The sequence below is a fragment of the Eublepharis macularius genome, chromosome 4 (assembly GCF_028583425.1).
Source record: "Eublepharis macularius isolate TG4126 chromosome 4, MPM_Emac_v1.0, whole genome shotgun sequence".
Lineage (NCBI taxonomy): Eukaryota > Metazoa > Chordata > Lepidosauria > Squamata > Eublepharidae > Eublepharis > Eublepharis macularius.
This window is the reverse complement of record NC_072793.1, coordinates 111266473-111410651: the sequence shown is the minus strand read 5'-3', so window position 1 is coordinate 111410651 and position 144179 is coordinate 111266473. Positions and strand designations below refer to the sequence as shown.

The 144179-nt window shown below is 40.7% G+C and overlaps 1 protein-coding gene across 1 annotated transcript; it reads right to left on the bottom strand.

Moving 5' to 3' along the window:
- Positions 1–92220: 92220 nt before the first annotated feature.
- Positions 92221–143309, bottom strand: HDAC11 (histone deacetylase 11). The gene is made up of 10 exons (XM_054975178.1): positions 143267–143309; positions 135238–135386; positions 127937–128037; positions 120810–120926; positions 120370–120412; positions 113607–113683; positions 112876–112938; positions 109931–110027; positions 106882–107060; positions 92221–92748 (listed from the first exon to the last, which is right to left on the bottom strand). Coding segments are annotated over exons 1-10 (993 nt in total). The 5' UTR covers positions 143269–143309; the 3' UTR covers positions 92221–92583.
- Positions 143310–144179: the final 870 nt, after the last annotated feature.

The following is a 144179-nucleotide window of genomic DNA, read 5'->3' as shown; positions in this document are numbered from 1 at the left end:
AAAGTAATTAGGAATGTATATATACATTATCTAGTTTTGTCATTTTATGAGAAAAGGAAATATGGCTAGGGGTGTGCAACTCAGTATATCTGGTCCAAATATTAATATCATATTGGTATTTTTCAGAATACCTTATTGGTATTTGGGAGGTATATTTGGGTATCCAAAATAAATATGGGATTCTTGTAGATACTGATGTTTTTATTTCTAATTATTCTAGATTTATTTGGAAATCATGGTGCCAGAATTTTAAAGGTTTCTGTAGTTTCCCTCTCTTTGCAGGTTTCCCAGGCAACAGAAGGGAGGAGGGAAGGAGGCAGCTCTGCTGGATCTGACTGGCTGCCTTGGTATTGGCTTGCCAGGTTGGGTGCTGAGATTCACTGGTTTGATGTTGGTTCTGTTGAGCTCATCACATAAGCTTTGGTTTCTGCCAGGTTTCTGTGAGTGACATTGGTATTTCTGTTGGGCTTGCAATAGTGTCCCTGACTTTAGTTGATTCTGCTAGGATTCTTTGTTTTGGCATAGGTTCTGCTGAGATTCTCTGATCAGATGTTGGATTTGTTGGGATTTGTTGGTCCTTTTTGCATTAGGATGCTTTTGGGCATAGTGATTGCTCTTCTGTGTTTGGTTAACGGTGTTACAGTGAAATCCTAAACAGAGGTACTCCAGTCTAAGCCCATTGTGATAGGGTTTCACTGTTAGGCTTCTATCTTTACCCTGGAGAAAACACTGGATTTTGTCCCTATAGGAAACAATGGAGAGTGGCTGGGGCACCTAGTTCAGGGGCCTGTAGAATTGGACTCCTTGACCCAATCAACTTGAAACTTGGGGATTCTTTAGTGGACAGACATCAGTAGCTCTGCCGCAATTTTACTGTAACTTGCTTGAAAAAAAAATGGCTCCGCGAGCCCCCTGCAAAGATTCCTCTGTAGGGAATAATGGAGCCCAATAATTTTGGAGTCTTTCCTCCAGTCCCAAATCTTAATATAAACTAATATTTTTGGACCCAAATATAGGGAATACCAATATTTATGGCCTTTCTAGTGCCTGAATTAAAAATCCCATTTTTAGTGCACATCCCTAAATACAGCATGCATAGGGTACAGACATACTGATTCTATTTCTGTCACTACCACTCAATACCTAAAGAGGTATCCCATCTCATGCTTGCTTACGGAAGCCTTCAGCCTCCTCAGCTTATCCTCAACCACAGCGGATCAGATTGCTTTCACTGAAGATTCTACTCAACTTATCTCTTCCATTAATACACAACTGGGGATGATCTAGCTAGAAACCTACCACTGATTGACTTCAGGCTCTGCTGGATGTTACAATATATATGCTCACCTCATAAAAGGCCTATAAAGTCATTATATTAAAGTGGTGCATTTCTGTTGCCATAAAACTATGTCACTGCTTCACTAGTAAAAAGCCTATCTCAGCAGGTTATAACTCAGTTGTAAAACTTCTCTTTGAGCAACTTGGCAAGGCATAGAACATGATTTCAAGAATAGAACTGGGCAAAAATATTCAAATCTGGTACTGGGATTTCACTTCTGTGTTGTTTTTCTTCTACTGTTATTATTAAAGTAGATCCAACCTAGCAAAGATTTGGGCCAAGGATTTGTGTAGTACAAAGTGCAAGTTTTTACTCCAATCTCAGATCCTTTCTCTGTTTTCATATCTTCTTCTCCTGGCTCTGAAGAAAAGAGTAATGTTGTTGCCCCAACTTGTGCTGAGCATTCTATCAAATCTAAAAGCATATGATAAGCAGGAATGTACATGTCTTGAGTACATTCTCTAAAATATAATTCAGAATGGTTGTTCATTGTCAGTTTCCTCTGTGGAAGATCTGTGATCTTCTTTGTTCCTAAAATCCTGCAGTGCCCTTCAATGTTGTGGGTGCATAATGCTCTTGCAGCAAGACAATGTGGCCAGCATCTGGGAGTGTCTAGTGAGTATAATAGAAATTCTGACTCTGCTGGTCTCACTCAAGTTCTTGTTTTCATTTATGTAATGGAATGCAGAATATATATTAATTTTGACTGCAATACATATTGATCATATGATTCCTAAAAGGCTAATTGGGCTTGCATACTTGACTTTTTAGAATTACATTACGATGTCTCCTTATAAACACAGCCTGCAGAATAATTAACAAATATTCCTATGCCTGCAAGCAGTAACATAATATGTCATGGTCTTGCTAAATGCTGCTCCTCCCCCAAATCTCACATTGCCATAACTATAGTCTTCAGCAGGTTGAAATTTCAAATCTAGCCCATGGGAAGTGAGTCATTTCCCCATACACGTCCATTCTGCTGCAGCTGCAGCCATCGCAGCCTTCAGTTGCACTTAGTGAGAAACAGCTATTCATATAAACAACTTTAATCACACTCTCTCTGGTAACTAAAGCATGCTATAAAGGGGAGGCAAAATTTTCTTATCCAGTCGTGTATGGCACTTAAATAATGGCATTGGCAATTTACATATTAATAGCTGGGACAGGGCTTAAGTGATCCCTGCTGCATTTTGGTATAGAAATTGATCACTCTTACATTTTTATTTTTATTTATGGTATTTATAGTCCACCTTTCTCACTGAGACTTAAGGCAGATCACACAGTGTAGTCAATACAGAAAACAACCAGGGCATTCAATAAATACAATAGGATATAGATTGCAGAAATTTGAAAACAAGCAGAAATCTGATACAGAGTGGAAACAATGTTGAAACAAAACATAAGCAATTTGACATGATATAAATGACAGTAACAAACAGTGCACAGTAGTAGACTTGTGAGTCACAAAGAGGGTCATAAAAGCTTCTGGAAGTGGGTTGCAGGCCAGCCGTTCCTAATGGTGGCTCCTGCCCTTTACACCCTTCTCTATCTCTCCTCTTCTTCCTTTCCAGCTTCTCACTTTCTCTCCTTACCTTCCCCTTTGCTACACTAATGAAGGAGGAAAAGTTGTCTGGCAACAAGTAACTTTACAGTAGTAGCTGGTAGAAGAAGGGAAAGGCTGGAGAGTAGGTAGGAGCTCTTTAGCACATGGAAAAGTGAGAGGAAGACAGAAAGACGTGTGCGAGCATAGGCTGTGTCTTGGCACTGCTTCTTCAGCAACCCAGCCTCTTGCCAAGCCCTCTGCAGTGCTTCATTACTGACCTCTACTTGCTGTGTTGAATGTTCTGCACTGTGCCACTTGCCACTAGCTCTTTGCTGACATCTGACATTTTCCTGCATCTCCTCAACTTGGTGCCCTCCCCACCCCAGTTCCTTCTCAAGCTCTTGGGACATACCTGGATGGGTTACCATATGAAGTAAATTTGGACTTGTGGATGTTGCCATACCAAAAAGGTGGGGAACCACGGGTCTACAGTCCCTATCCCTTTAGCAAAGCATCTCTTAATGCCGCAGCAATCATTAGGATCACACACATGAATCTCATGTAACAGATCTATAAGCATTTACAATCTGGATCAGTTCTAATTTAAATACAATATAAAATTTCAGCGAAAATGCCTGGCAAATTGGGATGTAAACGTGACATGAGGAAATCAGTCTTCCTTCTGCTGTTATTTTTACCAGACAGATTTAGAGAACTCTGGTGATATGGTTTACTTTAAAAGGACATGCCCATGCATTTCTACAATTGATACAAAGGAAAGCATTGCTGTGAAGTTTGTTTTTGTACTGAAAGAACATGAAATCAGTAGCTCAGAAATGTCATTTCTTCATTTTTATAAAAAAGCCAACATTTTCTTATCATTCACAAGCCAATAACAATTACACCCTGCCATAGAGCAATATAATCTAATATCCACTACAATCACATAGAGAAAACCAAGATGACCTTTGTTAAAGGAGAATTCCAATACGGCTAAATGAATTGGCAACTTCCAATCTATAAATTAATTTCCCAATCTCTGTGAATTTCAGTAACCCTAGCCTTGAATGGATTGTTTTAATATTTCGTACAGAAGAATAGTGCCTTACATAGCAGATCAAAGTAAATTATTCATTCAATTAACCATCTGAAGACTTTACATGAGAGCCGCCTCAATAGTAAGCATGTTTACTCAGAAGTAATAAATGATACTTAGGTAAGTGTGTTAGAATCACAGTGATGACTCTCAGTCCTATGCTTACTTACTCAAAAGTAAGCCAATTTGTAAAGCAGCAGTACAATTACTTATGTCTCTTGACAACACAATAAAGTGAATATTGACTCAAGAAATAAGTAATGTATATGCAATCTATGCTTGTAAGTGGATACACTGTCCTGAATGCACATTGGCACACTGGCACTTTGTCCAGCTGAAATAATATACAGGCCTGTGGTAACCGAATATTCACAGTAGGAATCTTTTTCTTCTTTCTATTTGCAAACAAGAACCAAACGCAAACATAAGGCTTAACTCTTTCACTACTGTTGAAAGGCAGTGTGAAAACATCAGCAAAGCATTGACCAAGATCATGGGTGAAGGTTAAACTGAAGTTAATTTGGAGTGCAGAAAAATACCTTTACAAATAGAAAAATATTTATTTTATTTATTTATGTTGTTTGTATTTAAGGAAGGCAGAATGGTATATCCAGCTCTTGTCAGATCTCAGAAGCTAAGCAGGATCAGTACTTGGATGGGCGACCACCAAAGAAGACTCTGCAGAGGAAGGCACTGGCAAACCACCTCTGCTCCTTACTTGCCTTGAAAGCCCCTTGCTGAACTTGGGAGAAACTCATTGGATTGATGGGTTTGTGGACCAGGAACAGCAAATTTACAGCTTTTGTTTTATTAAGCATTGATAAACCCTTGTTTCCCCACCCCCTCTGTAAAGAGCACTGTGAGTGTGCATGCTCCAATGCTCACTTTGATGTCTTTCTGTGACCATTTTCATTGGTGGCTTTCTATGGGACTTTATATTTTTCACTTGTATATGACATTATTGAGTTTGTTATATTTAAAGAATATGCTCTTCCAGGAGATGGAAGTTTAAGGTGTTATATTAATATTAATGAGTTCACTGTGAAGAACTTGGCTTCTAGCATGCAAATGAGCCTATAATATATACATTTCTTGTATGTGAGCATTGTTTCTTAGGACATAATGTCAATCAGAGCTTCCAGTGCTATAATACTCTGTCTAAAGATTTATGTTCTTTGCTCAGTTCTATTATAAACCTCTGAACCAATGACATGCAAGTAGCCTTGACATTTTCCAAAATGTTCCATTCCCCTCTCATGAGAGAGATCTATAAGGAGTAAAAGAATGAAAAATTGCTTCTCCAGCATCCTTACTGGAGAGGGATAAAAAAAATCACAAGGCAGCTAGACTACTAGGAACAGAGTGTAGTATATCTTCTCTCCCTTAACAAAATAAAGAAAACTTGTGCTGTTAGGGTGTGCAGAGGAAAGAAATAAAATTTGTAGAGCAAAACCCAAAGAAACCTTCTGCTGATGGGGTGGAAGGGTTTATGACCTTATATTTTTCAACTGCCAAGCACCATTAAAAGAAAGCAAATTGTATTAAGAGTGTTTTCTCTCCATTAAAAAGACATCAGGGTTACAATCTGTTGCTTACACATAAAGATGTCTTTCCGTGGGTTCTGAGGCCGCTCCCCCCAGACTTACCTGGGTTGGCAGGAGGGCACAGGGTGGCTTCAGGCACTGGCAGTGGAGAATGCAGCCAGCAAATGGGGCCAAGAGCTGGGAGGGCTCGCCACTGAGGCCATTGCATCACCGAGGAAGCTAGTGGGACTGCCTGGCAGGCAAGGTCCTGGGTCGTTGCTGCTGGTGAGCATGTTGTGAAGGAGTTGGTGAAGCTCAACTAGTGCAGCTGAGGCCCATGGCACCAATGGGATTAATTTGAAAGGCTCCAAGTCGTAGTATTATGTTGCTGCTTGGCAACCTACACTTGTGCACAGTTGAATGAGATCTTTGGAGAGACTCAGGTACATTCGGAGAGTCCTGAAGTGCCTTGGTTGCCATTGGCTCTCCCTGGGTCCTTGTGCCCTCCAACGGAGCTCCTGAAGTATGTGCATGGGAGCAACACCGGGGCTGTTGACCAGCTTTATGTAACATCAGAAGCCTCTGGCTGGGATTCACATCTTGCACCGGTGCCTGAACTGAGAATCTGTCTGGGACTATTTCTGGTCCCTGGTTGCTAAAACTGGTTCCATTTCTGTTCTTACTGAAATTTCACTCTGGCCAATTTGTTGTTCTGTCTTCCCTCTGACGGTTTGTTTGTGCTAGGGGTGGGTTGGTTGGAGAGTGGTATTGTCCACTGGTTTTGTATTGCCTGGTGCAGGCTGTATTAGGATAGCTCTTTGCTGTCTATTAAATAGACCTTGCTCTGGGTGGAGACTTATTTAGGGAAGTTGAGCTTTGTTTATTAGATTAGAAGGTAGGAGTTTGAGTGATTAAATCACAAAGTTAGGGTTGTTGTTTTATGTACCCAGGTCACAGCATGACCAATACTAGAGATGGGCACGAACAGCAATATGAACTAAAAAAAAGCCATGAACAGCCCAATCAGCTGTTTGTGAACAAGCTGTTTGTGAGGCCCCATTCTAAATGAACAGGTGGTCATTGCAAGTCTCATTCATTGCTGTTTGTTGCTGTTCATCAAGCCAGACAATCTGGCACCTGCAACTTGGCAACCGGAGGCAGGGACTACCTGAACTCTGTCTGAACTCCCGCTATTGCCCTGGAAACCCCAATCTAAGCCCAATTTAGCTTGATAGGCAGGTCTTCCTTTCAAGTGTGGAGCTCCAAATTTGTTACAAGGAAGCAAAGAGCAGGGGGGAGGGGGGCTCCCAGCTCTGGTTTTGCAGACAGTGAGGGAGAGACAGTTGCTGTTGGCATTTTGAGAGAGAAACAGGGAGAGTGCATTGGAGCTTGAATTTTCTTTGTGTGTAGTGGGATAGGGATCTACCTCTTCAAGTTCCAGGGCTGCTGCCAGGCTCTGGGCCAAGCTATTATTTACTTCTGGTACCTTTCCTGCTGCCTGCTCAGGTAAGGTGTCACGCACAGGGCTGGGCACAGCAGGCAGGAGGCTCACTGGTACTGCAGGGCTGAACACAGCAGGCAGGAGTTCAGTATTACAAGACAGCAAACCAGGGTCCAGTAGTCAGGCCAGGTGTCAGGGTCAGGCTATCAGTCAGAGAGAGAGAGGGGCAGGCAGAAGAGTAGTCAATAGGCAGGCCAAGGTCAAAGTCCAAGCAAGCAGTAGAGCAGGGTACACGAACGTCCAGGTAGCAGGGAGTGGCAAGCTGAGTTGCTTCCACGCTTGGTCTTCTCAGCGTCTTCCTTTATTGCTGTCCTAATGAGGGGCAGCTGTTGCCTCTCCCTCGAACAGCTCAGCTCGGTGTTGTGCTTGTAACCGGCCACTCCTCCGCCTTTCCAGAAATGCTGCCTTATCTCTAAGTTTCCTCCTTTCAGCTGGCTCCAGAGGCTCAGATTTCGCTCTTGCCCTGGGGGAGTCTTTGTCTCTTACAGCCTCTGTGGAGGTTTCTGGCTGTTCCTCGTCCCTGACAGTCTCTGCAGAAGCTCCAGGCTGTTCCTGCTGAATTCCCTCTGGAGCAGCAGCAGTAGTTTCTGACTGCTCCTCCTCTCCCATAGCTTCTGCAGGGGCTTCCGACTCCAGAGGAGATCCTGCTGGCCCTTCCTGCTCATCTTCTGAGGAGGACTCTGAGGAGGACTCTGAGGCAGTAGGTAAGGTGGCCAGTCGGGGCTGGGGCTGACTCATGACACCAGGTTTCTGGGAGTGGTGTGGTAGGGATCTTGATGGCTGGAGGAGAGCCTGCTGGCCCCCATGAACAACAAACAATGAACATGTTCATGAACAGGTCACGTTCGTCATTGTTCATTGTTCGTTGTTCACGGATGGCAATGAACGACGAACACCATGTTTGTTTGTTTTCTGTTCATGCCCATGTCTAACCAATACTGTGGGAGGGTTGTGCTGGGGGCATAGTAAAACCCAGTGTGGGCGGTCAGTATGACTTTGGGGGTCCCAGTTCTAATCAGGCGAGGGAAGTATGGCAGTGGAGCCAGGTTTTGCAAGAGAAGGAGTCAGAGATATGGTCATGCTCGGACCCCTTCCAACTTTTGCCTCATCCCAAAAGATGCTGGTAGCGGGGCTAGAATTAAGAGCCCTCTCCTGACACTGTTGTTGTGCAATTCAAGGTCCATAAATAATAAGACAACAACCCTACAGCAGTTTTTTGCAATGGGAAAGGTAGACCTGGTATGTGTGATGGAGACGTGGGTACGGGAAGGCAAAACTTTTGCCCTGAAAGAGCTGCCTGCCCACCCAGGGTTCTCAGTCCCTCATCAGTCCAGTGACTGGGTGGCGTGGCAGCACTCATTTGAGAGTCTTTCTCCTTCAGGCCACTCCCCACACCAAAGTTTTCTGGCACTGATTGTGTGGCCCTGGCGTAGGATGTTGAGGAGGGAATAAATATCTACCTGGTGTACTGATCACCCAGCACACTGGCAGCTGCCTTGCCTGGCCTGCTGGAGTTGGTGACCAGCTGGGCCTTGGAACACTCTCAACTTTTGGTCCTGGATGAGTTCAATGTCCATGCCAATGATGTTGTCTCTTCACAGGCTATGGATCTAGTGTCATCCATTGAGGCACTGGGTCTTTTCCAGTTTTTATCGGCTCCCACGCATCGAGCAGGTCACATGCTGGGGATACAGGTGGAGCTGAATGTGCCTGTGGCAGTGCCATGATCAGACCACTTCATCCTGAGGGCTCATCTGAGCACCTCAACACCCCCCACCCAGCTTGGGCAACAAATGGATTTATGCTCACCCATGGAGTCTAATGGATCTGGATGGATTCCAGAATGCCCTGTGGGATCTGGTGCCCCCTGGCAGCTCGCTGGATGAGCAGATAGAAGACTGGAATACCCCTCTCTGAAGCCATTGAGTTCACTCCCCGTCGCCCTCTCTGTGCCCAGACGAAAGTGGACCCCTGGTATATTGAGGAGCTACGGCAATTTAAATGGGAGCTGAGAAATTTAGAGCGAGTGTGGCGATGGATCCATGACAAAGTGACAAGGACATCTTATAGGACGCTTATGAAAGCCTATGAGATGGCAGTGAAAGCTGCAAAAAGGGATTACTATATGGTTTCCTGGATCATTGGCTGCTGATACTTTTGGACCTTATGGCAGCATTCGACACAGTTGATTACCATCTTCTAACTCACTGCCTCACCACTGTGGGGATTCATGAGACAGCCTTGCAGTGGCTGAGCTCTTTTCTCCATGGCTGGGGACAGAGGGTGGCACTGGGGGAACAGATGTCCACTCACCATTCTTTGGAGTGCGACGTCCCTCGGGGGGTAACTCTTTCCCCAATGTTACTACATGCACTTCCTTGCGCAGATGGTTCATAGCTTTGGGCTGGGCTGTCACCAGTATGCTGATGACGCCCAACTCTGTCTGTTAGATGCTGCCCCAGACTCCATGGCCGGGTATCTGAATGCTGTGGGGGAATGGTTGTGTTAGAGTTACCTAAAGTGGAATCCCTTGCAGACAGAGATTCTGTACCTGGGTTGTGGGATGTCAGATTTGGGAAACTGGCTCCCAATCTCTAACAGAGTGGAGTTACAGCCTTCATCAATGGTGAAAAGCTTGAGTGTGCTCCTGAATGCCACACTTTCTATGGAGGCCCAGGTTGCAGCCATTGCCAAATCTGCATTTTTCATTTTCTGCAGGTCAGGCAATTGGCACCCTATCCCTTGTCCCAGGACCTGGCCTTGCTAACCTATGCAACAGTCACCTCCAAACTGGACTACAGTAACTCGCTCTATGCTGGGCTGCCTTTGGGCTTGACTCAGAAGTTACAATGGGTCCAGAACGTGGCAGCACATGTCCTTACTGGGATTCCATTTAGGGTGCACATCCACTCTGTTCTGTGCCAGCTGCGCTGGTTTCCAATTGAGTTCTGGATCGGTTCAAGATATTGGTTCTAGCATTTAAAGCCCGTCATAGACTGGGGCCTGCATACTTACAGGACTGCCTCTCCCATTATGTCCCCCACAGGGCCTTATGCTCTGCAGATAAGCAGCTTATGGTGATCCCTGGCCTGAAGGACGTTCTGTTGGCTTCAACTAGGGCCAGGACATTTCTGCCTGGTGGAAAGCTCTCCCAATAGAGATCTGGGCCCTGCAGGACCTTTTACAGTTCCATAGGGCCTGCAAGATGGAAATGTTCCACTGGGCCTTTGACTAGCAGCCAGCTTTTTGTCCCCTTTTCTGACCACCATGCCCCCTCTGCAACCACTCTGGGCCTTTATCATGGCAGTCTCGTGGTTTTATAGTAGTTTTGCAGTAGCCTGGTATTGTTTAGAAGCACCTGCATTTTAGCAGTTAAACTGATTTTTACGCTTGCAAAAAGGGCAGTGCAGCAAAGTGGCTTCTTCAGTGGCAGCCGGCCCCAGTGGCCCCTGCAGCAGCAGATGCTTCCCAGCCTGTGGGTAGTCCCAGATGGGCCGACAACGACAGGCCCATGGGAAGGGATGCCAGCATAGTGGCAAGGCTGGCATGGTGTCTGGCAAGGCCCGGACAGTTCCAACCTGCAGGGCAGCCAGGATTGGATGGAGGAAGAACTAGCAAGGGAAGCCAAGTCACTGGGAGGCTCCTGGTTGGGCCCATGGTCCTTCAGTTGGGAAGGGCAGGAAGCCACAGGTTGGAGCCTAGGGAAGGGGCAGGAAGCCTCCATAGGCAGCCTCTATAAAGGTGGGCTCCAATAGGCAGGCCCGGGGGGAGGACACCCATGTGGCCAGAGAGAGGCAGAGAAAAAGAGTGAGAGCAATGGAGTGGCAATGCAGCAGGGGAGAGAGTGTGCAAGGGTGCTGTAAACCCCCCCCCCACACACACACACACACACACCTCCCCATTTATGAGGTCTGCCCAGCAGCCTGCCTGAGCCAATGGTCAATCTGGAGGACAAGCCACCCCCAGGCTCTGACACCTCTGAGCTGGAGTCACTACAAAGGAGGCTGAGTAAAATCATTATGATAACTATTCTCTAAATCTATGTAACCCTAGAATATACAGGGAGCAGCATTTAGCCAGTGAGCAAGAACAACGCAGTCAGAATTCAAACTTGTATAAACAATGATACACTGCAGATTTATATGGAACATTGCATATCATTAGTCAGATCTGTAATATATGTATAGTGGTGGTGACATCAAACTCTAAATAAACATCAACCACTTATAAGTGTCTACAATATCTATATTTGTAACCAGTTTTGTTACAAGTACACACACTTAATGTTACCTATTTCTAGCTTAGTATCATGAGTAGATCAAGATGGCTGCTCCCATGTCAAGAAAAACTAGAAACACCTGCATCTTTAGAGTACCCTTCCTTCTTTCCTTTTTAATCTGACTCAGTATTATTTGCTTTGTCTAGCAGCAGGCCTCCAGTGTCTGAAAGATCCTGTCTGACAGCTGTTTCCTGACATACTTGAATCTGGGGGCCTTCTGTACGCAAAATATATGCCCAGTCACTGAATCACAAGCCATCCCCCCAAACCACCTAATTCTTCAGGTAACATAATCCAATTCTCCAGACTGGAGGCATGTTGGAGAACAACTGCACTGTCGCCACCTCACCTGCACCTCACCTTATCTACATAGTGCCTTTATTTACAAGTATTAACATTTACTTTATCTTATTTTATCAACTGCTTTTGTGAAAGTGTGGGCAGATATTTGAGGACAGGGTGTCCTCATCTGGCATTTGGTAAGATGTATTTTGTGAAGTTTCTTCCAAATCAACCACATTGTGTCTTGTGGAATATCGTTAGTGTGTTGGATTGGGATTTTGAATCTCCTCTCTGCCATAGAAGCTTGCTGGGTAACCATGTGCCAGTCATACTCTCTAAACTTAACCTTCACATGGCTATTGTAAGAGTAAAATGGAGTAGAGGAAAATGATGTAAGTTGCTTTGGGTCTCTGCTGCAGAGAAACACGGGGTATAAATGAAGTATATAAAATAATTTTGTGTAACACAAATTCCTTAAGTGGAGTTTCTCTCATCATAAATGGACAAAACACTTAAAAAAACAGTTATAATAGTGGTTTTAATACCAACTCCAACAGAAGATTTATACCACTTCACTTTCTTTTAAACATTTGATTCTTTTTAAAAACTGAAATGCAAATCCATAGACGATGAGTTTTGCAAGATCTGGGTTTTTTTCAGTCTATTAGCCTTGTACACCTTCTATTTGGGAAAAATGAAGTTAAGAATACATCACATCATTATAAAACCTGTTAGTATATTTCTAAGGTAGATGAAAACATCTGAGGGGAATGGTGTCTCTTTAAAGATTTTACTAAACATCTGAACAAAATCTGGAAATTGATCTATTACACTTATCATGAATTTTTAGAATGCATAACTTTGAAATGCAGCATGAAGAATGTGTCTGAAAAAAATGGTTGTTTGGTCTAATGAAGAACAGATGGTCAAATGAATTTCAGGAGACTGTGAAAAATATAATCATATAAAGAGTACTTAAATACCAAACTGCATTACTCCATCTGAGCTGCCATGGTGTCAGTTAGAAACATCTAATAATATTACATGTTTCGGTACTGTTGTTTAATTTAGGCTTCAGATCCCAAAGAGTTGATGCATGGAATGTATAGCCATAAATATGCTTCTTCCATAACACACACCTGTCAGTAATAGTTAAGCTCTTCCAAGTACCAGGAAATTCCTGCCAGTACAATTAGCCATATAAATAAGCATGGTCTTTCAGAGGAGAAAATAACAAATCCATTGTGATGTGAATCTTTTCTTCATTAAGATAACAAAAATATGCAAAGAACAATGTGTGTGTTCTTCTGGTTAAACCAGAAAATAAAAGGGCATAAATGTTGTTCTTAAGACTAATGAAGTATATCACAACGTTTGCCATGGAGGGATTACTACAGGTTAGTACACTGAATCAAAACAATTTACTGTGTGTGTGTTTGTTTGCAGAACAATTTCTGCAAATCTCTTCCTTTTCATTATTCTTTAGTAATGGCTATGAAAATACAGGGGTTTCCAACATGGCACCCATAGATGTCATGTTGCCATGGCCTCAGCCAACACCTTTCTAGTTGTCAAATATTTTTAGAAATTGAGTAGGGGAAGGTGGGACTTTTGCTCAGCAGAGCTTCTGACCAGTCATTGGAAATCTGCCAGATACTGCCAAATGAGCATTCCTTAGCTAGCTCAATGTATAGACTTACTTTGAGTGTATGCAAGAAAATATTTTAAATCAATATGATCGTTTTAAAAGCATCTTGTTAAACAGAGCTGACATGTGGAAGAGCTACAATGAGAGTTATGCATAACCTTACACCCTGACATTTGAGGTTGGTTATGCTTCCTGAGGCAGCCATATTGTAGTTGGCTCTGCCCTGTAGCAACCATTTTGTGGTTGTGCCCAACACTCTGTGTCAGAATTCCAACAGTGCTTGCATGCTCAAAAAAGTTGGGGATACCTGCCCAAGTCTCTTGCTCAATTGGTTTATTACCCTTAGATGTTATCAGTGAGCCAAACAGATCTAGTAATATTGCATTTTGACATCATCAGTATGTGATCTCTGATTGGCTTGAATAATGTATGTGATTAATTCAGACAAAAGGGGGAAAGTATTCAAGATAAAAGGTTCCAATGCAGCTGCAGACAGAAGAAACAATGCACCCGACATTTTGTCCAGATTGTTTCCAGCCTCCTAAAATTGCTTTGTGCTATTTTTAATACTTTTATTTGTTTGTTTTGTATATGATGCTTTCATATATATTATGCATATAAGCACAGTATTATCAAAATAAAATCAGAAGAAACCATAACACATTTTATCCTTTTCACCCCCAAAAACCCTACATTCACCTTCAGCCACAGATAGAATCTTGTGAATCCATAACTGCTTTTTTTAACCATTTTCTTGGCTTGAAATAATAGCACATGCCATGCTGAGTTTTCCAATTCAGTGAAGGTTTAAATAAATGAGCATATTCCTATGTCAGGGATTTTTAAAGCAAAGAAGTGGTGGGAAAGCAGTAAAAAGAAAAGTAGTAAAGGGGCAGCACTCATAATGAGCAAGACTAAATTTTCAAATAAAAATGGGACACGGGAACTTGCGCCATTCTTCTCCCTCCAGCCAGCCACCAAGCGTGCCCACCGGCAGCGACCCAGCCATGGTAGCATGCCTTGGATGGCTGTGGCTGAAGGAGGGGTTATGTCCATGTAAGTGCCATTTACACCTGAGCAAGCCTTAGTTCTCTCCCTGGGTGCTTTTCACACACACATACACATCCCTGAATGCACACAGATTTTTGAGCTATTATCCTACAGTAAATGTGATGCTTTGGCAAACTAATTTTTGTCTCATAGAAATAACCTAATGTTTGAAATAATGTTTTTTTTAGAGTAATCTGAGAGTATTTACATCAGAAAATATAATCCATGCAAAAAGTTATAAATATGGGATAGTCATTTGGTTCTTATTCTGAACTTTGTAGATAAAAAGTCCATTTTAATTAAAGATTGTTACAGGAAGATTGTGCATCAGATACCTGCATTTATATACTTCGTAAAGAGCATACAAAGTTTCTTAGCCATAGTCCTTATGGATTTGCCACAAAATTTAAAGATTTAATTTTAACATCAGATTTTGAAAAGTATATGTTTTTCTTTAACATTAAATTAGTTCCAGATATATAAATTCCCAATGTCCAAATCTGGGTCATTCTCTAGCAATTTCTGAAAATGGTAATTTCATGTATAAAGTTTAAAATGGATTTTGAGACTGCTGGTGCTTCATGGGTTAAATAAAAACCTCAAATTATTATCTCTCATATCACACCTCTTTTTGAAATTCTGTCGCTGTGGGCATTGCTTTGGCTACAGTTTGGTTAGATATATTTTCCTATCTTGTGAATGTTTTGGAATGTTCTATACAAATTTTAGTCTGTGATCTATACTTCTATCTATGTATGCATCTGTACAATATCTGAAACATTCTTATGGATTCGTGGTTCTGGATACATTTATATGCTTTTCACATGCTCAGTGTTTACTGTCTTCTTACCAAAATAGAAAAGAGTCCAGTAGCACCTTTAAGACTAACCAACTTTACTGCAGCATAAGCTTTTGAGAATCACAGTTCTCTCCGTCAGATGCAACTGACGAAGAGAACTGTGATTCTCAAAAGCTTATGCTACAGTAAAGTTGGTTAGTCTTAAAGGTGCTACTGGACTCTTTTTTATTCTGCTACTACAGACTAACACGTCTAACTCCTCTAGATCTATGTCTTTTTTTTAATTATTATTAAATTTTTATTGGAATTAGAAATATTTTGTCATTTATAACAATCAAATTACTTTAATATTCCAGTTCTAACCCCCTCCCTTTCCCCCCCCGTTTGTTGACTTCCAACAGTTTTCCAACCCTTTGTCTATTCTTCCCCTACTCATTTCAACTTATTTTGTCAATTAAACATATACTTTCACACTCTTCTAAGCTAGTCTATTATAACACAGTACTAAGTCAATTTCCCTTCACTTATCAACTAACTAATACATTCCTGGCATGTTATTCAATAGTAATAATACTGGTAATATTCTCAATATCCTGTACTCTAACTTATTCGTTCTAATGTCATCAATATGGGACAAACAATTTATCCCTCCCTATACATAACTTGAGTACTCATAAGTGATGAATACATTTATAAGTCAACCAATTTAACTTATACTCTATATGTTACTCTTTACTTCCTCTTATATCTCTTATATCTCTTATCTTTATAACATAAAGTCAATCAATTTGACTCATATTCTACACATTTCTAAATATACCTATAAACACAATATACGTTCGACATAAGTCAATCAATTTGACCCATGTTCTGCACATTTCTAAATATCGCTATAACCAAAAATACCTTCAGCATAAGTCAATCAATTTAACCTATATTCTATATGCTACTTCTCATTCCCCCCCTTCTTGTATTCATGAATTTTAATTCTGTTAATTCTCAATTACACCCCTATCTGCCAGCAACATAATTAATTAATTAATTTCTATTCTTATATATCACATAATAACTATTACTTAATACTGTATAGAATAATCAAATAGAATAATTGCTTAGTAATTCTTCTTTAACTCTCCTCCCCCCGGTATAGTCACTTCTCTCTTCTTTTGTTTTTCTTCAATAATTTTCAAACTGCCACAGTTCTCCTCCCACCTCCCATTTTTTCACCAAATATTGTTTCAGCTTCTCCCAATCTGTATTAAACTGTCCTGGATCAAGGTCTCTTAGTTTTCTTGTCAGTTTATCCATCTCAGCCATGTACAGCAATTTGTGAATCCAGTCCTCGATAGTTGGCACTTCTTGTACTTTCCATTTTTGCGCATACAAAAGTCTAGCCGCTGCTGTCATGTAAAAAAGCAATGTCCTATGTTGTGCTGGAATATCTTCCATTCCCAAGTTCAGTAGCAGGAGTTCTGGGTTCTTATTAACTTGAAACTGTAAAATCTCACTTATTACTCTTATTATTTCCCCCCAGTACTGCCTGGCTACCTCACAAGTCCACCACATATGGTACAAAGATCCTTCATGCTTTTTACATTTCCAGCATTTATTAGACGTGTTCACATTCCCTAGCGCAATTTTCTTTGGTGTCAGGTACCAACGATAGATCATTTTATAGACATTCTCTTTAATGTTAGTGCATGTCGTAATCTTCAAAGTATTTTTCCACAAATATTCCCACGCCTCCATTGTTATTTCTTTATTAAAATTTATAGCCCACTTCACCATTTGCACCTTAACTACCTCTTCTTCAGTATACCATTTTAACAACACTTTATAGACCTTTGAAATTTCCTTTTTGTCTTCTTGTAAAATTACTTCCTCCAAGTCCGAGTTCTCCATTCTTATCCCTCCCTTGGCACAATCCGATTTATAAAGGTCTCTGAGCTGTCTATATTGAAACCAGTCATAGTTTGGAGACAACTCTTCTTGCGTCTTTATTCTTAATTTAGAAAATTCTATTTGTGTTATCTCCTTATACGTTAAACACTGTTGTTCATTATCAACAGTTCTCGGATCTATCGCTTCATAAGGAACCACCCAGGAGGGAATTCCTTCTTGTAGGTAATCTCTGTACTTTTTCCATATTGTGAAGAGGCTTCTCCGAATGTAATGGTGTAAAAACATAGAGTCCGCTTTTACTTTATCATACCATAAGTATGCATGCCATCCAAATATTTTTTTGTATCCCTCTAAGGCCAGCAATTTGCGATTTTTAAGCATCATCCAGTCCTTCAGCGAAACCAAGCAGATTGCCTCATAATAAAGTCTTAGGTTGGGCAGTTGCATTCCGCCTCTCTCTTTCGCGTCCTGTAACACTTTCATTTTCACTCGAGGCTTTTTGCCTGCCCAAACAAAGTCCGATATCTTTCTCTGCTATTTCTCAAACTGCTTGGAATCCCGAATAACTGGTATTGTCTGTAACAAAAACATCACTCTTGGCAGCACATTCATCTTGACTGCTGCAATTCTTCCCAACCATGACAAATTCAATCTATTCCATTTAATCAAGTCTCGCTCTATTTGAGTCCACAATTTCTCATAATTGTTCTTGAATAGATCTATATTCTTTGCAGTCAGTTCAATTCCCAAATATTTCACCTTATTTGTTACTTCACAGTCTGTTATTTCCATAAGTTGCTGTTGTTTTTGTTTAGTCATATTTTTACACAGTATCTTTGACTTCTTTTTGTTTACAAAAAAACCTGCCAAATCTCCAAATTCTGTGATTTTTTCTATTACCCTTGGCATGTTTTCAATTGGATCTTCCACAATTAACATTATATCGTCTGCAAATGCTCTGACCTTATCGGAAAAGTCTTTTATCTTTATTCCACGGATTGCATTATCTTCTCGGATCTGTATCATCAAAATTTCCAAAACCATTATAAACAACAGTGGAGACAACGGGCAACCTTGTCTTGTACCTTTGCCTATAGTCAATTTCTTAGTCACCTCATCATTCACCACAATTGCTGCACTCCGGTCTCTGTAGATTTCTTTTACTGCTCTGATAAATCTTTCTCCCAACTGTAGCTGTTCCATAGTGGCGAACATAAAATCCCAGTTCAAATTGTCAAATGCTTTTTCAGCGTCCACAAAGAAGAACCCAACCTCCTTATCACAACGCCTATCATAATATTCAATAGCATTTATAACTGTCCTTAAATTGTCTCTGATTTGTCTATTCGGTAAAAAACCAGCTTGTTCTTCCCCAATAACTTCGGATAGCCATCCCTTTACTCTTTCCGCTAAGATCTTCGCAAAGATCTTATAGTCATTGTTAAGTAAGGAAATAGGTCTGTAATTTTTGACGTTAGTCAAGTCCTGTCCTTCTTTAGGGATCAATGATATGTTAGCTTCACTCCAAGTATCTGGAATTCTTTGGTCTCTCATAACACCATTGATCACTTCTTTTAGGAATGACACCAGTTCATTGACCATTACCTTATAAAATTTAGCTGTGAGTCCATCAGGCCCTGGCGCCTTACCCAGATTTGTTGACTGTATTGCCTTCCTTATCTCTTCCTCTGTCACTTCACTATTCAATTTATTTCTCCAATCTTCCGAGATCACTGGGAGCCTCATTTTCCCCAGATATGTCGCTATTGAATCTTTATTCACCTCTTTTTTATTATACAATTTAGCGTAAAATTTGTAGAAGGCTCTACTAATGGCAGTCTGTTCCAGATATACTTTATTATCCTCACATATTTTATTTATTGTCTTCTTCTCCTTTCTCTTCTTCAATTGCCATGCCAAATATTTCCCAGGTTTATTTGCTCCTTCAAACGACTTTTGATTCATTCTCTTCAGATTCCATTCCAGTTCTTTATTATTCATTGCTGTCAACTGTTCTTGTAAAATTTTAATGTCTTGGTAAACTTTCTTCTTCCCTGGTCTTTTCTTTAGTAGTATTTCTTTGGCTTTTATTTTCTCTGTAATCTCCTGTCTCTTCTCCTCTTGTTTTTTCCTGGCTCTTCCATTTAAGTCCATTAGTATGCCTCTAATTACTGCCTTATAGGTATCCCATACCTTGTTGGTTGGTACTTCTCGATTCATGTTGTATTGTATGAAGAACTTAGTTTCCCTTCTCAACATCTCCAAGTTTTCTCCCTCTTGCAACAAGTCCTCATTTATTCTCCATCCTTTCCTCTTAGTTCTTTTCCCAAACTTCCACATAATTGGATTGTGATCTGAGCCTACCATAGGCATTATTTCCACCTCTTTAGTCCATAACACTAAGTCCTTTGAGGCCCAGATCATGTCGATTCGTGATAAAGTAGAGTGTCTTGCGGAGAAAAATGTGAATTGTCTGCCCTTGGGATTCTGTGTTCTCCATACATCTTCCAAAGTTTCCTGCTGCATTAATGCAAAAAAAGTTTTTGGTAGTAGTCCTCTTTTCTTTTGTGCAGTTGCTGATTTCTTGTCCTGCTCCAAATTTGTAACTCCATTGAAGTCTCCTGCAAGAATTATCTGGTCGTAAGAAAGTTCATCTAATTGCTTCCTCAAATCCTCAAAGAAGCTTTCTTTTGCTCCATTAGGTGCATAGATTCCAATCACCAGCACTTTCTTTAAATTCCGTGTACATTCCACCGCTAAAAATCTGGCTTCTGGGTCCTTAAACACTAACTTTGGCTGCAGCTCCTCTCTAATATACAAGACCACTCCCTTTTTTTCTTTTTTGTGGCCGCTGCAAAATGAGTGCCCAATTTACTCAGTTTTAGATATTTTACATCCTGTTTTCTAATATGAGTCTCTTGTAAACAAACAATGTCACATTTCTGTTTTAATAGCCAGTGAAAAGTACTTTTTCTCTCTTATTCGGTGAGTTAAGTCCATTTACATTCCAAGATAACACTTTACACTCCATATTCATAACCTTGTTGTTGGTAAGTCCTTTTCATTGTCCCTCATAAACTTTTCCATTTCTAGTTCAGATCTGATGCGCTTTTTCACTCCTCCAAATTCAAAGGACACTCCTTCTGGTAATTCCCATCTGTACCTTATTTTCATGTCCTTCAGAGTCTGGACTAAGGCTTTGTATTTTTTCCGATCAAGCAACACCGATCTAGGTAATTCCTTCATAATAATCACCGTCTTGCCATCAACCTCCAATGGGTCTTGGAATTGCTTGCTCACAATCATTTCTTTCATATTTCTGGTTATAAATTGCACAATCACGTCTCTTGGTAACTTCCTCTGGGTCGCAAGTCTTGAGTTTATACGATACACCACATCTAGGATAGCCACGATTTCTTCTTCTTCCTTCCCCAGGTATCCAGCTAACACTTCAGCAACTTGCTCTTGAGCTGTCTTTCCCTCCATCTCCGGCAAACCGCGAAACCTTAGCTGCTTTTCCATATACTTGCTCTCCGCAATAGCCATTCTGCCCCTCATCGTCCTCATATCTGTCTGTTGCGTGTCTGAGAGATTCTCCATCGCCTTCTCCACCACGTTAACTTTTTGCTGTGTTGCTTCCATTCCCTTTTTCATTTCTGCCAATTCACTTTTAACTGTCTCTTTAACTTCTTTGATCTCTTTCACCAGCTCCTGCTGGACCTTTAACATTTCCGAAAATCTTTTGTCTAAATTTTCCATAGCCGTCTGCCACTCTTTTTTCGACATCGTGGGGCTTGACTTGCCTCGCTCCCACGAATCTGCTCATTTCCTTAACTCCGTGGCGCTTGGCTAAGTGTCCCTTTAATTTAATTTAATTCAAATGTCCCGATTTCAAAAGGAAAAAAAAAAGCACTTACAAAATCCAAAATGCCGGGCGTCTTTTCTCTATGGTTTTTCTATATTTTTGTAATCCAATATGGCATACTTCCTCTTCTGCTGAAGCCCGTGCCCTTCCCTCTTCAAAGATGGCGATTGCCCTCTTCCTGTCTGCCTTAGGGCCGTCTCTCTCCAGCAGCTCTATCACAATTACGTACTTCCTGTTTCCCGTCTCCTCACAGCAGCTCTCGCGATGGTAGAAGCTTTCTCACAGTCTATTATCTCCTCACAACCACAGGTATGAACAACAATCCTCCAATTCCTCTAATTACTTCTTTTAGCTTAGTCCTTTTACTAATCTGTTTCTTGCCGAGTCTTCCTCTACTTTTAATCAAACTGTTGCAGTTTAAAAGTCCCCTTTAATGCTTCTTTACTTTAAGTAATTCATCCCATTTCAAGAGATAGTGATCTTTACCTTTTCTAGATCTATGTCTTTTTAACAAGTCTTTTAATTCTGCTTTTCAATAGTTATTTATATTTTCTCTTGTTTTTATTTACATTCACTATCCAAAAAGAGACAATTCAGTCCAAACAGACCATGAAGACTTGTAGTAATTGTTTATATAGTTGAAAACTATTCGCATGCTGTGTCCTTAACAGAATATTGCAAAAGTAATATGATTCCCCGGGGTCTTCGGCTGAATAAGCCACCCGGCATGTTTAAGGATAATAACGAGTTTAAAAAAGCGATGGGCTGTGATTCTGAATCGTTGCTCTTTTGATTTAATGTTGTTATTGATAGAAACATCCTTTGCAGAAGTGGATAAATTGACTGTGGACATAGATGAGTTAAAAGAAAAGATTAAGGGTTCTGTCACAGAGGAGGCATTTAAGATTAGAACCAAGTAGATTGATCGCCTGATTAAGGAGTGTGAAAGTAAATTGAATGATATCAAAAATAAGAAACTAATTAGGGATAGGAAGGACTATACCAGCAGCAATATTTATTCATGGGAGGATAGGTTTGACCCCCCCCCCAGGAAGAAAAAATGGGTTACGTGGTCAAGGGAAACGGGTTCAGACTTTGAAACCACGGACCCGTCTGATAATGAAGTGTCGGGAGATGAACTTCAGAATGTTAGGACTCTCAGGAATAGGACTGTGCCTTATGGGGGGCAACGCAGCAGTAATTTTTTGGGCAGAGGTTATAGGTCCAGACGGGGGAAGTTTTGAACTTAGTATTCAATCTTTCGGACAGAAACCTCACGGCAACTGAGATTAAAGTCTTAGACAAGGGGTTGAACTTTGTCCCCACGCCCAGATATGATGTCTTTAAAACATGGGTAGACCTCTTTAAATTGATTCATTTAATTAAGCTGAGGAGGCTTTGGTGATTTAAGTGTCCCTCAGAGAATGGGAGGCATTCGATATCGATCTACTTTCATCCCCAAAATAAACGATGAACTGATAGAGACGGTTGTTGGGGGTTTTCCGGGCTGTATTGCCGTGGTCTTGGCATTGTAGTTCCTGACGTTTCACCAGCAGCTGTGGCTGGCATCTTCAGAGGTGTAGCACCAAAAGACAGAGATCTCTCAGTGTCACAGTGTGGAAAAGATGTAGGTCATTTGTATCTACTCAGGAGGGGTGGGGTTGAGCTGAGTCATTCTGTAAGAGTTTCCCAGGGTGTGGAATGCTAATGGCGGGAGGCTTCACTGAGTCATTCTGTAAGAGTTTCCCAGGGTGTGGAATGCTAATGGCGGGAGGCTTCACTGTATCCTGAGGAGGTTCTTTTGCATATGGATTGGTGCTTGATGTGCTAATCTTCTCTGCAGGGCTATTGTCGGGTGTGGAGTGTTTTGTTGGCCTGGTGTTTTTCAGAACTGGAGCCCATGCTCTGTTCATTCTTAAGGTTTCTTCTTTCCTGTTGAAGTTTTGCTTATGCTTGTGAATTTCAATGGCTTCCCTGTGCAGTCTGACAAAGTAGTTGGAAGTGTTGTCCAGTATTTTGGTGTCCTGGAATAAGATACTGTGCCCTGTTTGAGTTAGGCTATGTTCAGCCACTGCTGATTTTTCAGGCTGTCCAAGTCTGCAGTGTCTTTCATGTTCTTTTATTCTTGTCTGGATGCTACGCTTTGTGGTCCCGATGTAAACTTGTCCACAGCTGCAGGGTATACGGTATACTCCTGCAGAGGTGAGGGGGTCTCTGCTGTCTTTTGCTGATCGTAGCATCTGTTGTATTTCTCACAACCAAAAGAATCTTCAAAACCACACAGGCGAACCGCATTTATGACCGTCTAGAACAGGCCCTCTTACGTGAGAGAATCCACACTACCCGCAGAGAACTTGCTGCCACAGACAAGGAGCTATTTTGCTTGCATATCAACACCAGCCATAAAATGAGAAGTCAGGATTGGGACAAGGTCGATAATCTCACCTACAGGAAGATGGAACAAGTGTTTATCAACCACACATCCAGACAGAAGCAGAAGTTTAACAAACTACAGAAAAAAGACAGACAAGCCCAATGCTCGACAATGCACGCATTGTCATCAATCTGACAGACCGTCAACTCTCACCAGAAGAAACCTCCATCTTGGCAAAGGGAGGAAACTTTGCAGTCACCCCCACCAGAATTCCTGTGGAAGACATCATTGCAAATGTAGAAGCTGCCATTCGTCATCTACCTGAAGAGGAAGCTGAGGAAATAAGAGGAGAGACAGCCAGGATTCTACGAAAGGCAAAGCTTCCCACCAGCAATATAACACGCAAGGAGAGAAATGCCATCAAGACCCTCAATGCAGATCCAGACATCATCATTCTACCAGCTGATAAAGGCAATGCTACAGTGATCATGAAAACGGAGGAATACAAAAAGAAGATTAAGGAACTCCTGGACCCCTCCACCTACAAAAAACTAAAACGAGATCCCACTTGCAAAATCACCAGGCTAACAAATGCGCTGATCAAGAATTCCTCACTACATCCCGACACGCACAGCAAACTATGCAAGACTGAAGCACAGCCACCTAGACTATATGGACTCCCCAAAATACATAAAGATTCAGTCCCACTCCGACCCATTGTGAGTGCCATTGGTTCACCGACATATGAATTAGCTAGACATCTGGCAGATCTCCTGCAGGACCACATCGGGAAAACCTCGTCTTACATCAAAGATTCAGCAGATTTCATCAACAAAATCAGTTCTCTGAAACTCAATCCACAAGACATACTTGTCAGTTTTGATGTTGTATCCCTGTTTACCAAGGTTCCAGTAAAAGACACTATTGCACTGATTAATCAGATTTTCCCAGAGGATGTAACAGCCTTATTCCATCATTGTCTGACAACCAGTTACTTCCAATGGGACAACGAATTCTATGAACAGATGGATGGGGTGGCCATGGGGAGCCCACTCAGCCCAGTTATAGCAAACTTCTACATGGAACATTTTGAAAAAACAGCTCTAGAATCAGCACCCCACAAACCCAGTGTATGGTTCCGGTTTGTGGATGATACATTCATCATTTGGAGCCATGGGGAGGAAGAATTGATGGAGTTTTTGAATCATCTCAACAACATCCACCTGAACATACAATTCACAATGGAGAAAGAAAGTGAGGGAAAACTCCCATTCCTGGATACCTTGGTCATCCGCAAAGCAAACTCTCAGTTAGGTCACAAGGTCTACAGGAAACCAACTCACACTGATCGGTACTTACACAAAAACTCCAATCACCACCCCCGACAGAAAAGAGGCATAATGAAAACATTAGTGGATCGTGCAAGACGGATATGTGAGCCGCGCTTTCTCAATGAGGAAATTAATCATCTAAACCACGCACTTCAGGCAAATGGCTACTCCAGAAATGAAATCCGAAGAGCAATCAAACCCAGGATGAATCAAACAACCAAGGAAAAACAGTCACCTACAGGAAAAGTGTTTTTGCCATATATCAAAGGAATTACTGATCAGATGGGAAAGCTTATGAAAAAGCATAACCTTCAAGCAGTATTCAGACCCACCCGAAAAATACAACAGATGCTACGATCAGCAAAAGACAGCAGAGACCCCCTCACCTCTGCAGGAGTATACCGTATACCCTGCAGCTGTGGACAAGTTTACATCGGGACCACAAAGCGTAGCATCCAGACAAGAATAAAAGAACATGAAAGACACTGCAGACTTGGACAGCCTGAAAAATCAGCAGTGGCTGAACATAGCCTAACTCAAACAGGGCACAGTATCTTATTCCAGGACACCAAAATACTGGACAACACTTCCAACTACTTTGTCAGACTGCACAGGGAAGCCATTGAAATTCACAAGCATAAGCAAAACTTCAACAGGAAAGAAGAAACCTTAAGAATGAACAGAGCATGGGCTCCAGTTCTGAAAAACACCAGGCCAACAAAACACTCCACACCCGACAATAGCCCTGCAGAGAAGATTAGCACATCAAGCACCAATCCATATGCAAAAGAACCTCCTCAGGATACAGTGAAGCCTCCCGCCATTAGCATTCCACACCCTGGGAAACTCTTACAGAATGACTCAGTGAAGCCTCCCGCCATTAGCATTCCACACCCTGGGAAACTCTTACAGAATGACTCAGCTCAACCCCACCCCTCCTGAGTAGATACAAATGACCTACATCTTTTCCACACTGTGACACTGAGAGATCTCTGTCTTTTGGTGCTACACCTCTGAAGATGCCAGCCACAGCTGCTGGCGAAACGTCAGGAACTACAATGCCAAGACCACGGCAATACAGCCCGGAAAACCCCCAACAACCATCGTTCTCCGGCCGTGAAAGCCTTCGACAATACAACTGATAGAGACCTTTGAGTGATTGGTCATTTCTGACATTGAAAAGTCTGAGCAATGATTGAAGAAGCCTTGGCATAATTTAACAGCCGTAGAACGAGGAGCATTAATTGCCTTAGATAGGGACCCTTCAATAGTACTAAAACCAGCTGACAAGGGGGGTGGAGTGGTGGTTCTTAATACTAAGGATTACCTCCGGGAGATCGAATTCCAACTTGGCAAGAAGGAAAATTATGTCCCGATCCTTAGGGACCCCCTTATGGATATATGGAGGCTTATTAAAATTGTGTTGAAGGAAGCATTATTGGCAGGGGACGTGGATGACAACTCCTTTAAGGCTCTAACAAACGAGTCTCCACATACCCCGGTGTTTTATGTACTCCCGAAAATCCATAAGAACAAGGTTCCACCTCCAGAATGTCCCATTGTATCAGGGACAAAGGCAGGGACAAATCAGGGACCCTTATCATTCTTCATTGACCACGCTTTACACCCCATCGTACAGAATACCCACACTTATATTAAAGACACTACTGCTCTAATTAGATCGATTGAACAGTTAAGGATCCATTCCCAGGCTTGCCTTATGTCTATGGATGTGGAAGCGCTTTACTCTTCTATTCCACATGAGGGGGCGAGGATAGTAATTGCCAATGCCTTATCCTCCCGTACCTCTAATAACCCTTCCTCTGAGCTGCTTTTGCAATTACTGGATATTGTTTTGGAAAGAAATTATTTCCAATTTAGGGACACATTCTATTATAAGTGCAAGGGGGTTGCCATGGGATGCCCGGTGGCACCAAGTATTGCTAATCTATACATGGCAGATTTGGAAATGAAACACTATTGGAATCCCACAGTAAATCCATATTTTTGACTTCCGGTTTGGGATCCATGAAGGTCTAACGCAGCTCTAAGTGCTGAGCTGACCGGACTGTCATTTCAACGGCCGGCGGGGCAAAAAGACCCCCGCGACCAACTGTTCTCAGGCGAAGAACAGGCATAGAATGCTCAAGTACCTCAGGGCGCGTTGATCTCGGGTGAGGGGGGGTCCTACACAACGGACTCTCTCCCGACCCTTGAGGTTCCACCCGAAGACAGGGCGGCTAAAATCTCTGCAGCAGTTCTGGAGCCAATGCGGTTGGCGTAGGACCTACATGCCCAAGCTTCAACAGGGACAAGAAGAATTGATGGGAATCTGAGATTGAAACAGCGATTACAACCCACGAAAAGCGCTGGAGAAGGTAAAGATCACTATCTCTTGAAACGGGACAGATTACTTAAAGCAATGAAACATTAAAGCAGACTTTTAAACTGCAACAGATTGATTAGAAGGAGGGGAGGATCCGGCAAGAACTATATTAGAAAAAGAACTAAGTTAAACGGAGTTATTAAAGAAATTGGACTATTGTTTTACATACCTGTGGTCACAAGGAGATATCAGGCTGTGAGAAAGCTTTACCATCGCGAGAACTGCTGTGGGAAGTCAGGAAACAGGAAGTACGTAATAGTGATAGAGTTGCTGGAGAGGAGCGGCCCTTGCCGGATGACAGAAAGAAGGGAATCGCCATTTTTGAAAGGGGAAGAGCTGCGGCTTCAGCGGAAGAGGAAGTAAGCCATATTGGATTACAAAAATCATAGAGGAACCATAGAGAAAAGACGCCCGACATTTTGGACTCTTTAAATGACTTTTTTGCAAAAAGACCGGGACATTTAAATTAAAAGGACACTAAGCCAAGCGCCACGGAATTAAGGAAGCGAGCGGACTCGTGGGAGCGAGGTAAAGCAAGCCCCACGATGTCGAAAAAAGAGTGGCAAACGGCTATAGAGAACTTGGATAAAAAACTTTCAGAAGCGATTAAAGAACTCAAGGATATGAAACCTGAGCTGGTGAAAGAGGTTAAAGAGACAGTAAAGAATGAACTGGCAGAAGTGAAGAAGGGAATGGAAACAATACAAAATGACCTGCAGGCGACACAGCAAAGAGTCAATGTAGTGGAAAATGAGGTGGAGAACCTTGCAGACACGCAACGAACAGAGATGAGGGTGATGAGGGGAAGAATGGCGGTTGCGGAGAGCAAGCATATGGAGAAGCAGCTGAGGTTTCGCGGCTTGCCGGAGGTAGAAGGAAAGACGGCCCAAGAACAGATTACTGAAGTGTTAGCTGAATACCTGGGAAAGGAGGAGGAGGAAACTGTGGCTATTCTAGATGTGGTGTATCGAATAAATTCAAGAATTGCGACCCAAAGGAAATTACCAAGAGACGTGATTGTGCAATTTACGACTAGAAATATAAGAGAAATGATTGTGAGTAAACAATTTCAAGAACCATTGGAGGTTGATGGCAAGACGGTTATTATTATGAAGGAGTTAAACAGATCAGTGTTGCTAGACCGGAAAAAATACAAAGCCTTAGTCCAGACTCTGAAGGACATGAAAATAAGGTACAGATGGGAATTACCAGAAGGAGTGTCCTTTGAATTTGGAGGAGTGAAAAAGCGCATCAGATCTGAACTAGAAATGGAAAAGTTTATGAGGGACAATGAAAAGGACTTACCAACAACAAGGTTATGAATATGGAGTGTAAAGTGTTATCTTGGAATGTAAATGGACTTAACTCACCGAATAAGAGAGAAAAAGTATTTTCCACTAGCTATTAAAACAAAAATGTGATATTGTGTGTTTGCAAGAGACTCATATCAGAAAGCAGGATGTAAAATATCTTAAATTGAATAAATTGGGCAATGACTTTGTAGCGGCCTCAAAAAAGAAAAAAAGGGGAGTGGCATTGTATATAAAAGAGGAGCTACAGCCAAAATTAGTGATGAGAGATGTGGAAGCCAGATTTTTAGCAGTGGAATGTACATGGAATTTAAAGAGAGTGTTGGTGATTGGAATTTATGCACCTAATGGAGCAAAAGAAAGCTTCTTTGAGGATTTAAGGAAGCAATTAGATGAACTTTCTTACGACCAGATAATTCTTGCAGGAGACTTCAATGGAGTTACAAACTTGGAACAGGACAAAAAATCATCAACTGTACAAAAGAAAAGAGGATTATTACCAAAGACTTTTTTTGTATTAATACAACAGGAAATTTTGGAAGATGTATGGAGAAGACAGAATCCTAAAGGCAGACAATATACGTTTTATTCTGCGAGACACTCTATGTTATCACGAATTGATATGATCTGGGCCTCAAAAGACTTAGCGCTTTGGACTAAGGATGTAGAAATAATGCCCATGGTAGGCTCAGATCATAATCCAATTATGTGGAAGTTTGGAAAAAGAACCAAAAGGAAAGGATGGAGAATAAATGAGGACTTGTTACAAGAGGGAGAAAATATGGAGATGTTGAGAAGGGAAACTAAGTTCTCCATACAACATAACATTAATAGAGAAGTACCAACTAATAAGGTATGGGACACCTATAAGGCAGTAATTAGAGGTATACTAATGGACTTAAATGGAAGAGCTAGGGGAAAAAAAGAGGAGAAGAGACAAGAGATTATGGAGAAAATAAAAGCCAAAGAAATACAATTAAAGAAAAGGCCAGGGAAAAAGAAAATATACCAGGATATTAAAATCCTTCAAGAGCAGTTGACGGCAATGAATAATAAAGAACTGGAATGGAATCTTAAGAGAATGAACCAAAAGTCGTTTGAAGGTGCAAATAAACCTGGGAAATATTTGACATGGCAACTGAAGAAGAGAAAGGAGAAGAAGACAATAAATAAAATATGTGAGGACAATAAAGTATATCTGGAACAGACGGCTATTAGCAGAGCCTTTTACAAATTTTATGCTAAACTGTACAACAAAAAAGAAGTGAATAAAGACTCAATAGCGACGTACTTGGAGAAAATGAGGCTCCCAGTAATTTCTGAAAGATGGAGAGACAAACTGAACAGTGAAGTAACAGAGGAAGAGATAAGGAAGGCAATACAGTCAACAAATCTGGGAAAGGCGCCAGGACCTGATGGACTTACAGCCAAATTTTACAAGGTAATGGTCAATGAACTGGTGCCATTCCTAAAAGAAGTCATCAATGGTGTCTTGAGGGATCAAAGGATTCCTGACACTTGGAGTGAAGCTAATATATCATTGATCCCCAAAGAAGGACAAGATTTGACTAATGTTAAAAATTACAGACCTATTTCACTACTTAATAATGACTATAAAATCTTTGCGAAGATATTGGCGGAAAGAGTAAAGGGATGGCTTTCCGAAGTCATTGAGGAGGAACAAGCTGGTTTTTTACCAAACAGACAAATTAAAGACAATTTAAGGACAGTTATAAATGCTATTGAATACTATGACAAGCGTTGTGATAAGGAGGTTGGTTTCTTCTTTGTGGACGCTGAAAAAGCATTTGACAATTTGAACTGGGATTTTATGTTTGCCACTATGGAACAGCTACAAATGGGGGAAAGATTTATAAGAGCAGTGAAAGAAATCTACAGAGACCAGCGTGCAGCAATTGTGGTGAATGATGAGGTGACTAAGAAACTGACTATAGGTAAAGGTACAAGACAAGGTTGCCCGTTGTCTCCACTGTTGTTTATTTTGGTTTTGGAAATATTGATGATACAGATTCGAGAAGATAATGCAATCCGTGGAATAAAAATAAAAGACTTTTCCTACAAGGTCAGAGCATATGCGGACGACATAATGTTAATTGTGGAAGATCCAATTGAGAATATGCCAAAGGTAATAGAGAAAATCAAGGAATTTGGAGACTTGGCAGGATTCTATGTAAATAAAAAGAAGTCCAAGATATTATGCAAAAATATGACCAAACAAAAACAACAGTTATTAACGGAAATAACAGATTGTGAAGTAACAAGTAAGGTGAAATATTTGGGAATTGAACTGACTGCAAAGAATATAGATCTATTCAAGAATAATTATGAGAAACTGTGGACTCAGATAGAGCAAGATTTGATTAAATGGAATAGATTGAATTTGTCATGGTTGGGAAGAATTGCAGTAGTTAAGATGAATGTGCTGCCAAGAGTGATGTTTCTGTTACAAACAATACCAATTATTCGGGACTCTAAGCAGTTTGAAAAATGGCAGAGGAAAATATCGAACTTTGTTTGGGCAGGCAAGAAGCCTCGAGTGAAAATGAAAGTATTACAAGACGCAAAAGAGAGAGGAGGAATGCAACTGCCCAATCTAAGACTCTACTATGATGCAATCTGTTTGGTGTGGCTGAAAGACTGGATGATGCTTAAAAACCGCAAACTACTGGCCTTAGAAGGATATAAAAAAATATTTGGATGGCATGCATCCAAATATGTTAAACAACAGTGTTTAACATATAAGGAGATAACACGAATAGAATTTTCCAAACTAAGAATAAAGACGCAAGACGAGTTGTCTCCAAGCTATGATTGGTTTCAATATAGACAGATTAGAGATCTTTATAACTCGGACTGTGTGAAAGGAGGGGTAAGAATGGAGAATTCGGAATTAGAGGAGGTAATTTTACAAGAGGATAAAAAGGAAATCTCTAAGACTTATAAAGTGTTGCTAAAATGGTACACAGAAGATGAGACAGTTAAAGTGCAAATGGTGAAGTGGGCTATAAACTTTAATAAAGAAATAACAATGGAGGCGTGGGAATACTTGTGGAAGAATACATTGAAGATCACGACATGCACTAACATTAAAGAGAACGTTTATAAAATGATTTATCGTTGGTATTTGACACCAAAGAAAATTGCGTTAGGGAATTTGAACATGTCTAATAAATGCTGGAAATGTAAAAAGCATGAAGGATCGTTGTACCACATGTGGTGGACTTGTGAGGTAGCTAGGCAGTACTGGGGGGAAATAATAAGAGTGATAAGTGAGATTTTACAATTTCAAGTTAATAAGAACCCAGAACTCCTGCTACTGAACTTGGGAATGGAGGATATTCTGGCACAATACAGGACATTGTTATTTTACATGACAGCAGCGGCTAGACTGTTGTACGCGAAAAAGTGGAAAGTACAAGAAGTGCCAACTATCGACGACTGGATTTACAAATTGCTGTACATGGCGGAAATGGACAAAATGACAAGGAAACTGAGAGACCTTGATCCAGGACAGTTTAACATGGATTGGGAAAAGTTGAAGCAATATTTGGTGAAAAAATGGGAGGTGGGAGGAGAACTGTGGCAGTTTGAAAATTACTGAAATACAACAAAAGAAGAGGGAAGTGACTTTACCGAGGGGAGGAGAGTTAAATGAGAAATTCTAAGCAAATATTTTATTTGACTACTATACATAGTACTAAGTAATAGAGGTGTTACTATAAGAATTATAAGGATAGAAATTAACTAATTTTATTTCTGGCAGATAATTGTATAATGGAGGAATTATATAACCAAGATAGAATGAATATAAGATAGAAGGAAGTAAAGAGCAACATATAGAGTATGAGTTAAATTGATTGACTTACAGTGAATGTATATAATGCTTATAGAAGTACTTAAAGTTATGCAGAATAAGGAACAAATTGTTTGCCCCATATTGATGAGACAAGAAATAAGATAGAATATGGAGTATAAAAGTAGACAAATGACTGTTATTATTAAAGAATATATGCCAGGAATGTAACATTTAGTTGATAAGTTAAGTGGGAAAGGGAATAGAGATAGCACTGTGTTATAATAGAAGCTTAGAAGAGAGTGAAAGTATATGTTTAATAGAATAAAATAAGTTTGAAATGAGTAGGGGGAAAAAACGGATAAGGGGTTGGAAAACTGTTGGAAGTCAACAAAAAGGGGGGGAAGGGAGGGGGTTAGAACTGGAATATTTAAAGGAAATTGATTGTAATAAATATTATAGAGATTTCTAATCCAATAAAAAAAATTAAATAAAAAAAAAGTAAATCCATATTTCCAAGAGATAATTTACTTCAAGAGATACATTGATGATGTGGTCCTGATCCTGAAGGGGAATGAGTATAGTGAGGCGCTGGGCAATTGGATGAACTCAGTGGACAGTAATATCAAATTCACCTGGCAGGTGCACTCACAGTGCATTAACTTCTTGGATGTAGTCATTTACAAGAAGTCTCAAAATAGTTTGGGGGTAAGACCTTTTAGAAAATCAACTGACAGATGGTCTTACCTACACTATACTTCTTTTCATAACATCACCTTGAAACGGAATATCCCCTACGGGCAGTTTTTGAGAGCCAAACATAACTCCACTGACATTAGTGACTTCAGCAGGGAAATAGAGCACATGGGACAGGCTTTTGTCAGTAGGGGCTATCCACCGGAGGTAATTAAGCGGGCTAAACATCGAACCTTGGGAGTATCTAGGGACTCTCTTTTGGTCCCACACAACAAGGAGAAATTAAAAGAGATAATTTGGTCCATTGAGTATTCTCCCTTAGCCCCACGCATTGCCAGTATAATCAAATGGAATTGGCATATACTTAACAGTATAGCAGGGTGTGAGAACCCTCCAGTGGTGGGTTTTAGAAGGACTAAAAACATTAAAGACATGGTGATACACTCAGATTTCAGAGGATCACGCCCAGAGACACATATGCCCTTGGGCCATTTTCCCTGCGGGCACTGTAATGTGTGCCCCCTGTCAGTCCATACACACAACTTGAAGCATCCAACTACTAAGAAGAATTTATTCACAAGAGATTTCTCCACTTGTGTTACCCCTTTTGTGGTTTATATAATTAAGTGTCCTTGTGACCTACTGTATGTGGGTAGTACAGTACATCTGGTCAAACTTCGGATACAAGAACACCTATCTAAAATTAGAACCGGGACAATGGAGGCACCTCTTACACAACACTTCATGGAGCGCCATTCAAATGAATGGGGGATGAGGTTCTCTGTGTTGAAAGTAATGGATAGTAAACATGTGCCAAATGCCCAAAAAGTGCTTCTGAGGTTGGAAACAGAATGGATTTTCAGATTGAATACCATGACCCCTAACGGTTTAAATCAGGAAATGAACTTTTCTCCTTTTTTGTGAGGTGTGCAGGGTCCCCTTTAAAGGGAGTGTTAAGGAAATCGGGTTACTTAATTACCCAGCATTCGGTATAAATTGGGAACAGGAGAGTATTCCTCGAAAGGGCGAATTAAGCCAGAATTGAGAAGCATAGTACGTAAAAGTAAGTAGTTTTGTGAAGTTTGATTTGTCCAAGATGCAATTCATATCACTATTATGTTTAAAAGGTAGTGAGAGGTGGTGATGTATGTTCAACAAGTGTATGCATGCCAAAATAACTGTATACATGTTAAAGTTGTATATTTGTAACAATAATGCACACAGGTACTGAAACAAGTAATTTATTGGACAATTGTATTCCTCAGGGACATCATAGAGGCTGTGAAAAAGTGGGTTATAGCAAAACGGGAAAACTACGAAGCCGGCATACCTGTTGCCAATCTCCCACCGGGAGCTCCCTTCGGGGCAGCATGGCAGGATGAGATAGCTCCACCGCATGCAAGGTTTGCGAATTGTTAGTCCCTGTGCCTGTATAGAAACCTGAAAAAGAGACTAGAAGTAGAACCTTATGGGCTTGGAAGGCTGGGATTCTCTAATTGTACATTGACTGAATTGTGCCTGTTGAAGTTTTCAACTATATAAACAATTACTACAAGTCTTCATGGTCTGTTTGGACTGAATTGTCTCCTTTTGGATAGTATATATTGTAGACCTTTCCCCAGTTGTATTTTATTTACATTCATACAGATCTTCCTGAAGAAGCATAGGAGAAACATTTAGCATCATTGTTTGTTTGTTTGTTTGTTCATTTGTTTGAATATCTGCTTATTTAACTTATTGTGATGGATAGGACTGTTTCCAGCTCTGCCTCTCCTGGGAAACAGCCAATGAGAGCTGGTGGAATACTGGGCTAGTGACAGTTGAAAGTCTGTTGTAAGAAGATTTAAGGAAGAAACTGAGAGAGAAGGTTTTCTGCTGCTGAAGAGAAGTGGAAGAAATACATAGCTGGCTGTTAATATCTGTTCTAATATAGTGTAACATTCCCTGGTTAACAACTATTTATTAATGAGTTTAAAATCATTCACTCCAGTGTGCTATGTTGTAAATAAAAATTATTCTTGTTTCTGTTTATCTCTGGCTGGCTTGAAGTTGTTGGCTGAAGAGAAATAAGACACAGAGACAAAACAAAAACATTCTGGTCACAACCAATGGGTCAAATTTATTTAAATGGTGGCAGCATATATATGACAAATAAACACTAAGTCCCCTTTCCTCAATAGCCCTGGCCAGTAGCTGGGTGAGCAGTAGTGAATTAAGGGAATGGGCTGCCTGTCTGGTAGAACCTCTGGGAAGACCCAAAAACATATAGTGAGGTTTATGGTAGATGGCAGTGTGTAAAGGTGTCACAGTTATACCTCGCCTTTCTCCTCAATGTGAACCCAAAGTGGTTTATGTTCTCTTCTCCATTTTCTTCTCACAACAACCATGTGAAGTCACTTGGGCTGAGTGTGGGTGACTGGCCCAAGGTCATCCACTGAGGTTGCATGGCAGAGTCGGGATTTGAACCTAGTCCAGCACTCTAACCACTACTACACACTGGATTTCTATATAACTGAATACAATAATTTTTTTCCACTGCACCACTGTTCTTTTGTGGATTTTTTGCTCAGTCCTCTTCTGCATCTCTGGACAAGCCAGCAAATTAGTCCAGGATCAGTTTGAACTGCACTGGTTTGTTTTATTTACAGTGCACTGGTTCATTTGTGTAGTAATTTTTATGTAACATGTAAACCATTTGGTGCCCTTTGGAAGAAAAGCAGGATATAAACACCTATATAAATAAATAAATTTACACTATTAAACCTTCCAATTAATATACAGCACTCATCTATTTTACATACCAAAGCATGAGTATAATCAAGGATCTATGTTACGTATGATACATCAGATACTGTGTTAATCTTTATATAGGTCTCTATCATTGCAAATCTGCACACCAAGCAATAGTCCACAATAATGCCTTGGGGTGCATATATAAAACTACCTTCTTCAACTCAGGATCAGGAAATGGAATACAGCCCGGAAAATCCACAACAACCATCAGGAAATGGAATAATTATCATCACCATCAGCTTCTATTTAGAAATTCTATTTCATGTAGAAATTCTACTTCTGCATACAAGAGGAAAACCCTACACATCTTTCACACTTTAACTACCTGGATGGTAAATGCAAGGTCCCACTCTTACATTATAGAGACAATGTGGAACTCTGCCAGGCTGCCACTGTAACCTTGAACTGTTGCCAGCCTCTTTCTTGGACATAGTTTGCAGGTACTCCATTTTCTGGTACCAACAATTCAACCATTGCAATGACAGCGCAAAGAGTTTTAGATAATGTTTTGAAATGACCGTTTATTACTAGTGATTGTGTTTTTTTAAATTTTCCAGTGGAATGCTGCAGGTTTTGCTAAGACACCCTAGCAAATCAATTCAACATAAGCCTGTATTTATATATCTGCCCCTTAGCCCTGTTCCACCTCTCAGAGAATCATTTGGGATTTTGACAAGTGTAAAAGCCCATGGAACACCACTGGATGGGAGAGGATGAGCCAACAGTTTAAGAAAGGAGAAAAGAAACTTTTCCCCTCAGACAGGGTACTGTGGATCTGAATAAGAGTGTCAGATAGGATTTGGGGAAGGCTTAAGGAAGAAAGCTTATTTTTAGATAGTAAATAAACACCCCAGTAAAAGCAGTTTCTGAGAACCAGAGATTATGAGGTGAAAGGATAAACCTAAACCTTTGAGATTTGAATAAGGCCAAAATCACAAGGATTGATTCAGAGCCCTAGAGGATAGCTGAGGCTTTGGGGGATGATTGCCACAGGATCAGCTCTGAAAATAGTCACCAACACTGGATACTTACATTTTTGAAAGACATTTCACAGTACCAGCTCCATGATGCTTTCTGACAAATGTTGCCAGTTCCATATCACAGAATAACGGTAGCTGAAGATAGAAGGAATGGATGGAAAGGATGGAAAGTAACCAGTATTTCAGGTGGTATTTTGGGTGGTAGTTGAAGGAATGGGGTGAGAAAGTCATGTTCTGCAGGATGAAAGTCCTCTGTCCATGAAAAAACTTTGGTGAGGAACATATGTATATATGTGTGTTCCTCAAAAATTCAACCCCCAACCAGGCACACTGAATTGAATTTTATATAAAAGTTCATAGAAAGAGTTAGCAGAGGAACCTTCCCTGCCTTGCCCTCCCCCTAACAGCTTCCTGTGCCCTCCAAAAGTTCTCATAAACAAAATCCTTATAAACTAAATATTTTGCAATATAAGTCCAATATAAGAGTCAGGCTGGGAAACTGAGCAAAAAGATCACTTCTCTATCCTCCTTCATTGGTGGAGAACTTGTACAACTATCAGTGGAAGGAGGAAGGGATGATTTTAAAATGCTGGGAAGTCCCAGTCACAGATCTCAGAGCATTCACTTTTAAACATTTTCTGCTTTTTAAATTTTAAATAGTTTTATTTTTGTTACTTGCTGTGGGTCCCATTTGTCTTGGAGAAAGGTGGGCCCATAAATATTTTAAATTCACTAACTAATAACATTTGGTTTGAGTCTCCATAAGTGGACAAGTTGCAGAATAAAGAGGCTCCAGTTCATGAGGCACAGCCAAAGAAGTACCACCACAATTAGGGATCCCAGGTGCCCTCCGGTGGCAGGCAATCTCTTGGAAGTAGAGATGGGCACAAACAGTGAAATAAACCAACTGTGTGATTCATGGTTCGTCGCATTTCACAAACCACGAACCACGAACTTTTACGAACTTGTCTCGGTTCATGAACTGGTTTGTTTGGTTCGTGAAAATGTCACATCCAGATCAGCAAATCATCACTTCCGGGTCAGCAGAAGGTCACTTCTGGGCCTGCAGAAGGCCACTTCTGGGTTAGCAGAAGGTCTGCAGGAAGTCCATCCCCTGTTGCCTAGGAAACTGATAGATGGGCGCCAGGCTGTCCACAGTGACGAACCAAAAAAATGAACCAAATGAACCAGCCTAAAGTTTGTGGCGGTTGACGAACCGCCATTTCGCAAACCATGAACCAGCCCGGTTCGTCATGAACTTTGGTTCATATTTCGGTTCGTGCCCATCTCTACTTGGCAGTTTAACTGTTTGCCTGCCAGTTGCTTCCGATCAACAGGAGGTTTTGGGCTACCCGGAGATCACCCACCACCAGCAGGCACTCCAGGAACACACATAGTGTGCATGCTGTCAGGGAACGTGACGATGTCACTTCCTGCACTTCATTTGGGTCTGATTCTCAAAGAATTGGCCGTGTGCAGAGCACGGCAGTACTCCACAGCAGGTGTGATGACATCACTTCTGGAAGTGATGTCATCACACAAGCACAGAAGCACACAGAAGGCACAAGGTAAGTACCAGGTCTCCCCTCCCCTCCTGTGGGAGAGAAAGGGGATCTGGCAACCCATGGCGTAAACTTTATACAGTAGAATTCTTTATACAAAGGCTGTAATACACATCCAAACTTACAGTGAGAATCAGACAAATTACAATTTAAATATGCACATAGCTTTCTCACATCTTGCAATCAAGATGAGTTTTTTCCTATAAAATACTTACATTGTATTCTACCCAATGAATTATGGTAACCAGACTGCCAATAGTTGAGGCATAAAATATAATTAATATAAAGTAGAAGCTAACGTTTGTGAGTGCTGGGTTAGAAATCTATATAAACAGCAAAATCAAAACCATGTGGCATGGAGGCAAATCACAAAAAACTGAAATCCCCAAATAACTACAATGTAAAATAGATAAACAATTCATATCTGGAAATTTTACTTAAATTTGAATTGTGAATTAAGTAAAATTTTCTACTTGCAGGCAATTTTGACCAATAAAAGCTATTAGAGTTGCAAAATAATTGATAATGTATTATATCAAGTCTAGCCCTGAGAGGAGAAACACAATAAATCAGCTCGAGGTAGACATAGCTTGGACAAATGCCTTGAATGCATACAAGCCAATTCCCTGTAGTCATAATGAATCATAGATATAGCACTTATTCACACATTTGAAAATGCCAGACATTCAGTTGTGGAAATATGAATATCAGAGAGCAGATTATACAGAAAACACATTATTGCAAACAAACTGGGCCTTCTGGCAATAAGAATAGGAAAGTTATAATGGAAAAGATGGGCTTTATACAGTGTGCCACCTATATACCTTGGAACGGCACTGTAATGCTTTGGCTGCAATTCTTAGACCACTTTTTCTAGAATAGTCCCATTTACTCAAAAAGGAGCTCTTTAGATACACTGGCTTGAATAACATAATCCACAGAGTCACAAAGGAACCTGGCCATATTGCACATTATAATATGCTAGGGTTGCCAACCTCCAACTGGTGCCTAGCGATCTCCCAGAATTGCAGATCTTCAGATCACAAAGAGCAGTTCCACTGCAGAAAATTGCTGCTTTGGAAGGTGGACTCTGTGGCATTATATCTTGCTGAGTCCCCACCCCTCCCCAAACACTGTCCTCTCCAGGTTTCACCCCTCCCCCAAATTTCCAGGAATTTCCCAACCTGGACCTGGCAACCCTATGTGCTATTGTGTTATAAAAATAAAATAAATTATCATATCTAACTGAATGGTTTTGACTTAGAATGCTGATTATAATGCATTATAGCTACCTTCTTGTGCAATTATACTAGGGCTGCCAGGTCCCCTCGTGGGAGGGGGATCCCCTGCTCCCAGCCTCTGCCCTCTGCTGCCACTCACCTGGTCAGCAAGGGGGAAAGGCAGGGGAACAGGCCTCCTGAGTGTGCTCCCAGCACAGCGTGACATCACTCCCAGGAGGGACATCATCAAGCAGGCCCTAGGAGAGCGCACACGCTTCACACCAGGCCTATTTGGACCCCAAACAGGGCCAATTCTACCAGAAGTGATGTTGTTGCACCATGCCAGGAGCACTCCCATGCATGGAGAAGAAAGAAGGTGAGTGCCGGGTCCTACCCTACCACCAGGAGGGACCTGCAACTCTGCATTATATCCTTGTAAGCCTGTTGATTTCAATTGTGGAAGTTCAGCAAAAATGTTAACCCAAACCGACCTCCCTGTGATTAATGGGATGAAGTGACAAAAGGATGGATTTTGACTGAATATTAAATCTTACAGAAGTTCTAGTTTTAGATTTCCTGCCTCTTCCAGCAGTAGGACTGTGTGTAGAAAACAGAAAATGATTGCATACCCACAGATATTTATATGGATATGATGATGTCATTGTTATCTGTAATTAGTTCAGCAGATGCTGGGGGTCAGCTTTCACATGATTGGCCCAGCTCATGGCAGTGAAAGTGAAAGAAAGAGGATATGGACTAACCCATTAAAATCCTAAAAAGCCCCCACTCCCCTGGCTTTCCGCAAACGATGCAAAACCAAATTATTCAAAAAGGCTTTTTACTCAGATAGGAGGGCTGTATTGTAGGGAGGGGGTCTCAGATGCTTCACTAATGAGTTAGGGACTATAGACTTCACCACTATGTTGCCTTACATATTATCTGTTGCTTTAAATATGTACTCCTATATACTACCTGTGCTTCATGTTGTCTAATGTTAGTTCTAGAATTTATTATGTTCTGTTTCAGCATTTCTTCAGTTCTGTATTGGATCCTTGATAATACTATGTCTTTGTAAACTTGTATTTATTTACCCTATGGCATTGCTTATGGAAATGTCCTTGATACTGATTGGACTAATCTCACACTATGTAATCCACCTTGAGTCTCAGTAAGAAAGGTGGACTATAAATGACATAAATAAAAATAAATACGGAATGGTCTTAGCTGGCTGCATGAATTAAACTTCCTTGGTTTGTTTCTATGCAAGGATTTCTGGCATAATTAATCTAATTTGTGGAAGTCTGGATTAAGGTTGCCAGGTCATCTTACCCTCCTGGCAGGAGGGGGGAACCCGGCACTCATCTTGTTATCTTCATGAGTGCCACAGAAGTGCGCACTCCCAAGGTGGCATGATGACATTACTTCTGAGGAGTAATGTCATTGCACAGGGCCCAGGAACGTGGGAATGCTTCACAGTGGGCTGATTTGGGCCCCAAATGGACCCAATTTGGCCTTTTTGGGGCCTGATTTCGCCTGCTGAGAAGCACAGGAATGCTCCCAAGGCAACACAACAATATCACTCACAAGAGTGACATTGTCACACTGCCCCAAGAGTGGACCTGGAAGGCCTGTTCTCCCACCTTTCCTTCCTCCGTTGACCAGATGAGTGGTTGCAGGGGCAGAGGGTGGGGGCGGGGAATCCCCTACCCTCACTGGGGGACCTGGGATCCCTAGTCTGGATAGATACAAGATATTCTTCTAAGACTGTTGGAAGATATGCTGGAAATTACAACCAATTGCATGGATCCTATACATTTACTCCATGCATGCTTCTCTGTGAGTGCTGCAGAGGCAGTAATTCATTATGGAGCTTTGTTTCTCTTGTATTAGGCACCCCAGTCTACAATCCCAGTGTTTTTCAACAAGTGCAAAGTTCTTAGCACAAGAAGAAGCCAGCTCTACAAAGGAGTATCGCCTCTGTAGCACCCCCAGAGAGGTCTCAAGGTATAGGTCTCAAGCTTTTGTTTTTTCAGTTCCTTCAGTTCCTGATATTTTTATCATAGAAACTAGTTTGTGCATGTTGCCCTATTTTGCCTTTCTCCCTCTGCTGCTACTGCATATGCGGTCAAATTTTGAAGGGTGCTAGTTTGACTAGAAATTGAATATCCCCATTTCAATGTAGATTCTTTCTTGTAAAAAAACAAATCTGTGTGCCTTTGTTTTTATTCCAGTTTTCTCTCCTTACATCAAGCTTTCCCTATGCCTATTAATGCACTTCCAGTGTTTTTTGCATCAGATACATATAAAAGGTGATCAACGCATTAAAAAATTGTTCAGTTGTTATGATTTTGGCAACACAACCATGTATTAGGGAAGGTGTGCAATCTGCTTGATATAAGCAGTTGCCATTTCTTGTGAATAGGGAAATGTACATGTTTTCTAGCTTTGGCATGCATGACCAGAAAGTTTTCAAGGTACATGTTTGCACACATAATGGAGACTGTGCATATCGGGAGGATTGCACTTCCTGTACTTTCCCATTGCACAAGGCTAAAACACCAAAACCATAATCATGGAATAGGGCTTACATGAATAATCAATGCTAATAATGAAATGAGGTGAACCAAATCTAATGCCAATGACAACACAGAAAATCAAAATGAAAGAAAAAATAACCATGTTCTGATCCCTGTCTATGGCGATTTAACTAAGATAGCCTGTTTTCCTGTAAATAACTGGGGACATTATTGGTTTACTCATGTGAGTATTGGAGCACTGCAAAAGCATTTCCAGTAGCTGCAGACTCACCTTCTGCGGGCATAGACCACCATATTGTTTCTCTACAAATTGCTTTTGTTTCTTCTTTTAGTGTTTCCCCCCTATTTTACATAGTTACAGGTAATGGACCCTATTGTAACTTAACATCCTTAAGCAATCAAAGCAGCTATGAAGTTGAAATGCCAGCAGGAGGGTGGGGATTGCCCAGTATTTTGCAAAGAATGTCACAGGTACCATTATCTGTCATTGGTACAGAAATTATGAGTGGATACTTGATGCTTGGGGCTTTGACTCTCAGGGAACGTTAGTTCCTTTGAGGGTAGGGTTATCATATCTCAAAAAAGGCATAGCAAAACTGGAAAAAGTACCAAGGAGGTCCTCTACCATGAGGAAAGGCTTGAGTCTAGAAAAAAAAAGGCTAACGGAAGACATGACAGAGGTTTATAAAATTATGCATGGGGGCAGAGAAGTAGATAGAGGGAGCTTTCAATAGAACTAGACTGGAGTAACTCTGTTTAGGATTGCACTGTTAGACATCCATGCTGGGGCGTCTCCTCTTGGCATAATATGAGACTTTATGATCATGATCACAACCCTGGGACGGTTTCACTTATCATTTGGTCCAACTTATATAGCTGAGCATAGAGCGTAACTACAAGTGACAAAAGGCACAGATTGGACACTTGTCAGCTTCTCTCAAGTTTTGATGGGAAATGTAGGCATCCTAGTCTTGCAGCTTGGCTCTCTGACTGCTGTCCAATGGACATTTCAACTGTCACTTGTCCAACATTCCACCAAGCTGCCTACATTTCCCATCAAAACTTGAGGGAAGCTGACAAGTGTCCAATCTGTGCCTTTTGTCACTTGTAGTTCCGCTCTCAGCCTGGTGTTCTGTTTGGGATAGGAGGAAGGTGATCTAAGGATGAAAGAATTCTTAGGGTCTCCATTGTGTGTGTGTGTGATTCAGTGTTTCCGAATAGCAAATATACCTGAATAATACCTTACTGGTATTAGTTTTTTTCAGAACTTGGTAATATTTAAATTGAATGAATGGCAGACGAATTTCAATCTGTAGAATTTGGCATAAACCTAAATACATAAAGCCTATATTTGCAGCACATGAAGATAAATTCTCTCTCTTGCCACTGAGGACAGAGCTTTGATTAATCATCCCAGTTTAATAATTTTAACATTTTATGAAATATTCTTTTGATTGTGTCCTTTGCTAGGACCTTGATGGTTTCTACTCCCTCCCCTATATTACAGATTCAATTTTTCTCCAAAATATTTCATTTGTCTTCCATTGTTTTGACCTTAGATGCTTTAGAGCCTCACATCTCACACATCTGCCTATCAAAAAAATATGTTCCCCATCTGGATATCTTTCCATCAAACCTCAGGAGACCTCTGTACTAAATGACTCTCATTTGACAGCAGCTCTTTCTCAACAGTTGTAAAGAGAGATTTCACTGTTAATGCATAAAAAGTACCTAGTTGGTATTCATACATATTACTTATGTAAATTAATGCACTTCTTCCTAATAGGGGAGATGTTTCTATAAGTCCAGAGATTATTTCTACAATAAATTAACATTTTGGTCAATTTACCTTCAAGGCACTCATCCTCTTGGCTGTTTTCCAGAGAAATCATACTTTCTGGATTACATAAATTCTTCTATCGCAAGAAGACCTTATTGTTTCCCTTCCTTTGCCTAAATATCAGAAACCAGTTGGCTCTAGGTTGATAGCAAAACCATAGCAAATTTTTCATATTAAATCTTTTATTTAAAAAAAGATACTATGTATTTTATGGAGCGCCAAGAGTATTCTGATTATTAAAGCTATTCCTAGGGGAAGCTGCTGCATATCAACAAAAAGGGATGTTATTGAAAAACATAAAAGTACACTTGATGCAATACACATGGCTGTCCTGTTGATGCAGTAAAGCATTTACATTGGTTGCTGAAGCCCTTTGAGGTATCATGTTTCTTCGTACCATCACTTATCAGGATTGGCTTGAGATCCGACAAGCAACCCTCTCATCATTTCACAAGGACTGAATAAAGCCAACTCTGTAATTCAGACCAGTGAATGGTCTATTTTTGTTCTCAGTGTTTGGTATACCGCATTGAATATGAGTAGTTATCAGTTCAGAGGAAAACCATTTGTGTGATTCCAATTAATAGGAAGTTTCCAAACATTATGGAGCTATGTATATAAGTAATTCAGGAGAATTCAGTAAGTGGTTTTATTAGCATGGATAGAATTTCTGGCTATGATGCCATTTTCATATGCATGTAAATAACCAGTGCAAGTTAGTTCTGTTATTGTTAATATCAACTGTTTCCTGGATCAGCAGTTCTGAGCCTGCAAAGCATATGAAAATCCAACAGATATAGTGGAATTTTTGCACGCTTGTTGTAGATTTCCAGACAGAATTCTGTATTTACTTCTATATAGGAGTCAGCAAAGAATTTTTGATTAGTTAATATTCTCCTGTGTGTGGTTTAAACCCAAACTCTGGATACTACAGACATTCAAAGAAACATAACACTATGCCAAGTGAGGGAAGCTGCATGAGTGGGTAGGTGACGAGAGGACAGTCAGTCAAAGCAGTGGGGTGGGTGAGCAGGAAAGTGCTAAGGAGGAGGATGGGCAGGCAGAGCTGTAAGGAGAGGGAAGGGCAGATGGGCACTGAGGTGAGGAGGGGGTGGGTAGCCGGGCAAAGTGGTGGGAGTGGAATGGGTAGACAGGCAGAGTGGTAAGGAGGAAGGATAGGGCAGTAGGAAGGTAAAATCTTGAACACCTCCTTGTGTAGTGTTGATGATTTGGAACCACCTTGCTTGTTGAGATATGTTTTGGCTGTCATGTTTCCTATTCCTATAGAATCATAGAATTATAGGGTTGGAAGGCACCTCTAGAGTCATCTAGTCCAACCTCCTGCACAATACAGGAAATTCACAACTACGCCCCCCCCCACTACCCCAGTGACCTCCACTCCATGTCCAGAAGATGGCAAAACACCTCCAAGATCTCTAGCCAAACTGGCCTGTGGGAAATTGCTACCTGACCCCAAGGTGGCGATCGGCATTACACTGGGCATGTAAGGAGGGGCCACAAGAACTAAGCACTGATGTAACCCATTCTGCCCTCTCCCTCATGATCTGCCCAAGTTCACAGAATCAGCATTGCTGTCAGGTGGCCATCTAGCCTCTGTTTAAAAACCTCCAATGGAGGAGAGCCCACCACCTCCCATGGAAGCCTGTTCCACTCAGGGACCGTTCTAACTGTCAGGAAGTTCTTCCTAATGTTTATCCAAAAGCTCTTTTGATTTAATTTCAAGCTGTTGGTTATGGTCTGACCTTCTGGAGCAGCAAAAAACAATTCTGCATCATCCTCTATATGACAGCCCTTCAAGTACTTGGTTATCATATCATCTCTCATTTGTCTCCTCTCCAAGCTAAACATTCCGAGCTCCTTCAACCTTTCCTCATAGGACTTGGTCTCCAGACCCCTCACCATTTTCATTGCCCTCCTCTGGATATGTTCCAGCTTGTCTATATCCTTATTAAATTGTAGTGCCCAAAACTGAACACAATACTCTAGGTGAGGTCTCACCAGAGCAGAGTAGAGTGATACCATCACTTCTCATGATCTGGACACTATGCTTCTGTTTATACAGTTCAAAACCACATTTGCTTTTTTAGCGACCATAACACACTGCTGACTCATGTTCAGTGTATGGTCTACTAAGACTTCTAGATCCTTGCACATACTACTGCCAAAACAAGTCTCCTCCATCCAATAAGTATGCATTTGATTTTTCCTTCCTAAATTCAGAATCTTGCATTTAGCTCTGTTGAAATTCATTGTATTTGTTTTAGCCCAGTTTTCCAGCCTGTGAAGATTATCCTGTATCCTTACTCTGTCTTTGATCGTATTCGCTACCCCTCCCAATTTAGTATCATCTGCAAGTTTAATAAGCATTCCCTCTATTCCTTTATCCAAATCATTTATAAAAATGTTGAACAGAACAGGTTTCAGGATCTCCACTTGTCACTCTTCTCCAAGAGGATGAGGAACCATTAACTAGCATTCTTGGGTGCGATCTATCAACCAGTTACAGATCCACCTAATAGTAATAGGCTCCAAACTACATTTTACCAACTTGTTGACAAGGATATTATGTGGAACCTTATCAAAAGGCTTACTAAAATCGAGATAAACTATGTCTACAGCATACCCCTGATCCAGCAAGGTAGTAATTTTCTCAAAAAAAGAGATAAGGTTAGTCTGACATGACTTGTTCTTGAGAAACTCATGCTGGCTCTTAGTAATCACAGCCATCCTTTCTAAATACTCAAGGACTGACTATCTGATTATTTCTTCTAAGACTTTTCCAGGTATAGATGTCAAGCTGATGGTTCGGTAGTTACCTGGATCCTCCTTTTTCCCCTTCTTGAACATGGGGACAACATTTGTCTGCCTCCAATCTTCTGGCACCTTGCCTGATCTCCAAGAATTCTCAAAAATAATGGACAGAGACTCAGAAATTACATCTGCGAGTTCTTTCAGTACCCTTGGGTGCAGTTCATCTTGCCCCGAGGACTTAGGTAAAGGTAAAGGTAGTCCCTTGTGCAAGCACTGAGTCCAGTCTTGAATTAGTTCCTATAGGGCCAATGAAAGCCCAAACTTGAATTTAAGAAGCAAAGAGGGTTTTTTAGAACTGCAAAGCCCAAACTTGAATCTAAGAAGAGTTTTAAACTGCAAAGATTTTTTCCTTGACTCTGCTGATCTAACAGCCACAGCAGACAAAAGGACTAAATTAGCACGTGAATGCTCTCACAGGCAACTTCAGGAGGAACAAACAAAGGAACTACTAGGTGAAAGGTCTAATAGCCTTTTCCTACCCCTAAAACGTGCAAAGAAGCAGAAAAAACTTTTAAAACTTTTGGCTAACTTGAGCCTAGCATACAGAAACTAAAAATTAAAGAGAAGAAAGTTTCCTAGAGAAATACTTTGAAATTTCTTGAAAATGTCAAACTACTACAAATTGCCTTGCTCAAAGAGCTATTTTCAACTAAAACGGAAGAAAATGCTGATGTGCATGCTCATATTGAATCTTTGTCAGGGCTTTTTTCTGGGAAAAGAGGTGGTGGAACTCTCTATTATCACATGTGCACACACGCGCACTCCTGGAAATGCATGATGATGTCACTTCTGAAAGTAACGTCGCTTCCCGGAAGCGACGCCACTTCCCAAAACCCAGCACAATGCATTACGATGAGATAAATGTTAGCAAGCTTGGAAAATTACACTATTATGAGAAAGGGTTTATTTCCTTTCTGTATCTTTTACAAAATGAAATCTTCCATTCCCTTTCCCAAACATTTCATTTCTTTGGAATCATATTTTAAAATATGCAAGAAGGAGGGGGATCTCTAAAAATCCAAAACCCATCCCACAAATCTAAATTCTAACAGATTCCCTCTGCCAGCAAAGAAAAAACAATCCAAAATTCTTTCTCAATATTCCACAGAGTCTGAAATTCCTAATCTAATTAATATTGAATTTTCAAATTTTCAGGGAGGGTTTTGCTTTACTGGAGCAAATCAAAATTAGATACTCAACTTTCCCGTTGCTGGGAAAGGTGATTGAGCAGGCAGCGGTGGGACAGATACAGGGTTTTCTGAATGATGTCTCTGCCCTAGATCCCTTTCAGTCCGGGTTCCAGCCAGGACATGGGACAGAGACACTGCTGGTCGCCCTCATGGATTACCTTTGCAGACATCTGGACCAAGGTGGTTCAGAGCTGCTGATATTATTGGATTTGTCAGCAGCGTTTAACACAGTCAATTACGATCTTCTGACTCACCGCCTCGCCGATGTGGGGATACGAGGGACTGCCTTACAGTGGCTTGTCTCTTTTCTCCACAGTCGGGGACAGAGGGTGGCGCTTGGGGAGAAATTGTCACCCCACACCCATTGGTGTATGGGGTCCCACAGGGGGCAATACTCTCCCCTTTACTGTTTAACATCTATATGCGCCCCCTTGCCCAGCTGGTGCGAAGTTTTGGGCTTGGGTGCCATCAATATGCAGATGATACCCAGCTGTATCTGATGATGGACGGCCAGCCTGGCTCAGCCCCAGATGTCCTGGAACATGCATTTGCAGCCGTGACTGATTGGCTGAAACAGAGTCGACTGAAACTGAACCCAACAAAGATGGAGGTCCTATACTTGAACCATGGGGGACTGGATTCGGGACTCCGGCTCCTGACCCTCGATGGTGCACAGCTTGTGCCTGTTCCAAGGGTTGAGAGCCTGGGGGTGATCCTAGATGCCTCCCTGAAAATGGAGGCACAGGTCACAGCGGTTGTCAGGTCTTCTTTTTCCCACCTGCGGCAGACCAGACAACTTGTCCCTTACCTGTCTACCTGTGACTTAACTAAAGTGATCCAGGCAACAGTCATCTCTAGGTTGGATTACTGTAACTCGCTCTACGCGGGCCTACCCTTGTGCCTGACCCGAAGATTACAGCTGGTGCAAAATGCAGCGGCGCGCATCATTATGAAAGCACCAAATAGGGCGCATATTACACCAGTATTGTGCGAGCTGCATTGGTTGCCAGTGGAGTATCAGATCATGTTCAAGGTTTTGGTATTGGCCTATAAGGTCCTGTGCGGACTGGGGCCAGCATACCTGAGGGACCGTCTCTCCCCATATATTCCCCAGAGGACTCTCCGATCAGGAGAAAAGAAATTGCTATCAGTCCCTGGCTCCAAGGAGGCCCGCCTGGCCTCGACTAGAGCAAGAGCTTTCTCAGTCCTGGCTCCTACCTGGTGGAACACTCTGTCTACCGAGACCAGGGCCCGGCAGGATCTACTATTTTTCCGCTGGGCCTGTAAGACAGAGTTGTTCCGCCAGGCTTATGGCTGAGGCTGGGCCTCCACTGGCTGGAGGATATAACATCTACTCCCCTCCCTATGAGAGCTGTCCACCACTGTTCTGAAGCTGCTGCCATGTTCAATTGCACTGTTTGTAATCAACGATATTGCCGCCACCAAGAAAAGAGTGCTGCTATTTTTAATATCTTTATACAATGTTTTTAATGTTTTATGTTTTATGTTTAATGAAATGTTTTAAATGTTTTAATGTTGTTATCTGCCCTGAGCCTGCTTGCGGGGAGGGCAGAATATAAATACGATAAAATAAAATAAAATAATAAATAAATTTAGCTGCATTAGACCTATAATTAGTTTAAAATGGCCAACTCTACCTTACCAGTGGCTAAGCTGTTGTGACATTGTGAAATGCTCATAAATATTCCAGTGTCCCAGACAAACAATATTCATAAAAACTTCCTTAACAGCCATATATCCACTGCAATTTCAGTGATGTTAATCAGCTGAGGGTAGGAAAAACCATTTGAGTTACAGCTATTAAGACATAAGAACACCTATATGCTGATGAATATATTGATGAAAGTCTTCGGTGGCTTGGACACAGCTATCCATTCCTAGCATAAAACTGGAATAACCGTAACTGATATTTTAACTAATACAAATAACCATAACTGACATATTTAACTAACACAGAACCAGTCTGCATTCAAAAGCTGTGGGAACCATAACAATGTCAACTTCAGTCAACAAAAGAATGAAAGCAACACACACACAGAGAGAGAGAGCCCCATCCACCCCCTGAAAAGAAAGCAGAATGAATTCAAAGCAGCACATACATATACAGAGCCCCCCACAGCCCCATGAAAAGAAAGCAAAATGAACTCAAAGCAGCACACATACACACACAATCCTAACCACCCCTGAATGAAAATAAAACAGAATGTGTGAAGTGAGTTTAATAGTCTGAAATATTTTAGGTACCTTTACTATCCTTATGTGATTTTTACTGTATTCTCAGGTACACTTGCCATATTCTTACTATGCAAGGTAAAGGGTGAGCATTGAGGTGGAGTAACAAGAGAGAGAGAGAGACTAGGCCACTCAGGTGATGCTACAATAGAAAGTACTGAAGTACCTGCTATTTGATAGAAAGTTGCCTACACATATATATTGAACTAGGTTACTGAGTAGTGAAACATATATGTGACTATATAATGCTATAATCATAAGCTAGTAAGAGAAGCCTCCTTTGGAGATAATTGGTCTTAATTGTGTTAAAGCAGCTATAGCATTGAGCAGAAAGACTAGCCAAAAAAGGGGGCCAAAGAAAGTTACTCTGAGGGGCAAAAGAAAAGTAGCTGAACTATGATCAGAAAAGCCAGGCAGATGGCAAAAGGAAATGGCAAAAGGAGAAAGTATTGAAAGCAGTTCCTGCCTTTCAATAATTTCTTTGAAATTATAAACAATATTTCTGAAGTGATAAGTGATGTTAATTGAAAAGTATGCATGGTTAATGATGACCAGAATTGTTCTGTCAATGTGAGACTGCCAGGTCATTGGGGGGGGGTCACTTGTATGGTCCAATGTGGTCCCTAAGATGGTAATCTGTGCTAATTAACCAAAAGGTACAAAATGTCTTGCACGGCCATTGGAGCCTCGATGAACGATGGGCACAGAGGGGTCTTGACTTTCTGTGCTACTGTCCTCTATGTTTAAATAAATGTTGTAGTTTTGCTCTCACTCACAGGACTCCTTGTGTGTCTCTTCTTCGATTGGCTGAAGACACTTGGTCCACCAGTTGTGTAGAACAAAACTGGGGGCTCGTCCAGGATCATTGTGCCTCTGGGGGGTGCTATCTGCACAGAAGGACATCAATGTCTCACGGGAAGGTGCATCCTGATTGACTTCAATCAGCCCAGAGGTCTCAGTGCCAGAATACACCTGTCAGAAGTTGGTGGAGTCCTGTGACGGAGGCCGGGGAAAAGAGAATGGAAAGGAATTAAGGTAAGAAGCTGGTGGGAGTAAGGCCCCCCCCTCGGGCAGGGATGGGTAAATCCTTTTGTTAGTCTCAGAATGGAGCAGGGGTACCATTTTATGCAAGGGGGGAGGTGGGTCCCACTACCAGAAAAGAATATGTGAAAAGGAATGGGCGCCAGAGTAGCACACACATACACAGAAACACCTGAATAAAATGAAAGCAGAATGAACTCAAAGCAGCATACACACACACAGCCCCCCTTAAAAGAAAGCATAATGAACTCAAAGCAGCACTCACATACACAGAAACCCCTGAATGAAATGAAAGCAGAATGAACTGAAAGCAGCACACATAAACACACAGCCACAGCCACCCACTCCCCCAATGAAAATAAAACAGAATGAACTCGAAGCAGCACACACAGACACAGAAACCCCTGAAAGAAAGCAGAATGAACTCAAAGCAGCTTAACCTCTGTAACTCTTTAGAATAGGATCTTTCCCCTTCTACTACAAGATGGAAGAAATCTGCTATAATAAAACTGGAAGTTGTATCTTTTCTTTGATTTTGTCTGAAGACTAATTAATGCACGTCTTAGGGTTTAAATGCTTCTGCCTAAATAACTCTGCTATGTTACTCTGCTATATAAACCAAACTAAACCAAATATATATATTCCAATATTACTGACCCATGGTGGGACATCACATCACGACACTTTCTTGGCAGACTTTTTGTTACGGGGTGGTTTGCCATTGCCTTCCCTAGTCATCTACACTTTACCCCTAGGAAACTGGGTACTCATTTTACTGACCTCAGAAGGATAGAAGGCTGAGTCAACCTTGAGTGGGCTATCTGAACTCAGCTTCCGCCAGGATCAAACTCAGATCGTGAGCAGAGCTTGGGCTGCAGTACTTTAGCTTACCACTCTGCGCCACAGGGCTCCCTTAGCCCTGAGAACTTAGAGCAGAACCACAAGTGACAAAAGGCACAGATTGGACACTTGTCTGCTTCCCTCAAGTTTTGATGGGAAATGTAGGCAGCTTGGTGGAATGTTGGACAAATGACAGTTGAAAAGTCCATTGGACAGCAGTCAGAGAGCGAAGCTGCGAGACCAGGATGCCTACATTTCCCATCAAAACTTGAGGGAAGCAGACAAGTGTCCAATCTGTGCCTTTTGTCACTTGTGGTTCTGTTCTCAGTTCCATTTAAAGAAACTAGGTGTTTACATACTACCTCTATGTTGATCCCAGGCTGTAACTCCCTTCCCCCATCATGTGCCATGTTGAACACCATTTCCCTCACAGGAGAAGTAGGAATTGAGCCGTTCTGCCATTTCTTCATTGCCTGTTACAATTTCACTTCCATGTCCCTGCAATGGGCTTACCATGTTCTTGCTCTTTTTCTTTGAATGTAAGCAAAGAACCCATTTTTGTTGTTTTTAGCATCTCTTGCTAGCCTAAGCTTATACTGAGCTTTAGCTTTTCTAACACTCTCCCTACAAGCATTGGTTATTTGTTTATATTCATCCTTGGTTATAAGGCCCTCCTTCCATTTCCTAAATAAGTCTTTTTTATTTCTCAATTCATTAGAAAGTTGCTTATGAAGCCACCATGGCTTCTTTAAGCCCCTTCCATTTTTCCTTCTCATAGGAATTGTTTGTGATTGTGCTTTCAATATTTTGCTTTTAAGAAACTCCCACCCCCTTGAACTCCCTTCTCCTTAAGTATTTCAAACCATGTCATTCTACCCAGCATAGCTTTCAGTTTGTTAAAATTTGCTTTCCTGAAGTCCAACCTATATGTCTGACTACGTACAGGTTTTCCCTTCCCCAAGACTATAAATTCCAAAATTACATGGTCACTGCTACCCAAGGTGCCCACTACTTTCACCTCGTCAACTAGTTTCTCCCTGTTGGGCCTTGAATTGAAAACATTGGTCCCATACACACACAACCCCCCGCCCCCAGAAACCTCCTGTGTCCCCAGAAAATTGGGATGTAGAAGTAAGCCTCTTTGAGGTCAATGGACAAAAGGTATTCTTGCAGTTGCAGGGATTCAGTGATTAAATTAAGGGTTTCCATCCTGAAATGTCTCTGCTTCACAAATTTGTTTAGAAACTTCAGATCCAGGATGGCCCTCCAATTCTTGTTTTTCTTTGGAACCATAAAGAAAATGAAGTACACTCCAGATCCCTGTTCTGTCTTGGGTACAGTTTCGATGGCTTGAATGTGTAGTAAGTGTTGAATTGCTTCAGTTGTTCTTATGTGTTTTTGTGTAGGGATGAGGAGACAAAATGTTCTGGGGGGGGAGGATTCTGGAGAACTCTATTGTATATATAATAATTTACTTTTGTCCATTTGTCTGCTTGTGAATTGTTCCAAACCTCTTAAAAGTAAAATAGTTGACCCACATCCAGAATCGATTGTGACTTATGCCTTTGAGAATTTTGCTTCTCTTTCCCCTCTGTCTGGTCTGTTGCCAGTTTGTTTGGCAAATCTGGGGTTGAAGTTGCCCAGTCTGAATGACTATCTTGTATTGGTCTTCTGTTATTTTGTCAAAATCTGGGTAAGGTGTATTGGGATCGAATGGAAGAATTTCCAAGTGTTCTCTTGTCATTATATCTCAATGTTTTTGGTAGTGCTTTTTTCTTATATCTGGTTTATACTAGAATCTTGTCAAGAGAATTGCCAAATAGTCTGTCCCTCTTGAAGAGGTAGGCTGTTACTATTGCCTTAGACTGGTAGTCTGCTTGCCAAGCATGAAGCCACAAGGTTCATCTGGCTGCTGCCGCCAATGACATGGTTCTCGAGAAAAAATTGTGGCATCTGCAGTGAATGATGAAGCCTTATGAATTCTGTTGGCTCCCTCTATCAGTCAATGATTGTTCTCTGGAAAGAGTTAGATGATATTCCTTGTCTAGATGATGGCTGCCCTGGATACTAAGGAAGCTGCTGCTGAAGCTCTTTTTTCCATAAAAATGGCTTCATGGGCTTTCCTCAAGGCAAATTTGGCCCTTCTGTTCAGATTATCTCTTAAATTACCATGTCCATCTTCTGATAAAAAATGGGAGGATTATAGTGCTGTGCATCCGCTAGGGAGACCTGTAAGAACCCATTGGTGAAAGATGATAAAGCATATAATTTCTTTATAAAGCCTGGGTATTGTCTATTTGCCATAGATTTTGTTCACTCAGCTCTTAACTGTTTCTCAAATAATTCCAGAAATGAGATGACCTGTGACCCAAAAGGAGGTCTCCTTAATTGGTTGAGGGAATTAGCATTAAAGGAGACAAAGCAAAAAGGGGTAACTTGTAATCTCCACCAATGTATACCAGGATTGTTCCCTTAGAGAACTCTCAAATAAATAGGCAGATGTACTACAGGAAAAGTTTTCTTTATTAGAAATAAGAGGCAAGCATACAGAAAATACACACAGAGCTAACTAGGAAGATAGTGAGGAAATGGGAAAGCAGTTTGGGGGGAAGGGCAATAACTACCAGTCTTGAGGAAGGAGGTTCCATGGAGGCAGCAGCAAAAATGACCAGCGTTTAACAGCAAGAAGAAGAGAGGACTCAGACATTTCTGAGGGTGCATGTATGGGTCCAGAACATGCGCGTGTGAGCACAGCTGGGGTAGCCCAGCTCCATGTGGCAAAACGGGTGTCTTTGCCCCAAAACAACGGCTTAATCGCTGTCGCCAGAGATGGACAAAGGAGTTGGGAGAGGTTTGAAGTGACTCTCTGAGATGGACTATAGATAAAAATATTGTTTGATGACCTGGTAAGTACCAGACAGTAACTATCAGATGTGCTGAATAGTCTTGATTAAGTAAGTGGGAGAGGAAAAGTGGAGGAATGTGTTGATGGGATTAAGCTGGGAATCTCCATAGGATGCCTCATTATCTCTGCTGCTCTCTGGGGCATAGGGCCATTCAGTTGGTCATCCCCTATGACCCATGATTTGGTAACTTTACAGTTTTCATGCTAATGGACTCTTTTTGAGCCACTTTGGTGGGCCATTGGGCTTTTCCCCCTCTCCTTTCTCTCTTTGTAGAGAAGGTGAGAAGGAAGTTCTAAAATGGACTGTCTACTTTAAAACCTCCTCCTTGGTAGAAGTTATAAACTTCCTCTCTCATTGTCTGTCTGATGAGAGAGAAAAAATTGGGGGGAGGGGCCTGAAGTCGCTTATGTTACCACGTAATGTACCATGTATTTATATCTATGATCTGAATTTAATGTATATTTCTCAATGACTTTGATTTTGACTTCTGATTTCGAATCATAACAATAAACTATAACCTATAACCTATGCTACCACTGTGCTGAAAGGCTCCAGTGTCTTCTTTGTGGAATCCTGATTGATGGAGGTTGTTTCTTGCTCCATAGAAGGTTGTTGTTTGCCACCATTGTCCTCCATGCCCTCCAGAAGGCTCGTGGGGGCAGGAGGGAACTCACTGCAATCACCAGCAGGGCACAAAATCTGGCCACCCTCAGTCACTAGAGGCATTGTGGAAGCTGCAGCCTTGGGGGTCGATTGTAACAAGTAGTGCTTTTTGGCACACTTTTTCTCCTTGCCACACTTGAGGCAGTTTTGTAGGAGATGCCACAGCAAGCCTGCTAAGGATGAGGCCAGCTCTTCTATTTTTGTGCCACTCACAGACAATGGGGGGAGCTTCCAGCTCCTCAGCAGAGAGGAAGCCATTTCAGTCTCCACTCATTATTTTTCTGTGTGGTCAAGAGAACTCACAAGCTAACAGAGCCAACAAAATGGCAGTCACTCTCTAAGTTGTCTACTTTACTTCTTCCCCAATGGTATAGCCAATCCAGTTTAAATAAATAGAATATAAAGTATATATCTATAGGAAAAAGACAAAAAATAGAAATGTTGAGAATTAAAAATAAGGACCTTAGATAAATACAAAGCTTGATCTATGCTGCTCTCTCTACTAAGGCAGGAAGAGAACTGAAGAGGAGGGTTACTCCCATGTTGAAGACAGGAAGTGAAAGAATTCGTTCCTACCTCCCTAAATGGATGGTGGAAATCACCCACCAAGATGTCCTCTAACTCAGATGAGGAATCAAAATTTCCCAAATACAGTCTGTTATCATGCCATACCTCTCAGCTTTCTAAAGTCTTGCTGATTTAAATATGACATCGGGTAGTCTAAAATTATCCATGCAATGCTCCAAGCAGCTGGTTACACATCTAAATCAAGGACTAACCCATTACATTGAGCATATTAAGAGTACACTGGTTTGCTTGATTGCATAGTGGCTGAGGACTGTATTTAAATGTGAAAGCAGCCAATGCATGAAATACCCACTGGTAAATGATTGAAACTCACCTGGTATCACATTTAAATTGGGCCTGGCTCCCCCACCTGTACTGATTTATTTATGTATTTATTTACTATATTTATAGTCCACCATTCTCACTGAATAGCAGGATTTGAGTCCAGTAACACATTAGAGAGCAACAAGATTTTCAGGGTATAAGCTTTCAAGAGCCAGAGCTCTCTTCTTCAGATACAGTGAGTGAAGATCCCTGAACCTTGGTATCCTTAATATAAGAGTGTAGATATAATGCAGAAAAATGGCATTACATCAGTAGAAAACAATGAAAAGACAACAGGATACTACATGCATCAAACTAATAATACATCCTATACATAGGAGTATAATCCACAGAATGTTACACTTTATAAAGAACTTTCCTGAACTATGCTGTTATAGTATAGTCCTCTTGCCTTTTTATGAATCTGCTGAACAAAGTCTGTTTCACATAATTTAGAAGCATAGATGTTGAAGGGACCACAAGGGTCATCTAGTCCAACCTCCTGCAGAAAATTCACAGACCTCTCACCCTCTCAGTGATCCCAGCTCTATGCCCAGAGGAAGGCAAAAAAATGTCCAGGATCCCTAGCTATTTGCAGAATGATAGGAATGTGAGAGCCTTCCTGACTTCCTCCAACAGGCTATTCCACAAGGCAGGTGCAGTAATTGATATAATTTTAATTATCAGATATTCATATCTTGCTTTTCTCCCTATGGAGAATCAAAGGGGCTTATGTAACCATTCTCCCCTCCTCAATTTCATCCTCACAACAAATATCCTATCGGGTAAGTTAGGCTGAAAGTGCATGACTGGCATGTAGAACTAAAGAAGGGCTATATAGATTTGTTTTTGAAGGCATAATGTAGCAATTTTTCTAACCAGCTTGATTTGATCAGTCCTGTTTTGTTTCTTACTTTGGTATTCTTTGGCCAAGCATTGAAATCAAGAGTAGTACTTAATTTGGGTAGGCCATTTTGAAGTGCTACCATGATTATTAACAGGCATTTTGCATCATTGAAGATAATGGACCCAATCCAGAGTTCTCTAGTTTTGTTCAATTATTTGCACACTCCTAATGGTAACTTAGTTTTTTCTTCTTCTTTTTAACCAGTAGCCTGTCACACAACACTACAAGAAACTTTGGAAATTTATTACCACCATCCCTGTTTTCCAAATCAGCCTCTTTTTCTTCCCCATTAACCTGAATCTGTCTACTGATGCTTATGGGTTAACCTTGTGGAGGGGAAGGGGGAGAGATTTCCCATTTGCCACACAAAACAAGTCCCTGTGGATTTATTTATTTGCTTCATTTCTACCCCATCTTTCTGCCCAATGGAGACCTAGAGCAACTTACATTGTCCTCTTCTCCTCCATTATATCTTCACAACAACTCTGTGAGGTAGGTTAGGCTAAGAGTGTGTGGCTGACCCAAAGACTTCTAGCAAGCTTCAATGGCAAACCATTGCCATTGGTCAGGATCTCCCAGATACTAATCCTAATCTGACACTCTAACCACTACTCCAAAATGACTCTCTAACTTACTGCTTTTACACACCAGTAACAACTCTTATTTTCAAACTATTTCAAGAAGTTATTTAAATTACAGTGATTTAAGTAAGTCTGGTCTTATTTTCATGGAGAAATTTAAAACCTGTTAATGATCAAGCCCTGCTAAATAATAAACCTGTCTAAACATCAGCTGGCTAATGGAGAAGGCTCATGGGAGGATTTATTGCTACGGAACACCATATTCCATTGCCAGCTCAATGTATTAATCAATATGATTAACAGAATGGTTCAGCCAAGGAAAATGAAGTTCTTTTATTTTATTTCTTCGTAAGGAGCTGCATTTGGAATATATTAACATCACCACTTGCTTCAGTCTCTCCCCTCACAACTCGCATTTACTCAGGGATGCAACAGAAATTAAGAGGCCTGTTCACTAAATTCTAAATTATATTTCTCATACTGTATTCAAGTTATGAGTAGAGATGGGCACAAACAGCAATACGAACTAAAAAAACCCACGAACAGCCCAATCTGCTGTTCGCAAACAAGCTGTTCGTGAGGCCCCATTCTAAACGAACAGGTGGTCGTTGCAAGCCTCGTTCATTGCTGTTCGTTGCTGTTCGTCAAGCCAGACAGTCTGGCACCTGCAATCAATTCTCATGGCAACTCAGGAAGGGATTGTCTGAACTCTGTCTGAACTCCTGCTGTTGCCCTGGAAACCCCAATCTAAGCCCAATTTAGCTTGATAGGCGGATCTTCCTTCCAAGTGTGGACTGGAGCTCCAAATTTGTTACAAGAGGAAAAGAACAGGGGGAGGGGGGCTCCCAGCTCTGGCTTTCAGGGAGAGACAGCTGCTATTAGAGAGACAGGGTGAGTGCATTGGAGCTTCAATTTTCTTTGTGCTGTGGGATAGGGATCTACCTCTTCAGGTTCCAGGGCTGCTGCCAGGCTCTGGAGACAAGCTATTATTTATTATTGGTACATTTCCTCCTGCCTGCTCAGGTAAGGTTTCTGCAAGTGGTGCAGTAGGGATCTTGATGACTGGAGGAGAGCCTGCTGGCCCCCAAGAACAATGAACATGTTTGTGACAGGATCATGTTCATCAGTGTTTGTTGTTCGTTTTTCGTGGATGGCAGCGAACAACAAACACCGTGTTCATTTTTTTTCTGTTAGTGCCCATGTCTAGTTATGAGAATCCTACCTCTCTAGTTTTAAAACTTAAAAAAATCTTAACCAGGTGTACTGGAGTCCTTGAGCTGGAAATGAAATATCACATATTATATTTCCATTTGCAGACACAATCGTCTGTTCTGTGCTTTAAAAAAAAAAAAACGAGATCAGGAAATATGAGTTTCCATAAACTAAGGTCAAATACACCCAAGTGACAATAAATCACAAGAGAGGCTAGAATTGTTTTCATCATTATTGGCTGATAAGCTCAAGGATTTTTTACTACTCCTCTGTAAATAATGCCTATTTTGCATCATGCCAGTTACACAGCTCAACATAGATTTTAAAACACACAGCTCCTGAGCGGAGATCTTCCAGAGTAATTAATGGAGATAATACCATCATTTTAAATGTGCAGATCCCATATGTTTAATGAAAGGTTTTTTTAAAAAGAAAACTTAATATTGGGCCAAGTTCACAGCATGACACTAGAGAAGATGAAATTGGGCCTAGTTCAATATTGTCTATGTACAGAATGCCGTATAGCACATATACTCGTAATTAGCAATACTGGTGGTTTTCTAAATCTTAATCAGTTTGCTGCATTGGAAATATATAACTGTGGGATTTAATGAAAGGCTATAGTCCAGAGATTTTTATATATTTTTTGCAGACACAGTGGGAGTTCTGGAATTTTTCAGATCATGGCACATTATTTCCACATCTCTATTTCAGCCAAGATCAGCAGGCTTCATTCATTGTTAAATGGTCCTCCTGGGCATTTGCAGTGGAGACAGGGAGTCCTAATCTCTTTTCAATTGAGCCAAATCAACCTTCCAAATTCCACAAAGATTCAAGGAAGATTTCCTCCACTAAAAATATAAATTCACAAGGTCTTTACAAAGTCATTTAGAAAAGGACAGTTTTTGTGTTTGATGCCAGAAGCCAAACACTCATAATAAAGGACAGCATCATGGAAAGAATGTTGGTCATTGACTACAAGATCAATATTAAAGAAATAAGGGATAATTTAGGGTGTCTGAAATCTGTTCTTTATATTCTGGGCAACCGTAGTGCTCTGGAACAAGGGCCAGTTGGTTTAGCACATCAGGCATATATAATGAGCTGTAAAACTTAAAAACTTACTAAACAGCCTAAGGCATGTAACTGTTCTCAGAGACTCAGCTCCATCCAGTCATCTGAAACATGGGAAAGTAATATCATATAACTATTGTAAAGATTAAGCGCTAGGATGGGGAAAGGCTTCAGACTTTGCTGAGTAGAGTGGCTGGATCTGCCACACTTGTTAAAATAATGGACACCTGGCAAACAGTGATAAAACTCATCCCTGAAATAATCTGTAGGGCAAAAAGTATGCATTGAACTCAAAGTGTACAATACAGCCAAAATAAATCACATCTGTCCCAATTATTTCAATGGAAGAATTAAACAAATATTAAACTATCTCCCAACTAAAACCAATAGGACTTAAAAATACTTTATTTTGGCTGGATGGAGTCAATTGGACAGTTTGCAGTCCTGTGTTTCAGACTCTAGTCTAATTATAAATCATTGAAATCTCATTAACTGCATTGTCTATAGCTCCATGGAAAGGACTTTGATTTGGTCACAACCTGAAGGTGTGTGTGTTGTGCACTGCAAGTCCCTGTAGTGAATTAACATAAACTGTAACAAGCAGTTTGGCCCTGAGATACTGAGATTATTTTTTTTAATATAGCTAATTCTTAGGGAATATCCTTGTAAATAAAAAGCATTAAATTTCTCAGTTTTTTAAATATATAGCAGTCAACAGATGCTATTACATTAGATATGATGCTAGGTGATCCATGGCAGTATCTTCCCACTGTTTTTAAAGCTTATCCACACCATTCTCTCCATATCTACAATTAGCCTTGGAAGGAAACAAGGTGGGCAAAATGGGAACCTGCTTTCCCCCCCTTCCAGAATGAACAGCACCACAAGGAGAGACAGTTTGCTAAGCAAAAGCATATTAGGACAGAAAGATTAGACCTTCTCTCCCTTCTCCAACAGCCCCAATCTGTAATTTATCTTTAAAAACCAGTAAGAAACTCCATTCACAGCTCTTCCACCATCTCTTCTGTTTTTGCTCCTGAAAGAATTCTACATGAAATGTTCTCTAGTAATTAAAGAATTATTATGCATGTTGATTTAAGACATTCACATTTAACATATAGACAATGTCAGTAACTTCAAATCTAAAAGTATACTAGCTGATCATGTTTTTGATCACAAAAGATTCTGCATTCTAACATCTGTAAAGACAATACATTCCACTAGTCCTCAGTCTACTCCACTAATTTTTAAATTTATTTATTCAGCATATTTATACACAGCTTTTCTCCTTGGACACAGGACAAAAAGTGGCTTACAAATTTCAAAGGCATAGAAAATCCGGGATGAGCATGATCACCTGAAATCAGAACATATCTTGCTCCTGTTAACCACAACATTCAAAACTGGAGAAAAATACCACTCCAGCAAGAAACTAACACAAAGGAAAGAAATTAGCTATTCAACAAAAATTAGAAACTGGGGGCCAAAACATAAAAAATGGACAATTTAGAGGTGAGGCAAGCCTCTCCCTTCCCAGTCCCAGGTCTCTTAGAATCTTAGGGGAAGTGACCCTAAGCGTACAGCGCTTGTATCCAAGAAAGTGTGAACGGTTTGAATGGGGCAAGAGCCCTGGTTCTTATAGGGCAAAATGTGTCCTGAGGCTGGGGAGCCTCCTCCGCCATTGGAACAAAAGACCTTAAAGGTCATCTCCTGGGAATGACAATGGTTTGATTACTTCTGAGTACTGGTACTGAGATGTGATAAAGAAAATGCAGAGTGTTCTGGCAGTTTGTAAAGAGGCAGTTTGTTTATTTATTTATATTATATATATTCCGCCTTTCTGTCTGAGACTCAAGGCAGATTACATAAGTGTGAGATTAGAACAATTAGTGGCAAGGACAAGGGCAGGCATTTCCACACAATGTCAAGAACATTTCCATTAAAAATGTCATAGGTAAATTAATACAGTTTCAAGAACATTTCCATAAACAACGTCATGGGGTAAAAGAATACAAGTTTACAAAGATGTAGTATTAGCCAGGATCCAGTATGGGTTTGAGGAATTGCTGAAACAGAACATAATCAATTCTAGGCCTTACATTGACCAACATAAAGCAGAGGTAGGATATAGGAGTACATATTTAAAGCAACAGATAATATGTAAGGCAACATAATGGTGAAATCTATGGTTTCTAACTCAGCGAAATGTCTGGGATCCCTTTCCTACAATACCACCCTCATAGCTGAGAAAAAAGGCCTTTTTGAATAATTCAGTTTTGCATTGTTTGCAGAAAGCCAGGAGGGTGGGGGCTGTCCTCAGGCAGGCCATTCCATAGGGTAGGGGCCACCACAGAGAAAGCTCGTGTACGGGCTGCTGTTGATTTCGTCCAGCACCTGCAAGAGACCCTGTTCAGATCAGCAAAGCTGCCATGGAGGAACATAGGGAAAGAGGTGGTCCTGTAGGTATGCTGGACCAAGGCTGTGAAGGGCTTTGTATGTAATACCATTACCTCGAACTGAGCACGGTAACTGATAGACAGCTAATGGAGTAACTGTAGGATGGAAGTGATATTCAAGCTCCTGCTCGCTCCTGATAATAGTAGAGCCACAGCATTTTGCACCAATTGGAGCCTCCTAGTTAACTTAGATGGGAGACCAATGTATAATGCATTACAATAACATGGATCCAGGTGGCCAGGTCAGCCGTGTCACAATAAGAAGCCATTTTCCAGGCTAGAATGAGATTGTAGTAAGCGTTTTTTGCAGCTGCCTTAACTTGTTTTTCTATTAATAGTGCTGGATCCAGTATAACCCCTAGGCTCTTAATCAAGTGCAAGGGTCAAATGAACTCCATCGAAGGTGGGAGTACAATATTTTTCAAGATCTCTGACTTCCCAACAAGCATCACTTCAGTCTTGTCTGGATTCAATTTTAATTTGTTATTTTTCAGCCATTTTACTATGGCTGTCAGGCAGCAATCTAAGATTTCTACTGCATCTTGTGGGGACCTGGATAGTGAAACATAGAGTTGGGTATCATCTGCATATTGATGACATCCAACTCCATAGCTGTGAATGAGTTCTCCTAAAGGTTTTACATAGAGGTTGAATAACATGGGAGATAAGATTGCGCCCTGCGGGACCCCACAAGATAAATCCCATTCTGAAGATAGCTGATCTCCAATGGCAACCCTTTGAGTCCGTTCCATGAGAAATGATTTAAACCAGTCCAAGGCACATCCTTTGATGCCCACTTTTGTTTCTAAATGCCTTGACAGGATGGCATGGTCTACTGTGTCAAAGGCTGCAGATAGATCCAGGAGGAGCAATAAGGAGGCATGGCCTTTGTCTATATTTAAACGGAGATCATCCACTAACGCTACTAGTGCTGTCTCTGTCCCATGCCCTGGTCTGATTCCAGACTGGAAGGGGTCAAGAGTGCTAGAGGTTTCCAAGAAGATCTAGAGTTGGTCAGCTACTGCTCTCTCAATCACTTTGCCCAGAAAGGGCAGATTAGAGACTGGACGATAATTGGCCACATCAGCTTTGTCTAGAGATGGCTTTTTAATTAGCGGATGGATAACTGCCCGTTTGAGCGCCCAGGGGAAGGTGCCCTGAGTTAGTGACTAATTTACAATAGATCTCAGTGGTTCACTTATGTGATCTTTACTTGATTTTAACAGCCAAGATGGGCAAGGATCAAGCGCACAAGTAGAGGCTTTCATAGATGCCAGGATCCTATTAAGGTCTGTCGTTGTAATTGGTTCAAAGCAGTCCAAATATAGGTCAGATGGTGTATTAAGCATTTCTTCTATCTCATTTGTATTCCAGCAAGCATTTAGACCAGAGCATATTCGTGCTATTTTATCAACAAAAAACTCAGCAAAGGCCTCACAGCTAATTGTCTGTTCTTGGGTCTGTAAAGGTTCAGATTTAGGGGTTAGAAGGTGTCTGGATACCCTGAACAATTGGGATGGTCATGAACTAGCTGACACAATGGTTGCCGAGAAGTAACGTTTCTTTGCCGCTTTCATTTCCGCTTCATAGACCCTCCAATGTGTTCTGTAGCAAGTTCTATCAGTTTCTGTGCGTGTTTTACACCAATGTCTTTGTAGACGTCTTCCAGCCCTCTTCAGGTCAGCCAGCTCCGCAGTAAACCATGGTGCTGGCTTCCATCCCAGGGGCCAGAGGGGTCAACAAGGAGCAATGGTGTTGATAGCTTCACGGAGCTTTGCGTTCCATGCTGCTACTGCAACTTCTGTGGAGCATGTGTCTGGAATTCTAAAATCCTCCAAGGCATTTTGCCTGGAAGGGTCTATGAGCCTTTGTGGGTGAATCATATTAATTGGACCCCCTATTTTGTGGGGCGTTGAAGCCATATTCACTTTTGTCTTCAGCAGATGATGGTCTGACCATGGTTGAGGCCGAACCTCCAGTGTTAAAACAAGGTTTTATCTTAAAGGTTCAGAGCAAAATATTAAGTCTAGTGTGTGTCCTCTTCCATGTGTATGGCCTGAAACTGTTTGAGAGAGGCCCAAGGTTGCCAGGGAAGCTATAAATTCCAGAGCCAGGCCTGACTTTGAACACTCAGCATGGATGTTGAAGTCTCTCAGAACAATAAGTCTAGGTGTTTCCAACATCATGTCTGCTAGTAACTCTGCCAACTCAGAAAGGGTGCTTATGTGGGAGCTGAGTGGTCTGTAAATAAGCAGGATACCCAGTCTATCTTTAATTCCCAGAGACAGAAACATGCAGTCAATACCAGGTATAGCTTGTACTGGAGATCTGCGGAAGTTGAAGGACTCACAAAGAATGATAGCAACTCCTCTGCCCCGGCTGCCACAATGAGGTTGGTGTAGGACTGCATAGCCAGGGGGAGTTAGTTAGGAAAGACACACCTTGTCATTTTCCTGCAGCCAAGTCTCTGTTAGGCAAGCCATATCAATTTTCTCATCCTGCAGGAAAATGACAAGGTGTGTCCTGAGTTGATGAATTTAGATAGGGATGGCATTTTCCCAGGGACAAATTAGAAATTTATCAGTGCTGATTGGTTATTCCTCAATCTTAGGGTGGGTGTGCAAACATTCAAGAATAGACTGAAGCATGAACAAAATTCTGAAACTTTCAGAATCTAGCTGTTGAATAACCGAGAAGCATCAGTTATAAAACACCATTCATGCAGCACAAATATTGAGTTATGCTCTCTCTCTTCCCCTGACTAGATATAGTTTCACGCAGGATCACCAAAATGGCAAGGCATGTTTGCTCACAGATTTTCATATTAGAAACCTTTACGATACTAAAAATAGATTAAAGTAAAAACAATCCTCAGATTAACTTTCATAGGTCCCCTTCACCATTCGGAAGGTTATTTTAATCTACCTAATCTTCTCATTCATCTGCTATCCAGCCTGGAGGAGTAAATCATCAGATGTATTTATCATTTGGGTCAAGCAATATATTACTATTTCCTCTTGGAAATGGAAACACTAAATCATACTTTTTCTTCACTGCCAATATTTTGAAAGGTCTGCATTCTTTTGTATTTCAGAATCGAGTCTTCCCATAGATCAAACTTCTTATAGCACCATTCAGGTTCACAGGGCATTCCCAGTCTAGCTCACAAATTAATCCAAACATAAAACTGTTTAACATGCAGACTTGGGGATAATATGCTCATCCAAAATAAATAACTGTGTCTTCTCTAGAGATTAATTATCATAATGCACTTGGCTACATTGCTGGCCTTGGCCAGAGATTTTGTGTTTTGTTTTTAATGAAAGAACACAATTTTTAAAAAAATCCGAAAGTCCTGAGAGTTAAAAAATTCTATTAGAAAGCTGATGGAAAAGATAACGAATCTACAATGGCTTAACCATCTAATAAGTTATCATCTTTACCTCATGTTTGTTTTTACTAGGTACATATTTTTTCTTATTTGCAATGCTACCAATTATTAGTATTTAACCTTAGCTCTTTTGAAGTCTCCTGGGAACACAAGCATCAGGAAATAAATTGAAGTTCTTGAAATCCAGAGGAGATTTTGTTTACCTATAGTGCAATAACCTTAATAAGTATAAAATAATATTAATAAGTATAAAATAAATCAGTCTAATGACAGAGAATGTTAGTGTGACATATTACTATGGGTTTTTTAAAAAACAAAACTTACATGCTGCTTTTCAAAATGCTTTTCAAATTGTAGCTCCTCTTTCAATTTACTACCATATAAGTAATATTGTTTAGGAGTTCTAGCTAAGGGCTGCAATAATTCATTCAAATCCTTGCTTGCATTTTAAGTGTATAAATTAAATTGTAACAACATAAATTGAAACAATATAATTACAATATAGCTTATACATAATGGTGAAACCAGTACAAATTCTGGATATTGAATCTTTAAATGATACTTTTCTCTTGGGATGTTATGTTAATCAGTAATTTTTAAAATTGTATGTACGTTGGACTACAAGAAAATGGAACTACTGAAGACACGGGCAGCTCAATCTTAAGCCCTGAGTCAGTGTTGTCACTCATGCATCAACATAAATGGAGTGCTGCTCCACAGCTCCCTATGGACTTTTGCAGGAGAGTCCCACGGGCGCCCAAGCATGGCAAGATGAGGAGCAGCTGCCACCAGGAGCACTCACACACCATTCCCCTGACAACCCCGCTCACACCAACCAATGGCCACACCGCTCCCCTGACAGGCAGGCGAGGGGCAAGCAGCAGCGCAGCCAATGGGGAGGCAGCGATCTCTGCTCCTACCAACAGCCCCCCCCTGGAGAGCAGGCATCCCTGCCAGAGAGGAGGGCAGAGGTGACAGTGAAGGTCCGACTTGAACACCCACCCTCTTGCCCGTTCAGCCCCCATTTCCAATGAGGGCCAGGCCACAGTTCGGTGTGCCTGCAAATTCCCACCACTGCCGCTGCTACCACAAGAAACAGGTTCCCCCTCCCTGAAAAGTGGGACCAGAAAGCCCGCAGAACTTGAGAGCAGCCCCCAGGATCCAGAGAGGTGGGGGGGGGACGGGTTCTACAATGAGTAACAGGAATGCCCATTGGAAACCACACAAGAGGCCAGAAGGGAGTGCAAACCACCCACAGATGTGTGGTGGCACCATTTGAACAATCACTGCATCACAATGATGCAAGACCACAGGTTGGACCTTGAGACCCGAACCCCAGTCCAGGGGTGACGCCCACCCCATGGACTGACAGCCCGCAGGAACAGAGAAACTGCTCTAGGGACCACCATTCACTCCCTCCCCATGCCAGATTTCCCAAGTCCATCCCTGCTTTCACAAACAGCGAATTGGAGGGTGGTCCATCCTCCTGGAGGAGGAGATCCAAAGATGTTGCTCCACATTCCCCACCTCCCTGCAGTAACTTCCGCCTCCACTCTGCTTGGCTTATTACACACCAGCAGCTCAGTCTGTCAGAGAATGAATGTCCTCAGTGGAGCCTCCCCCCTGCCCTGCCAGAAATTCATGGGCCACACTTCAATTCCCACCCCACTGCCTGAACTCACAATGAGGGGAGGGAAGGGGGCAGGTAAACTGGACAGGGCACCACTTGACACCTGTTCCTCCTGGCAGCAGAGCCCACCTAATAGATCCCAGCCCTGAACCAGGAAAAATTTGTGGGGATGTGTGAGAAGACGTCCCAATGGGGAATTGCGGGGGCGGGGAGGCAGCAACTACTGTCAATGTCAGGGGAGCGAGCGAACAGACAGCAGTTTCTTGTTTTTCAGCACATTTTATTATTTTATTTTTATTAAACTGGAAAAGGTGCAGAGGTTCTCTGGAAGTATTTCCTGCCATGTGGCCGAGCCGCGGGCTGCCTTGGTAAACTGCTCCCTGGGCAGGACCTGAATGGCACTTGCGGAGGCTTATGGGGGGCTCAGACAGCCATGCCCCTTGGTTTCCCAGACGAGTGGCAATCTGCCTGCAAGGGAAACAGACATGTGTTGCAAGTGATCCAGGCCAATGCACGGTCGAAGCCAAGCCCAGTCTGGGAAGGTGTCCATTAGATAAGAGCTGTGGCAGCAGCTCCACAGGTTCAGCTTGCAACAACATGATGCATGACCCTCTGGCGAGACAGCACTCTGCCTTGGAATGATCTTATCCCATGAGGGAGAAAGTCAAGTGGCTGAATACCCTCCAGCAACAGGGTGTTACGAACACCCAGTCAACGCAACCACTGGCCGCACTTCCTCCTCTGCCGGGAGGGACCCCAGCAGAAGAAGTCAGAACAGATATCCCACATGAGTAGCAGCCCCCCAATTGGCTGTGTCAAGAGTAGTTTTCTGGGCAACTGCCTCTGGGACAAGCAGGGGCTGCCGCCACCACCCACTCCCCCACCTAGCAGTCAGGCAACTTCAGGTGAGGGGGCAGCTGGCACAAATCAGCAAGCCGGGTTAGCCGCCACCCCATCTCCTTCTTACTTGTCAGTGTTCCCTTGTTCCTTACCAAGTTGGAACTTCAGAGTGAGATGACCTGCAAGGAGACTTGGGTGGTTATTGTTAGTTAGTCAGACATTCTGGACTTTGCCCTTCTTCCCTTGAGTGAGTGCAAAGTTCTCCCAATTTTCCTGCTAAGTCCCCCCAGTGCACTCAGGGGCCCGCCACCATGAATACTTACTCTCCCGCCTTGTGCACAAAGTCCCTGAGGCAGGAGAATGACGGGCAGAGCCTCTGGCCGTGTGCTTACCTACCTTAGGTCATGAACAGTGCGGCTGGAGGTTTTGTAGGCTGCGTGCGCAGGTGGGTGCGGGGAGGGGGGCTCGCCCACTCCAAAGGGGCATGCAGATTAGCCCCTGTGGTAGTTCCCATCCTATGCTCCTTCTGGCCACGGGGGTGGGGCTGGGTGCTGGGAGAGGGGCCCGAGTTTCCCCTGTTCAATGGGTGCCTATGGGCTACGCCTCCTTTTTTGTGGCGTAACTTTCTGCTGCTGCAGGGGGCGTTCCTGGGCCTGGAGTGGCTTTGGAAGTGAACTAACTCATGGCCCACCCCCCACCCCACCCTCTCCCATGCTGGTGTGGGAACTTGCACCACATTTGCACCTCCACCTGACCAGCAGGTATGCCCGCCAGCAGCAACCCATCTGCGGTAGCGCCTCAGGCAGGCGCCAGTGAAGAGGGGTTTACGTCAACATAAGAGCCAGTTCCGCTGGCATAAGCCTTAGTTTGCTCCCTATGCGCTTTCCACCCTGCTGCTTAGGACTGCACTGTAAGTGGTGGTATTTGTAACTTTACAAAACACACACATTCTGTACCACAAGTGAAGAAACAGTTCTCCATGCATCTCAGGGACACAACCTTCCTATGCTTCAATGAGAATGTTGGTATTGATCTATCAAATACAAATCAGCCATATTCCTTCACACTTAGAGGCTTGCCTCAGCTTCCCAAATTTCCATTACAAATTCAGTTATTATTAGTGGCTACTTTGCGAATTAACCACAATGAAAGCATGAACGGAAGTGTTCTTACTAGCTATTTTCTGGTTTTGAAATTCCTTCAGAGATCCTCCAATCGTTAAGCCTGAATAGGCAATTTTATCTGGACAACTGTTTAGCAGGTGGGGGGAGAAACACAGGCTATCTTTAATATACTTATTATGGAAGTTATTATATATTTTAAATAGACAAATTGTTTGGTATATAGTGGCTGCTTCTTTGATCATGTAATTTTAACAGCTGCCTCATTTTAAAGAAGAGAGACTAAAGTTCATTCCAGGAAATTTAAACTGAAATCATAATGACAATATTGAGAATCTACATATCTATTGAATATGTGTACATTCCAACACTGCTCCACATGGATGATACATTCTAATGTAAATTATGACATGATGTCATAGAAAATCTCTTTAATTAGTATTATTCTAATAAATGAAGACCATATTTGGTACAAAACAAGAATACTTTGATCGAAGAGAACTTGGATATTTAGTGGATGCCACCAAGTACAAACACATTAGGAGCTAATTTTGGCATTCTATTTATTGTTCCTGTACAATAGGAATGTTTTCAAACACATCTTGGTCACATTCACAATTCACATTTTGAGTGTACTTCTACAAAAAGTAGTGTGCAAAGAGACCCTTAGAGTAACACAAGAAATGTGTCTTCATCTCATGTTCTTGGATTAGAAAGTGACAGTTTGTATGGTTCAGAAAGCATGTGAATGTTTGTGGGATACCGCAAAACTAGGATTATAAATCTGTTATAGTGGCTTAAATAGAGTAGGTCCAGTGTCAAAGGTGAGGAGGTGAGGGCAAGCAGCACAAAGACACAGAGACAGCTTGTTGGAATTAATATGACCACAGCTTTATTGGTTTACAGCTTATGGAGGCTGACCAGCCTGCCAGCTGATGATCACTTGCACCCCTTCAGCCCGCCTGCTGAAGGGAGGAACTGTGGGGTGGCAGACTGTGATATTCCACATGGGAGGAAGCCTCTGTGTGGATCCCTCTGCCACTTAGGAGTGAGCATGCCCCGACAGCCCCTGAATGGGCTTTTCCCTTCAATGCCTCACCCCCGAGATCCCTTAAGGGGAACCCCAAGTATGGGGAAAATGGGATCACAGGCCCTATTTCCCTCTGAAAGGATCCATGCCCAATGCCAAAGCTGCTCCCATCCAAAGTTGTGACTGAGATAGAATAGTTCAGAATGTAAAAAACATTCCTGCCAAGCATGTTACTGATCCCAGAAAGCAGTCATCCAGCAGGAAATTCCTGAGCCCACATGCCATTACAAACACCCAACAATTCCTGGAAATGAGGGTGGGATGGGTGGGAAGCCAGTTTAGGAGCAGAGTGTGGGAAACCTGGCTGGCTCTGCAATATATTCCTAGCAGAAAGATCAGAGGAAAGACTTAGCCTTCAAAGTCAACTGGCCCAGACTCACTCCACAAACTGGCCAGCCTGCTTATGATTGGCTGGCCTACAATTTTGAATCTGAGGCTGCCCATGCAGCCCTGCAGAGATGGGCCCCTGGGAAGATGTCAGCTGCTGCTTGCTGCACCTCCTCACCCATGGACTGCAAGTGGAGCCCCAGGTAAGTGTGGGGCTGTGTTCCTTCAGAGAAGAGAGTTATCACATGGAAAGTGAGGACAAAAAAGCCCCTGAATGGACCTATAAGTTAATATATGAAAGAACATCTGGTCTCATACTGCAGAGACTGGCTGCACCCAAGTGCTCCCTCTTTTTTCCCAGATTTAGGTAAACTCTCCTGATTTTACTTTACAATGATCTCAATACATTTTCAAAGCTTGTGATGGTGTTTTCTCACCTATTTAATTAGATATTTTATTATTGGTATATGAGGGCCAAGTTATATATTAAAAATCCACATATCCTCCACATAGACAGTTGACAGATGTGGTCTGGAAGAACCAAGCTTGGAATTTAATTCACAGGCACATGTGACCCCCAGTTCTGATCACAGCCAGAGTATACAAGGAGAAGGATATCAAGTCCCACTCTCCTCCCTCTCTGTTATTTTCCTAAACTGAAATAGCCCAGAAGAATTTACTAATGCTACATAGAAGTTTCTCCAGCAAAACCAACAGTGGTTCCCCAGGCCCATTTCACATTAGCACAACTTTTTCTGTATGGGAAGTGAGAAAGTCATGCTCAACAAACAGACATCCTTTAGTCTGCAGAAATGCTCCAATTATAAAAGCTCTTTGGCTGATTTGCAGTTTGAACGTGTCCTGTGTTACTTATGAGAACTTGAACTTACTTTGCAAATAAGGTAGCTAAGATTTCACAAAGTAAACTTCTTTTGACCAAAAAGAGATTTTGATTGGGATTTTTCAAGCTATACATCAAGACTGAGATAGTTGATCATATTAACCAATGTACAATTTGGAAGGAATGTAATTACTTCATGCTGGAATAACCCTTCTACCAAATTCTAAACTTACTACATAGCACATGACCAATAAAATATTTTTAGACAGGTTTCCTGCTAAACAAACAAAGACATCCAGCTTGGTTGGTATAACTGTTCAGGATTTATCACTAATCCAGAAAGCCTTTATGGTAAAAATCAATTTTATTCTTTCGAGCTATGCCTATAGCCAATATCTCTGTTTCTAGGAAGGTAAGTCACATCCATGTCTGAGAACATTGTTCTTGCTGAAGAATTGCCCAGTAAATCAAGTAGACTTCTAATAGTATTTTCATTGGCAATGCCTCTAAGCAGTCCTTATCTAGAGGGACAGCATGAGCTGCCTTTTAGAAGAGCTTGGAATGAAAGTCTGTTTATTTGCTATCAAATAGTCATGTCTGTTAAGAACAATGATACAAAGAGGCAGAACAATTGAAAATGTAAGACAAATTAATGTTACTGTGTTCATGATTACATTATATTTGGGGCTCTTCTGACAATTTCTGAATCACAGGAATAATTCTTGTACTGTACATGACTGACTAAATCTGTACATAATTTTATTGACCAAATTTGGTTTTACTATCATATTCCTTAGAAATTATCTGGTGGATCAAGAACTTATAAGAAAATGTAGATTATAATAAATGTAATATACATTCCTATTGGGCCTACCACATGGCTAAAGATGTCCACGCAATAAGGCCACACAAGGAAAGGAATATATTTCTACAAAGTTAGAGGAACCCCAAGATTTGCAGACAAATACAAAAATGGAAAATTTAGCAGTTAACCTTCCAAAGTTAAAAAGTTATGTAAGTGCATGTCGGCATCCCAACAACAAAAACAAAACATTCAGGTAGCACTTGGTGTTATGTATTGCTTGAGTAGAACGAAGGCTCCTGAGGCCTACAAAGCTATTGATGTTTGGGTGCCAGCACAGCCAATCAGAACTGTTGCTTTGTAGTCCAATCACTGTGCTCAAAAGTAGATACTTGTATATAGTTCATGCAAATGAAGGATTCTAGCTGCTTACATTGTATTGGTTGTTGTAAAAGTGGACGTGGTTTCTACAAGTATAAGTTGGTTACTGTTGAGCCTGAGTCTTCAGTCTGTCTGCTTCCAGTCTCCAATAAAATGTTGATTATAATAAAGAGCTGTTAATCTCAATATACAATACTTGTGATGTCAGAAATTGTGTGGATCCCACCAGGAGCTAAAAGGGCCAGAAGCAGGGAATGGAACAGTGGAGAGAAGATATGGGGATCGGGGGGGGGGGGGGAGAAGATACAGGGGGAGAAAAATGGGGAGAAGGAAAGATAAAAGGGCCTTTTAAGCCCAAGTCACTGCTGATCAGCTAACCAATGGTTTCTTTGGGATAGTTTGAGGCTAAAACCCACATACTGTGCTCTTCCAGCCTCAAGCACTCTCCCTGCCATGGAAGTCTTCAGCAGTGGCTTGGATCTAAAAACACCTCCCCTTTACACTACTGATTATCTGGCCAGCAGACAGGAGGTACAAGGAAAGGGGACAATGGGATTTTCCCCTCCCATGTGAATCTCTGCAGGTCCTCTGCTGTTACATTCTAACATCAAAGCAGATGGCTCATGGAAATTTTTTAAAATAGCCATTATTGGTCTTCCACAGGTAAGTTAGGAGGTTCTATATGTAAACAGAAAAATATGGCTTTGTAAATTAATCAAAAAGAAAACAGTCTTGATGGGGACTGACCATACTCCAGGAGGTATGAAATGTTGAAGGTCTTCGAGGTTCAGTTAAAGGTAGAGAGATGGGGAAATCAGCCTGCTCAAATTCCTAGGAGTTTATAGAATCTTGAGCAGGAAAAGCTTTCCAATTTCTCTCTCCAGCCACTCCTCAGAGTTCCTCATGGGTCTCCAACTTCCATCCTCTGACAACAAATCTTATGGTCAAGTGCCTAACAGGAAAGCAGTGAAGGGGGCCTACTTGAAGATTAGGCCAAAATTTCAGAATATGTAAGGGACTCCATAGGTATGCAGAAAAATATTAGTTGCTAAATTAAAAAGACATACCCCAAGGATTGACGAGGTCTGAGCATAGTCATTGCCCGAAGAATGCTTAAATTATCCTACTCATGTCCTTGAGAATTTATAGAATTTTGGAGGGTGGTTTTGTGTGTGTGTTTTCAGTTTTACTGGGGGTGGGATGGACAAACTTCGGATGGCTCAGTTTTTGTGAGCCCCAACTTGTAAAATATACTTAATTCATTCATTAGATTTATAGCTGGCCTTCTTGAGAGTCTCAGGGACACCATGACAGCTTAAAATATAAAATAAGGATATATATTTATAATTCCAGGTGGGTAACTTTTTTAGCCTGTAGCAGCAGAACTGAAAAAAGGCAGTAGTACCTGTAAGACTAACAAAAATTATTCCAGAATAACCTTTCATGAATCGCAGCTCACTTCTTAAGATGATCCAGCATACCTATCAGACAGTCCAATATAATATTATTATTAAGGATTTTTTAAAAAAAGAACTGATCAAAACTCACCATACTTCTATAGTGGAAAGTGCTGTAAAGTCATTCCATACATCTATGCAGCTTCTTTAATAAGCGTATGTGATGGACAGGACTGGTTCCAGCTCTGCCTCTCCTGAAAGACAGCTAATTGGAACAGGTGGAATGCTAGGAATGCCAACTGAGAGTTGGAGTCCGTTGGAGGGAAAAGGAGGCTCTTGGGAGCTGCTGAGTGAGAAGGATTTTAACTGCTGAAGGATAATTTAGAGGTTTATTTTGTAAATTTTGCAAGAGCAATATCCCTGTTGATCAGAGAATGACCTACATAAGATCTCAGATCTCTGGGGGTCTGAGTGAACTATACGGTGAAATGAGGGATGGTAAGGTAAATGATTATGATAAATTTAAAAAACAAGCCAAACAAAGGTTTGGAGTGACCCCTTCTTCAGAACATAACAGGAAGTTTAAGGGAAAATCCTGAGGAGACTTATGCTCAAGTAGACTGTAAATTAGATTGGTTACTAAAACAGTAGCTAGAGAAAGCTGAGAGCTGGAAAGATGTTTAAATCATACCTACTGAATACTTCTGGCTGGTGCAATATAAAAAGAGAGGATCAGTAGCTAAAGCTGCTGAGATTATGGATGAGTTAGTGTTGACAAGGGGGGAACCAGGAAAAAAAATCTCTTCAGAAAAGTATTTTTAAAGGTATGAACCACATAAGGAACCTCACCTGCCAAAAAAAATCATACAGGATGGTGACAAAAGAGTCAGAGAAGAGAGTTCGTGGAAAAAATGTTACCAGTGTGGTGAAACAGGACACATGTGGTACAATTGTCCCAAAATGAATAAACAAACAACCCCTTTAAAACCAAAACAAATGAATACTATCAAACAGCTTGAGCCTCAGTAGCTAACACCAACTGCCACAGAGGGCTTAGAATGTTCAGATGCTTCGATGGAGAGTCAGTCATTAGAAGGACCAACTGCCATTCCAGGTACAGGACATGCCAGAGTGTATGTGATATTAACTCCTGAGAGTGGCATGGATCTTGACTACAGTGAACCTGTAATAGTGGATAGATCACTAGTGTTATTCTGGAGAGATTCAGGTTCTGAAGTGTGAGTCAGAGAGGGGGAAACCATGATAATTAAAGGGCTAGGAGGTCCTGCTTTCCCAGTACCTGTTGCAAAAGTGAACATACAATATAAAAACTGGCAAGGACTTTGGGAAGTAGATGTGCTGGATGAGATCCCTGTTCCCATGATCCTGGGTAATGACTTGGCCAGGTTTGTGGAAAAGATAGGTGTGAACAGTTACCTACAAATAAAAATGCAGCAAGGTGCATCTCCTCAAGAAAAAGGAACAAGCATCCAGAAAATCTCACAAAATAAAGAAACCTCTGAGGAAGGCATCAAAGAACAGGATTGTCTGAAGGAAAAGAATGTGATTCAAAAGAGAAAACAAGGATCCACTGAGTTTATATTAGAAGCGGGAAAGCCCTGAACACCCCTAGCAGCATGTACAGGATTGCCAGGATCCTATACCCTCATGGTAGGAAGGGGGACCTGGCACTTACTTGGTGCCAGTGGTGTGTTTTCTCTCCATGTGTATACACTCTGGCACCTGCGCAATTACCTCACTCCTGGAAGTGATGTCAACACTCTGGCTACTGGTGCATGCCTGCATTCTGTGCTGGGCCAATTCAGCCTGTTCGGGGTGAAAATCAGCCCCAAATGAAGCCCAAGAGCACTCCCTCAGCTGGTGCGACGATATCACTTCCAGAGTGACATCGTTGCACCTCCTGGGAGCACATGCAGTGCTTGTGTTCCTGTGGTGCCTGCCAATAGCAGGCGACCTCCAGGGGCTTGCCACCACTCACTTATTGCTGGCAGACGGGCAGACAAGTGTGCAAACCCCTGGGAGTTTGCCCACCACTGGCAGCTGCCTGGGAACCCTATGTGTGTGACCGACTCCCAGCCTTTACCTGTCTAGGTGTCAAAGGAGTGTAAAAGGCTTGTGTGAGGGGTGTGTCATTATAGCATATTTCAGAATTAGAACTCCCTAGATTTTCATACACACCCAGACAACATAATCACTTGCTCCAGTGATGCACATGCTGTTGCCCAAGACTTTGTGCAACACCTAATGCTTTCCTCCCTATAAATTATAGGGCCGAGAAAATGGTTGCATAATGTCTTCTGCAAGCAGAAAGCCAAATGAAGATACAATAAGTCTGAAGAAACAGCCAGTGTAGTCTTTTTTCCCCATTTTGACTAGCTCAGAGGCTCTAGCAACTGGTTGCCCAGTGTGTGAGACAGGATGCCAAACTAGATGGATTACTGATCCAGCAGGGCTCTTCTTAGGCAAGTGGAAATTTTGCACTAGATCCATCCTTATGTAACAAAAACAATGAAAAACCCTTTGTATTAAATGCACATTCAGTGAAGGTTTAAAAAGCACCTCATAAGAAAAGACAGTTATTGGTTTATTTCTTTGCATATTCTCCCCCGTGCAACAGTACTCTCTGCTAACTAATAAGAGTCCTAATGCATATACCAATCAATAAGCAAAGCATCTGAGAAAAGCCACATATGACAGAATCAATAATAATGAGGTATATGAAACGTTTATGGACGTTTCAGCTGCTTTTATAAGGATCAAACCCAGTAATTCTCTCTCTCTCTCTCTCTCTCTCTCTCTCTCTCGTCTCTAGTCTCTCAGTCAAAACTGCAAAATTCAGCCCAACACAATGTTTACATCTTTTTAGAGGTGGGCACGAACAGGAAAAAAAACAAACACGATGTTCATTGTTCATTGCCATCCATGAACAGGGAATCACGAACAACCACAAACATGACCCTGTTCACGAACATGTTTGTGGTTCATGGGAAGGAGGGGGAAGACTTGGAAGGGAAGAAAGTTCCCCATGCTGTTTCCAAACGGTGTGGAGAACCTCGTTCCCTTCAAAGTCTGCCTCCTTCCAGCTGGCTGGAGGGGGGAGGAGGGGAGACTCTGAAGGGAAGAAGATTCCCTATGCTGTTTCTAAACGGCAACTTATAATGCCCACTCAGAGCAGTTTACAAACTATGTCATTATTATCCCTATAACAATAATCACCCTGTGAGGTGGGTGGGGCTGAGAGAGCTGCTAGAAGCTGTGACTGACTCAAGGTCACCCAGTTGGCTTCAAATGGAGGAGTGGGGAATCAAACCTGGTTCTCCAGATTAGAGTCAAACTGCTCTTAACCACTACACCGAACTGGGTCTCAAACCATTAGCTGTTTCTACTGCCAGTTCACAGGATCCAACCAGAGTATTTTTTGCATGTGTTCATAGCTATCATAGCTATTCTTTTGTTTTTAAGAATTCTTCAGATTCTGCAGGGGTTTAGGTCAGTCAATTTATATGTAATATCTCATAAATTTTCTTTCTGAATGTCACTCACAGAAACAAGCAATCATTTAATGGTTTAGTTTCATGACACAGGCATAGAAACAAGTCAAAGTAAAGGAAATCATTATGGCAAAGGAATGCCTGTTGGAACTACAGCCAACATCCACAGGAATGTGTTTCTATAAACCTAAGGATCTGTCTTCTAGCAATCAAAATACTATGAAATAAAGTTATTTTAAGGAAAAGGAGAATTGTAGATTTGAAAGGGGCCTTTGAAGCCATCTAGCCCAAGCCACTGCCCATTGCATGGAATCCAAAACCAGAGCATCCCCAAAGGAAGGCTGTCCAAAAAATTAAACCAATACTATCTACTTATTGGTTGCTGAATATATTGTTCTAATTATGGATTTATACCATGGTTTACATTTTTATCCCCCAGGTCATAGATATATTAGTGTCAGAAATACTACTTTTAAAAGTTTTTTTTAAGTGCCTGTGCTTTAAGGTTACTGCAGCAAAAAAATAACATGATGTGGATAATCTCTGGAATCCACCTCAGAAAACTGAAATATTAATTTCTAAGATTTCTGCAAAAACAGTTACTGTGTACTAAAGGTTATCTGTTGAAATTGCCTCCCCAGCCCAGAAAAGGATTAAAATAAAAATGAATACCAAAGCCTCAGGTGAGCCTGATCTTGTCAGTTCTCAGAAGCTAAGCCGGGTCAGTCTTGGTTAGAAATTGGATGGGAGACCTCCAACAAAGACCAAGGTTGCAGAGGCAGGCAATGGCAATCCTCCTCTGTTAGTCTTTTGCCATGAAAACTTCACTAGTGGTTGCCAAAAGTCAGCTATGACTTGAGGGTACTCTCTACTACCAACAACATAAAAGCAAGGCAAAAATGTGACAAAGACACTCAAAATGCAAGTGTTCCTATCAAGATTAGAGATTTTGCTTTCATTTATACGAATGCTATAAAAGCACAATGCATACTATTTATTTAAGGACATATAAAATGACCCAACTATTTATCTACCTATCTATGTATGACAAATACATTGGCAGGCAGACTGCTAGCTAGGCCTATCTCATTTAGATCAAGTTTGGCAGTGTAAATTGTACAAGATCAGTACAAGTGCAGTTTGCTTACAAGGGAGAGTGAATGATACTATAACTATATATATAAGACCTACCTCCCCCAAGGTCACCAGCCCCTGCCCACAGCCTACCACGGCTCACCTGGCCAGCAGGGGAAACAGAGAGTAAATGGGGGGCAGGCAGGCTGGGATGTAGGCATACCCATGTTTCCATCAAATGACATCACACACACCCCATGAGTCTATCAGGTTTCTCTCACACACAAAGATCTCCTGCACCCCTCTTCGGCTAATCTGGCTGCTGCAGCAGCAGCTCATGCTGCATTAGCACTTGGCTCAGTAGTGCAGTCCAATACAATGCTGCTGCCATCATTCACAACCTTCAGTCCAGTAGGCAAGGTAGGCTGCTGCTGGGCCTCTGCCATCACTACATCCTGCATAGATCCATTAACCCACACAGCTTGCATTGCCATTTCTGCACTACCACTTCTCTTACTTTGGAAGTTTATGTTTTGGGGTATGCACTATGCATGCCTGTAAATCTTCTTGTTCACATCCTCTCACACTCCAGGCAGGTTTAATTCCAGGTGTTCTGGTGAGTTAGCTGCAGCCCAGTGATTTAAGCCATTGGTCTGAAGGCAGTGTTATAATGCCTGATTCTCCTGAACAAAGCCGGTGATCTGCCAAGCCCAGTTATGAGATATGAAACAGATGGTAGAATTTCCAAAATCATAATCAAAATTATAATCAGCAACAGTTTCATTCAGCTACCATTTAATAATACAAATACAAAAACATCTTGAAATACTTATTGTAGAGTATTACAGATGGGCTCTCTGTACCAGAAATCTATTATATTATTTTGTGAAGGATTTTAATATATTTTCAAAAGCAGACTAGTTCAAATTTGTAGTTTCCAGATTCCACAAAGTGTTTTGTAGCTGTGCCTTTTAATCTATGCACCATTCTTTGGATATGAATGAAATAATAAAATTAAGATAATTTGTTTTGCTTATTATTAGTCAGAAAAATATTAGAAGTTTGTATGTAATGGTTGTCAAGATATAATTAATAAACACACATGCTTGGATGGAAAGGACTGTTTCTGTGGCTGGAACACTTTCTGCCTGCTGAGTGTGACTTTCTCAGCTGCCCCGTCCTGTTGCAGCCCCAAAGTCCCTTCTCACACTGTTCTTAGGTTCCCTGTTCCAGCAGCATTGGGGATGGGGAAGGAATTTGGAGCTACAGTGGGAGGAGGTGAGAAAGTTGTGCTTCATAAATGGAAATCATTCTGTATGTGGAAATGCTCTGTTGGAGCTAAGTCATAAACACTGTACCTAAATGTATAGTAAACTTACTAAAACACCTAGTGCACACCCTATGTCTGCTAATGAAATGAAAACAGCTAATTCCCAACATCTTCACTGCCTTCCTCTTTCTTCAGCCGTTTCACCAAAAGGCAATGCTGAAGGTACGTGGTATCTTGTGCCATTACACAGTATCATACATTTCTCATATATAATTATTTTCAGTAACAGTTGTTGTGGTGTGCAAGTCCATCAGCACAGTTTCCTGGCACAAAAGTGAGACCTGTTCCCCTCCATCTTTTCCAGTCTTTTCCAACCCTTTCCCCCTCCATTGTTTCCACACAAGGAAGAATTTGCCAGGTAGCTGGATTTTCAGTCGGAATTTGCCACCCCATCCTGGGTAACCTTCCTCTTCCTGGCAATTCTTGGCAGGGGGTTTCACTCATCTATGCCTTCAGGCTGACATGGATTTTAACTAAACAGGGGGGAAATGTCTGATCAGTATGCTATGCTAAAATTCATAGGATTGTAGAAAATCAAAACTCTGAGCAGTGTACATGTTAATTCCAACATTTATACATTATACTTGTTTCAATGGCACAGAAAAAAGGCAGAAGAAGCCAAACATTAAATATAGGGTATTAGATAAAGGAAATGTCATACTTCTAACTTTTTATTCTGCCCTAGTATAAGTGAAAGATTTCTATTCTTTTAGTGTATTTAACAGGAATAAAAATCTCTGTCAGAAACACAACTAGACATGGGCACAAATGGAAAAAAAGAACAAGCTGTTCATTGTTCGTTGCCATCCATGAACAACGAACAGTGACGAATATGACCCTGTTCACAAACATGTTTGTAGTTCCTTGTTCATGGCCCCTTAAAGATCTCTTTAAACTATCAGCTGGCAGGTGGCAGGGAGAATTCCCCCCTGCCGCCTGCCGCCTGCCAGCTGATAGTTTAAAGGGCCCGTGCCTGCCATGTGCAAGGGGTAGGGCCCTTTAAACACCCCACAAACTGACGTTCCCAATGTCCAATACCCACCAAATTTGTAGGGGACATAGTCCTCACTGTCCTCTGAAGACCCCCCCAAGTTTCAGAGAGATTGCACCCTGGGAAGGGCATGATCCATGGGTCATTCCCTTCATTGTCATTTTCTCTTCACAGTGGCAAAAACGGGATTCTCTGGTGGAAGCTACTTTGAGGGGTTACAAACTGATCTTCCCAATGTCCAATACCCACCAAATTTGCAGGGGACATAGTCCTCACTGTCCTCCAAAGACTCCCCAAGTTTCAGAGAGATTGCACCCCACAAAAGGCATGATCCATGCATCCCCCCCCCTTGCTGTCATTTTCTCTTCACGGTGGCAAAAATGGGACTCTCTGGTGAAAGCTACTTTGAGGGGTTACAAACTGACCTTTGAAGGGTTACAGCCAGAAGGAAGCTACTTTGAAGGGTTAAAGCCAGAAGGAAAGCCAGAAGGAGTTCAGATAGAGTTCTGTCCCTGCCGTTGCCAGGGGAAATGATTGAAAGGCCACAGACTGTCTGGCTTGACAAACAGCTGATGAAGGCAACGAACAAGGCTTGCAAAGACCACTTGTTCGTTTAGAATGGAGCTTCACAAACAGCTTGTTCACAAACGGACGAACGGGCTGTTTGTGGGTTTTTTCCGTTCATAATGCTGTTCATGCCCATGTCTAAACACAACTCAGAGGTATTTCTTTTCAGCATATATTTCCAGATAAGGCCCATATATGAAAGTACTGAATCCAGACAAGAAGAAATAAAAGAAACAGCCGTATTCATTCTCTAACACTATCCTGGCAATTTCAGCCTTCTGACTGCTGCAAGGGTAAGCAGAAGTTGCTTTGTTTGAAAGTTCATCCTATGCCTAAACCCAGCTAGGACTGTGACAGAGGAATTTTCATATTGCATGAACTGCACCAGTACATAATAATATAAATAGAACATCCAAAACAGTTTTTGCTAAGGAAATTTTTAATTGCAAAATATCTTCCCCGTGTTATGTCTGCATCACATATTGCATCACCAAATTATGTACCAACTCTGATCTTGGTTCAAGGGCTTAAAAGCCTGAACTGGCATTTAGTCTGAAATGGTATTTACTTTGGCATTCTATACTGTTTTTAACTATCACATTACACATACTAGGATATTGCTTTTTGCTTGACACTGGTAAATATCATTAAAACACATTTTAGCTATGATTTAAACACTCACCTAAGTATTTTTACTTTAGTTATAAAGCCAATGTATAACACTTTATAAATTCTTACATATACAATGCTTTGAAAATAGAAAAGGTTAACAGGCTAATTAAAAGACCAACTTTAAAGTAAGATGTTGTCTCTCAAACACACACAACATACACACAAATACAACACCATTTTAGTTCGTATCTATTTCTTGCTTCCTATTAATGTGAAAAAATCTATGTTACTAGCATTAGTACTGCGAACACCAACGAAAGTGTGTTAAAGAGAAAGTATTCCAGGTTTAGTTGTCTTATGAATGTTTCCTAAGAATTAGTTATCACAAATTTGGAAAGTATGTTATGGATACTTCATATGTGCAATAGGCATCTACATATTTTGCTATGTAGCAAAATACATGCAACTCTTCTCAAAGCAACAGACGTTTTAGGGAGCACTTAAGTGTGTTCTCATCATGTGTGAGAGATCTTTAGCACCCAAGACCTCAACCTTACGTTCTGGCTCATAAATATGGAGGACTGGAGTATGGAGATCTCATAGTTAATCCTGATGGAGGCCAGTGGCTGCACAAAGCAGGTATAACAAATAACATTCATTCTACCAGATGAACCAAAAATGGCTAAATGAGGTACTGATATAGTAATAGAAAAGGGGAAATGCAGCTGGATATTATAGCACAACTGTTTACAAAATGCTGAAATCCTACTCCATTAAAAGACCAAGGGAGTGTTGTTATTGACTTGAATAGGAACCGTCTTAGCAGAATGGATAAATAGGCAACTAAGCAGGGCTTCCTGCCTACTCCTTTAAATGTGATCCACAGGGAGGAGGTATTCAGTTATTTATAAACTCCAAACTCATTTTTTAATACTAGCACATTAACTTCACTTCCTGGTAATTCATACTTCATAACAGAAGCGATTTTGCCCTTTCAGTTTAATAATTATACCAGAAATGTTCAAACACAAGCATAAAGTTGAGATAATAGCAGCAGTATATAGCATAAACATCTTTGATACATGGAACACTTTAGGCTAGTACTGCAAGATCAATAGACCTTCATCTGTCTTTTTAAATACAAAATTGATTTTTTAAAAAAATCCTAATGACTCATTCTTCTTACTTTGTAGGAGATGCCACTGTTCCTGTTATTATTTACATTTCAAAACTTTGTGTTTAATAAAAGAATATCCATGTTTTTTGTACTGGGAAGAACCAGCAAAAATAGAAACAGAACTAGAAGAGATGCCAAGAGTATCTAATCCAACCCCCTGCACAATGCAGGAAATTCACTGCTATCCTCCTCCACTCCCAGTGACTGCTGCTCTATGCCAAGAAGGCAAAATGAACTCCTTCTCTCAACCAGTTGTACCACTATGACAAGCTGATTGTTTAACATTGAGTGCTTATATATGCATACAGTGATGTCCACCTCTCCTGTAATGCGGAGTATCCTTTGAGTTTTTCATTCTTTTTTCCATGGCCATATATTCTTCTGTAATTATCATCAAAATTCACACTCTAGTTTATTCTCTGATACTGAGATTTGAATAAAAAAGTAACTCAATTAATGCATATACAAAGTCTTAATAAACCCAAACAGGATCGGTTCATGGAAAGGTAGAATGAACTAAAATTACTGGATGAATTTTGCTACTAATTTTCACTCAGAACTACAATACAACATACAACTTTTTTACCATATTGTGTTTCTGTGTATAGCATAGCATACAGAGATGTGCGATGGGATGGATTACACTTGAAAGCAGGTTTTCTAAGTACAGCAATCAGAATGCTGGGAGGAAAAGAATTCTTGCTTGGAATACAGAACTTGGGTGACAGGCTGCTCCCTCCTGACTGGTTAGTTAGAACCTGGCTGAAGGGCTGAAAGATGGTTTCTGACATGATTGTTTAGAGAGAGTTTCTGAGTGAATCTGACAGGGAAGGTTAGACAGGTTCCCCTCTGGAGTGATGAAAGAGGAAACATTTGCTTTAACTGTAACATCACTGTCCTGGAGAAGAATTCTATTTAAGAATTCTTAGTATAAGCGTCAGCAGAAGCTGAAGCCTGCTTGACACAGACACCATAGAACTGCGAGTCTGGTTTGGCAAGAGTAATTGGGTAGTAGGTTAGATTCCCTTTCAAGTCAAAAAAAGGGTTTTATCTTCTTAGGAGAAGAAAATTAATTTCTGCCCTGTCTCTAAAGGGGGATTGGTTCTGAGGAGATCCCCAGGTCTGTTGTGAAGTGAAAACAGTTTAAAACTAACTCCAGGAAACCTGAGCTGTCATATGAAACTTTGTGAAGAAACATTGTTGCTGTAACTAAAATATTAAGAAAAACACCTCTCATTGCTAACAACGAAGAATATAAAAAACTAAGCTTCAAGGAAATTACTTTGGTTGTTACTCATAGTGTATTCTGTACTTCCAACATTATTTTACCTCAGCATTTTCATTCCCTGACTACACTTATTCAATCCTTGCCTGTTAAATATTATTTTTCCCCATTATACAGTCTCCAGTGCCATTTCCAACAAAAAGGAAGAGGGCTCCTGCTTCTCCCCATCAAGTTCCTGGGCTAGGCTAAAAAGGCAAAATTATATGACTGTCAGGGGTGGGACAAACAGACTTTCAAATCACAAAGATTAACACACTACTTGAAGCCAAACTGAGCAAAAACTGAATTTTGGCAGGAAAATCTGTCTCACAGTGGAGGAGTGAAGGGGGATCCCTCATAGATGGTATGATTTTTTTTTTTAAAAAGTTGCATCCATCTTAACTGCTCTGGTTAAATTCTGTGTCCAGACCCATGAAACGAAGTGCAGTAAGAGAAGAGTGATCCAAAATTCAGGATGAGGAGAAAATGGAAAATCCAAACTTCTTGCTGATCCTATAGGAACACAGTCCATTTCTAAACAAATATAATATTACAATAGGAACTTAGCAGCATATGTTGGTGTGTAGGGTAAAAGTGTTGTTTCAATAATCCATCATTAAAGTCCAAAATAGACATGATAACAGAAGAGCCATAATTTTTTTTAGCTTTATATCGTAATTTCACAGGGTCTTGGATTCGTAGCATGTGGGGGGGGGGGGGACAGTTAACTCCCTCTCAAAGCTATTTTCCCCACTTGAATTGCCCCCTTTGGGTCTTTTATTTGTTCCTCGGGGGGTGGGGGGAGTACAGATACACAGCATAGTACTTTTAATAGTGAGGGCATGTTTCATATAATGAAAATGGCACTCAAAGAAAGACAATCCCTCTTCCCCTTGAGATGTGGGACTGATTTGAATCAGGATACCAGCAATTTAAAGTTTTAAAAAAACAGTAGGCAATCCATTTATAGATTTCCTATAAGCATACCTAATTTGGCCCCTAGTTACAAGTTTCCTCAAAACACCCTAACTGGAGACAAATACCAATCAGTCTGGTTTTCTACTTCGTACTTGTTTAACTTACTGGTAAGAATTGATACTTTAAGGACCACAGTTCAATATGACGGGTGAATGCCAAAAATGGGTTCCAAAGTAATATAGTTTTTACACTTTTCTTAGAAATGATTCTATATTTGTTGACTGCGTTTATTTTGATGATATTTGAATTATGTCATAAATATGAAAAGTTGAGAAAGAAGGCACAGAAGACAATTTAGCAGTATTTTAATGTCATCATTAAATAAGTACATTAAACTCAATACAATTTTTAACATATTATAAAAATTATTCCAAATTATAGCATCTCTAAGTATTACATTAGACAATGTAACTCTCAATATTTGAATAGTACCTTAGCATTTTCATTAGAGGAAACTGCTTTTTGACAGATGCCATTCGCTAAAAATGACAAATACACTTAAAAAGAAACATTCAGGGCATGGTGGGATTCCTTCTAAAATTGTGTAGTTCATATCAAAAACTAGTATTTACTGAGTTTAAATATATCTATTATTACTTAACATTATTCAAGTACTGTCAGAAACTTATTCTATCACTAGGCAGTATGGTGACATCTGGTAAACACAACATAAACTAACAAAAAAGATACCATATCATAAACTTGCACAGTACCTATAAATACCCCAAAACCAAAGAATGACCCTCCTGTTCGGTATCTCATACTACCAAACTTAATGACCTACTGGCTTTTATCAGTAAGGTAGCAAAATGGAGATAATAATAATAATAATAACATTCGATTTATATACCGCCCTTCAGGACAACTTAATGCCCACTCAGAGCGGTTTACAAAGTGTTATTATTACCCCACAACAATCACCCTGTGAGGTGGGTGGGGCTAAGAGAGCTCAAGAGAACTGTGACTCACCCAAGGTCACCCAGCTGGCTTTGTGGAGGAGTGGGGAATCAAACCCGGCTCTTCAGATTAGAGTCCCGTGCTCTTAACCACTACACCAAACTGGCTCTCCAGATGAACACCTATAGACATCAGGTCCTGGTGCTAAAATCTTTTAAAGGCTCCAAACAATTTTAAGCTTTAAACAGTATTGTGGAGGATGGAATTAATTAAGATTCAAGGGGGAGTGCTTTCCTTGGGACTTTTTAAGCTAAAACAGAAGCAGAGTCCCTAATAGCATTAGTAAGCTAGAATGTGTCGGAAATTAGAAATATATACATGGCCTCAATTCCTCCTCCTTCTCTCCCCAATTCTCCTATAGAGCATCCGATACACCATCCTCTAGGACTCTTTAAAGTTCAGCCATATCCATCTAATATTCCTTTCTGAATGTGACTATGCAATCTTGGTTAATAAAGTCATGGTACATATTATATTACGGCTCTCTCAAACTACAAGTCTGAGTACTAAGACAAGAGGCATATATTACCTACCTTCTTAACAAGACAGTAATTATCCCACAAAGTAATTCAGAGTTCAACATCAGATTTCTTATAATAACAAGCTTTAACTCATTAGAATGATAAAAGTTTTTTTTAAAAACCTGAGCTCCTTTATATCATATTCACTTTAGGACAGGAGATATAATTTGATGACATACAGTAGCAATGCAATTCCATCCTGCACAATATCAGCTTGAAGAATATAAATAAATAAATAAATAAATAAATAAATGCCTTTGTATCAGTGGATTCCAAAGAAACACTTCATTGGCTTTTGGAATCTATGCCAGCAAGCACCACAGTTACTCCGGCCCTACTTTGATGAGGCCTGGAATCTGTAGTGCTGGAAAGCTGTGGGAGGATGCAAGTTTTAGTCAGTATCCCTTTCTCCTTTCTATTTCAGTCCTGCCTGCATCAATGGCATAACAATATGTCAGCAAAAGAGGTGGTATAAATTAAAATACTTTCAGTGAACTCAGTGGAAAGCCACTAAGTGCTCCCCAGTCTTGCCTTGTTTGCACATCCATGACGGAGCATAGGACCCCAACTCATTATGCCATTAGTGGTAGCAGCTGAAACAGCATCACAAGGGGGTTGCCCCCACCCCATTACTTTTGCAAGTCTCATGAAAACAGAAAAAAGATATTCTATTTTTATTCTTAAAAAATCCCAGCAGAATAGAAGCTGTAAAATATAAAATGACATTTATTTTACATCAACTTGATGTTATTATTATATTATTGATGTTATTCAAGATTTCACTGTCTATATGTAGTAGTGTACATTATAACATTATACAGTATTGTCACACATGTTGATACATATTAACATTAATAAAATACCTAATAACAAAAATGTATTACAGTTGTTCTCTATTTGGCCTCTTTTAAAACCGTATGTCTGGGTAATGGAGTGCGAATAAACCTAATCCAGCAATAAAATAAAAAATGGGACTCCTTAAACATTTAACTGTGATAATTAGGGTCAATTTGGTGGAGGGGTATGAAAGTTAAGAATAAATGCACTGTCAACACTGGTCACATTTTGAAGGATCTCTTCATCAATTTATTCAATTCTCGGCACGGCCCCATTTATGGATACTTAATTCCATGGATGGGGGCCATGTTGAAGGCAGATTTTTCTACAAACTTGAGAACCCTCTAAATTTCCAGAAAAACCACAATCACATTGCAGCTTTAAAAAAAAACAAAAAAGATCAGCTCTGCTGCCACCACTGACTACCAAAAAGGAGCCACAGCTTCCTTGCTCCCCTGCTCGCTTCAGAACTTCCACTGCAGCTGGGGGATAGAGTAGCAGCCTCTGCCCCGGACCACTGAGGTGGTGGAAATGGAGGCAGCTGGGTGGGCTGAAGGAAATCCAGAAAAGCTGCAGCTTGGATCTTATGGGCATCAATGTCTCTACCCTTACAGCATGATAAGTACATAGGGACCACTATAAATTCTATTGGTAGAAGCGTTACAGTATGGCAACACTGTCATGGTGACAGGTTTGGAGAAGCCTTGATCTTGCTGCTCATTTTCCATGCTGTCTCCTGTAGTTGAGGCTGAGGGTATACTATTGGACCTTGCTGAAGGAAATCCAACAGGAAAGGGAGTTTCCAAGGAAGTCATGCCAACTATCTGAGCAGACTTGGAAACCAAGGTCTCTGGAGCCAAGAAGGTGCTATTAGGATGAATAGAACTAGTCTGGAGCCAATGTGACGGCAAGTCTCTGGATTAGGTCTATGCCCAGAAATGAATTGAAACACAAAGCCCCTGAGAAAGCTGGATCAAGCAAAACAAAAAGTGCTAGCGTTTTGGGGCTGGGAACAGTGTCCTCCCTGTTACTCCAGGGGATAGAGTGCAACTTGAAACACGTCTGCTGTTGTGGAGGCAAGGGAATTCCTTTGCACACTTAAACCTGTGGATGAAAGAATGTGGATTTGCACAGCACAGCAGCATTTTCTTCACTTCTTCCCCACCTAGAAGAGGACCTTTCCCTATATCTTGAATGTTGACTATCAGGGTAGAACATTCCTTGGAGTGAGAAAATATTACGGACTACTTGTGGACTTAGACAGAGAGACATTGTTCTGTATTGATTGGTACATATGTAATTCCACATGTAGTTCTTTATTCATTGACTGTGTATTGGTTTAAGTAGACTATATTGGTTAAAGTACTCATTGTGAGAGATAAAATAGTTTTTGCTAAGTGGCTGTGATTCATATATGAGGTTAGAGGAAGGGATTTAGCAGTAAGCAGACACTATTGGATTTTATACACAGTTTAAAAAATTTTGGGGAGACCCTTTTGGTAACATTTACTGGTTACAGCAATTGAGGCAATTGCTTTGGGATACTGCAATCACTAAAGAATTTTGGACCCTACCTGTTCTCCAAAGTAGTGAACAGAACTACTCAGAGAGCAGTGAAAACACTTGCCGATGAGGTGAAAGTTAACCAGATGAAGCCACCATTCTATTCATCTACTGATATTCCACTAAGCCAGCGGGCCATCACACTTTCCATCCTGGCAACATGCTTTGTCTTTAAGGACTTGAGATGAAGTTATGCCCTACACAGAGTCTTGAGCACAGGAAAGTGTGCTCCCAGAAAAGGTGCCGGAAAAACAGAAGCCAAACAGCCTGCAACCATTTTGAAAATGGAGACATCTGGAGTCAAGGGGGAAAGCTGCCAGCATTTGGTGAGTGGGCCATTATCTTTAAGGAGTATGGAAAGGGCCTACAGCTGAAGATGGGTTCAAGCCACCAACAGAGGTCCTTGCACATCTGGTCTAGGAACCCAATCTGAAGATGTTGTTTCAGTGCAAACTGATCCTGGAAACGGAACACCAGTCTCTGAAGCGGCTTGGCTTGGCATGCAGTCTGGACCATGGATCATTGCTTGACAAGAAACAAGCATGCCTAGCAACTGAGAAAGACCATTACATCTTCTGAATGTTCACCAGTGTCTGGAGTGCATCACAATGTTCTAAGGAAAGAAAAAACATTCCTGACATGATATCCAGGATCACCCCAAGATACAGAACTCATTTCAAGGACATCAGCATGCTTTTCTCTAAGAGGATGACAAAAACATGTGACGTGTTTCCAGATAAATGAGTGTCTTTCTCAGAACAACCTATTCCTGCTGGGAACTGAGTGAATGAAGAAGCAGATCGTCCAAGTAAGGGAAAATAGCTATACTTTGCAAGTGGAGGTGAATAATAAGAACTATTTTTGCAAACACAGGCAAAGAGGCTTGTCAGCCAAGATGGAGGGATCTGTGCTGATAACCTTTCCTTGCAAGGAAAAACTGCAGAAAATGGCAGTGGAGAGGCCTGATCACAATATGGTGGTAAGCTTCTAACAGATGCCATGTAGCTATTGTGCTACACAATGAATAAAAGGATTCCATTTGAAAAGTCTTCTTCTTTATCTACAGTCTAATCCATCTGAGATTTAGAATGGCTCAAGTGACCCCATTTGGGGGGGGGCACTGAAAAATGTTAATCTTACTGACTGTGCCATGGGCAGGGTTAGTCTGAGGAATTCTGCAAAGACCCTTCCCATTGCTTCTGAAATCTGTGATGCTCCCCTGTGACCAACAGGAGGTTCTTCTTGGAAGTAAAAACTGTTCCACCCATGAACCTCAAGTGAAAAGGATGGTGTGGGCATATCCCCTAACAGGCAATTACTGGAGTGGCAGCAGTACACCCCACTGAAAGGTTAGAAGAATCTTTGAATTACCACTTGAGGATATAACGACCTGAATCCAGACTCACCCAAAAGTGATTAATGCAGTAAAAGGTGAAAACACAAATCATCTGGCAAACACATGAGTATGTAGTTTTGAATTATGCAGAAGTGCTTAAACTCATGAACAGCATTGATCACTTTGTGAAGAACGCTGAAAGGATTAATTAAATTACTTAGATTAACAAAAACCCCACAGTGATTCCACAAACTGGTTCGTAGTTATCTTGCTAGAATTCTAAACAAAGATGATTTCAAAATGATTGGGAAAAGTCTGATAATGCCATTTATAACACACACTTCTGATGCTTGTAATGTCCCAGAACTCCTCCTCAAAATACTTTTGCTCCAGGTTTCAAAATATTTCTCTAATCTTCTGCTGCAGTAATTGTACCCTTTGAATGATGAAATCTTCAGATACTATATAGTTTTCTTTTCATCAAAAGAGAAGACCACTTGAGGCAAGAAAGAGTAGTAATGATCCTCATACTCTTATCAGAACAATAACCAGTGCAAGAATGTACATCCATATTATCTAGCAAAGTAGCATTTAACAGTTTAAGAATAAGTTATACTATTCCTTGCGACATCACTAATTGTCACTGGTAAATTGGTGTTTACAAGCAAATTAAAAACCTTTCCCCATTAGAGTACATTAATTCTATGAGAACTGGGAAAATTTCTTTTAACCTGGTTTAAATATTAAACAATTAGAGAGCTGCTGTCAGGGATTGGCTGGCGGGCTGTACGGCTGCCAGCTGAGAGGGCAGACTGCCTGTGGGACCCCCTGTACAAGTCCTTCCCTCGGGCTTCACGGCTGGGGTGTATGGAGCTTTAAGGGGGGAACCATTCGCCTGGCCGGCCGGGTTACAGCCATTCTCATGGATGGCTCGCACCTGGGGCAGGGGGTGCTCGCCCAAGCAGGTCGAGGAGTTGGTCCAATTGGCCCCTTGTCTTGACCTGTAGTACCGCTAGTTATACCCTTGCCGTTATTAAGTTTAATGTTGGTCAATAAATGGCCCAAATTTATACCCAAGCCTTGTGTCTGTCTCTTCATTCCGAATGGGGGGGGGGCAATATAGTTTTCTTTTCATCAAAAGAGAAGACCACTTGAGGCAAGAAAGAGTAGTAATGATCCTCATACTCTGATCAGAACAACAATAACCAGTGCAAGAATGTACATCCATATTATCTAGCAAAGTAGCATTTAACAGTTTAAGAATAAGTTATACTATTCCTTGCGACATCACTAATTGTCACTGGTAAATTGGTGTTTACAAGCAAATTAAAAACCTTTCCCCATTAGAGTACATTAATTCTATGAGAACTGGGAAAATTTCTTTTAACCTGGTTTAAATATTAAACAATTAGAGAGCTGTTTTATTATCATACAATAATCCCATATTCTCTTATTTCACTGACAAGTTAGTTGTTTTTTCTTGTCTTCTCTAATCATCAGTTCCACGTTGGGGTTTTCAGCTTCATCACGCACAAGCTTTGTCAATAAGCCCTAGGTTGTGCAAATTGACAATAGAATCTGCAATTATTCGGGCTGTCCTCTTCTGATACCCTCCAGATGTCACCATCAAGATAGGAATTTTGCGTTTTCTAGCTGCTCTGAATACAATTTCATCTCTTTCAATAATTCCCTGCATATTTACAATAAAAAGGAATGAGATAATATGAATACTGGATTTCATTATAATTTATAAAGTCTATAGGTTTCATAATATTCTATGCATGATAAAAAGAAAATCACATCTTGTTATTGGTAATTCAAATAGGAATTAGGAATTCCTAATTCAAATAGGAATTGGTAATTCAAATAGGAATCTTAAAGTACATGAATGTTATGAATTAGGTTTTTCACAAATTGTAGTACAGTACTGACTAAGGTTGCTATCCACAAACCATTTATTTTAGAACAGTCTCATTAAAATCAGTGATGTGAATTCTTTGTTAGATCAACAGAAAGCATGTCCACATATTTGTTAGACACTGATTTAAGCCACTGTAATAGATATCGAGGACTAGCAATGAGCAATCCAAAGAAGAGTAACTGCAGTCTAAGACCACTGAAATCAATAAGCTGAGACTGGAATAACTCTTCTTATGATTGCACTGTAAATTGTTCAAAACCTCCTACATTTTTCCAATTTTCCCATTAAAATGCAAGAAAGCTGGTATGTGTGGCTTTGCTGGTCAGTCTCCATTTCATAGTATAATCATAAAAATTTCACCAGATGTATTATGAAAAGTAAGCCAAACAGATTTTAGCATCTGACAAGATGCCATTTGGATCTGATTTAGCATACTTTCTGATAGATCCTAAATCATGTGGAACAAGGTATCACTAGAATTTCAGTTTCAAAGATCTCCTTTTCCCATGATAGTAATACATATCCGCCCACATTTTGCTGTTAGCTTTGCATATGTGGATGCCCTGTGCACAGCTGATATGTGTGTGTAAGTAGAAAGAGCACTGTCCCTCTGAAGGGGGAAATTACTTTAATTCAAACATATGTAGGTAATTGTCCTTTTCTCTTGTAGCTCTAAGTATTGCCTTTCTGGTACTAAATCAAAGTATATGTAAGGTACAATGTTATTTTGAATTTTCATTTTCCTATACTGATTTAACTTCTATTTTCCCCAAGAATTTTTTTCTATTGTTTAACCGAATTTTGGTCTGGGTTATTCAGGTCTGACCACCTGACTCCAAATCTTCTTGGCTTCTGTGCCGCCTAAGTAACACTATCTAACATAGTGCTCTTGCGAGAATAAAATGAAAAAGGGGAGAGAGCCAATCATGTATGCCATCTATACTCTTTGAACAAAGGGGGAGATAGATATATGGTGATATGAGAAGAAAAAACCCTATTCTAATCAAGAAATGGTGTGGTTAGCTCCCTAAAAAGGTAAGCTCAATGTGCCGTGGTAATGAAAAAAGTAAATTTCATGTTAGGGATTTAGGGAAGGAAATGAAAATAAAACCACAAGTATTATAGTAGTGCCATCACAGAATTCCAAATTGAGATTGCATACGAAGTGCTGGGAGCTGTTCTAATCACCAAAAAAGATACTACTGATCTAGAAAAGTACAGAAAAGGGCAACTAAAATGATCAGTGTGGAAATCTTCTCATAAAAAAGCTTTAAGTAGAAGTAGTTTTTTTGGTTATGGTAGTGGGAGCAGTGACTTTTAAAAAGTGAGCCAATTAATAGGCATAGGTCTATTCACAAAGGATAGACAGAGAGAAATTAAACATTCAGGTCTAAAGAAAACATTCCTTTAATACACAAAAAGAGGATTTGCAGCTGTAAATAAATATTTTAAAAGGAATGTTCTACATGGATCTGCTGGGAATAGTAACATGAACAAGGAGCGAATATAATAACCCAATGACGTTCATTTGTTTTAGCTTCTTTTTTCTTTAAGGTTTTTATAAACAATTCCTCAACACATTTCAAGTTACAACTGTCTCATAGGTCTTTTCTGCACAGGGATTTTTCATTGGTTCTGGCCCCATACTGCATTTACTTTTCTCCGGAGTTCTGCATGCACAGTCAAAATAACCCCAATTCAGTCTCCAAATGGTTCCTCAGACTTTTTTTGCTTTCTGCACAGAAAAAAGCTGCATCTGCCACAGAACTGATCTTTTCCTGGCTTTTCTGCAGCTTTTCTCTATGTATACACAGCACATTTTTTTCCAATGAAATCAAACCTCATCTTTTTTGAAGCAAAGAATGCTTTCTTCGATTTGAGGCCTGCTCTAGCCCTGCCTTTTGCCCTCTCCTTTATCCCCCTGCACTCTGATTTGTTGAACAGCAGCCAATCGAGGGTTTTCCTGGATTTAAAAAAAAAACAGCAATGTTGCAAGTTTGGTGCCTTAAAAAAATCCTTGCAACTGACAAGAAAAAGGTCTGCAATATGGCTAACACAAAAAAACAGAGTTTCGCTTACCGTAACTGCTGTTCATTGACGTCTTCTGTGCAGTCCCACATGGGACTGCGCGTGCGCAGGCCTGCCGACCGGATATTTTTTTCTTAGCAAAACGTCCGCTAGGGGGCGCCCGTCTACCGAATGCGCATGCGTGGACTTTCCCGCCCAGACGGCATCCGGCGACGGCGCCCCCACACCCTCAGTTTCTCCAGAGCCGCCGCAACTCCAAATTCTGGAAGACACAGCGGGGCAGGAGGGAGGGTTTGTGTGCCTGCACGGAAGACGTCAATGAACAGCAGTTACGGTAAGCGAAACTCTGTTTTCATTGTCCGTCCTTCTGTGCAGTCCCACATGGGAGACTAACAAGCCGCTTACCTTAGGTGGTGGGTGTGTCTCTTACAGGAAAAGAGACTGAAGAACAGCTTGCCCAACCGAAGCATCCTTCCTTTCCATGACATCCATCGCATAATGCTTTGCAAAAGTCTCTGAAGAAGACCATGTAGCAGCTCTGCAGATGTCACGCAACGGGACCCCTTTCAGGAAAGCAGCCGAAATAGCTTGAGCCCTGGTAGAATGAGCCTTGATCTCAAGGGGGCAAGGTAAGTTAGCATTTAAATAACAAGTTTTAATAGTTAACGTAATCCATCTAGAAAGGGACTGAGACGTAGCAGCCCTCCCCTTTCTAGGACCAAAATAACAAACAAATAACTGCTTATCCTTCCGAAAAACTGATGTACGGTGAAGATAGAACAATATCGCTCTCCTAACATCGAGCGAATGCAAAGCCCTTTCTGAAGAGCTCGAAGGAGATGGGAAGAAAACTGGGAGAACAATGTCCTGAGACATATGAAAATGAGTAGAGACCTTAGGTCTAAACCGGATATCTGGTCTCAATACGACTTTATTTTGATGAACCTTAAGGAACGGAGGGTCAAATCTCAAAGCCGCTAACTCACTAACCCTTCGGGTGGAAGTGATAGCTACAAGAAAAGCTACTTTTATAGATAACCATTTTAGATCACAGGTAGCTAGAGGCTCAAAAGGAGCCCTCATAAGTTCTGCTAAAACCAAAGTAAGGGACCACTGAGGCACGACCTCTCTGACCTGAGGAAAAACATTATGCAGACCTTTCAAAAAAGATTTAGACAGACTATGTGAAAAAACTGTCTTCCCATCTATCTTGGGATGAAAAGCTGAAATAGCAGCCAAATAAACTTTAATGGATGAATTAGAGAGACCCTCATCCTTCAAAAACAACAGAAATTCAAAAATATCTGCCAATTGGCAGTTCCAAATATCCAAACCCTTAGGGACTGCCCAGGCTTCAAAACGCCTCCACTTGGAGGAATAGGATTTCCTAGTAGTATCCCTCGTAGAATTAAGTAGGATCTCAGCTACTCTGGCTGACATTCCCCTCTGCCCAGGATCCTCCACGCTGTGAGACTCAGTCTGGGTAAGTCGTGATACAACATTCCCCTGTCTGAAAGAAGATCGGGTCGTAGAGCAAAGCGATAAAACAGCCCCTGAGACAGGAACATCACATGGTGAAACCAATGCTGACGAGGCCAAAACGGGGCTATTAGTATCACATTGGGCCCGTCTCGTTGAATTTTGCTGACAGTCCTGGATACTAGGGGAAAGGGAGGGAAAGCGTAAAATAGATGTCCCGTCCAAGCCAGCTGGAAAGCATTGCCGAGGGAGTGGAGACCCAAACCTCCCCTGGAGCAAAATTGTGGAGCCTTCTTGTTGCGTCTGGTCACGAACAAATCTACGTCTGGAAAACCCCACATTGCAAAAACGCCATTGAGATAAACATCTGCCAAGGTCCACTCGTAATTGTCGGATACCATGCGACTTAACTTGTCTGCGACTACATTTGTCGTCCCAAGAATATGAACCGCATGGATGTGCATGTGTTTGTCTAGAGCCCACTGCCAGATTAGCACCGCTTCCTCGCAAAGATCCCTGGAAGTGGTGCCCCCTTGTTTGTTCACATAGAACATTGCAGTACTGTTGTCGGTAAGGATCTGGACCGACTTTCGATGCAACGTATCTGCAAACGCGATAAGGGCGTAACGGATGGCTTTCAACTCCAGTAGATTAATATGACACGCCCTCTCCTGATCAGTCCAAGTGCCATGGGCCTGGAGAGCCCCACACTGAGCACCCCATCCAATTGTAGAAGCATCAGTGGAAATAGAAATGTTACATTGTCTAGGGCCAAAAGCAATCCCCTGGAGGAGATTCGCTTCCTGGAGCCACCACTCCAATGAACGAAGAACACCCCTAGGGATTGTATACTTCCTCCTAAGAGAGGAGCATTCGAAATCATGGACCGACAGGAACCAAAGCTGCAGGGGACGCATGTGTAAACGTGCCATAGGGGTGACAGCTGTAGAAGAGGCCATGAGTCCTAACAACCTCTGAATGGCTCTGGCCGATTGAAACCTGCATCTCCTAAAAAGAGACACCAACCTGCCAATTTTTGTGCTCTGTCTGTAGGTAAAAACCCTTTATTAGCCAGACCATCAAGTACCATACCAATGAACGAAATCCTCCTGGCTGGAACCAAGGTCGATTTCTTAAAATTAACCAAGAGGCCCAAGCGATTGCATGTGAGGACCACTATAGTGACCTGTTCTTGAAGCGCAGAAGCTGATGAGGCTGCTAACAACCAATCATCTAAGTAAGGGTAGATGGCACACCCCTGTTCCCTAAGGAACGCCACCACAGGAGCCATGCATTTAGTAAAGACCCTGGGGGCGGTAGCCAAACCAAAAGGTAATACTTGGTACTGAAAAACTTTATCCTTACAGAGGAATCTAAGAAATTTCCTATGGTCAGGGTGAATGGAAATGTGGAAGTAGGCATCCTTGAGGTCAAGGACAGCAAACCACATGTCATCTGGCATTAATTGCAGTACAGTAGTGAGTGTAAGCATTCTAAACTTTTTGATCCTGACAAATTTATTCAAGCCCCTCAAGTCCAGAATAGGACGGGTTCCCCCGTCCTTTTTATCTACCAGAAACATTCTGGAATAAAATCCCAAGGGAGATTCTTGCTGGGGAAATGGTTGGATAGCCCCTTTATGTAGTAAGGCCAAAACCTCAGCCTGCAGATCATCAGAAGAGGTCTGAAGCGACAAATCAGGCAGAGACAGGTCAGGGTAAGAATTAAACTGAACTTTATAACCCGTTGAAACCACATTCAGAACCCAACTATCACACGTAATCTTGGACCACTCAGTAGTGAAACTAGCTAGCCTATTCCCAAATACAACAGGCTTTTCCTCATGTAGTCAGAACTGTTTGGCTTGACTTGAGGACTCCTTAGCAGCAGGACTTTGCAGGTTACGACGTGGTCGGTTCTGGGACCTCCTGCGGTGATAAGGGCCCTGAGTAGACTGGTAAGGCCTGTAAGACCCATAGGGAGGATACGGGTGGAATCTCTGGGATCTGTTACGGAATCCCTGAGAACCACGATATTGAAAACGTTGATCAGGAGGGTGTCTGGACAGCAGAACCCCATACGATTTCGCAGTAAGACGATCCTTACGCTTTTGAGACAGATAGTTATCTGTCTTACAAGAAAACAAAGTCTGTCCCTCAAACGGGAGATTTTCGACCTTATTGCGGGTCTCAACTGGCAAGGCTGTAGTACGAAGCCAGGAGTGTCTACGCAAAACGATCGCCGAAGCCAAAGATCGGGCGGCAGTATCTACAGAGTCACATCCGGTATCAATTTGCTGTCTGGATAAACGTAACGCTTCATCCATGATAACCTTGGCAAGAGGTCGTTGGTCCTCAGGTAATTTCTCCATGAACACTGCCATGCGGTTCCATAAAAATATTTGGTAAGCACCCATAATAGCTGAGTAATTTGCTATCTTGAGATTTAAAGCTGCTGAGGAATAAATCTTCTTCCCCAAGGAATCCAATTTCCTGCTCTCCTTATCTGCAGGCACTGCATGAGAACCCTGACGTTGGCGGGCCTGCATCTCTTCGGTGACCAAAGAAGATGGTGGTGGGTGCGAAAAAAGGTAGGAGCAATCATTATCCCGTGTCTTATAAAGAGCCTCCACCTTGCGAGAGGTCGGATATATTGAGGCAGGTTTCTCACAGGTAGTAGTAATGATCTCTACCAAACCTTCAGTCATAGGGAAGGCAATAGTCGAGAGATTCCCGGAACGAACGTACTGGAGAATCTTATCCTTAGGCTTTGGCTTAGCCGTAGACACTTCTATCTCCAGGCAGCGGGCCATGCGGAGCATCTGCTCTGTGTACAGTCTGTAATCCTCGGTAGGTGATACACGTCCTGTCCCAATAATAATCTCCTCTGGAGACGGATCCGATGGTGGACTCGGGCTCAGATCCCGATGTTCAGGTTGGTGATAAGCAAAAGCCTGTTCAGGGGAGCCATAACGCGAATAGTCACTCCGAGCTCTACCCCAATCCTCCCTGCCAGAAAATGGGGAGTAAGAGCGGTGCGATCTAGAATAGTCCGAACCCAAACCACCATAGTCTCGACCAGTAATGAGGTGAGACAGATCTCCAAGGGAAGAATAGCCTCTACTAGGCTCAAATAACTCTCCTTCTTCCCCAGACGAGTTACAGGAAGGCGATCTAGCACGAGGTGAGGGAGTCTTGGGTCGATCCCAGAAAACCTCCTCAGTCTGGACAGAAGTTGAACCTCTGTGTTTAGATTTTTTCTTGGCCTTCTTTACCGGGGGAGCGGCCTCGGTTGGACTGGACTCTTGTTTCCGAGCCATACGATCCAGATTTTTGCGGGGCACGTTCGGATCCGACTCCTTCAGATCCGTACCCGAGGTGACGACAGGCCGTTCAGAAGCAGAATGCTTAAGAGTCGGATCCGACAGCTTCGAATCCGGTGTCTTCGGTTCCATCACAGGTCTCGGATTGGTGGTTCTTGCTTCCGATCGAAGTGGAAGGATCGGATCCGAGGCTGCCTTCTTAGCTTTTGTAACGGGTGTGCTCGTCGGTTCCGAACGGGTGGGGGATCTGCTCCGATGTTTATGGATCCGCGCCAGATCCCGTTCCTTATGGACCCGTTCAGGAAGGTCTTTCGGGTCCTGAACGACCGCTCGGATCCGATCTGGGGACCGAGACTTATGAGTTGAAGTAGAACTGCAGACAGAACCCTCGCAGTTAGATGGAGGTCTGGGAGATGTAGCAGGAACCCCCGAAGCTCTCATGGCCTGCTTCCATAACAAAGCCTGGAGTCTGTTGGCCCTCTCAGCTCTAGCTTTTGGGGTAAAGCGCTGGCAATGCTCACAGTTCGTTACGTCATGGGCCTCCCCCAAACACTCCAAACAAACAGAATGACCATCGGTTTTGGTCATCTTGGTCGAGCATGTTGAGCACAGTTTAAATAAAGCCTTATCAGCCATGCTCGATGGATCGCTCACCAATGACGCGCTTCTTTTTCCGCAGCGGTATGAGAAAGCTCCTAACCGGTCGGTGGCGAAAAAGAAACTGAGGGTGTGGGGGCGCCGTCGCCGGATGCCGTCTGGGCGGGAAAGTCCACACATGCGCATTCGGTAGACGGGCGCCCCCTAGCGGACGTTTTGCTAAGAAAAAAATATCCGGTCGGCAGGCCTGCGCACGCGCAGTCCCATGTGGGACTGCACAGAAGGACGGACAATGAACTGCAGAGATCTTTGAATCCCACTTGATATTTTTAAAGTTTCCCTCTGTGCTTCCTCTACTTTTTAGTCCATTCTTTTTGGCATTAAAAAAACAACAACAGCAAAGTTACATTTAAAAAAACGAGTTTTCTTAGCCAATCAACTGATGAAACTGACATGTCCCTCAAAAAGCCAGCAGCAGAAACCAGGCATTTTCTAGTGCATAAAAATAAACAGATACTACTTTAGTTCAACCACTCAAGTGCAGCTTTACAGAGGCCAGAAGCAGATCTGATCCTCGCAGATGGAATATCCAGAAACCTTGGTGTGTGTACATGCAGAAAACCTCAGAGAAATTTTACAAGTTTTAAACAAGTCCTTTAATCTACTGTTCTAAAGACACTATTCCTCAGTTTGCTGCAGTGATATTTCTTTAATAACCAACTGGAGGGGCAAACATCAAGCACTGGCTGTCCCATCATGCATTTCTTGAGAACCTTTTTTTAAGGCACCAAACTCAGGGAATCTGGCTGGCCACACTAAAGACTAGGATAGACCATCAGTCTGCCCCATTGCTACAAATCTTGTGTTCTTTTGTGCTTCCTAATTCTAAACCTCCCCAAGCAGCTTGAAGATCAGCAGGCAAAGAAGAAACCACACTGATGACAAAGACTACATAATATATAATAACTTTTGCATGTGTGTGGCTTTGCTATTTTATGTCTCCCTTTTATACTCTGATAAAATAGATGATGTACTTCTAAATTAAATATTTCTACAAACAGTATTTTGCGGCACCTTAACAATTAATGAATTTATTGCAACACAAACTTTTGTACGTCAGAATCGATATGGTCAGCTTCGGCTCATAAAAGTATATGCCACAAAAATTCATTAGTCTTTAAGGTGCCCTAACAAATTTGGATAATGATAAAAAAACGAAAGGCGCTCATAAAAAAGAGGACTTTTGCCAAAATCCATTTTTGTAATTAAAGATCAGGAAAATTTGGAGGATGTTTGGAGAAGAAGTAACCCTAAAATAAAACAATATACGTTTTACTCGGCGAGGCACTCGACACTATCAAGAATTGATATGATCTGGGCCTCTAAAGATCTGGCGGTATGGACTAAGGAGGAGGAAGTAAAGCCTAAAGTAGGCTCAGATCACAATCCAGTAATGTGGAAATTTGGGAAAGGCACCAAAAGACAAGGATGGAGGATAAATGAAGACCTGCTGCAATCAGAAGACAATATAATACTACTACAAAGAGAGACCAAATTCTTTATACAATATAATCTAAATAAAGGCGTTTCGACTGACAAAGTATGGGATACCTACAAAGCAGTAATCAGAGGAACTTTAATGGATTTAAACGCAAGAGACAAAAGGAGAAAAGAAGAAAAAAGGCAAGAAATTATGGAAAAGATAAAGGCCAAGGAGTTACAATTAAAGAAAAGACCTGGGAAGAAGAAGTTGTATCAAGAAATAAAAATTCTGCAAGAACAGTTGAGAGTAATGAACAATAAAGAATTAGAGTGGGAATTGAAAAAATTGAACCAAAAATCATTTGAAGGTGCGAATAAACCTGGGAAATATTTAGCGTGGCAATTGAAAAAGAAAAGGGAGAAAAAAGTAATAACTAAGATTCAAGAAGATGGTAAGACGTTAATAGACCAACTGGCCATAAGTAGAGCCTTCTTTAAGTATTATGCAAAGTTGTATCAAAGGAAAGAAGTGGGTTTGGATACTATTGACCAATATCTGAATAAGATCAACTTACCAATACTATCAGAAAAATTGAAGGAAAAATTAAATGCAGAAATAACGGAAATAAAAAGAGGCTATTCGGTCGACTAAGTTAGGGAAGGCACCAGGTCCAGATGGAATTACGGCTAGATTCTACAAATTATTAGAAAACGAACTGGTACCTTTTCTGAAAGAGGTAATGAATGGAATTTTAAAAGGACAAAAGATACCAGAGTCTTGGAATGAGGCCAACATATCATTGATTCCAAAAGAAAAACAAGATTTAAGTAACGTCAAGAATTATCGACCTATTTCGTTGTTAAATAATGATTACAAAATTTTTGCAAAAATTTTGGCGGAGAGATTAAAGGACTGGTTAGTTGAGATTATTGCAGAAGAGCAAGCAGGGTTCCTTCCAAACAGGCAAATCAGAGACAAGTTGAGAACTGTAGTAAATGCTATAGAATACTATGACAAACATTGTGAAAGGGAAGTTGGTTTCTTCTTTGTGGATGCAGAAAAAGCGTTTGACAATTTGAACTGGAATTTTATGTTTGCCACAATGGAAAGGTTGCAAATGGGAAAAGATTTTATTCAAGCAGTAAAAGCAATATATAGAGACCAATGTGCGGCAATTGTAGTAAATGATGAGCTAACAAAAAAATTGGAAATACGAAAAGGTACAAGACAGGGGTGCCCATTATCTTCATTGTTGTTCATCTTGATTTTGGAATTATTATTGATTTAAATACGAGAAGATGAGGCTATAAGAGGCATAAGGATTAAAGAATTTACCTACAAGGTTGGAGCTTTTGCAGATGATGTGATGGTCATAGTGGAAGATCCAATACAAAATATGCCAAAGTTGCTTGATAAGATAAAAGAGTTCGGAGATCTGGCTGGATTTTATGTTAATAAGAAGAAATCAAAGATACTATGTAAGAATATGACTAAACAAAAGCAGCAAGAATTAATGGAAATTACCGATTGTGAAGTAACACAAAGTTAAATATCTTGGAATTGAGTTAACTGCAAAGAATATTGATTTATTTAAGAATAATTATGAAAAGCTATGGCAACAGATTGATAGAGATATGATTAAATGGAATAAACTAAATCTGTCATGGCTGGGAAGAATAGCGGCAGTTAAAATGAATGTGTTACCACGGATCATGTTTTTATTACAAACAATTCCAATCATTAGAGACACTAAACAATTTGAAAAATGGCAGAGGAAGATCTCTGACTTTGTGTGGGCAGGCAAGAAACCACAAGTAAAAATGAAAGTTTTGTGTGACGCTAAAGAAAGAGGTGGACTGCAGTTGCCAAATATTAGACTATACCACGAAGCAATATGTCTAGTTTGGTTAAAAGAGTGGATGTCACTGAAAGATTGTAAGCTCTTAACATTGGAAGGTTATAAGAAGCTGTTCGGATGGCATGCCTACTTGTGGCAGGATAAAATAAAAGCTGATTCTATGTTTTTGCATCATTATATCAGAAGGAGCCTCTTCACGATCTGGAAAAAATATAAAAAATATCTGGGTGAAGGCATCCCCTCTTGGGTGGTACCGTTTGAAGTGATTGATCCGAGAGCTATCTACAATGAAGAACAATGTTTACCATATAAAGAGATATTGATTATGGAACAGAAAATGATAAGAATTAAATCGGAGGAAGAGTTATCTTCTTGTTATGGATGGTTCCAATATAGACAGATCAGAGATCTTTATAATTCGGATTGTTCAAAAGAAGGAATTAAATGGGAAAACTCGGAGTTGGAAGAGACTATACTACAAGAAAGCAAAAAGAAAATATCTAAGATTTACAAAATACTTTTGAAGTGGTATACAGAGGATGAGACGGTCAAAGTACAGATGGTGAAGTGGGCAATTAAAGAAATAACAATGGAATCATGGGAATATTTATGGAAAACTACACTGAAGATTTCAACCTGTACCAGTATTAAAGAGAATGTTTATAAAATGATCTATAGATGGTATTTAACGCCAAAGAAGATTGCACTTGGAAATGCTAATATGTCAGATAAATGCTGGAAATGTAAAAAGCATGAAGGATCATTGTATCATACGTGGTGGACATGTGAAATAGCCAGACAGTTCTGGGGAGATATTATAGAAGTAATAAATGAGATATTGCAGATTCAAATAAAGAACCCAGAACTATTGCTATTGAACTTAAGCATGGAAGATGTTCCTACTCAATACCGAACATTACTATTTTATATGACGACGGCAGCAAGACTTTTATATGCGCAAAAATGGAAGGTGCAAGAAATACCAACTATTGAAGATTGGATTCATAAATTGCTATACATGGCGGAAATGGATAAAATGACAAGGAAGCTGAGAGATCAGAATCAAGCGGAATTTTTTACAGACTGGGGAAGATTGAAAACATATTTAGAAAAGAAGTGGGACGTAAAGGGAGAATTATGGCAATTTGAAAATTATTAGAATGGATTTGTTATTAGAAGAGATAGAGTCTTTACCATATGAAGTGAAGTATTAGCTAATTGTTAGCCCAAATGTAAGTGGACTTAGAGTTAACAGATATTGTTAGAATTACTAAAGTAGATATTTTATCCGACTGTTAGTTAGTTTAAATTTAAATATATGTGGAGCTAATATAAAGTAATAGATAATAGATTTTAAGTTTATAACAATATTTTTGAAGTTAATAGATAGGGCTTAGTTGAATAAAAGAGTAAGTAAACGTGAGATGAGGAGTTACAGAAAAAGGGGACAGATTGGGAATAGATTAGGATATAGGGTTGGAAAGCTGTTGGAAGTCCTGGAAAAGGGGGGGGGAGGGAAAGGGGGGGAAGGATAATGAGATGCTATTTGAAAGTTGTATATTAATATTCTCACCTAATAAAATTTTCTAAAAAAAAAAAAAAGTGCCCTAAGACTTTTTGTTATTTTAGTGCAGCAGACTAACATGACTACCACTCTGGACTTTTATCAGAGTTCCATCAGTGCTTTGTTCTCATGGCCCCTTCTTACATGCCCAGTGTAATGCCAATCACCACGTTAGGGTTAGGAAGCAATTTTCCCCAGGCCAGTTTGGCTAGGGATCCTGGTGGTGTTTTGCCATCTTCTGGGAATGGAGTAGGGGTCACTGGAGGTGTGTGGGGGGGAGGTAGTTGTGAATTTCCTGCACTGTGCAGGGAGTTGAACTAGATGACCCTGGAGGTCCCTTCCAACTCTATGATTCTATGATTCTAATAGGGCACATTTTTCATTTAAATGGCTCTCCCATTGAAGTCAATGGAGACTGCACAGCAAAAGCGTACAGCAGATTATAACTCCATTGAAGAATAGGTGACTACTGCACTACTGAGCTGAGAACTTGCAGCACTGCTTTATACTACATTTCCTTAATGTAGTATAATGCTGGTCTCTGTAGTGTCCATCCCACCTTTGCAGCAGGCCCTGCACTGTCCATCACCGCCTTGCCAGGCCCTGCACCTCTCCTCACCTGCAGCAGCCCTGAGACCTGGGGCAGCCTTCCCTCCTCCCGAGGATGGCAACAGGCATGGCCAAGGAACAGCCTGGCCAGCAGAAGGCCTCCGACAATATAGACCCAAAGAAAGCAGGCCCTACCCACCTGCAGCAGCCTTGGGACCTAGGGCAGTCCTACCTCCTAGAGAGAGAACAGGCCCCAGGATGGCAAGCAAGCCATGGGTGGGGCCTGGATGGGCCTGACCAGGAACCAGGCAGGCAAACCAACCCTGGGTGAGCTATAAGGGGAGGAGCTAAAAGGCTGATACAACCCTTCCAGCTGATAGGCTGGGGAGAGGGCTATTCAGGAAGGCTAGGGCAGGATTGGAAGGAGACTTGGGGGAGGGACAAGGAAACATCCTTATAAGTAAGTTCCTGTGAGGGCTGAGGGGGTTGGTTGGAAGATAGCTCTGGAGAGGCCATCTTCATCAGAGGAAGATCCAGGTGGTGCAAACCCCCTCCCCTGGCTGGTATGAGGTCTGAGGAAACCCACCAATTGCAACCAGTAGAATGGCAGGGGTGCTAATGAGGGAGGAGCCTCACTCTAAACTGAAGTGGTTCACAATCTTTTACCTCGTTATTTTATTGCTGATATTGGAGGAAATAAACAAAGCAATAGTGCTGCCAGCACCACACAACATTTTCATTGCTTCCCTAGTGGCAAGGAAGGCACTAGGGAAGGCACTATGATATCTGAGAAGGCACTCAGAATGAAGAGGCCAAGACGCATAGTTGGCTTCAACAGAAAGTAATACATGGTTCAGGGAAAACAAAAACATGAAGATGCTGGAACTGAAAGCAAGGGGGAAGTACAGTAAGAGATCACACAAATATGTCAGAAGGAATATTCTGCTGGCATTGCTTGATGGTCAGAGCAAGATGTTTATCATATTTGCATTTATAAAAAACTACGTTATTCTACAACAAACCTGTGGTGAAATAGCCAAGCCTCCCAATGGGTCACCATCCAAAACATCAGTGCCAGCATTATAAACGATGATATCTGGTTTCGCTTCATTCAATGCACCTTCCACGTGTGTTTTTACTTTTTGAAGGTATTCTGTGTCTTCTGTGCCCCAGTCCAATTCAATTTTACGCTTTATGGCTCCTAGATATTTTTGTAAAAATGGTATACCATAAAAAGTTACTAGTGGTACTGGTAGTTAAGAAAACACAAGAGTAAAGAAATAATTTATGATTATTATCTGAAGCTTTCAAAAATATTGTTGTAAACACCACCTTTATCAAAATAATTAAGTCAAACCAGACATTAAAACTATGAAAGAAGATCTCCAATCTATTCAAAAGATGTAAAGGTAAGAATACATGTGCAATGACAACCAACACCAGGGTTTATGTAATGAAATCACAGCAGTAACCTAAGCAAGAATTGGGAAACAGAATAATAGTAAAGTTAAAATAAAGAGCACATAAGAAAACAAAGCAACGGAGCTGTAAAAATTAGAGAGTAGGAAGATAAACTTGGCTTTCTTTTCAGATGCCCCAACAGGAAGTTGCAGATAGCTGGGAAGGGCAGCCAAAAAGAAAAGTCGTCTCATGCAGCCCTACATGAGATTCTAGCAATGGGGAAAAAAAGAATCAAGAAGGTAACAATTCAGAACATTCTGAAGTGGAATAAATTCCCATTCCCTGAAGGACGTGGCCTCCTCTATGACTCAGAACCTTGTAAAACTATCTCAAGAGTCAAGTCTTGGAATCAGGATTGCTTTGCTGCACTGATACGGCTTTTTGGAAGTATATTAATACATAAACTACAGGCATGTGACCTTTTAAGTTGATTGAGATAAATGCAATGTGCTATTGTAAAAACAGAACATTTCCCCCAAATGCTGTAAAACATTATCCAATTACTAAGTCCAAAGCATTGCATATATAACAATTTGATTTACAAAATCTTTTTCCTTGTGTGATTTCATTCAGAAATTATAAAACAGCACACTCATCTTTTACGGGAGAATTAATACGGGTTTTTCTTTCCACAGATTTTACTTGTATCTTAGCAACAACTCAGCCTGTGTGATAAACCCACATTTTAGTTTCAGGAGATATATCTTTTCTTCTCCGTTACCCATTTTGTACACAATTATGTAAAACAGATTTGCCTGTAGGAAGTCGGAGAAGTCAATTACAATGCTGATTTGAAGCACATCCTTTTAGTCTTGATACAAGCACTCCATAATATGAATGACTATCAAGATAACTATTTTTGTCAGTATTTTTGCCTACAGTTACTGCTGTTCTATACCGTGTGCAGATTGCAGAAGCTCTGATAAACAAACTGATATAAAGGGCCATTACACCCTTATGACATGGCATAAGTGAAAAGAAGGAAAATATCTAATGCTACCTGGCAACATAATGTATTTTCTGTCAGATCAAAATCAGAGGTCAATTGCTATTACAGCTGGGCAAAAACACAGACATTATTATTATAAAAGGCTATTATTTAAAAGACTGAAACAAAATTAAAGAAAGTGAATTATCCAACATAGTCAGAGAGACAATATTTTGAAGTAAGATTTGCATAAGCAAAAATCAGAAGTCAAAGAGTAACAGCCCAGAAAACACACTACAGAAACAGCACAATATACAATGTTCATCAAACAACTCAAGTAGTATTTATTTTATTTTATTCGACTTTCCCACAAGCCCACAAGCCCTTTTATTTTATTTTATTCGCCCTTTCCACAAGCAAGCTCAGGGTGGCTTCCAACAAAATATACAGTTAAAAGAAACAATAAAAACAGTATAATTAATTACTGATTTCTTATCTAGAAAACTATTAGGACCATACCTAAGGCTATAATGAAAAAACATACTTCTCCTAAAGGAAAAAGCAAGCCATAGCTGTCCCTCTATGGCAAAAGAGGTGTGCATATAGCCACCACTATACTCAGATGGACAATAGGGATGAACATTAGAGAAACGGCAACAGTTTGACATGGGGTACGGGCATGTGCAGTATCTCAGACTTCGTATTTCCTATCTGTTTTTAGCCAGGTCTTGCCATAGACACCGTACATGATTGGAATTTGCTCATTCCCACCTACTTCCCAACTTCAAACATCCAGTTGTCCTTTTGTGCTGGGGTAGAATGTGGGAAGAAGGTGGTTAAGCAAAGGCAGATGCAGGATAAGCAGGCCACGGAGGTTGCACAATGGTTTGGCAGGCTGGCAGGCAGACTGGGCTGACTTTCTCTTCCACCTTCTTTCAATATAAACAGGGGGGGAAACGACTCACATTATATTTAGTGGGGATTTTGAGGTCAAGAAGAGGAACTTAAATTTCCCTGTTTGCTTTTCAAAAGTTTGCAGATATATTCACAACCAGCAAACACTATTCAAATACTTCCTCCAACACTAATCTGAACACTAAAGCCTTTGTGACCTTCAGAATCTATTGTAGAATACTTCTACAAACACAAATCACTGTAGAGAAATGGTAACTATAACAAGGGATGTGCTAGTTCAAATGTTATTTTTGCCAGGCTGGTGATTCAGAAGGCTCAGACAGCAATTCTAAGCCATCTGTACAAGGCTCAACCTGCACGTACCATGAGTTCCTCTGACTGAGTTCCAAACCATTATGTAGGGTCTAAAAGAACTGTATTGACTCCTCAGGTGACTTGAGGGTGAACAACTGACATATACCTTGCAGGCCATATGCAGAGCGGATTTATCAGGCCAGAAATTCTCACTGTTTGCGTTGTTTGCAAGCTGCCCTGTTGAAACAGTTGTATGTTTTGTAGGCCTTGTTGCAATGATTACTCTGTTCAGTGCCACCCACACCTTTTAAATTCCTTCACACAGCTCTGAAGGAAAGACATCTGAACAGTGTGACTGGGGGAAAAATAGTTTTGCATTTTATTTCTCAAAACAGAATAGCTGAGTGAATGTTTTTTTAAAAGATTTAAATTGTATTAAGATTACATTAACATGGAAGATATCATCCACTTACGTTTAGCAAATCCATCTCCTGGATAAATATATCTGTTGTAAACATCCAAGATGTATACTCTGCTATCCTCCATGAAGTCTCTTTCATGGCCATTGCCCTATAAAATAATAACAACTAATTGAAACAAATCAGAGACTATATAACTTTATTAATTTGTACTTATTTTTGTACCTATGAAATACAGATTTTCCCCATTGCTTTCTGTTCAGAGGAAAAAAAGAAGAAACTGATTTTGATCCTGTGTTACAAAATCTAAAGTCTAAAGTGATATTTCCCCAAATTTCTCCAAGTCTTATCTTTATTTCTAAGAGGTTTTTCTATAAGGGTGAATACCTCACCCTTAAAAGCTTTTTTTAAGGTAACAGAAAACCTGATAATTTAAATTTCCAGAAGCATGATAGGAAAGAGAGACACTGGTTTCTATCTCCAATTGTAGTATTGAGGCATAACATATTAAAAATTCAGTTATAATAATTTTGATCTCTAGGCTTTTTATTTTAGTGCCGTTCACTTGCCCATTTAAGCGATGTTCCAGAGATCACTGCATCACCTACTGGAATACAGTATGTTTAGGAAACATATAAAGGCATCATGATGCCTTTTAAAAGAGAACCATGTACCCAGAAATCAAGACTGATATTTTATAATCTGAAAACAAGTTCCATGACACACTATGAGCCAAACTACAACTGATGAATTACACGAGGAGGAGCACGTGAAAGGAGTCACAATGTTAGCTGGGAAGCTGAGTTTTAAAAGAGATCAGCTGCTCAGAGAGTTTGTTAATTTCCTTTGTCTCCTGAAGGCTCTGTCAGTTTCACCTCCCCCTCTAAGAGGTGAAAAGGAAATAAACAAACCTTCTGAGTAGATCTCCCTGGCTCTGTAGAGAGGGGAAATTGACAAAGCCTTCCGATCTCTTTTAAAATTCAGCTTCCTGGCTACCATTGTGACTCCCTTCACGTGTGCCTCCTCATGTAATTCATCTCTTGTAGCTTAGCTCTATGGGGCTGCTTTATTTCTGGGATGCTTTAACTTCCAGAAGAGATGTTATGCAATGGAGCAATTCTTTGGGGGATTTAAGCAGTGAAACTTCTTCAAAAATTATATAAACTTGTAAGTGGCTAATTAAACCAGCTTTATTATTTTTAATTTTCTATAAAAGTACAAGAACGGCTCACAACTTATAATGTGCATAAAAATATAAGAACAGCGTAACAATTCTAATATTTTAATCTATGGGTTGTTGTCTTGAAAACAGTATAACAAAGACAGAAATGATCTACAAATATGACTGATTCAGGCTTGTACAGCATACCCACAATGTTCTTTTTAACCTCTGTAGAATTTAAATACAATTGTTGATCGTATTTCACACAGTACATTGCAAGAAGACAGGTTTGGTATTTGTCCTTTAGCCTAGTCTGCTCTCTAGCACAGAAGGTCAAACTCATCTGTTGTCGAAAATGCTGCAGTGATTATGCCTGCTGAGCTAATTATAATTCTGTTTTAAGGACTTCCAGCATATTAGTGTATACCAAGTAAGCCTCAAGGATTGCTATACTGCTTCCATTAGCACATCTAAATATTTTTTTTACATTCCAACCACATGATGGAGCTACAGCTCAGAATAAATGTGCTTTGTTTATTTATATCCCTCTAGCCAAAACTCACCAAATTTATAAGGCAGGCTATAGATAAATAAGTAATAATCAAACCCAATAACTGATTATCTAATATTTTTATCACTAATGAATAATACCAGAGCTGCCTTATCACACATCACTAGTAGCACAGCTAAGCAAGATCCTTTCTTGCATTTATATCCAGCATACCCATCTCAAAGTAGGGCACTGAGGCTGCAATCATAAGAATTTTTTTCTTGAAGTAAGTTCCACTGAATAAAACTGGACTTACTTCCAAGCAGACGTGCTTAGCATGCTCAGTTTCTCAGGCAAACTCTTATCCAAGTACTAGCTATGCCCATAACCAGCTCATCTTCAAGAACAGGAACATTCTCATTCTCTTAAGGTAGTACAATAAAGTGGACCGCTGCTCCTAACATATACTCCAGTTTTATGTCAAAAAAAAAATTTCTACAGTGTTTTAAACACATTCATTAAAACAACTGTGCTAGTCAATTACTGTGTAATTAATGTTTTTTTTATTATTTAAAACATTTTTATCCTGTCTATCCACTCAATTTGGGCCCGCAAGGCCATGAATAGCTAAAAACATTATAAAATACACACACAATTAAAAACATAAACAGGAAAGAGGGTCAAGGGAACACCAAACTAAACAAAAATCTACACCAGTTTGCAGAAGGGAACAATAGAGGGGGACAGAAAATCTCTGGGTGGCGGAGGGGTGGGATTACACAAGTTTCATGGCACAACCAAGAAGGTTCTTACTCGGGTTTCCACTTATCTAGCCTCAGATGATGCAGCCACCCACACGAAGGTCCCCTAATGGTTGGGAAGCTTCATATGGGAGTTGGGTGGTCCTTAATGTTATACATCTTTTTCTAATTTATGTTAATCTTGACTATATCTTTGTTTCCTAAAAAATGTCCAGATTAAAATGATAAAATATAGATTTCTATTGTACAGACACAAAATCGCAACAAAATGTAACCATAATTATGCAAATACCACTATGATAATTTATATTGTACAAATGTCCTCAATTTCCATGCTTTATCAGACTTTTTTATATGAAACCTTTGATCTAAAAGTAACATAATATATGCAATACATGCATAATACAAGTAAAAAAAATTATCAGGTATCACATATGAAATTTCCTGCATGTGTGCTTCTGTTTGTTGTTGTTTGTTTGTTTGTTTGTTTGTTTTTTGAAGCTTTCAGTTTAAATTGGCTTTCATTGTAAAAGGCACAGTACTAATGACTCCAGGATTCTGGTTTGAATTTAACAGGACAGCTCACCTGATGCGCATCCAGATCTATAATAGTTGCCTTAGAAACTCCTTCTATTCTTTCAAATAAAAACTGGAATACAAATAAGTCATTTTTTTTAAAAAGCAAGTGAAATTAACATTTTATTATTTCATTAACATTAACATTCATCAATGAATGCCCATGGGTTGGATACTACGGCTGTGCAACTAGAAGGATTTCATGCAAGAGAATCATTCCAGCTTTCCCTTCTCCCAGTAGGCTCCAAAACCCCTCTGCTGTGTCAAGAGGACCTCATGAATAAGGTGCTATATAGCATGGGGGCATGTACTGAGTGTTGGAAATCATATAAAAAACTGTCCCATCTTGCGTGAGTACAGCTCCTTTCTGATCATGCATCTGTACAATATAATATAAAGGTGTTCTATTTAAACATCATATAAACATATCGGTTTTGAAATATTTTATTTAATTTCAAGGGTTTAACTAGATTGAACATTTATCCTTATCAGTAGATATATTTCATCCATAAAACACAGTAACAAGCCCAATTTCCAATTAGTTGCATTATATATATATGCTTCTTCAAATCCTACATTCTTTATAATGGCTCCAGGCACAGTTTGGGAATATCCCAGCTGAACTCTGCCCCACAGCAGTGTGTGCTTTGCCAGCTCGTGAGCAAGGCATGGTGCACTTACATGTGGAAGAACTGTACATGTGATCAAGAATATTCAGAGAATCAAGGGTTCTTCCTTTACCTTTATAGCCAAAGTAATATCAGCATATGCACAAAATCCTCCACCTTTATCACTTGAGCAGTGATGAAAGCCTCCACCTAGAAGAAAAAATACTAAATCTAAAGAACATATTTAGCTAAAATTCCTGGTGTTTTAGAAAAATATGAGGCTACTGAACAGGCTGCTTCATTAGCCATGCTCCATTAACCATATCCATAAAAAGGTAATGAAGAGACTATAAAAATCCTGTAATATCTTTTTTGTATCTTATCAAAGCCAATGCTGTTTCTGAACATTCCAGGTATCCGAACTATCAAACCCTTACAGAAACAGGAGCTAACTGCCACCAAAATTAGCCCTCACCTTTTAGTCATGGAAATGTGGTATAATCTTGGGAGTCCTAGTAATCTAAATATAAAAGTATGTTATGTCCTCTCAATCAAGATAAATCTGAACTCAGACAAATAAATAATCAAGCTAAAGCAAATCTTATCCGTAAAATCTAGTTTGGTGTTTGGCATGTCTAAATCTAAAATATGACATGTCCTCTCAAACAGGATAAATCTGGATCCTGAAAAACTAATACAAGGTATGACTATAACACCTAGCATGCATGTAACAGAAGCCATGATCTATTCAATAAAATAATTTGAATCCATAGCTAGCATATTCATAATGGTATGCCACTTACATAAGACAAGGGAGTCAAGTGTCTTTATTTTCACAGATGATACTCATTCATTGGAACAAAAAAGTGAGAGCATCAAGCATCAATCTTACCAAGGATTTCAACAAGTGGCACTAATATAATAGGCTGAGATTGGGCTGCAGCTGGAACTAAACATCAGATGTATGCACTGAAAAAAATTCCATTTCAGTTTTGGACCTGGGGTTTCTGAAGGAACTATGTACCATTATTGTTTTTTCCAGACAGGCATTGCTGGCTCTGATCTAATCTGTTTGGTTTCTTTTGTTATCATGGCCCTGTTTCTCTGTGGTAGGGTTTCCAGGCAATTTGAGACAATTGTTTTGCACTTAACAGCACCAAAATGACACAGAACATAATCCTCCCTCATCGATTCACTGAGTTTTTCCTCAGTTGCACCACATACACACAAACAATGAACCCTGAAGGAGGAAAGTTTTAGTGGGTGCATATCATGGCAAGAAACTGGCTGGCAAAGGGGTTGTGGGGTGGCAGCAGCATTAAAAACAATCTTGCTTTATGTTCACTTTTTATTTTTCTATAGTGCCAATAAATTATTACCTTTGCAACCTGCTGTTGCCTGTTGGTGCCAAATTGCCTTGTGCAGCTGTGGTCTCACGATGAGGAGGTATTCTTGCATTAATTGCTGCCAATCTCCATTGCCCATGTGCAGGCAGGCAGACCACATGATTGTCTGAATCCCACCTCCCACCTCCACCTAAAAAGACCTGTGTTATTCTTGCAGGGCAGGCAAGATTATTTTTGAAAGGACAGAGTAGATAAATGGCTCACAGGGTGGGGGGAGCAATCCTAAACAGGTCTGCTCAGATGTAAGTCCCAGGGAACTGTTTTTGCAGCCTATGATTGAAATCTTCAGGACTTTTATCAAATTTGATTGAACAGACCACTTGCACCCCCCGCCCAGGGGCATTTTTCCTCACAACGACTGACCATCCAAGTGCCCTGATGGGGTGAAGGAGACAGACCAGTGCCTGGGTAGCACTGCAAAGCAAACCAAGGTGCAGCCTCAAACAGGTCTACTCAAATATAAGTCCCATGTTATTCAATAGTGCTTACTCCCAGGGAAGTGTCTTTTGAATTGCTGCCTATGATGGAAGTCGCACATTCCCTCTTCCAAATATTTCCAAAGGTGATTTGTTGATCCCTGGATCTTAAAAATCAAGAATCATAGAATCACAGAATCATAATGTTGGGACTTCTAGGGTCATCTAGTCCAAACCCCTTTCACAGTGCAGGAAATTCACAACTACCTCTCCCACACCACCGGTGACCTCTGCTCCATGACCAGAAGATGGCAAAACACCGCCATGATCCCTAGCCAAACTGGCCTGTGGAAAATTGCTTCCTGACCACAAAGTGGCGATCAGCCTTACCCTGGACATGTAAGAAGGGGCCACGAAAACTAAGCAGGGATGTAACCCTTCCTGCCCTCCCTCTCAAGATCTGCCTAGATTCACAGAATTAACATTGCTTTAAGATGGCCATCTAGCCTCTGCTTAAAAACTTCCAAAGAAGGAGAGCCCCGCCCCGCTCCCAAGGAAGCCTGTTCCACTGAGGGACTGCTCTATAACTGTCAGGAAGTTCTTCCTAATGTTTAGCTGGAAACTCTTTTGATTTAATTTCAACCCGTTAGCTCTGGTCTGACCTTCTGGTGCAATGTAAAACTCCATGCCATTCTCTACATCACAGCCCTTCAAGTACTTGAAGATGGTGATCATATCACCGCTTAGTCGTCTCTTCTCCAGGCTAAACTTACTGAGCTCCTTCAGCCTTTCTTCATAGGACTTATTTTATTTATTTATTTATTTATTTTATTCAACTTATACCCTGCCCTTCCCACAAGCCGGCTAAGGGCGGCTTCCAACAAAATAGACAGTTAAAAGATACAATAAAAACATTATAATCACTTGATCCAAATAACAAGTCCAGGCGCCACTGAGCAAATTAGGCTACTACAAAGCCACCATAAACAATGGGCACCACCATGATGTAAATCCACAGCAGCTGCAAAAGGAGAGCGTGGTGATCAGAAAGGGGACAAAATGCTGTCCCCTAGTCAAAGGCCCATTGGAACATCTCCATCTTGCAGGCCCTGTGGAACTGTAAAAGGTCCCACAAGGCCAGGATCTCCATTGGGAGAGTGTTCCATCTGGCCAGCACCAGGGCAGAAAAGGCCCTGACTCTAGTTGAAGCCAATTGAATGACCCTCAGGCCAGGGACCACCAGAAGCTGCTTATCCGCAGAGTGCAAGGCCCTGCAGGGGACATAATGGGAAAGGCAGTCCTGTAGGTATGCAGGTCCCAGTCTGTAAAGGGCTTTAAATACTAGAACTAGTACCCAAACTCAACCGGGAGCCAGGGCAGCTGGCATAACACAGGGAGGATATAGATCAAGATGGGTAGTCATGTCTGCAGCAGTAGAAAAAAGCAGTAGCACCTATAAGACTAACAAAAGTTGTGGCAGGGTATGAGCTTTCATGACCCATAGCACACTTCTTCAGATATTGCTAGAATGTGAGTCCATCTGTCCTTATATCTCGGAGAGTGGAGTGACTGCAGAAGCCGAATGATAATAGCCAGGGAATGATATATGGCACGTGACTGAATAGGTTGAGGTATGCAGAAGAGTAGTGGGTGTGGAGAAATTAGCATTGATGAGACAGGAATCCAATGTCTCAATTCAGTCCAGGTGGATGCAACTGATAATAAATGCTCATAATGAATGCTCAAGGACTGACTGATGATTTGTTCTAAAACTTTTCCAGGTATAGACATCAAGCTGATGGGTCAGTAGTTTCCTAGATCCTTCTTTTTCCTCTTCTTGAAGATGGGGATAACACTTGCCCACCTCCAATCTTCTGGCACCTCACCTATTCTCCAAGAATTCTCAAAAATAATGGACAGAGGCTCAAAAAAGGGGGTTCTTTTAGTTCCCTTGGATGTAATTCATCTGGCCCTGAGGACTTAGATTCATTTAAAGAAACTAAGTGTTTATGTACCACCCTTATGCTGATCCTAGGCTGTAACACCCTTCCCTCATCATGTGTTCTGTTATTGCCATGTTGAGCACCATTTCATTGTCATGCACTCTTAAAACTACTGGCTCAGTTCTTTACTTATTTTTCCAAAGCCATCCCTGTGGTAAGTATATGAGTTACTAAATATTTCATTTTTATATTGATATATAAAAAAGAACCCCAAAGCACAGTTTTGTAGCCTAATAAAATGTTTTCATTTTAGGCTACACAAGAAAAATTGCAGTGCACTCTGTTGTAGGGGGGGGGGGGACTCAGTATCAAGCTCCACAGCTCAAGCTAATCTGTTTGAAAGCATCATTTATGTGAATATTAAATGTTAATTTACAGGTTTGAATACAATCTCTGTACCAGGATTTCAAAATTAAAGCAAACTAAAGACTTATGCTATTAATGCATACAACTTGAGTGCTTCAAAAATAAACCATAAAAAGGAAAAAAGAAGAGAAATCCTGAATGTATTGCTTGTTATTATTCAATTGTTTCTGTCTATGAGCCAAACTACATGTTACAGCAGCCATGAATCCAATCCCTGGCTGCCAATGGTATTTTAGAGGAGAATTTAGTCCTTTAAAAATTGCTGCAAGGACCCCATGGCATGGTGGCACAATGCAATCTCATTCCCCACCCACCCCCACCACCATGCATTTTCAAGTGCCAAAACAGCCACAGACTAGATGGGGGTGGGGGATAGCATGGTGTCATTATACCACCCTCACAGCAATTTTTAAAAATCTAAATTCTCCTCTAAAGTGGCATTAGTGGCCATGCTTTGGACCAGCGGCCACCATAACATGTAGTTTGTTCCTACATTTAAAGTAAAAACATAAGCAACCTGCTTAAAGTTTAAATGCAATCTAAGAAAGAATTTGCATGCCTAAGCATGACGCCTTCTTTATCTTTTACTGTATGTGGAAACACAAAAAATAGATATCATTATACTAGTCAGAAGCTAATTCTAAACCTGTCTTTAAAGTTATTGTTCACTTTCCTCCAACACAAACTCAAACTGAGCATGTAATGTTCTTTATGCCTAACATATCCGTTCTTTATTCATAAGGTTATATTTCTTTCCTCCTTTCAATGGTTCATCAAAATTACTTCAACTGAAAGGGCTTTTTCTACTAATATTTATACCACCACCCCACCCCAGCCATCCCATCAGCTCTACTAAAAGCTACTGCGGCATAGTTGGACTAGGGAAGGCCTGGGGTTCAAATCCAACAATGAAGATCGCTGGATGCTCTTGGGTGAGTCACCATATCTCAGCCCACGCTACCTCACAGGCTTGTTGAGAGGATAAAATGAAGACAGCAGGACCTTCTATGTCTCTGTGGGCTCCCTGGAGGAAGGATGGAATTAAAATGTAATACAAATATAAGAGGACTCGCAGAGGAGGGGAGATTTGCATGACTCACCCAGGTCTGGCTGTTTGCTACTGTTCAACAGGAGCCATCCCACAAAAGCCAGCATGGTGTACCAGGCCATAGCTACAGTGGTGCAAAGAAGGGCAGTACCCCATCAAAAATTTGTTATGCCTCCTCAATGTGCATTAGTCTTTCAAGCGTAAACTGTCTATGCAAAGGGAAAAGGAAGGAGTTGGTGTACAAAGGTCTGAATTCTGTCATAAATCTTCCAAGTGTGAATTTTCACAATCCACTTTCTACAGTACACTTTTATACAAACAAGTCTTCACATTGCATTATAGGTAATCTTCAAAGAAAAACAAAAAGAAGCAAAAATATTGGCTTGGATCTAAAGATCAACTGTATGAAGATATCGCCTTCTGTGGATACAGGGGACAGGAGGTCAATTTTATCTGACGCTACACCTACCAAAATTGAGTTGAGGGGATCCTCCTGAATAGATTTTTGGAGACAGAGGGTGGGTGGTAGTGGGTGCACAAAAAAGTGCTTACACATACAGTACTTAGTATGCTTCAGAGGAATATATTTTCCATCCAGCACTCCAGAGTACACTAGTGTTTCCTGAAGGAACTGTTAATGTTCATGACACTCAAATTAAATAAAGGTTCCTGTGAGCCAAAAATATCCAGCCACAAAAGGCTGCCCATTGTGTCTCTGTATGATATACTACTCTGGCCTTGCCTCCTTTAACAAGGCCTATAGTAGGGATGCGTAACATATCTGCATACATGTGTCAGGTTTGACAGGATCATTCAAGCACTCCTGATACAGAGAAGTAACATAATTACTTGCCCCAAGAGGGGGCACACCCAGATCAACAATGCATGCAAGAACACAGGGACAAGTTTTGGAGCAAGCATTAACTCAGGAGCTTTCTCCTCCTTCTGCGTATGCTATAAAGTACCAAGTACATTGATGGTGCTATTTAAATAATATTAAATCATTATACACCCTGTGAAAACAATTGACACTGCCCATGCGGCAGTCTAACACAGCACATTAAAGTTCAATGACATTGTTGTAACTTCTTGTTTCCCAATTATTTCCAGCCGCCTGCTTCCAAAAATTCTGTGTAAATTTAAGTTTTTGTTTTTATCATTTCCAAGATTCACAGCTGCAAAAGTACATCAGCTGCCAACTGGCCAGATAACTTCAACTGTCAGCCTTCTTCATTTGTTAGCAAAGGAGTTTGTGTCTTGATACAGTTCATTCCCCCACAAATGAATGATCATCAGTGATCATCATTACATTCAGTAGTACAATCAACTGGGCAGAAGCCTACTTTAGTATTACTTAACTTGAAGCCTTCCTCCAACTTAAGCAACACTTCTGTTGCAGAACAGTCACTTAAGCTGAAGGCAGGCTTCTTGTGGACGAAGACCCAGCAGAACAAGCTATGTATGCTGTGATCACCATTTCAGAACAATTTAATAAAACTGAAAACCTTATAAATACCATTTCTAACCTTATAAAAAATCTCTATTATTAATTTTGAGAACTGATCATGTGATTCCAATCTACTATTATAACAGGAAGACAAGAAGAATTTTGAAAGGAAACAGTTTAGCAATAAGATATACATATATTGTTACTTACCAACATTAATTGCCCATCCCCTCTCAACAGCAAGTTTTCCTGCCTTTAAAAATGAATCAAGAATGTTCATGAATATTTGGGAAATGGTTTCAGTAATACAAGTATCTCCTTGGTATTGGCATTTCAAACCATCATAGCCCATATTCTCAAGTGTATTAAATGAAAAATTGAATCTTTAGAAAAAGTAGTAGTAAACGACATATCCTACAAATATTGGTATCACTATATAAGTCAATTTGTTAGAATTTCTCTCTTTTTGCATGAGAAAAAATCAATTCATTCCTACCATGATCAAGAAATATGCCTTCTCCTAAACCTTAAGTATATTGGTATTTATAATGTAACTTGTATGGACAAGATTTTATTTTCTTTTTCTAAATGTTTAATTCACAGCAATTAAACACCAAGAATAAAAAATTATGAAAACACTTTTTCTTTACCATTATTGTTCCTCCAGTTTGTGTTCTTAGAGGTCTTAGCACCTTCCTCTGAACAAGGAAATTGGGCAAAAAGAGAACAGGGGGAATCTCTGTAATTGCAGCCACAGCGAAAGACCACTGCAAGACAAAACACAATTAGGTTTAGAATAGTCATATCAGCATAGGCAAAATAAAACATATGAATGTAAACAAATCAGATTATTACAAAAGCACCAATGAGATTCAGGAAAAACGTTGGTGAGCAAATGAGAAGAGCAGTTTAAATGACTATATGATTCAATTTGTGATTGAGATCACTGGTCTTAGAAAGAAAATTGCTTCTGTCATTCCATGTTTTTGTATTCTTATGTCCAACTGTTACCTAAAAAACATTACATCTGAGGCCAAAACCCTGTTTTAAGAAAACATTTAATGGTGCTTGACATTTAACTGTGCTTACCACTGAAATATTTTTGTTAATCTCTAAACCACAATTTGTACATAGCTTATTAACTGTGTTTGGTACTAGCTAAGATTTCTGAATTCAGCCTCCTGGATGCAGAGTTGCATAAAGAAACAGAAACAAAGGAAAAAATGCTGTGTAATTCCAGCGTCACTTTCTTATCAATGACTCTTTCTCAGGGCATGCTCTTCTTCTCTTAGCCTCCTTTCCACATATCTGTTTCTTCTCTTGTGATTAACTCCTCAAGGAAGATTATGTGGTTCGTCTCCCTCAAAGGGAAATTTAAAAGTGACTGGGACAAAAGATTTTGCTTAGCCAAAAGCTTTTATTTAGTTTACTGGCATTCTCAAATGGAATTGTTCCACATAGATCTCCTGATACAGTTTAAAAGAAGTTCATGATCTACCTTCCACAGTACCTTCCTCCCAAGAAAGAGAGATCCCCATAAAATCCCCCTCCTCTTTATGTCCCAGGAGAAAGGGATTATATTTTTCTTAATTTCATTTCTAGAGGAGACAGGATTATGGAATAAATCAAAATGACAAAAAAGAAAAAGGAGGCAGGGGTGTGAAAAGTCTATTCTGTTTCAAAGCACAGACATTTAGAGAAAGCAGGAGGATAGCTGGCATATAGCTTAGCCAAGAGAGACCCAAATAGCTCTGAAGAGGCTTATCTTACCCTATACTTTCCTGCATATTCCCTGAATGTTTATTGCAGCCAACCAATACTGAGCAAGCTGCATGCATATTGACACATTGCCAGTAACTGGCCAATACAAAAGATTCTGCTTGCAAGTAGCAAACTAATTGGAGGTTATGAACTGTAGGTATATCTGGTAGACTAACCAGGGTTTCTGCAGAAAACTGCCTTAAACAAACCATTGTTTATTTTGATGTTGACTCTAAACACAGGCTTAGTATACTGAAAGCTTTGCAGATACGATTTTTTAAAAAGTAATCTTTTAATTAAAATTCTAGTCCAGGTCTTGACAAATCCCAGTCATCAAGTTGCCATGGCGCCTAAAAATTTCATTTTGGTGCTGCCCAGTTTATAAGCAGCGATCGAAGAGACTGGAGCTGGGGAAGGGCGGAGCAGCCAGCAAATGGCTCCTGGCTCCGCCCCCCCAGCAAAGCCCCAGATGCCCAGGAAGGGAGACTGTCTCCGTTCCACCGGGCGGGGCTTCAAAGGACGGCTCCCAGCTCCAGCGGCATTCTGCCGCACTGGGAGAGCCGCATTTCTTTATATCCTACAATAATTTTGTCATACTTTTCATAAAATTATGAGAAACTGTGAAGAATTTATCATTAGGTTTTGTGGTACCAATAGTTAGAAAAGATGATCATTAAAATACAAAACCCTGAAGACTAGAAAGTGCATTAGTAAAGGGATAGGGGCTACAGACTTTACTACTATGTACCATCTGTTGCTGTTAAGTATGATCCTACTGAGTAGTTTCTATGTTGTTTAATATGTCAAGCTTAGAATCGTTTATGCTCTGTTTCAGCATTTCTTCAACTCTGTATTGGATTTCCACTAGTTTTAAATCTTTGCACATTTGCAATTATATACCCTATTTATTCAAATGTCTTTGAAACTGACTATAGTAACTTACACTGGGTAATCCGCCTGGTGTCTCAATGAGAAAAGTGGACTATAAATAACGTGAATACATAAACAGATAATTTTGGGGCTAGATCCTAGAGCCAAAGGAAATTTGTCAAATTCTGCTTTAGGCGATCATTTCTGACTACAAAGGTTAAAAATAATAACCAAACAAAACTAAACTGTCAAAACGTTGCTTTATGTTTTACAGAAAAATACAGAAGAGTTCTCACACTGCTTATCTGCCTTACCACTTTTAAACATACTTATATTCTGAACAGCAAGCAAGGCTGACTAAAATCCAAAACATAATTTCCCCCTACTTCTTAAAAAATGGAGTAATAGAGATGGCAGTCTTGATGAGAGGACTCTGGAGAGTGGATGCTTAACTATTTTGTTTCCACTAACGTTCTGTGCAACATCACCCATAGCAGAAAAGATACATAGGTGGAAAAGCAAATGGGAGTGATACTGAGTAGGAAAATTTCTGGATATGAAATAATTATGTAGCACTTCTCCTCCTCCCAGGTCACTTACTCAACATTTCAGCTTTTATGTATTGTCGAAGGCTTTCACGGCCGGAGAACGATGGTTGTTGTGGGTTTTCCGGGCTGTATTGCCGTGGTCACGGCACAATGCCAAGACCACGGCAATACAGCCCGGAAAACCCACAACAACCATTTCAGCTTTTGTTTTTAAATAAATGTGATTACTTGCAATTGAATATCATGTGTACTTTGGCAAAAATCACTGTATTAGTATAAAAGATTAAAAATTCACTTATCAGTTATGAATAACCCTGTGAGAGGTCAAACCCTAGGCTATTGTTTCCTTTCCCACCACTATGAAGAACTCACTTCCTGTTTCCCAAGAGGCTCATGCACTTGGAGGGCAATGAGGCCCAATCTGCAACAGCTCTATAAAGAAATCTTATTTCGATTGTGTAAATAATTCTTATTTATTTAGTACTTCTTATTCTTTCAAGCAGGGCTTTTTTCTGGGAAAAGAGGTGGTGGAACTCAGTGGTACCATATGCACATGCAGACCGCACATGTGTTCCCCTGCCTGGCAGTGACCCAATCCTGGCTGTTTTGGGCCCCTTTCACATCACTCTATTCCTAGAACAAGTAGTTATGTTTTGCCTACAAAAGCTCACTTAGATAGAATAACATCTCTAATCCTTCCGTAGCCCCAATACCATCTTTACTAATAGTGAAAACATGGCAGTTTGAGAACATAGTACACACCAGCCCTCAAGTCCTGCAGGTCTTGCTACAGTGTTGCTCAAAAGACAGTGTAAAGGGCTGGAAGAAAGTCATTTTGACAGCCATACACATTTCAAGAAGTGAATATTCTCTGAACTAGGTTTTTAAGGGACTGTGTGCAAGTTCCTTTTAGAGAACAAAAAAATGGCACCTACTATGCAATACTTCCTACTGGATTGTTAAGTGTGGAAAATACAGAGACTAGATAAAGTAAGCACAGAAAAATGTTTAATGCCAGTAAATTTGGTTGAGAGAAACCAACCTTTTCAGGGTTTCACCGTGAAGCTTCATATTATTTTTTGCAAAAGATTTTAACACAAAAATAATCTAGAAAAACACCAAGGAACAAATGTACGGCATTTAGGTATAGAGCAATGATGGATAATGACAATGAATTCAGCGCAGTACTTTGCTAATGCAGGCTATAACATCGGTCACCAGCAACTGCACAATTAAAATGACAACACAATGAATAACTAATCTGCATTTTATATTCATAGCACTTTCAAGTGTATAACCAAAGCGCAAAATGATTTCTAGAATACCTCTTCAAAGCTTTCCAGTATATGCTTCTGTAAGCGATACAAAAACAAAGTTGAAGAAAATATATTCAAACATTTTGAAATAACTTGTCACCACAGCTAATCTCCAAACTATGTGGTCTGCAAAGTAAATCTGAGTCCTGAACAGAATTCTTGGCTATGTTGTGAATGCTGCTCTACAGAGTTGTTACGAGACTGTATGATAAACAATAATTTATCAAGATCTTTAATAATAAATAAATCAGTATGGCCCATCATAGAAGCACAATTTACTATTCTGCATCATAGATGAAAAACTAGCTGCACACATACACATAAGTTCCTGGTTAATGAAATAGACTAGGAAACAATTCAGCGCAAGAGTCAATCGCAGCTATGACTTCTTCCTTCGGCTAGAACAAAGGAAAGGCAGGCCTATCTCCACTGCATAAATTAAGCAGAAAATGCAGTATTTGCCTTCAATGTAGAAGGCCCAGATATTTTTTACCAAAAAAATGAAGGCTGGGAATCCCAATGGGTACAGGTGGCATGCCCAAGTTCTAAACAAAAACCGGCAATATGGCAACCTTAGTCATGCATCTGAGTTTTCTTAAGTCAGTATCTCTCACTCTGCTGAACCTGCTTCACAGAGTTGCTGTATAGATAAAATGGAGAATCATGTATGCTATGCCTTGAGTTTGCTGGATGAAGGATGTGATAAAAATCTAATACATAAATTAATAAACTACGAACAACAGACAGTAATATGTGATAATAGCAAGTGAATGTGGGGTTCCAGCAGTGACCCTGGCTATGAAAGCAGTTGAGTATAATGATGCACTTTTTAATGTAGCAGGAAGATCATAAAGATTATTTTTGCTGCAGAATCTGAAGTAAGATTTATGGTTGGCCACTTCAACCTCTCATTTTCTGTGACCCACATTGCTAGAAACAGAAACAGAGCCAAGTTGTTTTCTGTGCCTAATGATGGATAGAAGGAAACCAGAAATAAGTATCTAAACCTTACCACATGCTAAAACTCTTTGTATCTTCAAAACCGGAAAACAATTTTAAATGGTGCATTAGCAAATGGTGCATGCCTGAGTGAGGAATCTGAGGATATAAACCTTGACCTCATATTCTTCAGTAGTCTGTCTTCCATTGATTTAAAGACTACGATGCTGTTTGTTATTTTGGATTTATAAGACTTCAAAATGCATACTTTCTGCAATGGAGCTTTGGGTAGTACACATAGGTTTCCAGGTTCCATCAAGACCCTGACCTGATCGCGACCTGGTGACCTTCAGACCAGGATTTGGACTGGAACCTATGACCTACAGAAGCTGCAGGTAGACTGTACACTAGTGACTTAGTGTTTATGTATTTATAATAAACGTGCACTAGAGGCACCAATCTATTCAGATATTTTAGAACCCTGACGAGGAAGTTTAATCCTAAAGAATGACAACCACAGCATTTCACACTAATAAACATCTTTAAAAAGCATCCCAAAAGACCAAAATGGAGAAAAAATTGGGAAGATGGCAATGAAAAGTAGTATTTCTGGAATTACGAACATAATTAAAAACATTATCTGTTCCTGACAGTTTTGTAATTCTGATGTTCTACTTTAAACAGAAACTAGTTTATATCAGAAGATTTAATATGTCATGTGAGTGTCTAAAGTGCTGTCAAGGTGATACCTCAAGGGGTTTTCAAGGCAAGAGACAAACAGAGATGATTTGCCATTGCCTGCATCTACCTACCAACCCTGGTCTTGGTGCTCTCTCATCTAATTAATAACAAGGGCTAATCCTGCTTAGCTTCTGATATCTGATGAGCTCCAGCTAGTCTGGGCCATTCATATCAAGGCTAATTTTTCATAATGTATACAAAATAAACATTAAATGAATCGTATCAATATGATTGCCATACCATAGACTGGATAAACTGAAGTGTCAGAGAAAAAGTAGTTTCAAATTCTGATAGTCAGGAAACTTAACAAACAAGGTTCAAATCCTAAGAATCTATCACTGCAGACAATTTTTTCCCTTTTATCTGAAATCTCTTTTAAAAATATGTATATTTTAAGTCTTACAGGCATGAATCACCTTGTGCAAATCAACCACCACACACAGCAATTTCTTATCACCTAACATTGCTACAAACACAAGCATTTCACAAATTCAGCTAAAGAACATTAGACTGTTGTATAACTGAAAACTGAATGATGATGCATTAAGTGCTCTGTTACATTTCTGCAATGGAGACATTTCATACATGGTTACATTCCTAAATTCTAATATTGGTTCAAGTAGCAGAGAGAAAACATCAAGCACACAATGCACTAGCCTATGAAATCAATATCTGCAAGTGTGCCAACCTTGTATATGTCCCACTTCTATTCTCCTGCAACAAACTGTCCACTCTGCCCACCCCCCACTCCCCCCTGGTTGTTGAAACAGCAATTCATATTAATTTGGTTACTTTTCTATGCTGGGGCCATAACAGAATTAATGATTGGATTGGGATGTCTGACTTTTTAAAGGCTGCAAATGCTGCAACCATATACAATAAAAAGCATTTAATTAGATGAGTAAGTACAATGCTTGAGAGAACAGACTGAAGCAAAACATAAGCAGAGCAGATTCTTTTGAATTACAGTCTACAAAAGTAGCACCTTTCCAAGACATTTTGTTCTACTTATAAATACAAGTGAAAAGCATCTAAATTCAAATCTAAATCAAATCTTCTGCATTAATCCACAGTAATCAACAGATTTCATTTGCCTATATATTTCAATAGAATAATTCTCTATGCAGCTTTAATACAGACAGATCTATCAGATGGGTGTTTCAAGCTTTCAAATAGGGATGGCATGCCACATTGTAATTAAGGGCTGTCTTATCCTTAGGCACTCACATTGCTGTTGTTTTGTATTCTACTCCGACTTGTGTGCCTTGAACTATAAAACCTCTCTTTTCAACACTGGCGGAGTAATCTCTGAATGAATGTTCTTCTAAAATTATGTAAGAATTGCTTATCATTTGGGTTTTTTTAATTTCTAGTAGAATATCTTGTGTGAGATAATTTTATCTTTAATATTATATTCAATACCCGCCTTCTCCACCAATCCTCACTACAACCTTGCTGGCACTGGGCTTAACTTTTCCTAGGGAGGAAATTATCTGTGTTCTAGACATTGTCGTTCTCCTAACACACACTTAAATTTGTGTGTCTGTGTGAGAGAGAATGAATAACTAATTTTGTATCAAATTCATGTAGACGATACAACACCTTTAATCGATTCAAGTAGCGCCTTGTGTGGACAACTAAAAGATCTTGTTCAGTTGCTTCTTGTGCTTGTACAATCAAGTTGTCTGCAATGATCTTTTCTTCTGAATGGAAAAAGAAAACAAATGAGAATCACTAACATGTAAATGTGATTTTCCCTTCAACACAACAAACCCCAGCACATAAGACTAACCACTACACAAATTGAGGTTTAAACACACTGAATAAACAGCTGGGGTATTTCATATGTATATCAAAATATAATGCATTTGTAAAGATAAACATTAAAATAGATTTTATGTTCAATTCAAAATTTATATTAGAATACACTGGTGAAAATAGAAAACGTATGAGGCTAAAGGAAGGAATAAAAGTCAACAGGTCTTTATATTCTGAATATAAATAGAAGATTCTACCTTCACACCTTTAATTATTTACCTCAGTCCTTTACTGTGATTTACTGCAAAATGCACAGCCGAGCACTAGTGTTTAATTCACTAAATCATAGAGCAGAAAATGCCAAAACTCAAAGAACAATAATTACTTAGAGAAGTGTGATAATAAGAGAATGCTTAGGATTAATTGGAACATTTAATATTGTGAACCCCCTGTTGATATTTAATTTGTAGAAGCCTGGAAACAGCTATTACTGTCACTTTCCATTTCTGATCAAGTTGCTTACCTGAAATTTAAGTTGGGTACTTAATGATAACTTTTTTTCCAGAAACAGTATCATAAAATTGTTATTAATCCAGAGAAAAAGTAGCTTGAATTTTGTTTGTTGTATTATAGTTTCTTTTTACCAAATACAAGTTTTGCAGGTTTTTGAAATGTACTCAATAACCTAGAAAACATGATTGGTCAAAGGGAGGGGAAATATGTAAAAATTGCTTCTTTCATGTATTGTTTAGGAGTCATTATGAGAAATTATCATCTGTACTCAGTCTTATTTTATCAGTATACTGGCTAACAGATCATTCACATTTTTTCCTTCTTCAAACAAATACATTTCTATTAATCTGAACATACTACTGTTTCTGTACTTGTCTACAATTTCTCTTCAATTTTGTTAGTATGGCTACCAAACTTCCCCTCCGTCCTCAGCCTTTCAGGGGATTGCATGCTCTGTCTGAAAAGAGAGAGATTTTGATTAAGTACTGGTTTTTATATTTTCAGTTGGAGGCTAACGTTTTTCCTTCTTCCCAGAAGGCTAAAAGTGCAATCAAATGCCAAATGCACCCAGCACCATTTTATTTAAGTTTACTTCAGAGGTTTCTTTTTGTCTGGTATATCTGTTTTGGGGGGGAGGGGTGGGGAATGATAAAATCCACAAATATTTATGCACAAATTAGAGGATTTCATAGCTCATTAGAATATTATTATGAGTGGGGTTCTAAAGTATTGTTCAAATCTGGTTTTGACCCTACAAATAAACAGATATGCTCCTGCATCCAGCAAACTAGTAATGGCTACGTATTAGCACAAACCAATAGTACAAACCCCTGCCATGTACTAAAAGGAAGGACAGGAGGATTGCCCATTGGAAATAAAAGGAGAGGCTTGAAGGCCCATTGGAGATAATGAGGGCCAGGGATGCCAATTTACTTGCCTGGGCTCCATTGAAATGCATCACAACACAAAAAAAGTTGCAAAAAAATGTGGAATGGATTTTCCATAAAGGTCTCTGGGACCAGATGGAATACTCTGGGAGTGGAATGACAGCCCCCAGAGTGCAATGACAGTCCCTAGCTATAGAGTTTGTGCTCCAGGACCAGATGGACAGGTTTCAGAGTGGAATGACAGTCCTTGGAATAGGCTGTGTTCTGGGACTGGAATGACAATGCCCAGAGTGCAATGACAGCCCCTGGGAGTAGAAGCGTTCTGGGACTGGAATGACAGGCATCAGACTGGAATGACAGACCCTGGGAGGAGCAGAAGTGTTCTGGGACTGGAATGACAATGCCCAGAGTGGAATGACAGCCCCTAGGAACAGAACCTGTGCTCAGGGACTGGAATGATAGGTCGAAGAGTGGAACGACTGCTCCTGGGAATAGGGTCAGGGCTCTGGGACTGGAATGACACCCCCTGTCATTCCACACCCACTGCCATTCCAGTCCCAGACCACTGATTCTTCTCCCAGGGACTGTGTCAGAGTGTCAGTTTGCTAGTCAGTTCTCAAGCCATAGCTACGCCATGTTCTCATGTTATAATCTGTAGTTGTTTAGTTCTCTCCCTCCAGGTGCTGTCCAGGCCGCGTATACTCATGGGAGCGAAGAATTCTTATCAAACCATTCCGGCCAACCTTGACATCCTCGCCTTCCCAGGCCTTCTAGACAGGACTAAGGGGGAAGGCTGGGAATGGGTGTTTGAAGTGTCGTTACTTTCATTTTGTGCGTCATTCTCAACAAAGCTTTCGTTCAGCCAAGGCTTTCCTAGTCCTTGGAATATGGACACTTGTATCCTGAGCATTGTCTTTCAATAAACATTTGGAATCAAGAAACTTTGTGCTTCTTGCAGAAGGGGGGAGACGAACTCTAGATAACTGGGATTCCATAGTCTGACAGACTGTCATTCCACTCTGGGGTCTGTCTTGATAGATCAAGATGGGTAGCTGTGTTTGTCTGTAGCAGTAGAAAAAAGCAAGAGTCCAGTAGCACCTATAAGACTAACAAAATCTGTGGTAGAGTATGAGCTTTCATGAGACACAGCACACTTCTTCACTACTGGATTCTTGCTCTTTTTTTGTGTTGTAATGCATTTCAATGGAGCCCATGCAAGTAAATTGGCATTCCTGGCTCCCATTTTCTCCAATGGGCCTTCAAGTCTCTCCCATTATTTCCAACGGGCAATCCTGTCATTCCTTTTAGTACATCCGTTTCCCCCTCCCCGGCTGACATCAATTCTACTTCTCACCTTTCCTCGGGTTTTTTTTGGGGGGGGGGCGTTTGCTTTTGGTGGAAAGAGTGGCTGGTTGTGTGTGCACCGCTACAGAGGAAGGAAGAAATGAGGTGAGACGCACACAATTCCCTTTCAATCCCTGTGCGACAGGTAGGAGCAAATCACTGTTGTTGGGTTTAAAGTTGTTGTTTTAAATTCTATTACTTTCCTCCCTGCTTCTCCCTTTCGTTCTCTCTCCCCCTTGCTATTCTCTGATCTCAATACTGCTCCGCCTTCAGCAGAGCAGCACCCCGCACTGCGCCCCCTCTTTATCACCTTCCTTCTCTCATTCCCTAGTTTACATATATCACCCCACCTTCCCCCTCTCCCCCAATAGTTTATTTCAATATTTATACACCACAAGCTTAGCTGTCAGCTGCCGTTCACTTCAAACCCAAGGGGGAGAGGAGAAGGATGAGCATGGAGGGTAGTTCCTGAAAGGGATCTCTGACAAAGGTGATCAATATTTTAAGGCTTGGAGAGGGTTGGAAAGAAACAGAAGGCTTCAGCTCAGTCTCCCCCTTCCAAACATCTCTCTCCTCCAAGCAGGCCCTGTAAGAGAAGCCCTCCTTCTACTGCCAAGAGTCTCTGGGTTCAGAGAGAGATGGGAAGAAAGAGAGAGGGAAACTTTTTTACACACACACACACGCACAAAAGGAGGTGTGCTCAAAACTTCAATGCAAGTCGCTGTTTCTGCTCACAAAATAGATTTTTGGCTCACAATAAGAAAAACAAAGATTGTTGTTATTTTCACACCATTAAAAATTTAAATTTAAATTAAGAAATAAAAATTAAATTAAATTTGTGCTTTTCATTTTTCCTACATTTCTTTTGTTTTTTTAAAATTGGTTAGCGGGGGGGGGGGGGGGCGCAAGTAGGTATCTCGCCTCAGGCACCAGAAACCCAGGCACCGGCCCTGGATCTCAGTGAGAAAGGTGGACCATTAAATAAATGAATAATAAAAAAAAAATCTGCAAACTTAAAGAAATCTGTTGTTGCATACCACTTTCTATGATAGTGCCTGCTTTATTTCCACATTTCCCCCCTTCTTTTGATTGCCTTCATTTTGCTAGCACTATATGAATCCAAGTCCAAAAATTCTGATAGTTGTACTTCCTTTTTTCTATAGTGTAACATTATGATAATATGGAATAGCCATCAGGCCTGTCACATCCTCAAACAGAAAATGTGAATCTGAATAGAGATACCATCCTTATCAGTGGGGGGAAGAACATTAGCTTCTGAACAAGCCCAAAGCTCTCATGATTAAATAATAGGAAGATGATGCATTGTCATACATATAGGTTGGACTTTGGAAAAGCTCATTTCAACAGTATCAAAGAAATGCTGGGTAGAATCTCATGGTTAGAAATGCTCAAAGAGAAGGTATTTCAAGATGAGTGGAAGTTTCTTAAAAGTGAGATATTGAAGGCAAAACCACAAGCAATTCCAATAAGAAGGAAAAAGAGAAGGCACCTCAAGAACTCAGGATGACTCCATAAACAGCTTTCTAATGAGCTGAGAATTAAAAAGGACATATTTAGGAGATGGAAGGAGAAGCATATGACCAAAGATTAATATAAACAAATAGCTAGTGCTTGTAGGGAGAGTGTTAAAAAGGCTAAAACTCAGTATGAGCTTAAATTAGCAGGAGATGCTAAACACAAAAAAACGGGTTCTTAGGTTATTAAACAAATAGAGTTATTAGCTCAGCATTAGAAATAACTTCCTAATGGAGAGAGTTGTTTTTAGGTGGATAAGTTTCCTTGAGAGATGGTGGACCAGAGGCTAAATGGCTGTGTCAACTCTACGACTCAGTACGAACTTAGGCAGATTGTGAGAGAGAGAACAGGGAAGCAGGAACCAGCGCTTGGCTCTTGTGGCCCTTTCTTATGTGCACAATGTAATGCCAATTGCCACTTGGTCACTGGGAGAGTAACTGTGGATTTCCTGTATTGTGAAGGGGGTTGGACTAGATCCTTGGGGTACCTTCCGGTTCTACGTATCTATAATTAATTGAAATCCAGCATTAAAATCCAGGATTAGAAACCCAGCCACATTATAAGAATATAAATTACCAATTGCTTTAAAGTAACACTTTCAGACTAAAAGAACACTAAAATGGTGTCAAAAGAAATCTAGTAGCCAAACTTGGATTTTCAAAGGATTATTTAAGGAGACGACTTTTTGCAGCAAAACAATTAATAAAACAAAGGTTGTTGAATATAAGTGTTTACATTATTGGGTATCCTGAGAACAGCTTCTCTCTATAGGTAGTTTGCAATCTCCCCTTTAATCCTTCCATCTTATTTTACTAATCTATTAAATTTCGAGCACAGGAAAGCACATTTGTATATTTTACAACTGGCTACGTTAAGAGATCATTCTAATGGGTCCTCATATAATGAATGTGTCTGCCTGTGACCGGAAATTTATGAAGGACCTAATCCATGTGGTTTTCTGGTGCCTAAGATTTGTAGTAGAATGTGAACAATATCTTGGGAAAATTTTATCACAATATCCAGGGACATCAGACCACAACAGACTTATAATATTGCTTGCTGATAAAAATAAATGGGTAACAAATGGCAAAGTTTAGCCCCTGGATGATAAAGACTCTGTCAAACCCATCTACTATGCTAGTGCAGTTGATGGATAAACTTTAAGTATTATGCTGGAACAGTAAATTGCCTATAATTTATATTTTATTGCTATGATTTTAATTATTATGTATTTTAATTTTAAGCAGACATTTTAAAGGTTTTAATTGGTATTGAAATTGTTTGTATTGCAGTTTTCTCCTGGTGTTGTTTGCTAAGGCTATGAGCTAATGCAATAAAATTTATGATGATGATGTTAAAAGAGCCGTTAATTAAAAGCTTTGGGTTAACAGAAAAGAGACCAGTGTAGGTGCCAAGAAAGCTTCAAAAGGAAGGGCATTCCACAAGCAAGGTGGTACTACTGAAGGCAAAGGCATGGAGAGCAAGGTTTGTGAGGCAGTTCTTAATTGGAGGGGGGGGCAGTAAGGAAGGCAGTGCTCCCTCAGATACCTGGGCCCGAAGCCATTCAGTACTTCAAAAGCAAGCACTTTGAATTATGCCTGGAAAGATAGGCGCAGCTGGTGCATGTCTTTCAGCACCAGGCAACACAATCACTGTATTTTGTCCTTGATAGTAGCCTGGCTGCTGCATTTTGGACCAGCTGATGTTTCCAGACCACTTTCAAAGGCAGCCCTGTGCAGAGTGCATCACAGTAATACTTTTCATAGAACAATCACTGCTGGCATATAAACTGAAGCTGATAAAAAGCACTATGTACCACAGAGGAGATCTGGGCCTCCAAGTGTAGGTCAGGATCCAGCAGTACCTCCAAACTACTAACTTGCTCCTTTGAGGAAGCGCAACACCCTCCAGGACACATTGACTGAACTCTTCACACAGCTTCATTACTGATCAACAGCACCTCAGCCTTGTTTGGACTGAGTCTCCTTTTACTGACCCTAATCCAACCCATTACCATCTCCAAGAACCCACTGAGGACTTCCACAGATCCACCTGACTCAAATATCAAGAGAAGTAGAACTGGGTGTTATTCACATACTGGTGGCACCTTACTCCAAATTCCCTGATGATCTCTTCCAATGGTTTTATGTAGACATTAAATGGTATTGGGGCCAAGATGAAACCCTGCTGGACCCTACAACATAAATGCCACAGGGTTAAGCAGCAGTCTCCCAGCATCATCTTCTGGAATTGGTTAGTTAAATAAGAATAGAAACACAGAAATACAGTATATCCCCGCCCACTTCGAACTCGGCCATCTCTCCAGAAGTATACCATAGTTGATAACACCACAGAGAGGTCCAGAATATTCAACAGGGATGCACACCCCTGTTACACTCTGACAAAGATCATCCATCAGAGCAACCAAGGCTGTTTCAGTCCCAAATCCCAGCCTAAATCCTGGTTAAAATGGGTCTAGATAATCCATCTCATCCAAGCCACAACCTGCACAAGCCCCTTGCCCAAAATATGAGCCAAAGATGAGTAGTGAGCCAAATAGCAGCCTTCCACTGGCCAGGATTGATATGACAGTTGCCTGTAAGAGTTACACACTGAAAAAGTCTTTGTCTTAATCAGGTAACTATGTATCTGATATATAAATGCATACAAATATATTTATATTATCACAGAAGAGTATATTATACACAAAGCAGGACTATATACAAATTGTTCACCCAACATAAAATCGTAAGAATCATGCCCATATGACTAAAAATACCACACACAAAATACGTCTTGCAAATTTACTTGTAACAAAACATCAAAATAGTACCATTAAGGTCCACAGCTTTGTACTTACTTTACCTTTCAAGAAATTAATGACTTTTCCCCATTTCCCAGCATCGAATGGATGTAGCTTCTCCAGGCCCATAAATGTAATGTTGTAATCTGGAGAATACACAATGGGCCAGCAGGTTGGTGGAACATCATGATATAGGTCTGTCTTGTGAGGCCTTATAGGAAAAAAATTACAGTTTCAGAATATTGACTGGGGAAAATAAAACCCATATAAATGCTTTAAAACTACAAAGTAATTTAGTTAGGAATTCACCTAATTGTTTATTTGTAGTCTGCCTCTGTCTTCTAGAGTATCATACTTGGGAAAATTGTACATAAATGGAAGTGAAAGAAAAGCCAGTTAAAGGGTGGGGAGAGAGTAACATGGAGAAAAACCTTTGTTCCTTTCCTTAAGCATAAGGATCTTGAGATATGCTGTTTTCTCTACCAAGAGATGTCTGTAGTGTTATTTCTTCTGAAGTATTATCATCTTAATTTCCTCATAGATGGTACTTTAACAATTCATCAGCAATTGCAACTTAATTTCTGTAATTTCGTTTTCTATAAGCTTCCAGCAGTGTTCCAGCAAATGAGAATCTAGTTCATTTATTTACTGGTCGTGCCATCTTGTGTTCATGTTGGCTGCTAGCAAAATAGTAGACTGAATACAGACCTTAACTATTGTGATGGACTGCACTTAACAGCAGGAGAGAGCTGGGATGAGAAAGGTTAACTATTTCCCAGAATGGAGATCTTGAATGAGAGGCTGCTCCCTCTTCTCTGATTAATCAGTTAGAACACGTCTGAAGGCTGTCAGCTGTTTTCTGACAGGATTTTAGTGTGAGTTTAGCAAGAAAAGTCAGATAGGTTCCACTTTAGAGTGAAGGGAAAAGATTCTTTTGCCTTAACTGTAGTATTACTGTCTTGAGGAAGAAGTCTATCTAAGAATTCAAAGTAATGATGGTTGTTGGGGGTTTTCCGGGCTGTATTGCCGTGGTCTTGGCATTGTAGTTCCTGACGTTTCGCCAGCAGCTGTGGCTGGCATCTTCAGAGGTGTAGCACCAAAAGACAGAGATCTCTCAGTGTCACAGTGTGGAAAAGATGTAGGTCATTTGTATCTACTCAGGAGGGGTGGGGTTGAGCTGAGTCATTCTGTAAGAGTTTCCCAGGGTGTGGAATGCTAATGGCGGGAGGCTTCACTGTATCCTGAGGAGGTTCTTTTGCATATGGATTGGTGCTTGATGTGCTAATCTTCTCTGCAGGGCTATTGTCGGGTGTGGAGTGTTTTGTTGGCCTGGTGTTTTTCAGAACTGGAGCCCATGCTCTGTTCATTCTTAAGGTTTCTTCTTTCCTGTTGAAGAAACCTTAAGAATGAACAGAGCATGGGCTCCAGTTCTGAAAAACACCAGGCCAACAAAACACTCCACACCCGACAATAGCCCTGCAGAGAAGATTAGCACATCAAGCACCAATCCATATGCAAAAGAACCTCCTCAGGATACAGTGAAGCCTCCCGCCATTAGCATTCCACACCCTGGGAAACTCTTACAGAATGACTCAGCTCAACCCCACCCCTCCTGAGTAGATACAAATGACCTACATCTTTTCCACACTGTGACACTGAGAGATCTCTGTCTTTTGGTGCTACACCTCTGAAGATGCCAGCCACAGCTGCTGGCGAAACGTCAGGAACTACAATGCCAAGACCACGGCAATACAGCCCGGAAAACCCCCAACAACCATCGTTCTCCGGCCGTGAAAGCCTTCGACAATACATCAATTCAAAGTAAGCTGAAGCACACTTTATACAGACACGAGAGAACTGGGAGTGTGTTTGGGCAAGAGTGATTGGCTAGTGGGTTGAGACTCCCTTTCAGGCCAAAAAGAAGAGGGGTTCTATCTTCTGAGGGAAGATTAATTCCTGCCCAGTTTCAAAGAGGGTTTGGCTTTGAGGAGAACCCCAGGTCTGTTGTGAATGAAAAACAGTTTTAGACTAACTCCAGAAAACCTGAACTGTCATAAGAAACTACCTGAAGAAACATTATTGCTGTAACTAAATTACTAAGTAAAACACTTCTCACAGAATACAAGAAAATGAGTTTTAAGGATACTATTTTGCCTGTTACAAGAAGTATATTCTGTAATATCAACATTTTACCTCCGCCCTTCCATCCCCTGACTACACTTATTCAATCCCGACCTCTTAAATAAAGTTGTTACTTCTTTCTGAATGTTAAACAGACTCTACAGCCATTTCCAAGCACAAAAGGAAGAGGGCTCATGCTTTTCCCCATCAAGTTCCTGGGTTGGGCAAAAAGCCAAAATTATATCTGTGGGTCAGGGTGGGACAAAAAAAGGCTTTCAAAACCACAGCCAAAGCAGAGAAACTGAATTTTGGTGGGAAACTCTGCCTCACAGTAGGGAGACTGAAGGGGGAGGTCCATGTTGTTGATTATGTGAAACTAATCTCAGATACTTCCTATAGTTGATATCCCTTACTATCCCCTTTCCATTTAAACTATTTCCATGTTATAATGTAAAATGTAACTTAAAGTTTATTTTAAGATGTTTTTAAAGATTCCTTCTGACCTTTAAAGTTTACATTCTTGAACAAAGTAGGCTTGAGAATTTGTTTTTAGTTTTCAAATCCTTACACATGTATTTGCCTCTTACAGTTTCAGCAATATTCTCACTGCTCAGTCCTTGAGAATAAAAGGCTTCGTGCACAGAAAAAATCGAAGAACAAGACACACACAGTTTGATACACATATTCTTTAGGAAAGTGTCATTCAGTGCTCAGAGGTGTCTTACATCATCACACAGTTAGAGGAAACAAATTAGATGGTTTAATACAATCATATGAGGTCATGTGAGGTAACTGGGTGTAACCACACCCTAAAATCCCTGAATCATTCAGATATGGGTTGAGGTGAGAATATTTTATATTTCTGAATTGTTTTGGTGAGAATCTTAGAAATTATCTTTTATCTTTTAAATTTAAAATAATTAGGATAAGGGATGACATGTATACTTTTTATTTCTAATTTCATTGACATTTGCTAGTGCTTTCGTATTGTGATTCTTTTATATTTAATCATTTCAAGAGTCATGGGACTTCTTTTAAATAAAAAATTTAAAAGATAACATTGTGTGATCTTTGACTGGGATGCAAGGTTTTGACACCTGGAATAAATAAACTTCCATGTGCTTTCTTCCCCTACAAGTAGAATAAAACTCCATAACATTACAACCCAGCATGTATAAGTCAAGAATGTAGCTAAGAGTCCACTGAATTCAACAGCTAGACGGCAGTTTTGGGAATGCAGAGACAACAAATATTTCTGGCAGGAACAATCCATGCATGAGTAATGATAGATATAGTCACAATATATGTAGTTGCTTCTATTTATTTATTTTTTATTTTATTTACATCATATATAGTCCACCTTTCTCACTGAGACTCAAGGCAAATTACACAGTGTGAGATTAGTACAATCAGTATCAAGGACATTTCTATACAGTATCAAGGACATTTCCATAAACAATGCCATAGGGTAAACACAAGTTTACAAAGACATTCTCCACTCTATTGCACCCATGATCATGAGGCAGGGCCAAATATCTTACTTCCATCTAAATACCCCAGTGCGAATAGGTTGAGGGAAGGACAATGTGTAAGAATTCCCAATAAAAATGAGACTAAAAGAGATTTTAAAAAAATGAAATTTCCACATACAAATATTTCTGTCAAAGTAGCTGATGCCATTTAGTACTTGTTCTGTTATTTATAGCCCACCTTTAAAAACTGTTTCCTTCATTTAGTAAAACAAACTTCAATGTATGTTACCATTTTACAATAGAAAGGCAAGAATTTTAATATTTCTATCATGTTCATTAGCAAAGGGAAGAAAAACATAAAATATATTATATACCCCAATTCATTCCAGAAATTAAAGGATTAACTACTTCCATATGCTTATTGCCTACGCACATTCTGCATTTTTAATTTTCAACAAATAAAACATGTTCAAAAAGACAGAAACAGTGTTGTATTTTAATGTCTAGATGAATATTCTCATGCTTATCTTGTTTGAATCAGGAGTATTGGCATCATCCAAAAATTGCTGTATTTCTTTTATAAACACTAATATTTTTCATACAGATTAAAGGAGGCTACACCTTTCATACTGAGAAAACTGCTTTCATTTTCAGCAGTTGTGTAATATAGCTATTACTTGTGACAAAACCTTTTATTGTCAGAAAATGAGAAAAGCTTAACAAGAATGCTTAAGGTCTCCAAGGTGACTGAATGTTGTTTTCTTTAAATAACCATTCTTCAAATGATTAAATTATAAGAATGTAGCAGAGAGATAGATTAGAGATTTAAATTATAAGATTAGATGTTGATGAGACACAACCCTGTATAAAAAGGTGTTTTATTCATACAACTGGAACTGGACCTAGAAAAATGGTTTGGGATAAACAGCAGAAGAACGTTATGATTTTTGTAAGGCACAGGTAAGTTTGATGACATCCTCTCTAAAACCATTTGTGGATGTTAGCCAGCAGTGGAAACCATGAGAGATTTCTGAGTGGTGGGCATGTTAAATTTAAAATGCAAGGAAAGAAGTGGTAGGAGTGCAGGGGGCACCATCAATGTACACCACATGTTGAGCTGCTGAACCAAGAAGAGAACAGTAACACATATTTGCAGCAGCTGCCAAATAGCAGCCTAGATCACCTGCTGTGCAGCCCCAGGAAGCCAATACATCTGAATGCTTATGGTGGTGATAAAAGTGTTAATAAATTAACACAATAGCTGCACAGGTCCAGGCAAGCTGTTTCTGAATATTGCAGGCAGAATCAAAACTAGCAGCAGCAGTTAGATTAGCTAGAAAGAGGGTCCAACATGCGTGTTTGCAGATGATATGCCAGATATTGGACCTCTGATCTCTCAATATTTGTTTTTTCAGATCTCCCAGTGTTTCTATTTCTAGTTGGAAACAGCCATGGGAGGATCCAGTTGAGTCACCTCACAGCTTTCCTGAACTAAATTAATCCTCCCACCTCAGCAGCATGGTAATAGCTGCTTCAAGGAGGAGCAGTTTAGAAGGGTGAAACAACATGGGGGAGGGGGGAATGCTTAACAACCCCTCTCCCAAAATTACCACCCTAATTCAGTGCACACACATATACATGGCTGCTTTTCAAATAAAGCTATCACATCACCTTCTCTATTTTGATACAAAGACACAGAGAATGGGTGAAGGGTGGCCCGCTTATGGTATGACAAAAAGAAACAATGTTGGAGTTGGGATGCTTGTAAAGTACATGTGGCAGGGTGGTGAGGAGTTTGTATGTGCTGAATTAGATGCTCATAGTGTGAATGGGATGCTTGTGATGTGAATTAATATGCATGTGAAATGAAATTATTGTGGAACATCTGGAATAATTCTGTTTGGGGTGGGATAAACATTGTACATCTGGTTTAGGATATTTGTTGTGTGAATAAAAATATGTGGAAGGAAGCTTGCAGTGTGGGCTCGATGGAGTCATGTCTATGAAGGGTAACTCTGTATGAATGAAAGTGTGGAGCTCAGTCCAATTCCATAGCCACTGTTTGTGATAGCAAATTAAACCTGCCTGGGTTTCAAAAATTTGAATTTTGTTCCATTTTAGAATAATGCTTGTCTTAATATTCCTCAGATGCTCAATGTCCTTTTCAAAGCTTGAAGCAGCCCTGGACAAAAGTTTTCTCAGCTGACATTAAAAGATGGCTTCCTGACACACTCAGAAAGCTTTGGGAGAATTTCAGGCCAAACACATGTCCATTAATAAGTTCGACTGAAACAGTGCTGGTCCTTTTATGGGTATAACACTAATGCCTAAGGACTCTCACCATTCCACTGTGCACACTTTCAATGTAAAGACATTTTCTCCAGTGTATTTCAACACTTTTATTAAGCTGCACACTTAAGTTTTCTGGATTTTTTTGTGCAACTACAGCTGAGCCTGTGTCTAGTTCTAGCTTGAGCACTTCCATCTCTATAACGTCACCCATATAAGATTCTTTGTCTCCATCTTTTACACAGTGGTGTTGCTCTATTTTCATATCTGTTTCTACTGTTACAGCGCCCTCCAAGCCTTTTACTATTACTCTTTCTAGGTGACAGACCAACACAGCTAGGTGTTTCCACCTTTTCTACCCTACCAGCAATTCATGTTTTATAGATGACCGGCCTTATATTCTCCTTTGTCACAATTTAACCAAAGGCTACGATGCATTGTTTCTTTGGGTATGTCAAATTATGAAGAATATGTCTTGCTTTCTGTGTAATATGACAATATGGGCACTTTATGTTCATCTAGGGTACTACAGAGTGCAAAATACCATTCAAGCCATTCAATATATTTGAGGCAGTCTTCTATTATATTATTAAAAGGCTCCATGTACTCTCTCTAGGATGCTGTATTTTAAACTTCCTGAAGCTATCTACCCACCTCAAATGCATCTGTCTCTGTCACTTGAGGAGCGTAAGCTTAGAGCAGCCCTTCTCCTGAGTTCCCCCTAGGTATACCACCACTATTCTAGCCACCTGATTTACCTTTGATTAAGAGCACTTAATACTGTTACAGCTGAGGGCCCTGGTAGTAAATTCTTAAGCAGATACAACACTGGAGCAACTATTTATTAGATAGACATCTTGCCTACTTAACTTGTCTGTCTGCTTTGTTCTGAAGTAACACAGACCACCAACTGGAGCCCTCTTGAGATTTAACATTGGGCACACAAAACAGAAGGGATCTCTGGCTGTTTCCCCATGTCCTAAAATTAGTGCCTCACTCAGCTTTTCTGTGTGATTTAATGCAGTTTTGGAAACTCCAGCATTCAGTAAGACATTATTTTTATTCAGAGCAGGGGTGAATGTGTATACATATAAGAAGACTGGCTCACTTCCTGCACTTACTATTTTGTGTGGATTTTCAGTCCTCTTCCATAGATTGTCCTGCGCCTACACCTATTTCTAACTGTTTGTGTTTCTGACACAGTGAGAAATTGGTTTCAGGTGGGTAGTGTAGTAAAGAGCAAAATTTGAGTCCAGTAGCACCTTATAAACCAACTAGGTTTCCAGGGTGTGAGCAGGAAACTGGACAGCATTGAGTTGATATTTTGTTGGCTTGATATAATGTGCATGTAACTTGAGGACAAGACAACTGCAACTATCTCTATACAGCCTTTGCTGCATGGTTCCACCCCAAACCTACCAGGGTACCTGGTCTCTCAGGAACTGACAGCTCTGTCAGCAGAGAAACTGATTCTTCCATGTTATGTTTTTCTGTCACAAACAGTGGAGGCTTTTGCTTGAGAAGACTGGCCACCGTGGAAAGAAAGAAGCATAAATGAGGAAGCCCAGACCAGGAGGCAGAGCAGACGGAGAAAGCGCTCCGATTCGACACAGCCGGAGCTGTTCCGCAGCGGCATCCCGCTCAGACTGTGAGCGCTTTGGCGCCATTCCCAGAGGACCATCAGTCAGGCAGAGCCAAGGCTGAGACTCCTCATGCCCAGGTGAGAAACTGAGAAGTGCGCCGGCATCTAAGCCTCCGGGGGCGCTGTTATGTATTTGATCTGAGACGCCGATGCAGAAGCAGCAGCGCCTTCCCCACCCCTTGCTCGGCCTTCATTCCCTCTTCACTAAAAATCCTCTTACGCCGCAGGCAGTTATAAGACGAGACAAAGAAGCCATTCCAGCCACAGCGGGGCATTTTGACAAGCCTCCATAGGGTGGGCTGCCTTTACACTTCCCCGAAATGGCACCCCAACTCCTTCCTACCGAGGTCCCACGAAAAAGTCACGGCCTCCGCTCGCCTCGCCCTGCCGTAACCCCTCCCCTTAGAGGCGCCAGCCTGTGTGTCACTTCCACCTCCCGCTGCCGCTGCTTTTGCTGTCTTCCTCCCTGCAAAGGAATCGAGCCTCGGAGCGGCTTCTCCGCCCCCAACCTGCTTCCCAGGAGCTGAGTCTGGCCGGGCCCCAGCAACCCCGCCGAGTGTTACTCACATGATGGCCCTCACGGTTCCTCAAACACACGCCTCGTTTGTCGAGCAACCATGCCTTGATAATACTACTGAGCATGCCTAGTTCGTGTGCGCATGCTTAGAGGTGTTATGCGAAGCCTCCAGCCCTTATCTTGCCCTTACTAGCTGATGAGGGGGGCGGGGGGGGGCGATTGTTATGTCAAGGTAGTTCCTATGGTTAAGAAGACCGATGTTCTTTTTTAGTCGCGGGACGTAAAAAACTGTACTGCTGAGCTCGTTGGAAATGGGGTATGCGCCGCGCCTATCTGTTAGAAAGGTTTTTGCCTTCTGTCATCTTGCTACGCCTAGGAATGCAGGTTGGACGGGTAAACGAGGAAGAATTATTGCTTGGAGGTCTTTGGCTGTCTCAAGCCATTCTGCCAGCGCCCTGTGGTAAAGGTGGAAAAAGACGGGATGTACTAAAACGAATGACAGGATTGCCCATTGAAAATAATGAGAAAGGCTTGAATGCCTATTGGAAATAATGGGAACCTGGAATGCCCATTGACTTCCATGGGCTCCATTGAAACACATTAGAGGGGGGGAAAGGTGCAAAGAAAACGTGGAATGGATTTTGAAGGAAAGCGTCTGGGCACAGATAGACTGTTCTGGGACTGGATTGACAGGCCCCTGAGTGCAATGACGGCCCCTGGGTGTGACAGAAGGGCTATGGGACTGGAATGACAGGCCCCTGACTGGAATGACAGCCCCTTGGTGTGAGAGAAGGGCTATGGGACTGGAATGACAGGCCCCACACTGGAATGACGGCCCAATGGGCAATCCTGTCATTCGTTTTAGTACATCATGAAAAAGACAGCCACTTTTGTGAAATATGATATTAGTCCTACAAGCGCCTACCCAAACCTTGTCGACTTGAAAGAGGCATGACAGGATTG

Coding starts and splice junctions, on each gene's coding strand:
- HDAC11 (XM_054975178.1), bottom strand. Junction 128,038..135,237: donor AGTCATTAATTTCTTGAAAG/GTAAAGTAAGTA, acceptor TTTTCCATTCAG/AAGAAAAGATCATTGCAGAC. Junction 110,028..112,875: donor TAGATCTGGATGCGCATCAG/GTGAGCTGTCCT, acceptor ATTATTTTATAG/GGCAATGGCCATGAAAGAGA.